Here is a 144,179-nt window from a genome sequence, read left to right as displayed (position 1 = left end):
TGAGCTCCTCTCTTTAAGCCGAGCCGAGCAGAGCAGAGAGGGAAAGTTGCGGTCGCCTTGCTTTCACAGCCACCACGTGTCCACCACATACAGGGCAGCTACCACTACTGGTAATGGTCCGCCAATTTTTTTTATTTATTTTTTTCGTAAAAACTAATTCAAACTGTTTTATTTAAATAATTGTGAAAACCAGTTCAGTAATGGAGAAATTTATCTATGAAAATATTCAAAAATACCGTCATGTCGATTCCGCATCGTCCTCTTTCGCGCCCAATTCGCGGACGACCGTCGTCGGCATGGCCCTGCGCCGCCACCTCTATCTCCTCCCAATAGCCGAGCGTAATAGTTTGACACAGCCAGTTAGGACCCACCTTTTGCCGGGTTTATGTGGTGGGGCCTACCACATACCTGTTCGCATTGTGTGCACCTCTTATTTGCCGCTTATTGCAACAAATTGTTTTTTAGCGGCTTTGCGGCAATTAGCGAGTGAAAATTTGTCGGCCCAATTACCGCTAGTTCGGTTCCGGTTCGGTTTTAGGAGTGTTCTATAACCCTTTTTTGTATTCCTTTTTTTTGGGTTTTATAGACCATTTTCTTGGGAACTGTAAAAAAAATATATTCATGAAATTCAGGAAAACGACATGTTTTGGAAAAATGTTCACATATTTCAAGAAATGTTCATAATTTTTATTTTTTACATATCTAAAAAATCAGAAATTATAAAATGCACAGGACCGTCATAGAAAATGTTCACATTTAAAAAAACATCAATAACTGTGACATAATACTTCCAAAAAGTTGGTTATTTTTCCAAAAACCAGAAAAATCAAATTAACTATCCATTAACGCAACTTTTGTTAGTTTTAGAAAGTACATATAAATTATACTTGATCTGAGTAGCTTCGACAAAGACAAGAGAATTTTCAAGCGCATGCCAAGCGAGACAAGCCCACTTTGATCGTACTGGACCCATGTCTTCACTATTGGTTGAATAAGTTAATTGAAAATGCATAAGGTCGTTTCCTAGTAATGTTATTTAAGATTTTAAAAATAGATCAGTGTCCATAAATATGTTATCTTTTTGTAGAAAAAAAACTACAATACCATTTTGTTAGTTGACACCTATAGCTAGGCCATATACCCCGCTGGCGTTGACCACACCAAGAGAATTTTCTATGCTATTTTGGGTTTTCTAGACCATTTTTTGGGGAATGTTTTAGTTTTTTTTCTTCATGAAATTCAAAAGAATGGCATGTTTTGAAAAATATTCAACTATTTCCAGAAATGTTCAGAATCCTTTCGAAAGTTTAAATACTTCAAAAGATGTTTAGATTTTTTAAAAATGCACGACCGTTCTAGAAAATGTTCATGTTTTAACAAAAAAAATCATATTTTCAAAAACATCAATAACTTTGAAATAATAGTTACAAATAAGCTATTTATTTTTCCAAAAACCACAACATTAAATTAACTATCCAGTAATGCCACTTTTTGTTAATTTTGGAAGTTATATACTTATTTTGTTTATTTTACTTTCGTTCATGGCGATTTGAGAACGATAGTTTGAGTAGCTTTGAGAAAGGCAAGAGAATTTTCAAGGGCATGCCATGCTAGACAAGCATCCACTTTGATCTTAGTTGGCCCGTATTTGCATTATGGCTATTTAAGTTGATTAAACATGCATAAGACCGTTTCCTAGTAATGCTATTTAACATTTAAAAAATGGATTATTGTCCATAAATAAGTTATTTTTTGTAGACAATTTTTTTTTACAAAACCATATTTTTGGTTGACACATCTGTCTAGGTCATATAGCCAGTTGGCGCTGACCACACCAATAGTGGGACTCTAGGAAACTAGCTTTTAGGTCGTGAGTTGCAATGGGGGCAGAAATATTCTAGTGGTTCAACATCAAACATGTCTGACGTATATGTTACACTCATCATATTCTAGATTTTTGATAAGATTTAATTTGATTTGAGTACGGATAGGGGAAGACAAGTAAAGTTCTGATTTAGTTGAAGTTTTGGTAAGATTTGATTTGGTTTGGGTATTAGTAGGGTAAGACAATTTTTTTTGATTAAGTTGAGATTTTGGTAAGAAATAATTTATTTTATCTGATTGCGTTAACACATGACATGGTTTTGGTAAGTACTGATTTTTTATTATTTCAAGTTATTCCACAGATTTTGTTTTGTGTTGCATTTGTTGAGATTACCAAAAAAAACCAAAAGGAAAAAAAGTGAAGGGGAGGTGTGAGGAGTAAAAAAACGACGGAGGAGGTGGAGACACGACCAACTTCCATTAAACCTTGAAAAAAATGTTGCCTAAGAATACTTTTAAAAATGAGGTTCGACAAGAGAATAAAAAACCAAAACTTTTCAATCCATTTCGCTTTTTAAAAGGCGTAGAACCTCGTAAAAGAATAATCCTGACATATATTTGTCCGTAACACTTCCCCGTTACCATTGACATACTGTGAATGTTTTTAACTGACATTATCGAGCTGTCAATCATCCGTGCCTGGCGTAAATTGAAGAGCATATATACCTATGCAGGACAGATAGATACGCACCTTATCTCGATCGTGTCGATCTGCGTCGCGATGAATCTGTTCCTACCCTACACGTACGAACGTGTCCATAGAGAACGTATCTGGTGCACCGAACGCATTAGCAAATTTTAAACTGTTTAAAAAAATATGAAAAAATCTAGCACATTGGCATAACATCTATGTATCTTGTCATAAAAATCTGCATCAAAATTCGAAACATTTCTCGAGATGCAAAATGACAAATTTGATATCAATATGATAAATGGGCCAAATCTAAACCCAACTTGGGTTATGTACTATCTAGTGTCGAATTTGTCATCTTTGTATCTCAAACTCTGTTTTGAATTTTGATACAAAATTTTATGACGACATACATTGATGTTATGCCAATGTGTTAGTTTTTTTAGAAACTTTGGAAAATGTAAAAATATGCTAAGAAAGTTCAGTGGACCAGTAGGACCAAATGGCCCGGTGCACCAGCTTCGTCCTCTGTGCCCATATCATCCTCTCTGGCGGCGCTGAAACATTTGCTCCTCCGGGGTAAAATCAAAAGGCCCAGCGCAGGAGGAGCGCTCTCTTCAGCGCACATTTTTTAATATCTTTTTTCTATTAGTTTTACTTATATTTGTAAAATACAAAAATATAATTATTAAATTTCAAAAAGGTTCAGCTGGCATTTTTTATACATTTGCGTAATTGAAAAATGCTGTTAGAATTAAATAATGCACGTGACATTTTAAATACGTTCACATATTTCTGGAAAATGCTCGTGAAATTTTAAAAAATTATACAATGAAATTGTTTTCGTGCAACTCAAATAAAATGTTTCGTACCATTCGAAGAAATGTACATGCCATTTTAAGAAAAATGTTCACACGTTTCAAAGATACTATTAAAAAAACAATGTAAGAAATTGTTTGCGTAATTCAAGAAAAATGTATTGTAACATTCAAAAAATGTGCATGACATTTTTAAAATTTTTAAGTGTTTCAAAAATATGTTTATGACATTTTAAATATAATGTTTAGAAAATTAAAAAATAGGTTTGCTTAGTTTAAAAAATGTTTCATGCCACTAAAACCATATTCAACGTGTATTCAAAAAATGTTTAACATGTATTGATTTTTTTTTTCAAAAACATGTACATCATGGATTTGAAAATGTTCAAAATGTATCAAAAAAATGTTACACATGTATAAGAAATATGCGCACATGCATTAATAGAAGTAGAGATGTGCTGTAAAAGGGAACAAAAGGAAAAAAAGAAGAAAACCGGTGGGAACAGTGAAACCGATAAGAAAAAAACACATAGGAAAAAGAAAAACCAAAGAAAGAAACACAAGAAATAGAAAAAAAAAAACAATTGCATGGAAGGTTCTAAAACTGGACCAGACCAGTGTTGGAACCTTCCCAAAACCATGTAGGTGGGCTTGCCCTCTAAAGCAAGAGTGTCTTCAGCGCTAGAGGCGAGACCGAGTTACATCTCGATATGGGTGATAGTTCTCACGCGTACATGGCGGGGTAATTATGCCACCGAACCTCGGCAGTTCAGGCATAAGATCGTACAAGGTTAATTGCGTTCTAATATTTCGAAAATGTTTTTATTGACATATTGGTTTTTTTGCTAAAAGGAGTTTAAGTATTAAAAAACATGTATTATGGGAAAATCTATACAATGAAATATTAGATCATCGGGGGGGGGGGGGGGGGGGTGGAAAAGCCCTTTCGGTTCCATTATATGAGACCACAAAAGGTTCAAAAAGTCATGAGCACATAATACATACAAGTCTATAACAAAAATTTCCCTCCAACTATTGAGGAACTACGTGGTAGGTCGTGGGTGGTGCCCCTCCAACTTCCCCAACTTCTTTGAGATCATTCAGGCTAGCTTAGGGAGCGACCATCACCTACAATGGGTGGGTTTCACGGTGCTTGTGTACTTTCATGGAAGCTTTGGACGGTTCGCAATAAGCTTGTTGCTGAACACATCCATTTGGTCGCCCTGACTGATGTCTGATGCCATTTATAAACTTTGCAGAGTTTTGCAGCAGTGGAAGGTCCTTAGCAACCATATAAGTGCGACGCCATTGATGATCTCACCGCAAAATTTGCGCCTTGGCACATCGGTTGACGATGCTTCCTGGACTTCTGGCTAGTGGTTTTTGTATGTTGATTGGGCTTGATGTTAAGTTGGTACCCCAGCGATGTACTTCTTTTTTGTTTGAACTTTTGTTGTATGGATATTGTTGGCATTGTGCTTCATCTATAGAGGGCACGCGCCTTTTTAGGAAAAGGAACATCCCCAACCCACAGAGAGGCAACACCGTGTTTGAACTTGGTATTTTCTTCTTGCAGACTGAATTGGTGAGCGCAAGCTCCAGCGATGTGCATGGGCTGAGGATGGGTAGCTTTAGCTCATACCCGGGCTCATGAAGGGAAGGAGACGTGAAAATGACATAGCACCTAGGGACGGTCAAAGAGGACGAACAAGGCTGAGTAGTCTCGGGGTGGGCCAAGTCCATGACCCGACGTCCTCCACCGACCAAGCACGTCACCATCTTGGTGTAAAAGCCGAGCCTACACATGAGGGCACGATACGTCCCAAATGTATCTACTTTTCCAAACACTTTTGCTGTTGTTTTGGACTCTAATTTGCATGATTTGAATGGAAATAACCCGGACTAACGCTATTTTCAGCAGAATTGCCATAGTGTTGTTTTTGTGCAGAAATAAAAGTTCTCGGATTGAGCTAAAAATTTACGAAAAATATTTCCAGAATATATAAAAAATATTGGCGAAGAGAACTACTAAAGGGGGCGCGGAGGGGTGGGGGGGGGGGGGGGGGGGGGGGGGAGCACCCAGGAGCCACAAGCTCAGGGGCGCGCCCACCCCCCAATTCGCGCACTGTGAGCTTGTGGGTCCCTCGAGCCTCCGGTTGCCCTAATTCCAACTCCATAAATACTGTTCCACGGAGAAAAAAATCAAAGAGAAATTTTCATCACATTTTACGATACGGAGCTGCCACACCTCTTGTTCTTCATTGGGAGGGCTAATCTGGAGTCCGTTCGGGGCTCCGGAGAGGGGGATTCGACGCCGTTGTCATCATTGATCATCCTCCATCAACAATTCCATGATGTTCACCACCGGGAGTGGGTAATTCCTTCGTAGGCTTGCTAGACGGTGATGGGTTGGATGAGATTTGTCATGTAATCGAGTCAATTTGTTAGGGCATGATCCCTAGTATCCACTACATTATGAGATTGATGTTGCTATGACTTTACTATGCTTAATGCTTGTCACTAGGGCCCGAGTGCCATGATTTCACATCTGAACGCTTTATGTTTTCATGAATATATTTGAAGGAAATATGCCCTAGAGGCAATAATAAAGTTGTTATTTATATTTCCTTATATCACGATAAATGTTTATTATTCATGCTAGAATTGTATTAACCGGAAACTTGATACATGTGTGAATACATAGACAAAACAAAGTGTCCCTAGTATGCCTCTACTAGACTAGCTCGTTAATCAAAGATGGTTAAGTTTCCTGACCATAGACATGTGTTGTCATTTGATGAACGGGATCACATCATTAGAGAATGATGTGATGGACAAGACCCATCCGTTAGCTTAGCATAATGATCGTATAGTTTTATTGCTAATGCTTTTTTTGACCAGTGAAAACAACAGGAGAGTCTCCTACTGTTGTTTTTTCCTTTATTTATTTTAAAATGTTAACCAATGGTTAACATTATAGAGAAGGGCCTGTTTTACATGGCTTTGAAAGAACACAGAAGGTGCTAGACTAGCCAATGTAAAACAAGAGATTACAAAGATAAAGAGTTGCTAAAGCCTTCTAAAAAGGTTAAATTTTGAGGGTTGATCCTGTAACCCAAGATCACAAAATCTTCCTTGAGTTTCCTCAGCCACTCAGCATGCGTGGCCTCCTCTCCATCAAAAATTTCTCTATTGCGTTGCTTCCAAATATTCCAGGAGGTTAATATGGTTATCTCTTTGAACAAAGGTCCTTGCCATCTTGCCCTAGCTCTCTCATACTTGAGTTGTATGTCTGGATGATTGTTCCAATCTATGCCCACAACCTCCCAACACTTTGCAGCAAAAGGACACTCATAAAATAGGTGGACATTTGTTTCTAGAACCTCCATATTGCACATTGGGAAATTGTGGTTTTCTCCAATATTGAAGTGCCGTCTCAGCAACAAATCTCTTGTGTTGACCCTGTCATGCAACATCAACCATGCAAACACTTTATGTCTCATGATACATTTTTTTTCCAAACCGATGTGATGCATTGGGGAGCCACTATATTTCTGAACATGAAATTGTAGAACTTCTTCGGTTTAAAATCAGTGTCACCTCAGCAAAGGATACATTCATCGGTCCCCATAGTTTCCAAGTTGATTCCTTCCATGATCTCTTGTAAATTATCCAGTTCTGTTCTGGCTTCCATTGACAAAGGAAGCATGAAGTTGTCCACGTGATCATTGTTGTTGTAGTACTGTGCCAATGAGATGTCTTCGTTGTTAGCAAACGAAAAAAGATGCTCATGGGAGTCCATCAGAGGTCTTTCGTCGATCCAAACATCTTTCCAAAGCAAAACCGTGTCCCCCGCGGCAGGAATACAGGAGGTGATCCCACGGTAAATATCCATCAGAGAGAATACATCACACCACCAAAAGGAACCACAAGGTGGTTTTGCATGGGGAGGTGTATCATCATAATGGGCATTCCAAACTAGCATTACCCAGGGGACATCCTTTTTGTGCATAAATTTATGCAGGTACTTGAGCATTAGAGCATTGTTTTGGATTTGTAGGTTTAAGATTCCAAGCCCCCTTTTTTCTTTGGGCGACAAACCATCTCCCAAGCAGCCAAGGAGTGGGTTTTAGCATCTCTGTCCACTTCTTTCCTCCATAAACAATGTCTTCTTGCTCTATCAAAGATATCAATCAACTTGAGTGGAAGTTTTAGAACACACATAGCAAAAGATAGCAGTGAAGATAGCGCAGAGTTAATCAGCTGAACTCGTTTTCCGTAGGATAACCAGATTGCTGTTCCTGTCAACCTTCTCTCAATTCTGTCGACCAAAGGCATTAACTCTCTAACAGTGGGTCTAGTTGTACCAAGGGGCAAACCAAGATAGGTAAACGACATCTCCCAAACTTGACACCCAAGAGCATTGGCCAGATCCAGAGTTTTTTGAGCATTTACATTGATTGGCATTAATTGAGACTTGGCGTAATTAATTTTCAAACCAGTTGCCCGGGCATAAGAATCAAGAATCTCCTTGATTGTCTGCAGCTCTTGTTGATTTGCTGGGAGTATGATTAAAGTGTCGTCGGCATATTGTATCACTGGGTATTCTTCAGAAGCAGGTTGATTAATTGGAAGTGAGATCAAACCATCCAGCCAGGCTTTATTGATTAAAGACTGCAGTAAATCTGCCGCGAGCACAAATAGCAAGGGGGAAATTGTGTCACCCTGTCTCACACCTCGCTTACACTGGAATTCTGTGCCAGGTATACCGTTTAGTAGAATTGATGAAGATCCTGACTGCAGCAACATCTTAATCCACATACACCACCTGTCATCAAAGCCCTTGCACTCAAGCATTTTCAAAATGAAAGAATGTTCCATCGTGTCGAAGGCCTTCTCGAAATCTAGTTAGAATTACAATTTCCTTGCCTGATTGTTTGCATTGATGTAAATACTCGAAGGCCCAACCGAGACAATCTTGAATTGTCCTAGTTTTAATGAATCCATACTGGTTTCGATGAACTGCCTTTAGAATCCAACGCTGAAGCCTTTCAGAGAGAATCTTTGTTATAACTTTAAGCACACAGTTTAGCAAAGAGCAAAAGGGAATATCCCAAAGATATTGGTCTATAATCATTGACCGACTCAGGTGTCAGCTTCTTCGGTATAAGTGTGATTAAAGACGTGTTCAAACATTGCAAAATGATTGCCCCCTTCCAGAAGTCCTCACATAGGGCGTAAAAATCCTCTTTAATTATGTCCCAACATACCTTAAGAAAGAACCCATTGAAACCGTCGGGCCCAGGTGCATGATCAGTCGGAATGATTTTGATCACATTGTCAATTTCTTCTTTCGTAAATGGTTCTGAAAGTTCTTCCAGACACTGACATTTTTGAACTAAGTTGGCAAGCTCAAAATCATAGACAGGCTAAGATGACACCCCCATTCTCTTCTTAAAGCAATCATAAAACGCTGCCGCCTTTTCATCATGATTTTCTATCAAGCGGCCATCAGATAATACTAGATTTGTGATGGCATTTCTCCGCATTCTTTCAGTTGCACGTGCTTGAAAATATTTAGTATTTTCCTCACCTTGGACAGCCCACCGAAACGTGCAACGTTTTTTCCAATACTCACTTTGATATTTAAGCAAACGTAATAGATGTGCTTTTAGAATTTTTCTAAAATTGGCTTCAGGAATGGATAGCTGCCTCAAATCCTCAAGGTTGTCTATTTGGAGCAGAATTCTATTACAGTTTTCAATTAACAGTTTTAACTTAGAGATTGATTTACTCCATTTTTTTAAGGCATACCCCAGCCTCTTTAATTTTGCAGAGATTCTTGTGGCACTGGAGGAAGCCTTAATGGGAGCATTCCGTGAAGATTTCACAACCTCCAAAAAACCAGGGTGAGAGGGCCAAAAAATTTCAAATCTGAAAAGCTTAGATCTTGGGATCGAAGTTTCCACAGAAAGAACACAAGGCACATGATCCGAGATTGGTCGGGCAAGAGGTTTTGCAATTGTATTGGGGAATTTCAAAATCCATTCGAGAGAAGAAAAAAACCAGTCTAATTGCTCTAGTAAAGGAGTTTCTTGCATGTTAATCCAAGTGTATCTCCTTCCTTGATTGGAATTTCTAGCAATCCAAGATGACTGATAATCTCATTAAACTTGATCACATCATCCACATTTCCACCTGGTAGGTTTCTGTTTTCCAAAGAGCACATGAAGTTGAAGTCCCCCATGAAAAGCCAAAGATCTTCAGGTTCTATGCTTAAGTTGTCCATCCAATCAGTGAACATTACTCTCTTAGGTCCATCACACGGCCCATAAATGTTGGAGAGGAACCAACTTTCATTTGTTTGAACCGAGGTCATTTTGATAGTTATAGAAAATGAAAGTTGATGAATTATTTGGCCCAAAAATTGGCTGCTACACCATATAATAACTAAACCACCTGAAGCACCATCAGATGGAATAAACTCAAACTTATCAAATCGCCCCAGGCAACATTTCCTAATAAAAGAATGATCAAACTCAAGCTTCTTAGTTTCATGTAAGCATACGATCGAGCAGTTGGACTCATCAATCTTATTACGAAGTGCATCACATTTAGAACTAGCACTTAAACCACGAATATTCCAGCACAAAATGTTCCACATAACAGATGCCATAAAGTTTTGCAACAAGCTAGATAAAGCAAATATATAAGTTCAGGAGACTCCTAAGAAATTTCACAACTTAGCAGAAATAAATAGTGAAATAATAGGCCTAGGCCTCGTCCTTCTCCTTTCCCTTGAGAGGCGCCATAAGCTTCTCATTTGTGATTTCTTCTTGTGGGATGGCACACTGAGTTATTGCTAATGCTTTCATCATGACTTATACATGTTCCTCTGACTATGAGATTATGCAACTCCCGAATACCGCAGGAACACCTTGTGTGCTATCAAACGTCACAACGTCACTGGGTGATTATAAAGATGCTCTACAGGCGTCTCTGATGGTGTTTGTTGAGTTGGCATAGATCGAGATTAGGATTTGTCACTCCGTGTATCGGAGAGGTATCTCTGGGCCCACTCGGTAATGATCATCACTATAAGCCTTGCAAGCAATGTGACTAATGAGTTAGTTACGGGATGATGCATTACGGAACGAGTAAAGAGACTTGCCGATAACTATATTGAACTAGGTATGATGATACCGACGATCGAATCTCGGGCAAGTAACATACCGATGACAAAGGGAACAACGTATGTTGTTATGCAGTTTGACCGATAAAGATCCTCGTAGAATATGTAGGAGCCAATACGAGCATCCAGGTTCCTCTATTGGTTATTGACCAGAGATGTGTCTCGGTCATGTCTACATAGTTCTCGAACCCGTAGGGTCCGCACGCTTAACGTTCGATGACGATTTGTATTATATGAGTTATGTGATTTGGTGACCGAATGTTGTTCGGAGTCCCGGATGAGATCACGGACATGACGAGGAGTCTCAAAATGGTCGAGAGGTAAAGATTCATATATAGGACGATAGTATTCGGACACCGAAAGTGTTCTGGGGGTACCGGGTACGTATCGGGTCACCGGAAGGGGTTCCGGGCACCCGCCGGCAAAGATATGGGCCTTATTGGGCCAAGGGCGGGACAGACCAGCCCCTAGTGGGCTGGTGCGCCCCATATATGCCAAATAGGAGGAGAAGGAAGAAGGGGAAGAGAGAAAGGAAAGAGGAGGATTTGACCTCCCCTTCCCTTCTCTCCCGGCCCCTCTCTTTCCTTCCCCCTCCAACACTTTTGGAAGGGGGCGAGGCCGAATTGGACAAGGCCCCCAAGTAGGATTCCTCCTACTTGGGCGCGCCCTTGCTGCTCCCCTCCCCTCCCACCTATATATACGTGGGGAGGGGGCGCCTAGAACACACAACAAACATTGTTAGCCGTGTGCGGCGCCCCCCTCCACAGTTTACGCCTCCGGTCGTATTCACGTAGTGCTTAGGCGAAGCCCTGCATGGATTACTTCACCATCACCGTCATCACGCCGTCGTGCTGACGAAACTCTCCCTCAACACTTTGCTGGATCAAGAGTTCGAGGGACGTCATCGAGCTGAACGTGTGCAGAACTCGGAGGTGCCGTACGTTCGGTGCTTGGATCGGTTGGATCGTGAAGACGTTCGACTACATCAACCGCATTACTAAACGCTTCCACTTTCGTTCTACGAGGGTACATGGACACACTCTCCCCGCTCGTTGCTATGCTTCTCCTAGATAGATCTTGCGTGATCGTAGGAAATTTTTGAAATACTACGTTCCCCAATAGTGGCATCGGAGCCAGGTCTATGCGTAGATGTTATATGCATGAGTAGAACACAAAGAGTTGTGGGCGATAATAGTCATACTGCTTACCAGCATGTCATACTTTGATTCGGCGGTATTGTTGGATGAAGCAGCCCAGACCGACATTACATGACCGCGTTCATGAGACTGGTTCTACCGCCGTGCTTCGCAGACAGGTGGCTAGTGGGTGTCTGTTTCTCCAACTTTAGTTGAATCGAGTTTGACTACGCCCGTTCCTTGTTGAAGGTTAAAATAGCACACTTGATGAAAAATCGTTGTGGTTTTGATGTGTAGGTAAGAACGGTTTTGCTAGAAGCCCGTAGCAGCCACGTAAAACTTGCAACAACAAAGTAGAGGACGTCTAACTTGTTTTTGCAGGGCATGTTATGATGTGATATGGTCAAGTCGTGACGAGATATAAATTTTTGTATGAGATGATCATGTTTTGTAACCGTTATCGGCAACTGACAAGAGCCTTATGGTTGTCGCTTTATTGTATGAAATGCAATCGCCATGTAATTGCTTTACTTTATCACTAAGCGGTAGCGATAGTCATAGAAGCAATAGTTGGCGAGAGGACAGCGATGCTTCGATGGAGATCAAGGTGTCAAGCCGGTGACGATGGTGATCATGACAGTGCTTTGGAGATGGAGATCAAAGGCACAAGATGATGATGGCCATATCATATCACTTATTTGATTGCATGTGATGTTTATCTTTTTATGCATCTTATTTTGCTTAGTACGGCGGTAGCATTATAAGATGCTCTCTCACTAAATTTCAAGGTACAAGTGTTCTCCCTGAGTATGCACCGTTGCTACAGTTCGTTGTGCCGAGACACCACGTGATGATCGGATGTGATAAGCTCTACGTTCACATACAACGGGTGCAAGCCAGTTTTGCACACGCAGAGTACTCGAGTTAAACTTGATGAGCCTAGCATATGCAGATATGACCTTGGAACACTGAGACCGAAAGGTCGAGCGTGAATCATATAGTAGATATGATCAACATAGTGATGTTCACCATTGAAAACTACTCCATCTCACGTGATGATCGGACATGGTTTAGTTGATATGGATCACATGATCACTTAGATGATTAGAGGGATGTCTATCTAAGTGGGAGTTCTTAAGTAATATGATTAAATTGAACTTTAATTTATCATGAAGTTAGTCCTGATAGTATTTGCATATCTATGTTGTAGATCAATTGCTCGCGTATAGCTTCCCCGTTTTATTTATGATATGTTCCTAGAGAAAACTAAGTTGAAATTTGATAGTAGCAATGATGCGGACTAGGTCCATGGTCTGAGGATTATCCTCATTGCTGCACAGAAGAATTATGTCCTTTATGCACCGCTAGGTGACGGACCTATTGCAGGAGCAGATGCAGATGTTATGAATGTTTGACAAGCTCGGTATGATGACTACTTGATAGTTTAGTGCACCATGATTTACGGCTTAGTACCGGGACTTTAAAAGCGTTTTGAACGCCACGGAGCATATAAGATGTTCCAAGAGCTGAAATTGGTATTTCAGACTCATGCCCGAGTCGAGAGGTATGAGACCTCTGACAAGTACTTTGCCTACAAGATGGAGGAGAATAGCTCAACCAGTGAGCATGTGCTCAAAATGTCTGAGTACTACAATCGCTTGAATCAAGTGGGAGTTAATCTTCCAGATAAGATAGTGATTGACAAAGTTCTCTAGTCACTATCACCAAGAACTTCGTGATGAACTATAATATGCAAGGGATGAACAAGAAAATTCCCGAGCTCTTCGCGATGCTGAAATCAGCGAAGGTAGAAATTAAGAAAAGCATCAAGTGTTGATGGTTGACAAGACCACTAGTTTCAAGTAAAAGGGCAAGGGAAAGAAAGGCAACTTCAAGAAGAATGGCAAGTAAGTTGCCACTCCCATGAAGAAGCCCAAAGGTAGACCCAAGCCTGAAATTGAGTGCTTCTACTGCAAAGAAAATGGTCACTGGAGGTGGAACTGCCCTAGATACTTGGCGGATAAGAAGGATGGCAAAGTGAACAAAGGTATATTTGATATACATGTTATTGATGTGTACTTTACTAGTGTTTATAGCAACCCCTCGGTATTTGATACTGGTTCAGTTGCTAAGAGTAGTAACTCGAAACGGGAGTTGAAAAATAAACAGAGACTAGTTAAGGACGAGGTGACGATGTGTATTGGAAATGTTTCCAAGGTTGATAAGATCACCATCACACACTCCTTTTTTACCTTCGGGATTAGTGTTGAACCTAAAATAAATGTTATTTGGTGTTTGCTTTGAGCATGAATTGAAGGAAATATGCCCTAGAGGCAATAATAAAGTTATTATTTATTTCCTTATTTCATGATAAATGTTTATTATTCATGCTAGAATTGTATTAACCAGAAACTTAGTACATGTGTGAATACATAGACAAAACATAAGTGTCCCTAGTATGCCTCTACTTGACTAGCTCGTTTATCAAAGATGGTTATGTTTCCTAACCATAGACATGTGTTGTCATTTGATGAACGGGGTCACATCATTAGGAGAATGATGTGATGGACAAGACCCATCCGTTAGCTTAGCATTATGATCGTTAAGTTTTATTGCTATTGCTTTCTTCATGACTTATACATGTTCCTCTGACTATGAGATTATGCAACTCCCGAATACCGGAGGAACACCTTGTGTGCTATCAAACGTCACAACGTAACTGGGTGATTATACAGATGCTCTACAGGTGTCTCCGAAGGCGTTTGTTGGGTTGGCATAGATCAAGATTAGGATTTGTCACTCCGTGTATCGGAGAGGTATCTCTGGGCCCTCTCGGTAATGCACATCACTATAAGCCTTGCAAGCAAATGTGACTAATGAGTTAGTTGCGGGATAATGCATTACGGAACGAGTAAAGAGACTTGCCGGTAACGAGATTGAACTAGGTATTGAGATACCGACGATCGAATCTCGGGCAAGTAACATACCGATGACAAAGGGAACAACGTATGTTGTTATGCGGTTTGACCGATAAAGATCTTCGTAGAATATGTGGGAGCCAATATGAGCATCCAGGTTCCGCTATTGGTTATTGACCGGTGATGAGTCTCGGTCATGTATACATAGTTCTCGAACCCGTTGGGTCCACACGCTTAACGTTCGATGATGATCGGTATTATGAGTTTATGTGTTTTGATGTACCGAAGGTTGTTCGGAGTCCCGGATGAGATCACGGACATGAAGAGGAGTCTCGGAATGGCCGAGACATAAAGATTCTTATATTGGACGATAGTATTTGGACACCGGAAGTGTTCTGGGGGTACCGGGTGATGACCCACAAGTATAGGGGATCTATCGTAGTCCTTTCGATAAGTAAGAGTGTCGAACCCAACGAGGAGCAGAAGGAAATGATAAGCGGTTTTCAGCAAGGTATTCTCTGCAAGCACTGAAATTATCGGTAACAGATAGTTTTGTGTTAAGGTAATTTGTAACGGGTAACAAGTAACAAGTGTAAATAAAGTGCAGCAAGATGGCCCAATCCTTTTTTGTAGCAAAGGACAAGCCTGGACAATTTCTTATATAGAGAAAAGCGCTCCCGAGGACACATGGGAATTATCGTCAAGCTAGTTTTCATCACGTTCATATGATTCGCGTTCGGTACTTTGATAATTTGATATGTGGGTGAACCGGTGCTTGGATGCTGTCCTTACTTGGACAAGCATCCCACTTATGATTAACTCCTATTGCAAGCATCCGCAACTACAAAAGAAGTATTAAGGTAAACCTAACCATAGCATGAAACATATGGATCCAAATCAGCCCCTTACGAAGCAACACATAAACTAGGGTTTAAGCTTCTGTCACTCTAGCAACCCATCATGTACTTATTACTTCCCAATGCCTTCCTCTAGGCCCAAACAATGGTGAAGTGTCATGTAGTCGACGTTCACATAACACCACTAGAGGAGAGACAACATACATCTCATCAAAATATCGAACGAATACCAAATTCACATGACTACTAATAGCAAGACTTCTCCCATGTCCTTAGGAACAAATGTAACTACTCACAAAGCATATTCATGTTTATAATCAGAGGGGTATTAATATGCATAATGGATCTGAACATATAATCTTCCACCAAATAAACCAACTAGCATCAACTACAAGGAGTAATCAACACTACTAGCAACCCACAGGTACCAATCTGAGGCTTTGGGACAAAGATTGGATACAAGAGATGAACTAGGGTTTGAGAGGAGATGGTGCTGGTGAAGATGTTGATGGAGATTGGCCCCCTCCCGATGAGAGGAGCGTTGGTGATGACGATGGCGATGATTTCCCCCTCATGGAGGGAAGTTTCCCCGGTAGAACAGCTCTGTCGGAGCCCTAGATTGGTTCCGCCAAGGTTCCGCCTCGTGGCGACGGAGTTTCTTCCCGAAAGCTTGCTTGTGATTTTTTCTCGGACGAAAGACTTCATATAGCAGAAGATGGGCACCGGAGGGCCACCAGGGGGCCCATGAGGCAGCGGGCGCGCCCAGGGAGGTAGGGCGCGCCTCCCACCCTCGTGGCCAGGGTGTGGCCCCCTCTGGTATTTTCTTCGTCCAGTATTTTTTATTAATTCCAAAAATGACTTCCGTGAAGTTTCAGGACTTTTGGAGCTGTGCAGAATAGGTCTCTAATATTTGCTCCTTTTCCAGCCCAGAATTCCAGCTGCCGGCATTCTCCCTCTTCATGTAAACCTTGTAAAATAAGAGAGAATAGGCATAAGTATTGTGACATAACGTGTAATAACAGCCCATAATGCAATAAATATTGATATAAAAGCATGATGCAAAATGGACGTACCACCGGGTACGTATCGGGTCACCGGAAAGGGGTTCCGGGCACCCCCGGCCAAGATATGGGCCTTATTGGGCCTAGGGCAGGACAGACCAGCCCCTAGTGGGCTGGTGCGCCCCATATATGGCCGAATAGGGTGGGTGAAAGGAAAGGGAGAGGAGAGAAAGGAAGGGGGCAATTCGGCCTCCCCTTTCCTTCTCCCCCTCCTCTTTCCTTCTCCCTTCGGAAAACATGGAAAGGGGGAGGCCGAATAGGATTAGGCCCCAAGTAGGATTCCTCCTTCTTGGGGCGCGCCTCCTGCTGCTCCCTCCCCCCTCCCACCTATATATATGTGGGGAGGGCACCGCTAGAACACACAACAGACAATCTCTTAACTGTGTGCGGTGCCCCCCTCCACAGTTACACACCTCGGTCATATCGTCGTAATGCTTAGGCGAAGCCCTGCGCCGGTAACTTCATCACCACCGTCGCCACGCCGTCATGCTAACGAAACTCTCCCTCGGCCTCAACTGGATCAAGAGTACGAGGGACGTCATCGAGCTGAACGTGTGCTGAACACGGAGGTGCCGTACGTTCGGTGCTAGGATCGGTCGGATCGTGAAGACGTACGACTACATCAACCGCGTTGATAAAACGCTTCCGCTTTCGGTCTACGAGGGTACGTGGACACACTCTCCCCGCTCATTGCCATGCTTCTCCTAGATAGATCTTGCGTGATCCTAGGATTTTTTTTTGAAATTACTGCGTTCCCCAATATGAATATGATTGGATCATGTTTATTGCAATACGGTTATTCATTCAAGTCAAAGAATAATTGTTGTTCTATTTACATGAATAAAGCCTTCTATGGTCATACACTCAATGTAAATGGTTTATTGAATCTCGATCGTAGTGATACACATATTCATTATATTGAAGCCAAAAGATGAAAAGTTAATAATGATAGTGCAACTTATTTGTGGCACTGCCGTTTAGGTCATATTGGTGTAAAGCACATGAAGAAACTCCATGCTGATGGGCTTTTGGAATCACTTGATGCTTGCAAACCATGCCTCATGGGCAAGATGACTAAGACTCCGTTCTCCGGAACAATGGAGTGAGCAACTAACTTGTTGGAAATAATACATACTGATGTATGCGGTCCGATGAGTGTTGAGGCTCGCGGCGGGTATCATTATTTTTTGACCTTCACAGATGATTTGAGCAGATGTGGGTGTATCTACTTGATGAAACATAAGTCTGAAACATTTGAAAACTTCAAAGAATTTTAGAGTGAAGTGGAAAATCATTGTAACAAGAAAATAGAGTTTCTACGATCTGATCGTGAAGGTGAAAATTTTAGTTACGAGTTTGGTCTTCATTTGAAACAATGTGGAATAGTTTCGCAACTCACGCCACCTGGAACACCACAGCGTAATGGTGTGTCCGAACATCGTAACCATACTTTATTGAATATGGTGCGATTTATGATGTCTCTTACCGATTTACCACTATCGTTTTTGGGTTATGCATTAGAGACAGCTGCATTCACGTTAAATAGGGGATCATCTAAATCCGTTGAGACGACACCATATGAACTGTGGTTTAGCAAGAAACCTAAGCTGTCGTTTCTTAAAATTTGGGGCTATGATGCTTATGTGAAAAAGTTTCAACCTGATAAGCTCGAACCCAAAACGGAGAAATGCGTCTTCATAGATACCCAAAGGAAACTGTTGGGTACACCTTCTATCACAGATCCGAAGGCAAGATATTCGTTGCTGAGAATTGATCCTTTCTAGAGAAGAAGTTTCTCTCGAAAGAAGTGAGTGGGAGGAATGTAGAACTTGATGAGGTAATTGTACCTTCTCTCGAATTGGAAAGTAGCTCATCACAGAAATCAGTTCCAGTGATTCCTACACCAATTAAGTGAGGAAACTAATGATGATGATAATGAAACTTCAGATCAAGTTACTACCGAACCTCGTAGGTCAACCAGAGTATGGTCCGCACCAGAGTGGTACGGTAATCCTTTTTGGAAGTCATGTTACTAGACCATGACGAACCTACGAACTATGAGGAAGCGATGATGAGCCTAGATTCAACGAAATGGCTTGAGGCCATGACATCTGAGATGGGATCCATGTATGAGAACATAGTGTGGACTTTGGTTGACTTGCCCGATGATCGGCAAGCCATAGAGAATAAATGGATCTTCAAGAAGAAGACTGACACTGACGGTAATGTTACTGTTTACAAAGCTCGACTTGTTGCGAAAGGTTTTCGACAAGTTCAAGGAGTTGACTACGATGAGACCTTCTCACCCGTAGCAATGCTTAAGTCCGTCCGAATCATGTTAGCAATTGCCGCATTTTATGATTATGTACTTTGGCAAATGGATGTCAAAACTGCATTCCTTAATGGATATCTTAAAGAAGAGTTGTATATGATGCAACCGGAAGGTTTTGTCAATCCAAAAGGTGCTAACAAAGTGTGCAAGCTCCAGCGATCCATTTATGGACTGGTGGAAGCATCTCGGAGTTGGAATATGCGCTTTGATAGTGTGATCAAAGCATATAGTTGTACACAGACTTGCGATGAAGCCTGTATTTACAATAAAGTGAGTGGGAGCACTAAAACATTTCTAATAAATATATGTGAACGACATATTGTTGATCGGAAATGATGTAGAATTTTCTAGAAAGCATAAAGGAGTGTTTGAAAGGAGTTTTTCAAAGAAAGACCTCGGTGAAGCTGCTTACATATTGAGCATCAAGATCTATAGAGATAGATCAAGATGCTTGATAATTTTTTTCAATGAGTACATACCTTGACAAGTTTTTGAAGTAGTTCAAAATGGAACAGTCAAAGAAAGAGTTCTTGCCTGTGTTGCAAGGTGTGAAGTTGAGTAAAGACTCAAAAGCCGACCACGACAGAAAATAGAAAGAGAATGAAAAGTCATTCCCTATGCCTCATTCATAGGTTCTATAAAGTATGATATGCCATGTACCAGACCTATTGTGTACCTCACCATGAGTTTGGCAAGAGTACAATAGTGATCCAGGAGTGGATCACTGGACAACGGTCACAATTATCCTTAGTGGAATAAGGACATGTTTCTCGGTTATGAAGGTGACAAAAAGTTCGTCGTAAAGGGTTACGTCGATGCAAGCTTTGACACTGATCCGGATGACTATAAGTCTCAATCTGGATACATATTGAAAGTGGGAGCGATTAGCTAGAGTAGCTCCATGCAGAGCATTGTAGACATAGAAAATTTGCAAAATACATACAGCTCTGAATGTGGCAGACCCGTTGACTAAACTTATCTCACAAAGCAAAACATGATCACTCTTTGGGTGTTAATCACATAGCGATGTGAACTAGATTATTGACTCTAGTAAACCCTTTGGGTATTAGTCACATGGAGATGTGAACTAATCACATAAAGATGTGAACTATTGGTGTTAAATCACATGATGATGTGAACTAGATTATTGACTCTAGTGCAAGTGGGAAACTGAAGGAAATATGCCCTAGAGGCAATAATAAAGTTGTTATTTATATTTCCTTATATCATGATAGATGTTTATTATTCATGCTAGAATTGTATTAACCAGAAACTTGATACATGTGTGAATACATAGACAAAACAAAGTGTCCCTAGTATGCCTCTACTAGACTAGCTCGTTAATCAAAGATGGTTAAGTTTCCTGACCATAGACATGTGTTGTCATTTGATGAACGGGATCACATCATTAGAGAATGATGTGATGGACAAGACCCATCCGTTATCTTAGCATAATGATCGTATAGTTTTATTGCTAATGCTTTCATCATGACTTATACATGTTCCTCTGACTATGAGATTATGCAACTCCTGAATACCAGAGGAACACCTTGTGTGCTATCAAACGTCACAACGTAACTAGGTGATTATAAAGATGCTCTACAGGTGTCTCCGATGGTGTTTGTTGAGTTGGCATAGATCGAGATTAGGATTTGTCACTCCGTGTATCGGAGAGGTATCTCTGGGCCCACTCCGTAATGATCATCACTATAAGCCTTGCAAGCAATGTGACTAGTGAGTTAGTTACGGGATGATGCATTACAGAACGAGTAAAGAGACTTGCCAGTAACGGGATTGAACTAGGTATGATGATACCGACAATCGAATCTCGGGCAAGTAACATACCGATGACAAAGGGAACAACGTATGTTGTTATGCGGTTTGACCGATAAAGATCTTCGTAGAATATGTAGGAGCCAATATGAGCATCCAGGTTCCGCTATTGGTTATTGATCGAAGATGTGTCTCGGTCATGTCTACATAGTTTTCGAACCCGTAGGGTCCGCACGCTTAACGTTCGATGATGATTTGTATTATATGAGTTATGTGATTTGGTGACCGAATGTTGTTCGGAGTCCCGGATGAGATCACGTACATGACGAGGAGTCTCAAAATGGTCGAGAGGTAAAGATTCATATATAGGACGATAGTATTCGGACACCGGAAGTGTTCTGGGGGTACCGGGTACGTATCGGGTCACCAGAAGGGGTTCCGGGCACCCCCCCGGCAAAGATACGGGCCTTATTGGGCCAAGGGCAGGACAGACCAGCCCCTAGTGGGCTGGTGCGCCCCATATATGCCAAATAGGAGGAGAAGGAAGGAGGGGAAGAGAGAAAGGAAAGAGGAGGATTCGGCCCCCCCTTCCCTTCTCTCTCCCTCTCTTTCCTTCCCCCTCCAACACTTTTGGAAGGGGGGAGGCCGAATTGGACAAGGCCCCCAAGTAGGATTCCTCCTACTTGGGCGCGCCCTTGCTGCTCCCCTCCCCCTCCCACCTATATATACATGGGGAGGGGGCGCCTAGAACACACAACAAATTGTTAGCCGTGTGCGGCACCCCCCTCCACAGTTTACGCCTCCGGTCATATTCACGTAGTGCTTAGGCGAAGCCCTGCGCGGATTACTTCATCATCACCGTCACCACGCCGTCATGCTGACGGAACTCTCCCACGACACTTTGCTGGATCAAGAGTTCGAGGGACGTCATCGAGCTAAACGTGTGCAGAACTCAGAGGTGCCGTACGTTGGGTGCTTGGATCGGTCGGATCGTGAAGATGTTCGACTACATCAACCGCGTTACTAAACGCTTCCGCTTTTGATCTACGAGGGTACGTGGACACACTCTCCCCGCTCATTGCTATGCTTCTCCTAGATAGATCTTGCGTGATCGTAGGAAATTTTTGAAATACTACGTTCCCCAACAATATTTGAGTTCTTGATCCTATCTTGCAAGTTGTATGCACCTATTACGTGTTATGATCCACATACCCCAAGGTGACAATAATTGAGATTCTTTCCGGTGATTACCATAGTATGAGGAGTTCATTTATTCACTATGTGCTAATGCTTTTTCCAGTTCTCTATTAAAGGGAGGCCTTAATATCTCTTAGATTTCCTTATGGACCCTGCTCCCATGGGAGGGTAGGACAAAAGATGTCATGCAAGTTCTTATTATAAGCACATATGACTATATACGGAATACATGCCTACATTACACTGATGAATTGGAGCTCTTGTGTCACTCTAGGTTGCTATTTTTATATAATGAATGTCATCCAACACAAATATCCATCACTGATCCAATGCCTATGCTTTTCTCATACTGATCTTTGCTAAGTTACTACTGCTGCTGTTGTTACAGTCATCACAAACTACTACTGTTACTGCTACTATCAAAACTATCAAACTACTGTGCTACTAAACACTTTGCTATAGAGGTAAAATTTTCCAGGTGTGGTTTAATTGAGAACTCAACTGCTAAGGCTCATAAATATTCTTTGGTTCCCCTTGTGTCGAATCAATAAATTTGGGTGAAATACTACCCTCGAAGACTTTCGCGATCCCCTTACTTGTGGGTTATCAAAACCTTTATCTGGCGCTGTTGCCGAGGAGCATAACTCTATTTATTGAGTTCACTTGGGATTTTACACTATTAAGAATCCGAAGGACACTAAGACTAAGATCGTACCCTCTAAGACGAGGGCAAGTAAGGAACTACCATCTAGCTCCGCACTTGATTCACCATCTATTTTGAATAGGCTCGTGACACCACCACCAGTTATCCAGTCTGATATGTCGCAAGTAATCAATGATACTACTTATGCTATAAATGAAACTTGTGATGATGCTAGTACTCTGCTTGATGATACCGTGCCACCAGGAGAATTTCTTGATGAACAACTTGCTAAAGCTAAATAAACTGAAAATGCTGAAACTGATGAAAATTATGATTCACCTATTATGGCTAGCTGTCCCACTAGAGTTGAAATACCAGATGGTTATGTTATCGATGATGAGATAGCTAGAGAATTTCTTGCTTGTAATGATAGAGATGATGTTAAGAAATTACTGAGTAAGCTTAAAGAAAAATCTATGATGGAGAGAATGAAATATGATCCTAAGTTTGCTACTTCTCCTATCTTTGTTACTGATAAGGATTATGAATTCTCCGTCGATCCTGAGTTAATTACTTTGGTTGAATCTGATCATTTTCATGGTTATGAAACTGAAGCTGTTGTGGCACACCTTACTAAATTAAATGATATAGCCACCCTATTTGCTCATGAGAAAAAAATCGCTATTACTATATTCTTAAGTTGTTTCCTTTTCTCATTAAAGTGTGATGCTAAGAAATGGTAAAATTTTTAAAGACCAACATTGCATAGGTGGGAATAGCTTGAACAACCGCTTTAAGTAAGATCTCCTTTCCTCCAGCCGACAGAAGTTTTTCCTTCCAACCACTAATTCTTTGAACAATACGATCGATTAAGTATTGGAAACAATCGGTTTTATCTAAACCCACATTGGCCGGCAGTCCTAAATATTTGTCATTCAAGGCCTCAGTCATTATATTGAGAATTGTACACATTTGTTCTCTAGTGTCCACTCCCGTATTAGGGCTAAAAAAGATGCTAGATTTGTCGACACTGACCATCTGCCCTGAAGCTGCGCAATACGAATCTAGAACTGATTTTAATGTTTCCGCACTTTGCAAATTTGCTTTCATAAGGATTAAAGAGTCATCAGCAAAAAGAAGGTTCGTGACAGATGGGGCATCTCTGCAAACCTTTACTCCTAAAATATTCCCATTTTCTTCCGCATGCGTTAGTAAAGCTGTGAGACCCTCCGTGCATAACAGGAACAGGTAAGGAGACAGCGGGTCTCCTTGCCTCAGACTCCTAGTAGGTTTAAAACTTTCACTTTCCTCCGCATTAAACCAAATACGATATTCAACAGTAGAAACAAACTCCATAATAAAATTTACCCACACCTCACGAAATCCAAGTTTGAGCATAATCTCCTTGAGAAAAGGCCATTCAACCCGGTCATAAGCTTTATGCATATCCAATTTTATCGCACATAGTCCTTCTTTGCCCGCTCTCTTTTTCTTGATGGTGTGGAAGCATTCGTATGCCACCAATACGTTGTCCGTAATAAGTCTTCCAGGCACGAATGCGCTTTGAGTTGGCTAATAATATCTGGTAGGAACACCTTTAGGCGAGAGGCAATCATTTTTGCAATAACTTTATACACCACATTGCACAGACTAATTGGTCTAAACTGGGTTACCTTCTCCGGAGAATTGACTTTTGGTATCATCACAATCGTAGTATCATTCCAACCAGATGGGATAGTGCAAGTGTTTACTGCTTTCAAAACCTCCTCGATCAGATCATCTCCTAACATTGGCCAAAACCTTTTATAGAAAATAGCATGGAGCCCATCAGGCCCTGGGGCTTTCAAATCCCCAATGTTGAACAAGGCTTTACGAACATCATCAGCCGTATACGGAGAGAGGAGGGCATTGTTCATCTCAGTAGATACTCTCCTCTTTACCAGTGATAACACATCCTGATTAGGTTGCTCGATCTCTGAGGTAAAATGCTTTTTAAAATATTCTGTGATATGATCCTTCAATTCGTATCTTGTCGCCAGACCCCAGTATCATCAAGATTTTTTTTGATATTATTTCTCTTTTTCCTAGCAGTAGATGCATTATGGAAGAAGGAAGTTAATACTCTTGCTCCTGGTTGTGTGCGTAGCCCCCAGAATATCATATATTGCTCCTCTAAAAACTATTTTCCTGCTCATAAGAAACAAACCGCCTTATAGAAATATTTAACTTTGTGCAAATTGAAGAAGAAAATCTCCCTCAAGCGTGGGGGAGGCTTCTCCAATTGCTTAATGCTTTGCCTGATCACCCTCTTAAGAAAAATGAAATACTTGATATCTTTTATAATTGACTAATCGATGCTTCTAGGGACTACCTAGATAGTTGTGCTGGTTCTGTTTTCAAGGAACAAACTATTGGACATGCTAAAGAACTATTGAATAATATATTGAAATATGTCGATGATTGGACACTTCCTGAACCACCACCTAAGCTAACTCCGAAGAAGAGAGGTATTCTATTCCTCAGTCTTGAAGGTATGCAAGAAACATAGAAATCTATGAAAGAAAAGGGTATTAAATCTGAAGATGCTAAGAATTTACCACCTATTGAAGAAATACATGGGCTCGATATCTTGACACATGTAGTAGAGGTAATTTCTCTTATTAGATTCGATGAAGGTGATGTTCCTTATAATAAATCTGCTAGTCAATGCTTGGATGAATTTGATAACTACATTGTTAAGCAAGAACATTTTAATATGTATGTTAGCAAGCAATTGAAACATAATGCTTTCATGGTTGATCGTTTGAGTGATTTGATGCTTAGAATTGCTAACCCAGTTAGAACAAATTGCTAAGTCACAAAATGATTTGCTTAATGAAATGAATAATAAAATGAATGATCATTCTGTTAGGGTAATGGCTAGAGGAGGTACAATGACCCAGGAACCTCTGTATCCTGAAGGTCATCCTAAGAGAATTGAGAAAGATTATTGGAGAATTAATATTGATGTGCCTATTTCATCTAAGAAGAAAAAAAACAAAAATGATAGAAGTTTGCATGCTTCTAGTGAACCTATGATAGAAAAACCTTCTGAGAATCACAATGATGTTTCTATTTCTGATGCTGAGGCATATCTGGTAATGAACATCCACCTAATGATAATGATGATGTTCATGTTGATGCTCAACCTGATACTGATGTAGAAATAGAACCTGCTGTTGACCTTGATAATCCGCCTCCTAAGAATAAAAGATATGATAAAAGTGATTTAATTGCAAGAAAACATGGTGAAGAAAGGGGACCATGGGTTCAGAAACCCATGTCATTTCCTACTAAACCTCCAAAAAATAAAGATGAGGAAGACTTTGAGCGCTTTGTTGAAATGCTTAGACTAGTCTTTTTGCGTATTCGTTTGACTGATATTTTGAAAATGCCTTCATATGCTAAATGCATTAAAGATATGGTCACTAATAAAAGAAAGATATCTGAAGCCGAAATTTCCACCATGCTTGCAAATTCTTCTTTTAAGGGTGGAGTACCTAAGAAGTTAGGAGATCCAGGAATACCCACTATACCATGCTCCATTAAAAAAAGTTATGTTAAAACTGCTTTATGTGGTTTAGGACCCGGTGTTAGTGTTATGCCTCTCTCTTTATATAGAAGGATTGATTTGAATAAGCTTACACCTACTGAAATATCTTTGCAAATGGCTGATAAATCAACTCCTATACCTATTGAAATTTGCGAGGATGTCCCCGTTGTAGTTGCAAACGTTACTATCTTAACAGATTTTGTTATACTTGATATGCCCGAGGTCAATGCTATGTTGATTATCCTTGGAAGACCCTTTTTGAATATTGCAGGGGCTGTTATTGATTGCAATAGAAGCAAGGTTACTTTTCATGTCAATAGTAATGAGCATACTGTTTATTTCTCGAGGAAACAAAGTTCGGTGAATAGTATCAGCATTATTAAAAAAATATGACAATCACTATTGAAGGTTTCAAATTTCCTCTCGTCAGTCAAAAAGAAATATGAAACTCTTCTTGTTGGGGAGATGTATACCCCGTTAAGGTAACTTAGTGCTATACGAGATTCTTCGGTTTGATGTTACTCGGAAATAGTTTGTTAAGAAGACTTGATCAACCTTATTAATGAATTCTTTTTGAGGGACATGTGATCAATGAATTTAGTAAGCACAACCTACTGTACCTACTATTTTCTCTCTATTATTTAAAGTTTAATAAAGTAGAAAGCCATCCAGTTTCTGAATTATCCGTGCAATAAAAAATATTCCAAAAATAAAAGTTCATGGAGTTACCTGAAAATTTAGTATGATTTTTCTGCAATATTTTAGAATTTTTGGCATTGAACACACCCCGGCCTGTGAGCCGCAAGCTCACAGGGAGCGCCTAGTGAGCTTGTGGGTCCCACAGGGCCCCGTCACTTATTCCAGCCACCCATTGCCTTCTCCTACCTCCAGAAAAAATTGTTGGGGATCGTAGCAGAATTTTAAAATTTCCTACGCATCACCAAGATCCATCTATGGAGTATACTAGCAGCGAGGGGAAAGGAGTGCATCTACATACCCTTGTAGATCGCGAGCGGAAGCGTTCCAATGAACGAGGTTGATGGAGTCGTACTCGCCGTGATCCAAATCACCGATGACCGAGTGCCGAACGGACGGCACCTCCGCGTTCAACACACGTACGGAGCCGCGACGTCTCCTCCTTCTTGATCCAGCAAGGGGGAAGGAGAGGTTGATGGAGATCCAGCAGCACGACGACGTGGTGGTGGATGTAGCGGGATCTCGGCAGAGCTTCGCCAAGCTTCTGCGAGAGGGAGAGGTGTTGCAGGGGGAGAGGGAGACGCCAGGGGCTGTGTTGCTGCTGCCCTCCCTCCCCCCACTATTTATAGGCCCCCTGGAGGGGGGGGGGGCGCCGGCCCTGGAACCCATCTACATGGGGGGGGGGGGGGGGGCGGCCAAGGGGAAAGGGGGGGGTGGCTTCCCCCCCAAGCCAAGTGGGGCGCCCCCCACCCCTAGGGTTTCCAACCCTAGGCGCAGGGGGAGGCCCAAGGGGGGGCGCCCCAGCCCACTAAGGGCTGGTTCCCTTCCCACTTCAGCCCATGGGGCCCTCCGGGATAGGTGGCCCCACCCGGTGGGCCCCCGGGACCCTTCCGGTGGTCCCGGTACAATACCGATAACCCCCGAAACTTTCCCGGTGGCTGAAACTGGACTTCCTATATATAATTCTTCACCTCCGGACCATTCCGGAACTCCTCGTGACGTCCGGGATCTCATCCGGGACTCCGAACAACTTTCGGGTTTCCGCATACTAATATCTCTACAACCCTAGCGTCACCGAACCTTAAGTGTGTAGACCCTACGGGTTCGGGAGACATGCAAACATGACCGAGACGCCTCTCCGGTCAATAACCAACAGCGGGATCTGGATACCCATGTTGGCTCCCACATGTTCCACGATGATCTCATCGGATGAACCACGATGTCGAGGATTCAATCAATCCCGTATACAATTCCCTTTGTCAAACGGTATGTTACTTGCCCGAGATTCGATCGTCGGTATCCCAATACCTTGTTCAATCTCGTTACCGGCAAGTCTCTTTACTCGTACCGTAATGCATGATCCCGTGGCTAACTCTTTAGTCACATTGAGCTCATTATGATGATGCATTACCGAGTGGGCCCAGAGATACCTCTCCGTCATACGGAGTGACAAATCCCAGTCTCGATCCGTGCCAACCCAACAGACACTTTCGGAGATACCCGTAGTGTACCTTTATAGTCACCCAGTTACGTTGTGACGTTTGGCACACCCAAAGCACTCCTACGGTATCCGGGGGTTGCACGATCTCATGGTCTAAGGAAAAGATACTTGACATTGGAAAAGCTCTAGCAAACGAACTACACGATCTTTGAGCTATGCTTAGGATTGGGTCTTGTCCATCACATCATTCTCCTAATGATGTGATCCCGTTATCAATGACATCCAATGTCCATAGTCAGGAAACCATGACTATCTGTTGATCAACGAGCTAGTCAACTAGAGGCTTACTAGGGACACGTTGTGGTCTATATATTCACACATGTATTACGATTTCCGGATAACACAATTATAGCATGAACAATAGACAATTATCATGAACAAAGAAATATAATAATAACCATTTATTATTGCCTCTAGGGCATATTTCCAACAAAAATCACCATTGCTTTCAAACCCATGTTCTTGCTCATTCCCATGCGATTTTTGATTTACTTGCTCGGAGCTTCGTTTCCAAAACTATTTTAATTTGGGGGATTACTCCTTGGTATGTGACTCCTCCAATGGTCAAATTAGTTTTTGTTCTAGTGCTTTATATTTTGTAAATTTTGCTACTGTTGGTGAACAAGTATATGAGCTTGCATGTTGCATTTGTATGGTTCAAAATAGTTCTGCTGCATGATATAGCCTCTAGACACTTGTGTTAGTTGTTATCAACTTTGTTAAGTTTTGTTCACTTTTATTTTGAGGCACTACCAGGGCCGGTCTTGAGATTTTGGGGGCCCGGGGCGAAACAAAAACTCGGGGGCCCTTATATAATATAGAAAAAATAATAACAATGATAGTAGATATGAGATTTCTAACTCACTTTCGCTCATATAGCTGCTGCTGCAACTTGATCTATGACGTTGTGCAAGGTTGATCTCTTGTGAGATCCATAAGTGTGGGCCCATGACGAGTTGCCATAATTCCAGCAATCAACATTGTGTGCTCGGTACGGTACTTCCTCTGTTTGGATTTATTAATCATCTTCGGGTTTTAAGCCTATTTTTAACCTACCATTTGACTAATAAACTATGTGTTATATATCACAAAATATAGATCATTCAAAATGCTATTCAAATACTAACCCAATGATAGTTTATACACTCTTTTACGAGTAAAATTTCTAATCAACTTTAGGCTCAATATTCAAGGGAGGATTAATAAATTCAAATATACAAAGTTCGCAGTAGCATGTAGCGCGGCCGTCGCGTTGTATTTCGATTTTAATTAATATACCCAAATATATAACGGTATGAACAGATTCTTAGATAAACCCAAAAAAAATATAGATGGAATGACGGAAGATATGCATCGTGTATAGAAAAGTGCATTAGTTAGTTAGCAATATAACTGAGGAGCGGTCATATGATGTACCTAAGATCGGTTAGATTGGATCAGCGTCGGTGATCCGACGACGGGCGCTCGACACGCAAAGTGGACTGGCGCCTGGCTCTGGCAGGAGGCGCTCAAGTGTGCATTCGTTTCCGGCGATTGGGGCCCAGAATAGGATCGCCTCGGCCTTGAGCAACCCATCGATTCAGTGTTCGCTGCCGGCGAGAGAAACACGAAGAGCGAGATCAGGGCTTGGGATATGGAATAACGATCTAAATTTGGAAGGGTGAATAGAGTACATCTTTACATGACAACGTACACCTACAGACTTATAGTTGGGGAATAGCCGTGGTATAGAAGGAAAGCTGCGTTTGTACGCGTGGCTTATGTGCGAGATTGAAGGAAATTAGGCCACTGATTCTGCGCGATCCCTGCGTCCCTGGCATTGGTGCCTCCCTGGGCAAGGGCCCTTGCCTACATGCATGCCTTGGGAGGGGCCCCTTACCATCGGGGGCCCGGGGCGGTCGCCCTCCCTGCCCCCCCTCAGGGCCGGCCCTGGGCACTAGAAATTTCAAAGAAAAAGAAAATGCTTAAGTGGAGGTTGAGAGGTTCTTTGAGCCGGAGTCATAAGGAAACACCGAAGCCCAGGTACAACCTTCCTCGTGCGGCCGAGGTGCAGCCATAATGGCCATGCAACACATTCTTGAGGGATGCGAGCATTCATGATGATTTTTATTATTTGGCGAACAATGCCAACATCATTCCCTTCCTCCAAGATAAGTGTGACCACGATCGGCCACGAGCTAACTAACTGCCCACGCACTCCTCTAATTTAGCTGCATGCTATCTTCACGTACTAACTTCCTTGACCGAATCACTCGGTTCAATCATCTTTGTCCAGCTTGCGTGCAGCACCGCGCATCGCACACGGCACAACGTCGTCGTCCGCATCAGCGCGACACTTCGGCAACTCCTCAATACTTACGTGCCAGCCTACGGATCTGGATGTATTTTTTTATATTCATTATACTGTCATTATTGAAGATGAATAAATCGGAAATTTTCTCGCGAAAAAACAATGCATACCCAAGCCTCTATATCTGAGAGAGTTTTCGCTCTACTATTGTCCCACTTGGGTGAAAAAGACGTATGGGTAAATTTGAATGAGACACGTGCTATTATTTTGGTACACGGGTGTGTACAAATGAGTTGTGCGTTGAGAGGTTTGTTTCAATTTTTTTGAACTGCTGTGATGGTTCGTTTGGTGGCTTTAGCGTTTTTGATTGGACGTGGGGTCCGCTGCATTTTTGCGAGGTGTTTCAGCTTCTCATCTTCGCTCGCCTTCTCGGTTTGGTCGCTCTATGCGTTGTTCGTCTTCTGTGCGTGGTTCTTGTGGGCGATCTCCTGTTTCGGTGGACCTCGCGGCGCAATCTGGTTTGGGTCCTTTTTTCTTTCCGTTTATTTGTGTTTTGCCTGTTTCTTTGGACTAATTGCTATGTTTGTTGTTGGATTCAGGTGGTGACGATTCTGCTCGGATACATAGGGAGGAGATCCGGCTTGGCAAGCGGCCCATGCATTGATTCTACTCTCGGTTTGTGCATTTGGTTTGGCTGAATTGGATCGGTGCTTGCTGTTTGTTCGTGTTCTTATTTGTGCGGTTTTGTTTTACGTTGGCAGAGGTCCCTTTTTGCGTGGCGGAGTTGGGTGGGTGTGATGTTCCTGCTACTGGCTGTTTGACTGATGCAGGGCCTGGTATTTCATATCTTTTTTTTTTGGGTTAATTATTGTATTTCTGCACTGTGATGAGATGAACGTATGGCATGCGGCAGCGATTGGTTGCATGGACCATGCATGTTGGTTGACTTTCCTATCAGGAAAGCAGTCAAGAAAAAAAGAAAAGAAAGCTGTTTCAAGCTCCTCTTCCAATGCTGCCCCCGTTGACATGGTATGCATCTGTTCTACGTTTTCAACTTAAATTAGTAAAACCTCATGCAAAGTAATGCAGTCACTAACTTTAATCCATTTGCAGAACGACGACTTGATGGTGTATATACCAAGGCGCATCATTCTGCGAATTGTCGGCTCGGCTATAAGGCAGGAAGTGCAAGGATACCTTCACTGCACGTACCTCCACGGAACTATACAGGCATCCGTCCATATGGGAGCCACACATTCCACAGGGAGCATAAATGAAAACCCTTTGGTTTTCAAAGGAGAACCCGTAGCGACACAAGACGAGGCGGAAGAAGGGTCTGCCCAGGCAGCACTAAACCACATTTGTGAAAACTACGCGATCACAATCAACGATTATGATTTCCCTATGTTGCAGGCAACAAAGCAGAAGCTCCTATCAGCTCAAGAGAAAGCACGCTCAAAGCATTGGGAACTTAACATGGCTAAACGTGAAGTTGCTGCTTGCCAAGCCGAGTCCCTGACACAAACACAGATGTTGGCACGTATATGCAACGATTTCTCTGATGCCGTGCCTCTCTGCATGCATCCACAGCGTCCATTCACCGAAGACCGCATCATCAACTACACTGGTAGTTGTCCACCCATCACACGACTCGAGCACTTCGCAAAAGTGCTATATCATTTCATTATTGGCACTAACCGCAGAGGAGAGTGTTCCAAAATGACTTGATTTCGAGCATTAAAGTCATTTGTAGTCGTATTTGTCTTCTATGCAAGTATCGGTCGTTTTAGTTTCCTTCAGTTGTTTTAATCCCTGTTTACCAAGTTGTGTCCAGTTGTAATAAAATAAGCTCCTCCATGTTTTAATAGTATTTAAGCGTGTATTATATGTAAGTTAATTATGAATGTAAACTTTCTATCTTTAGTTACCTTCTGCGACGATTGCAACCCAATATTGGTTTCTAACTAACATATGAAAAAAAAAGTGGTCACGTAAAATAAACCAGTACGTAGAACATAAGCTTAACATGTAAACTTTTCTATTGACCAGTTTACAGCTTATGGTTCCTCATGTGCACAACGAAAACCAACCTTCGGCATTCAAGGAATGCTTCATCTTGGAGGATTACGCTGAACGGTTAGAGAGGGTGTTAACAATCTGAAGCTTGCCGAAATTAGATGTTGTCGTTGCATCGAGGAGATCAGGTCGTATTTCATAGATTCCCATGTGTAAAAATATCTGTATTTGTACTTCTATGTCATGTATGTTGGTTGTGGTCTACTAACTAAGGTCATGTGTGTTTCCTTTTATGTGTTTGATTTTGTATTTATTTATTGCCTGTGCAGTTCGATTTCATTTTACTTTCTTGCCGTCGAAAAAAACATGTGCAACCTTTAGCTATGTACAATTTGTGAAACACCAAGTTCTAATCCGCCGTATATGCAAACGATTTACTGACTATTAAATAATTATTGGTTCACCTTGGTGTGCTATCTATTGGTCATGCTCTCCAAAAAGTATATAATCAAATGATTTACTGACTACTAAACAATTATTGGTTCACCTTGGTGTGCTATCTATCGGTCATGCTTTCGAAAAAGTATATAATCGCCAAGGAGAACAATAACAGATCTATATTGCATAATACCTTTAACATGTGACAAGGTCAACAAGCACAAAGAAGAAAAACCATGAAACCGGCAAGATGAGACCACCCAAAGAAGAGATAAAAATAAAAATAAATGAAGGAGAGCAATATGATATCTCCTTGGTAGCACAAGTAGAACACTACCAAGCATATCTGCCTCCAGTGGCGAAAGGCTAAAAAAAATGAAGGACAGCAATATGATATCTCCTACGTAGCTCAGGTAGAGCACTACCAAGCATATTTCCCTCCAGTGGCAGGGCCACCAGTGCCCCGGAGAGCCACCGCTCGGGCAGCAGCGTCATGGCGATCATCTAGGATCATTGCACACAGAAGCATAGAGAAGCCAAGCAATGCTGCTAGCAGCCCAACTATGAGAATTAGGATCAACTCTGAGCTCACGTCCTCCATTGGGGGCCTCCTCTCGATCTTTTGTCACCGGAGGAAGAAAAGAGGTGAAAATTAGGGAGAAGGAATGAGGTACGTTGTGGGATGGAGAAAAAGAAGAGAGTCTGTGGTTATCTTTATAGCTCAAACTCGGTGTACGATGGGCGAAGTTCACCAGCACCGCTCGCTGGTGTTCAGGAGGCGAATCTGCGAGCAGTGCCGAAAAGGTACTGGTCCCTGAGGTGACTGCTCGCTGTATCGGTAGCGAGCACGCCCCACACTACCACGGTACTGCCCTAGATGCTCTATGCCCTAGATGGTACAAGTGGGAGACGTGCGAGAAAGCACGCGAGGCCGGTCTTTAGGAGGCGAATCTGCGAGCAGTGCCGAAAAGGTACTGGTCCGTGAGGTGACTGCTCGCTGTATCGGTAGCAAGCACGCCTCACACTACCACGGTACTGCCCTAGATACTCTACGCGCTAGATGGCACAAGTGGGAGACGTGCGAGAAAGCGCGCGAGGGAGAAATAGATGAGACCTGGTGAAGAAGTTCATCGCCCCTTGAAATCTGAAATTTATTTACATTTAAGATTAAAAAGACTTGTGCCTAACCCGATTCTTTTTTGAACTTTATTATGTGAGATTGTTATAGCTATTTATACTAAACTTTAGTACTTATTTGTTCGTATTTGGCCAAATCACGATCATAGATATTATATTGTGGGCAATTCAAATTGTTTATGTAATAAACTTTGTTTTTTCAAACATACATCTTAAAACATATTTAAACCGAACTCAATTAAATACGAGAAAATAAAAAACGGGAAAATACATGTTTACTTGGATTACATGCATGGTGACAGTGCTTTAATGATGTATTTGTATATGTGTATCCTTAAATATCTTGGTATAGATCTGTATAGTGTATGGCATACAAAATATCTTCATAGTGGTGTCTTTATAATTACATATACATAACTAGAAAGATGTACATTGTACAAGATGTTTCAGAGGTAGATTCACTCCAATTTTTATATCATTTGAACATCTGATCAGCTCTCAGCAAAACAAGACAAATTGGATTATAACGGTGCATAGTAGTAAGTTTTTCGGTGCTCGATCGTCGGTGCTCGGAAGCGAATCTGCAAGCATTGCCGAAAAGGTATCGGTCCGTGAGGTGAGTGCTCACTGCACCCAGCACGTCTTGCATTATCGCGGTACTGCTCTAGATGCTTTACGTGCTACACGCGACGAGTGGGGGACTTGTGGGAAAGTTCACGAGAGAGAAGTAGATGAGGACTGGTGAAAACTTGTGCTTGACCCAATTCTTTTCTGGATTTTGACATGTGTAATTGTTATATGTATGTATCTTTCTGATTTATGAGTTGATCATCAGAGGGGGCGGTGCGTAGTAATAGGTCTTCCAGTGCTCGATCATCGGTGTTCAGGAGGCGAACCTATGAGAAATGTAGCGAAGACGCCTCGCACTACCGTGGTACTGCCTTAGATGCTCTATGCGTTAGACGCCACAAGTGGGGGACCTGCCGAAAGCGTGCCACAGAGAATAGAGATCAGACACGAGAAAGAAGAAGCGACTGACAATAAATCTTAGGTTCACCCTATCAGCCCAAGGGAGAGCTGCTTAGTGGAGTGTAGCAAGCAAAGATTTAGAATCTGAAAAAAAATCGCTCTTTTTGCATTTTTCAAGGATCTAGATAGCAATTATTCAGTTGCCTTTGCCCATAAGCATGGATACTAATTAATTTTGTTATTAAAAAGAGGATGGGCATGGAGTATATATGGTCATTACAAGGAGTACAGTGTGTCAAAGAGTTGTTCGTCGTTTGTACTTACATTCAAATTTAAAGAGGTTTGCTCTGTTTTAATTCTCTTCTACGTATTAAATTATATTCTTGATTTACTACGTAATTTTTCATTCATAGTAATTAGTTGAATTTAGGCTGGACCAAAAAATAATATGTGTGTATTTGCAACCTGTTTTGTTTTTTACTTCCAGACTATATGGTTGAGTTTTTCTTTTTAAAACCATTTTCTGTTTACTAAGTTTACAGATTCGACCAGCCCATCTGGCTTCAATCAGCCCATCTGGTTTCAACCAGCCCATTTTACTTCAAGCTTCCGTCCGCTCAATATTTAACATTCTGATACAGCCCATACGGTCAACTTCCGTTGGCCCATATACACCATGCATGCATTCGAGTGATAGACTATGTCGTGATTTTTTTGCCACCTAGCAATTTATACGATTACACTAGCTTACACTGTTTATCTTAGCAATTGTCTACACTTGCCAATATATAGTACAAAGCTGTAGACGAGGTTTGCTAGTTGGCCCTACATGACTCTAACTCATGCAGAAAATAAATATGCAGGTACAGAAAACATCAAGATTATATTTAACATCCTCCAGATTGCACCCGCACGAGTAGATCGGGGGACAATGGGATGCTTCGGAAAAGAAAAATGTAAAACCCCCATCGCCGGGCATGTTGCATTGGTTATGCTGCTGTTTTGTAAAACGGCTTTCAGAACTGGAGCGCATAAGGAGGAGTGGACATGCAAAATCCTTCGTGCTTGCTTACCCAAGAGCCCAAGACTGCATGCACCGGCTGCTATATATTGTCTGCTATTTTCAGATCCACATATTTCTCTGCCCACAAACAACAAAATATTTGTCAGATGTTAGACCTGGCCGCGCGACGGAGGTAGTGGATCAAAGCGCGACTTGCGGCAGCGCCCCGGCCGGAGGGAAATCAGATGCACCGACATGGCTGCGCGGCGGAGCTGGCTTCCCCTGTTCCGTCCAGATCCACGGGCCGCACATTGGAGGTGGGGAGCGGAGCGCCGGAGGAGCCCCGGCCACGGAGCAGGAAGCCGTCCCTCCGGGCCGCATACAAGCGATTGGTTCTGCTTCTAGCTAAGGTTTCAACCGCCCTCCGAATCCCGCCACCGCCGCCGAACAAGCTCAACATCAATGACCCAGACGAGGACAGAATCAGTGCGCTCACCGACGACTTCCTCCTCGGAATCCTCGAGCGCCTCGACCTGCGGGACGCGGCCCGCGCAGGCGCAGTCTCCACGCGGTGGCGGCACCTCCCCCACCGGCTCTCGCGCCTGCACCTCGACGTCCGCCACTTCGGCGGAGCGACTGATCCGGTCGTGATCATGGAGGCGTTCACGGCCGCGATGTGCAGGCTGCTGTCTCCTCCGGCTCCGGCCGAGTGCATGCGCGCCATCAAGACCCTGCTCCTCGTCTTCTTCCCTGAGTCGGACCCTCACCTGAGATCCATAGGCCGTGCCGTCGAGGACGTTGTCACCCGCGGTGAGACTGAATGTCTTGAGTTTTACATACACTCGACATGTGCGAAAGAAGATGGCGGGGTGCGTACCCAGTCCGCGAAGGAGTTCATGTCCTTCTCCTGTGCCTGCCCAGTTGCGTTCCGGTGGCTCACCGCGCTAATTCTCACACAACTTGTGTTCGGAGACACCGATGTGGCCGACATCATTAGGGCTTGCGATAACCTCAAGCACCTCACCTCACCCTTAGATTCTGCACACTGGTAGAGGAGCACTCCACGGTCAAGATCGACACGCCGTGCTCTGGGCTCCAGGGGCTCGTCTTGTTCTGCTTTGTATGCATGCGGGTCGAGCTTGTCTCTGTCCCCAAGCTCAGGCAAGTGTGGTGCGAATCATGGCGCTGGAGGAACCCTCCGGTGAGCTTCGGCTACGTCCCAGAGCTTCGCCATGTGACCTTCAGTTCTCATGCCATGACGTGGCAGGCGCCATTCTCACTGAGCGAGTGTCTGTCAAGTAGTGCCAAGAACCTGTCTATACTCAATCTTAACTTTTGCTGCCAAATGGTTAGTCAATTTCTATTCATTCTGGATGAGTTTCACATGCTTCTAAATATCGTACACTCTTCTTCTCCTTCTCTACTAAATGTTAGATGTCTCTATTGTGTTCTTGCTGCAGATTTGGATTAAGCCGGAACATCCAAAGCACCTCACTGCTATGTTAAAAAACCTGACGTGTGTGGAACTTCCAGCTATCTTTCCTGAGTGTGATCTGAACTGGACCCTATTTTTCCTCGAAGCTGCACCTGCGCTGCAGATTTTCAAAGTATGGTGGTTACTTTACCTTCTTTAAATTTAATCCACATCTTAGCCTGGATGTGACTCCCTTCTAGCATGACATGCTTCCAGAATATTCAACATTAACAACGTATGCCAGGGAATCGATCTGGTTTTCACTTCTCATGAAACTGTGTTAGAAGTAGTGCGTACAGAACGCCACATTATAATTGTATATAACTACGGAGGCAATGCAAGCGGAGGTTTCGTTGCTCCATTGAATTTTGTAGAGGGGACTATGATTGCATAGGAATCCTGGAAGCATATTCATGTGCATCACTTTCATGCAGGATTTAGTTCATGCACATTCTTTCAAAAGCTTTGGAGGGGCCTAAACTTACCTAGATGGTAGTATTGATCTTGTTGCAAAATTTTAAATGGCAAAGATGTTTAACTGCAATTGTTGCTATATATATGCTTTCCTGCATGCATGGGTTGGTTGCGAGTTTAATTGTACCATGTATTGTTTACTTTCTATGTCGATCATCCATGCATGAAGTTGTGCCGAGAACGGTATGCATGTCTCAGAACGGTCGAGGACAGTGCCGAGAAGACCAATGTGGTGTGGGACCCATCCAAGAATTTGAAGCACCTGAACTTGAAGTCGCTGCTGATGTCCGGGTTCGAGGAGGAAGACAAGGTGACAAACTACATAAGGCTAGTCATGGAGCGAGCTGTGGGATTGAAGAGAATCGAGATGTATGGTGTACACCCATGTGAGAAATGCGATGCCACTGACCCGACGAGATCCCAGGTGAATGAAGCTTGCAGGCGCCGGGTCAAGGAGCGAGTCACACATGGATCCTCCTCAACCGTGGAGATATTAATAATGTGCTGACGGGTATTGTCAAGGAATGCTACGTCGTCTCATAACGCTCGCTGCTGTTGCAGTGATGATTCTGCATGTGGTGGGCCCAGTAGTTATTTAAATTTCTAGGTACTAATAGCCTGAGAATACTTGATTGATCTGGACCTTGCAGTGTAGCTATATTGTGTCTACTGCGGTGTCTGGATGCATCCTTTTCTTTTCAGTACTTGCCTTTTGTATGCTGATTTGTTCACCTGCTTGGGGCATCGCTCAAATTCTTCACTTCTTAGGAAACCTTGTGGTAATAGACCCCCTTCCAAATTTGTGTAACACTGCTGAAGCAGCTAAGGCAATGTAAGCGAGGTTGACTGCGGCGCTGTAGATAATTGCATCTTGTACTTCATTCAAATTCTTTTGTCGATCTATTTCCAGAATGTGACTTACTTCGGGAAACCTTGTCGCCGGGATTATTCCATAACTGCCTCCCGGGTCGCTTAGGGCGACTCCGGAGGCGCCGCCGCCGGGACCTTAGAAGGCCCGTCCCCAGCTCCCCGTTCACCACGCCGCCGCCGGAGGACGCCGTACCACGGCGGACGGCGGCGGCGGGGCATGTCCGCTCGTCTTTTTTCTTTCTCTAGTCTGATGGTCTTCCAATCTGGCCGTCGTCGTTCTATATCCCAGGTCTGCCGATCTGGCTGCGACTGTCCTACTTGGGCGGCATCGCGATCTGGTCGCCAATAGCCTCCCGATCTGGCAGGACGCCGACCTTTGGATCTGCAATTGTCTCCATGGATCGGCTACGTCGAGCAAGATGTGTTCGGCAAGATCTCTCAAGTCCACGCCTCGTGCATGCCAAGCAACCAACGCATCTGCCAATATTGGGCTGGATGTATGTCGCTCCACTACCAGGGTCATGCACATGCGCATGCATGTTGTGCCTGGGCTGAGCACAAGAGCGTGGAGAAGATGAGCGACCGGCTAGCCTTCCGGCGCATCACACCTCGGTGCTGACACCGTGCACTGCAGGGTGTGCTATTGGTGATCCTCTTCCGTGGTTCGGCACCTCCCGATCGACGTACAAACTAGTCTCGGGTGTGGTGCCACCGCTTGGGAGTACTACAAGCCGAGGTGACATGATTTCTCCGATCTTCCATGTCAGATATTTATACGGATTGGCGTATGTCGCCCCTTGATACCTACATCGGAAAGATTCGGGTCGCGCGCGCTCACATTATCAGCCAACACGGTTTCAAGAGGGCGTGCCGCGAAGCTTCGTTTTCTTATCGGAGTCATGGGACATGTCTAAGTTAAGATTCCCAAGGCATCGATGAAGATGGAGGAAGTCATGGCGGATGCGATTGGAGATCTTGAAGCGTTGACGGCAAGGTGTATCAGATGCGATGAATGATTTTCTATGGATCCACGACATCGGGGGTCATCAAAGTGAATTCGGGAGTTTTTATCTCTTGATCCGGTGAATGACTTTCGGTGGTGAGGTACAAATTATGGACAATGACTTGACGCAAAGGAATGTTGTTGGAGTGGCAGCGGTTAAATTGCAGCTGCTTGGATTGTGGAAAAGCGGCGGCGACAACACATGTGTGACTTTGATGGTGGTGCTGCGAGCACCCGGTCTCGAGCTCCGGGGCGAAAGCCTAGGTCAGACCCGAGTGGTCATCCCTGGCAATGGCGATGTTTTTTTTACATCGTGACCTTGTTGGAGGCATTGCTCGGATACGTTCAGACTGTTTCTTCAGGGTGAAAACTTTGATTCTAGCCTTTTTGGTTGGATCCGGCGACGGCGGCGCTTGAGTGTCGCTTCCTTCTTGAAGGCGTTGTTGTTGAAGATCCTCGTCGTCAATGTGGTGTCAATGGTTGGTGCGGATATGGTCGCAGTTCTAGTTTGTCGTTCACTGATCTGATCGCTTTGGGGCTTTTTTATTTCTTTTTTCCTTTTCACACCTATTCATAGCTTTTGGTCTTATGACTTTGCTAGTCGTTGGTGTGTTTTAGCGTTTGTGTTGGGTTGGCTGTGTGCATCCTAGTTATGCAGAGGCCGGGTGTATGTTCATTATATTGTATCCTCTTGATGCTTCTTTTGAGCCAATAAAATTCACCCTTTGTCGAAAAAAAACTTCGGGAAACCTTGTGGTAGGCATTCAAAAGTTGTGTACAACTGACTGGACAGGGTGCAAATTATTTAGATGGCCGGCGGGAGAACGGGGTAGCACGCACTTGATGTTTGGTGCAACCTATATTAAAACAGCCCATATACATACATAGCATTGTGACAGAGATAGACAGGAAGAGTACATGCCCATCCAAGAACATTTCAGAGTCTGCACTCTGCACTTCACATACACAGCATACTGCCATATCCAGAAACTCCATAATTATTGACCGCATGGGTGGAGCTGGAGCAAATGACTCCATATTCACATGCTCAGTTAGATGCTAGTATTGACAGTAGACAAATTAAGAAGGCAATGCCTACTTACCACAAGGTTTTTTGATTTTAAAAGCAGTATTCAAATATATTACCCACTGTAATGTAAAGTTCACACTAATAAGTACTTTTTCCACATATCAAATTCGAGCATATTCTACCTGCTCGTTATTTGTACAATTATTTTTAGCTTGCCCCAGACTCCTGATTATTGACTATATTCCCACCAGACATTGAAGATGCATTTTCGATTCCAATCAGATTTAAGATATTTCCTCGATTCTATCAAGAAGCCAGCGGATGTTCAAGCAATGGTCAACCGTCAGTTTCTTGATCGACATGAGGTTCTCCATATTACTTGGTAAGCTGTCCCAGCTGCAGCCCCATAGCCAGAGTGAACGCAGATGAATGAAACCCTAGAGTTTAGGAGCAGGTCCGAGTTGGCTGCATTCCGAGAACTCGAGTTCCTGTAGGTCCTTTGGGCCGCCGCTCTGCTTACCCACCATCCAATTTGGATACCTCGAACCTTTGTAGTACGAGAGACATAGTGTTTCAACTTTCAAGCCATATGGGAGGACAAAGGCCCTCAAGTACCTCTGCTTCAACTTCTGGATAGCAACTGTCACCATCCCAGTTCAGTGTGAGTTCCGTGAGTCGTTCTTTGGCTGATAGATTGGCTTCAACAGCTTGCTCATTGCTCTCAACATTTTCAAGACCATTGATACACAGGCTGCTGCGAAGCTTGTTTAGGTCCCTTAGTTGCTTTACCTTACCCGCGATATGTGAAGAAGAAGGATATGTGAAAGAAGTTGGTGAGGCTAGCAGTGGAAGAGTCTAAACTTACACCACCACCAAAATGTAGCAGCTGGATATGGTAAAGCTTGGTTAGTGTTCTTCGTAAAATCACCAAGCTTGATGTTTCTGTCCCGAAGCTAAGATGGCGAAGATGCTTTAACTGACAACAGATTCAGGGACTGAGAGCATAACTAAAGTCAAATTTATGGCCAGTACCCGCAGTATCAGCAGAACCTTGAATATAATCTTGATGACTTCCTCGATTGCCGAACCCCAACCAGCATTATAAATCATGAGAGTCCACAATTTTTTTTAATTCAAGGATCTTTCTGGTCATGAATGCTCCACTATATTGGTAAATATAAAGATGTCGAACATCTCGAGGAACTTCTCCTGTCCAAAATTGTTTTCCCTAGCCGCTGCCATTCTCGACTCAAAAGCAATTACTTCTGGCGACCATCCCTACTAAATCATGCAGCATATCATGCATTAAAAAGTAGTCCTTTCCATTTTGGTCCTTCCCTCCTTGGTGCAGAAATGAGGTTGACACTAGTTCATAGAAGTATTCTCGATCGATATCTCCCATTTCCTCCTCTTCATTAGTACTTCTTATAAGCCCTTTGCCACCCACAGTTCAACTAATTCATCACTCTGGAGGTGATGTTTTTCAGGGGAAATACTGCAATAAGCAAATCATCGCCTAGCATGCTGATCGAGATGTTTGTAGCTCCACCATAGAGCTCCCATGGTCCCGGCGACAAACTTATCATTTCTAGCTATTCTCCAAAACTCAGCATCAGGTCTCATACCTGATAGAGGCAACCCTTTCAAATTTTTTGCAATGTCAGCCCCAACCACATTCAGTCTTCTTCGAACATGATCATCTAGAATTGCTCCTTCAAGTGCATAGTGCATCAACAACTTATAGAAGACATCATCATCCAAGTCAGATATGGGAACACATCTCAGTTTTTTAGCACCCAAAACTAGTAATGCATCTTCAATTCTACTAGTCACCAGAATCTTGCTTCCTACTTCTCTAGCCTTCAGCGGAGAAAATATCTGCCGCAGGTACCCATGCTGCCTCTCATCCCTAATATCGCACAAGACATCATCTAGAACCAAGAGAAATCGTTTTCCATGCAATTTCTCCTCCAACTTATCTTGTAGGGTGTTAAGGTTATTGAGTTGAGGGCACGAATTTCCTGTAGCTACCTCAAATATTTCCTTAAAAATGTCACCCACGCTAAAATTCTGAGAAACATGAACCATCATAACAAGGTCAAAATAGTCGCCCTTTTTTTCTTGCTGGTCCTTCTCATGGGCATAAACTAAATGTGCAAGGGTAGATTTCCCAGACCCGCCAATGCCATGAATACCAATTACAGAATAACATAAACCACTGTTGGTATTTGGCTGATCAGCAGCTTCCTTCTCATGAAGCATTTCCGTGTTCTTGTCACGCTCTTTATCTCGCCCGAATACTATTGGCGGAGGGGTCCCCGTAGTGACTGCGCCTTCTGAACTGGCAGGAGCAGCTTGGCTTCAATTGAAATTAATCATGGTTGATAAGTTGATATGTTCTACAAATTTGAATGCATTGGTTATAATATCGTTTATCTTATCTAAGCTTTCTTTCAAATCCTTCTTTCACATACCAGTAGCCTGCAAAACAAAATCAAAGGGTGCAGTGTCAACAAACAATAGGACTTTTATGGGGACTGCAGCAAAAAATAAAGCGTAAACATATAAAAAGGGTCAGAATTTCTAAGTCACCCTTAGCAAGGGTTTGTGTGTAAAACAAGCGTGGCATGGTTTGCTAGAAGAGTGAATTGTGCCACAAATATGCGGAAATCTAATTTGGCTCCCGGGCTGTGCGCGAAAAATAATTTTTGAAATATTAAAAAAAATCCCCACAATTTTTTATGTATTCATAGTCACATCCAAATGCTACCGAGAAAGTTTTAGGCAAAAGGGTGAAATATTTTGGCCTACGCAAAAAAGACAAATTAAAACACCAAATGTTACCCCAAAATGTCAACCCAAATATATTTTTACCGACGAAATGCTACAGCTCCGTTTCGCATGAATATTGTCAAGCATGGTTACGACACTAACAAGAATATCCACACAAAAATCAGAATATTTTGAAAACATTTTACCACTTTCTTGAGTTACTGTTCATCCGGGAGCAAGCAGATGCTCCCGGGAGCCAAAACGCCCCCCGCACTACCTAAACAATTACTAGAAAAAGTCAAAGTTACCGGGCACAGGCTTGGAAAATTGTGTCTATAATTGAAGGCGAAGTAGTAGTAACTGATGATGATTGCTTTTGCCCATGTTGATGAGGACTGCATCATCTTAACATAACTAGGAAAGGATCCTGTCTACAAAACTATTCGACTGCAGTTGAATCGTCTTCAAAAGTTCAAATATGTAGCGCCACAATGTTTCAGAACATGTGAGAAACCGAAACACGTAGACAAAAAGGGCCATTTCTTATCATGTGACCTATCAGATATGTAGCACCACAATATTTCAGAACATGTGAGAAACCGAAACACGTAGACAATAAGGACAAACCTTATTTTTTTAGGTTGGGAGCCCTTGGCCTTGGGCAGGAGTTTCTTCAGCCAACACCTCTTACGTAGAGGCACGCTGCTATCTGATTTGAACTTGTCATCTTGCATCTTTTTCTCGAGACAATGATACTCAATGTCATCCAAGATGTCTTCGGCTTCATAGAAAGCATTCTCAAGATCATTGAAGAGCTGCTCCACACGAGACCAATATAATGACAACATCAAGAAGGCAAAACAGAAGATCCGCATCCCGTCCCTCCCGTCCCTTCCTCCCGTCCCTCGCGTCGCCCCTAGGGCGACTCAGGGGAGTCTAGGGTTTTCCCCCGCCGCCTCCCCCACCTCCCCACCCCCCTCGCCGCCACCGGAGATGACCGCCGGGAAAGCCCGCGCGGGCGCCGGGGAAGGTGGCGGCGGGGTGTTCGGCGCTTCTTCTTCGCGGAGGCCATCGGATCCAGGGCGGCGGCCCCTGCTGGCGTGGCGTGCTGCGTGCCTGAGGGTTCGGCCGTGAGGACGGCGAACCGCAGGCGTGCCAGATCTGGAGGTATTGCCTCCTTCCCTTCCATGCATCCCTTCCCAGTCCCCGATTCGGCGGTGTGTTCTGGTGGAGCAGATCGGTGTCCGGGGGAAACCTTGGCCGCCTTGGCTGGCCAGCAGCGGCGACGCCGCTTTTTGGTGCCGCTTTCCTCCTTTGGGGCGCTGCTGAGGGCACCATCTCTCCACTCTGACCCATGTTCGGGTGAAAGCCCAAGATCCGATGCGGATCGGGCGTCGGTGGCGCCCCGTGCACCGTAACCTTCCTGGAGGCGACGCCAAGGACATTGGGATCGGATGGAAGGGTCTGCAGGTGAGGGGTGGGGGTGTGCTGCCTCCCTTTCGGTGGAGCGGTGTTTCGTTCTACATATTTTTGGCGGCGGCTCTTGGCGGCATGGAGCAGCGGAGGCTTGGCGTCAGATGTGTGGTGACGGACACGCGCAGGAGGTCGACGCTGTTTGGCGTCGTGGTGGCGTCGGCTGCAGCGAGACCGGGCAAGGCCGATGCAACAGTATAGCTCTGAAGATGGATATTTGGCGAGTGGCTGTGGCGGCCTCATACCCGGCAGGCGTCCTGGTTGAGGAGCACGCCGGACTGGTGGGTGCCCATACCCGGCAGGCGTCCTGGTTGGGACCTCACGTCTTAGATGTTAGGTTTGGCTGCAAGGCCTGTTTGGTATTAGGCCCAGACCATCAGCGCCCCTTCATCAGTTAGATAGGAGTAGCGACAGAGGTTGCGAAGATGGTGGCTTTGGTCTTACTGTTGTACGACTTTGTAAAGTCTTGTGTTAATAATTAATAAATTGGCCGTATGCATCGTCCAGATGCAGAGGCCGAGGGTATTCCTCCTTTTCTAAAAAAAACACGAGACCTGTTGGGGAACTCCTCGAATACCTCCATAGCTCGCTCGAGCAGCAAAACTTTCGGACCAAGCTGTCCTAACTTCTCTCATGCGTGAAATCTAAGGTATAGTTGACGCATTTCTTGAAAAGCTCAGAGATGATAGGCGCTGTGACCCATCCTATGGCTTTCATGCCTAGCATGGTCACTGGATCCGCCATTAGAGGCTGATTTGCTGGAAGTAGGGCTTCACATCAGGAGTTGCAACAGGCTGTGGAAGGGAAGAGCCTTCTTGGAATGGCTACTACTCAGTCCTGTGCATCCTGGCACTACCGGATCAACGGCTTATGCCGATGGCCAAGGGCCGTCGGCATAGGCTTCTTCCCGTCGGCGTAAATCTAAGCGGACGGCTGCCATCGGCATAGGCCCGTCGGCGTAGATGACGTCAGCGTAGTCTTGTCAGACCGTCGGCACAGATATGCCGACGGCATAGGGTCCTGGTCGGTGCTCTTCGGATCGATGACATGGCACCCGTATCTATGCCGACGGCCGCCCGTCTCCGCTGTCGGCATAGTTCCGACGCGGTTAGCCGCCCGTCACGAGCGGGGTCGCCGGGCCCGCAGCTATGCCGACGGCCTGTGTATGCCGACAACAACTATAGGCGTAGGCTGGGCTAAACCGACGGCTTTTCTGTGCCGACGGGGGCCGTCGGCATAGCTGGGGATAGCCCGGCGACTGTTGTACACCGACGGCCTGGACCTGGCTGTCGGCATAGCCTGGAGTAGGCCGACAGGGGCCGTCGGCATCGAGCCCTGTTCCGGTAGTGTGGTAGCACAAATGGCTTCAGATTCAAGAGTAAGGAAGCCTCCATTGACTCACCATCTCTATAAAGAATTGACCCACACTTGTCAAGTGGATCTAAAAGTATAATATCACCATCTGGATAGTACCTAATATACTAGCCAATTGAGTCCTTGCAAGACTCTCTGTAAGATTGTACAACCCTTCAGATTTGTGTATCCATAATACGGCAAGTATAAAAGCAATCATGGGAATAATATATAACCTAAATGATGAAAAGTCAGAGCTCCACCAATAAGGCTATTTCAACTAATAGTTGATGTCAATTACACGAAGAACGAGTGAATTGCAGAAAGCATCAACATTGAAGACTAGGGTTACAGAAACCACAATTCTACAGTTTTTTTTTGCCAAGAACGACTACACGAAAATTATGACTCATTGGACGCCATCATCAGTCTAGCAGAAGTGTGAGCACTTGTTTTATGAGATTATTATCATTTTTACCATACTGATCAACAAATTATTATCTTCGTGGCTGAGGAGGATTCAAGTACGAGTTGCTCCTTAATCCGGTGCATGCTAGCTTCATCCACCTGGGATCTCACCGGGTCAATGGCATTGCACTCCTTGCATGGGTCCTCACCATGAAGCTCGATTCTCTTCAACCCCACAGCATGTTCCAGGACTAGCCTTATATAGTTTGTCACCTTGACCTCTTCCTCGAACCCAAACATCATGAGCAACTTCAAGTTCAGATGCTTCAAATCCTTCGATGGCTCCCAGACCACATTTGTCTTCTTAGCAGCATCGTCAGGCTTTTTCACGCATGCATGTTTAGTTCGGGATAACTTCATGCATGGACAAAAAAATTACATAAAACATGTTTAAGTAAACTTTCCACACCCATGCAGGACAATGTAACAACAATTGCAATTAAGAATATCTTTGCCATTTAAAAAGTTGCAACACACTCAGTACTACTACAACAACAATAAAGCCTTGCACTACCAAGTTGGGGTAGGCTAAAGTTGAAAGTTGAAACACATCAGATCTCGAAACTAAGTCATGGTCCCTGTCCACGTGGATAGCTAACTTCAACACACTCAATACTAATATTTGAAATCTAAGGTTCAAAAATATATTTTAAATCTAGGCCCCCCTGTAGGGTTTTTGGATGAATTTGCATGAACTGAATCCTAGGTAAAGGAAGACACACAAATATGTTTCAGGGATTCCTACGAAACTACAGCTATATAATCCTGCTTTGTTGCTCACGTGTTTATTTGTTTCTTTCAATCAATACTTTGTAACAAGTAATTTTAATGAAAAGGTATGTGTATCTTTCCTCCTTGCCAAAAAAGCAAGGAGAGAATTTTGGACAACTCTAAGACGAGGTACAATACAGGAAGATACTGTACGCACTACTTTTATCTTTTGTGGTAGACTAGATTTGGTGAGTGATTGAAAATCAGATCAACTTCCTGCTATATTGTTAATGCTGAATATTCAAGTAACATGCCATTTCTAGAAAGAGTCATATCCATACTTTGAAATTCTGCAGGGCAGGTGCAGCTTGCAGGATAAACAGGGTCCAGCTCAGATCACACTCAGGGAAGATACCAGAAAGATAGACATTGGCCAGGTTTCTGAATATGGCAGTCAGATGCTTCGGCTGCTCCGGCTGAACCCAAATCTGTAACATGAAGGACACAAGATACACAGCTGAACTTGGTAAAGAAGAAGAGCAGATGATATGTAAATGGTCAGAATTAAATTTACCGTTTGGCAAAAAAAATTGAGTTTCAGTTTCGACAGATTCCCGGAACTCCTTGGAAGGCAGTCGCTCAACATGAGTGGCGCGTGCCATGCATTGGCATAATAACCGAGGTTCACTCGGCGAAGCTTGGGAACATCGCCGAAGTGCACCAGAGGGTTCTCGTAGCGCCAAGAACGGCACACCACTGTCGTGAGCTTGGGGACGGAGATGAGTTCGATCCGTTCGCAACGAAAACGGATGAAGTCAAGCTTCTCAAGCCCTGAGCACGGGGTATCAATCTTGAATGCCGACTGCTCATCAACCAGTCTGCAGGAACTCAGGGTGAGGTGCTTGAGCTCATTGCAAGCGCTAATGAGGTCGGTGACATCGGAATGTCCAAACACAAGGTTCTTGAGTGTAAGCCTCGTGAGACACTGGAAGGCAACCGGGTAGGCACGGGAGAAGGACATGAACTGCTTCCCGAACTCAGCAAGCAGTGGGGCGAGCAGCAGGGATGGCGGCGGGAATATGCAAAACTCAAGGCATTCGGTATCGCCGTAGCTCAGAAGGTCCTCGATGGTGCGGCCTATGGAGCTCAGGTGAGGAGATGACACGTAGAAGGTGAGGATGAGGGTCTTGAGGGCGTCACTTTCGCAGTCGCACTCGTCCAAAGGAACCACAGACAACAGCGTCTGCGCAGCGCTCGTGAACGCGTCCATGACCTCGGACGGCGTGGCGCCTTGGAAGTGGCCAACGTCGAGGTGCAGGCGGGAGAGCCGGTAGGGGAGGTGATGCCACCGCGCCGAGACTGCGCCGGTGCGGACCGCCTCAGGCAGGTCAAGGCGCTCAATGATTTCGAGGAGGAGTTCGTCAGGGAGCGCGCTGATTCTGTCCTCGTCTCTGTCGATGTTGAGCTTGCGCGGCAGCGACTCCATGGCCGGAATCCAGAGCCCTATTGATTAGTTAACTGATTGAAACCCTAGAATCCTGAGATGCGACCTTGGCGCCCTGCTCGGAGGACGCGGCTGCTAGTCGCTGAGATTGCGTGGTTAGCTCGATTTGGTGCTGGATTGTATCGTCGAACTATTGGATTGGATCGGATCTCTCCACGGTGGGAACGAGTAGTAAGGAGAAGAATAAGCCTCGTGCCGTGCTGTCACTTTCCCCCAGGAGATTTTTTCTTGCCGAGACTTAGAGATTTTTTTTTGCCGAGACTTCATTTTTATTGGAATTTTTTGCAAATACTGTACAGCCACTATAACTACCTGACAAAACCCACCGGTACAAATATTTTACGGTAATACTAACGGGCGGATGGTCACAGAGAAGAAACTCCAAGACGCAATCTCTAGGAAGCAATTACCATGCTAGTCCGAAAAAATTGCAACCCTCCTATACCTAAAACCATCATGAAAATCGTTCGCAAATGCCATCCTTCACCGAACATTCACTAGTTATTGAAGCTCAAATTTTATGGTGGGCTGGGTGCGAAATAGTGTAGCACGTGTATTGGCCGGGAAAGGTTGCGTGAAAAAACTTTGTAAGACTTGATTCCAGTTGTCATCTTGGTGCATGGACTCCGTGGTAGCTTCGGAGTTTGCAGCGATTGAATAAAAACACAACGATTCCAACTAAAGAAATGTCTCATAAAACCCACCTATACAAATGCTTTAAGAACAAAACAGAGATATGTACATTCGCTTGGGCCGTGCCTGTGTGTTTGCACGTGTAGGATCCTTTGTGCTCCATCGTTTGATTCTTTTCATGCTATACTCTCCTGCATCGTGTTCACACGAGTGTGTATCTGTCCTCCCTCCACGTGATGCTATATTGTCTCATGCAGTAGCTAGCTTAGCTATTTTGTTACTCGTTTAGAGCGTCTACAGCCAGTGTCTACAGCCACGGATAGCAAACCCGACCTCTCAAATGCCCGCGTCCGCGAGCCCTGCTCGGCCATGCCTCAAGTTTCTCTCTCCACATCCGCGTACCTCATATCCAACACCCTATATCGGTATTAGACATGCAACGTAGAGCTACTCTACGTGATCAAACAGCGCACAATGACTTTCGAAAAAAAAAGAAAAACGCACAATGAAATTGACATCAAACTGTCAACCAAATGCACATCAATGAATTGTACATCATCCAAAAGATCTTCGGAGTTCATCGCCGGACAAGTTCTTCACTTCAACAACTAAAAAACGATAATGAACATAGGAGGAGGAGCGTCTTCACCACTTCCTCGCCGGGCCTTTCCCCTTCCGGTCGCCGGCGTAGTTGTAGGCGTCCGTGGCTGGTGGAGGATCTTGGTCGTCCACTAGTAGGAAAAGGGGCTTTTACCCCGGTTTGTAAGGGCCTTTTGTCCCGGTTTTCGAACCGGGACTAAAGGGTCGTTACTAAAGTCCTAACCCTTTAGTCCCGGTTCTTACACGAACCGGGACAGAAGGTCCTCCACGTGGCCGCTGCTGCCAGCCCAGGCAGGGGGGCCTTTGGTCCCGGTTGGTGCCACCAACCGGGACCAATAGGCAGGGCCTTATGTCCCGGTTGGTGTCACCAACCGGGACCAATAGGCATCCACGCGTCAGCATTTCAGGGGCTGGGGTTTTTGTTTTTTTTGAAAGGGGGGGGGGGGGTTTGGGGGGTTAATTTAGGTGTTTCATATATTGTGTTAGCTAGCTAATTAATAGAGAGAAGTGTCCTCTCTTATCTCCGTGCTTGGTCGACGCTACGTACTATATACGTATGGAGAGGACTAGACACGCTAGCTAGTAATCAAATGAAGGAAACAGAAGATCGTCATGAACATATGCATACAGAGAGAAGTGATATCGACCACCTCTCCTTCTCCGAGAGATTGGTCGAACAACAAGTTCTCGTATATCTATCCGACACTACCGGCTACATATATACAATAATTATCTCTTACAATACAATCTCCTAATTAAATTGTAAGAACACAGGGTCCACATAGTATTCTCCGTTTTCAGCGATCACGTGGTCAAGGAAGAATGCCGCCAATTCCTCTTGAATTGCTCGCATACGATCTGGTGCTAGGAGTTCATCCCGCTTCCGAAACATCTAATTTGAAGAAGGGGGTCAATACATATATATATGAATAAATGAAACTCAACACAAATGATGGTAATAAAATAAAATTGTGAATATTATTGCTTACGCACTTCATATTGTTCGTCAGAGTAGCCCCGCTCACAGGTCGTGTAGCGGATGGACTCGCAAACGTAGTATCCACAGTAATTATTCCCGGTTCCTGCCACAACCACTTTACAAGAAATAGAGGTCAATCAAACTGATAAGCAAGCATGCTAAATGGTATTGATGAAACTAGCGCTTGAATCACTAGGAGATGCGCGGAACATGCTACTATAGTACTTACTTTCGGGTGTTTAAATTGCAGCTTCTTCGGCAGTCCCGGAGCTTTTGTGGTGAATTTTCTCCAAACCCTGCCAGACAAAGAAAACAATTACTTGATATCAGGAAATGAACAAAGTTGCTGATATGGTGGATAATGATCGATTTAACTTACTTCTCGAGCATTTGAGTCATGTTCGCATAGTCCTGGGGATCTTTTCGTCTCGAGTCTAAGACGGTTACTACTCCCTGCTCAAGCTTAATCTCTAGGAGAATATAGTGGAAGCTGCGCATGCATGCATAAGTCATCAATTACATTACCATAACCTGGACTAATAAGGGAAACCGAATATGCACAAGACAGTAACACTCACTTGAAGTTGTAAGGAAAGAGTATTATATCTTTGTTTTGATTTAATACCAACGATCGTAGCAAGTTGGCCTCGGCTTCTTTGGCATGTTTTTCAACCGTATATGCATCTATGAGATTTGTGTTAATGAACCCAATATCACCGATTTGTCTTTTCTTCAATTCGGCGATCTTCAATCTGCATAATATAGTGAGGATAATTATAAATACATGCAATGAAAGAGCTGACCTATATAGAGAGACTTAATGACAGAAGTAGTACTACTTACAGACAGTAGCAAGTGATCGTTGTTTTATCGAGGGCCTTTTGATTGTAAAACTGGAAGAAATCCTCAAATGGAACATTCAGCAGTTCAATTCCAACGAGGTCATGCTCCGGTTTAACTCTCAGCGTCAAAGTATTCATCCCATCAGACTCTCTGCAGGTTTTCATGTACCAATCATGTAATCTTCGCATCATCGTTGTTAGAGATCTTTCATCTTTGACGAGAGGCTTCCCGTAATGGTATTTGTGTTCGTCCACCTCCATGATTTCATAATGTACATCGTCGGGCAGGTAATCTCCAAGATTGCTATAACCGGCCACCATCCTCGGATCATTAGCGACGATGTCTTTTGACACCTTGAGCGGGGGGCACGATTGGTTCGCTTGTTCGCCGAGCTGGGCAATTTTTTTCCCAGCTCGTCGTTCTTTTAACCTTTGATCACTGACAGTACTTCCCGACCGCTCCGCTTCGGCATATGTCTTTGCAAGAATGCGCTCATAGTTGCCTCTCGGCGGAGACTTTGGTGGTTTTGTCAGGGCAGCCAGAGTGCGCTTTGCTTTCACCGGATCTACCTTCTCCTCCGGAGGTGGATGTTTCTTTGCTTTCACCCCTTCAAAGAAGTTTGTCACTTCGGCTCGCACGATCTTCCTGGTTTCCTCCTCGGTCCTCTCGTATGGTAACTTCTCTGGAGTCTTCAGAGAAGGACCGAATCTGTATTGCCTCCCGCCTCTGGCAGCTGTACTGCTAGACGCCGGCAGAGCAGACGGAGCGGCTGCGGCTGTCTTCTTTCCTTGCTTACGAGGCGGAGGAGAAGGACTACGACGCGCCGGAGCAGCCGGAGCGGCGGCGGGTCTCTTCCGCCCTTGCTGACGAGGCGGAGAAGGAGGAGGCTGGCTGCTCTGGCACGCCGGCGCAGGCGGAGAAGGAGGCGGAGTGCCGCCACGCGCCGGAGAAGGAGGCTGAGTGCCCTGATCACTCACCGGAGGAGGAGGCGGAGGAGGAGGCGGAGTGCCGCCACGCGCCGGAGAAGGAGGCTGAGTGCCCTGATCACTCGCCGGAGGAGGGAGGGCGGAGTGCCCTTACTCGCCGGAGCCGTCCAGTTCGGAAGGTTGATGAGCTCCTTCCGCCATAGGCATGGAGTCTTCAGAGCAGAACCCAGCCGAGTCTCCCCTTCACCGGTAGGGTGGTCAAGCTGGAGGTCCTCAAATCCCTCTGTTATTCCACCCACCATCACCCTAGCATATCCTTCTGGAATCGGCCGGCAGTGGTAGGTTGCGCCGGGTTCAGGAGGTAAAACAGAGCCAACAGCCGCCTTGACTTTGAAGTTCTGCCATTGCGCCATAAGGTGGCAATGTTGAGACTCCGTGATAGCATCCACGGGGTAGCTAGCAGGAGCCGTCAAGACATGCTCCGGCTGAAGCAGCTCGGTGGAAGCCACGCTGCTTCTCCGCTGAGATGGCGGTGTAGCTTCGGGGGTAGTTTCGGCATGTCGATTGCCGTCTCGTTCCTCTAGCGCTTGAACCCTTTCGTGCAGCTTCTGAATTTGGATCTGCTCCACTTTTTTCCTCCTCTCCTGGCTTTTGTAACCGCCCGCGTCCGGAAAACCAGCCTTCCACGGAACGGAGCCTGGCGTGCCTCGTGTCCGTCCAGGGTGCTCAGGATTCCCGAGGGCCATTGTGAGCTCGTCGTTCTCTCTGTCTGGAACGAACGTCCCTTCCTGCGCTGCATCGATATATTGCTGAATCTTCTTGACTGGTATTCTCAAAAGCTCGTTCGTCCAAACGCACCTCCCTGATACAGGGTCCAAGGTTCCGCCAGCCCCGAAGAACCAAGTCCGGCAACGGTCTGTCCAGTTCATTGTCTGTGGTTCGATCCCTTTTTCAAGCAGATCATTCTCAGCCTTGGCCCACTTAGGCCGGGCTTTGAGGTAGCCACCTGACCCCGTGCGATGGTGAAGCTTCTTCTTCGCAGCATTCTTCTTGTTTGTCGCTGACATCTTCTTACTCTTTTCCGATGTCTTGTGGGCCACAAATGCGGGCCAGTGATCTCTGATCTTCTCATACCGGCCGATGAATTCTGGTGTCTCTTCTTTGTCGACAAACGTTTTCAGCTCATTCTTCCACCTCCTGAATAGGTCTGCCATCTTCTTAAGAGCATGAGACTTGATTAATTGCTCTTTAACTGGCTTCTCCGGATCCTCCTCTGGCGGTAGGGTGAAATTTGCCTTCAGCTCAGTCCAAAGATCATCTTTCTGCATATCATTGACATAAGACACCTCAGGGTCTTCCTTCTTAGGCTTATACCATTGGTGGATGCTGATCGGGATCTTGTCCCTAACTAGAACCCCGCACTGAGCAGCAAATGCATCCTTTGTCCGGATGGGTTCAATCGGTTGGCCGTCGCGCGCGATTGCTGTGATCTCAAACCTTTCATCCGAGCGCAACTTTCTCTTCGGGCCTCGTCTCTTTACCGAAGTTGTGCTCGATCCGGAGGGCTAGAAAAAAGAAGAAAGACGAGTGTTAATTAATATGTGTACATACCAAAACAATGAATGCATCAATTAGCTAGTCAGCACAGGCTTAACTAATATATTTACCTGGCCGGACTCTGTTCGGTCACCGGAGCCGTCACCACGGGCTCCTTCTTGCACCAGCATTGGGTCACCGGAGCCATCATAATCATGTCTTTCCTCCTCCACTCTTCGATCACCGTAGCCTGCTTCTTCACCCTGTTCTTCCAGACCATCATTGTCGTTAAGATACGACAAGATATCACCTCCGGCTAAGATTATGTCCCCCAACACCTCTTCTGCTTGCTCGTCTCGTCCGTGCTCCATTGTTTCTGCAAATATTACAACATGGCAATTATTACACAAACATGGCAGCAGGTGGATATATTAGTGCAAACGTAGACCTAGCTTATTCCGGGTTTGGGGTGGCCTCGGCAACGCTTCAAGGGTAGGGGCGCGGCGGGAGGGGGTAGGAGACCGACATCGCTTTTTTCTAGGGTTTGGGTGTCCTCAAGAGTTTTGGTCGAGCGAGAGGGCCGGGGGGGGGGGGTGCTCCTGTGGTATAAGTTATCACGGTCGAGAGGGGGTACAAATATCGACCGTCCATCATGTCGAAGTTATCTGGGAGGGAGTTATATATATTGACAACGACGACATACATACATGGGAAAATAATGTTATCGGGGAGGGGGTATATCGACCCCCCCACGTGTTGAAGTTATCGGGAGGGGGTTATATCGACAACGACAATGAACGTACATGGGAAAATAATATTATCGGGGAGGGGGTATATCGACCACCCCCTCGTGTTGAAGTTATCGGGAGAGGGGTATATCGACGACGACAGACCCGATAAAACATAAGAAAACGAAGAAGAAACAAAAAGAGGAGAAGAAGAAAGGAATAGAGGAGAAGATCGAAGAAAAAAGAGGAGAAAAAAAAGAGGAGAAGAAGAAAGGAATAGATTTCTATTTTTTCTTCTTCTCTTCTATTCCTTTCTTCTTCTCCTCTTCTTTCTCTTCTTTTTTCCTCTTCTTATTTATTTCTCCTCTTCTTCCTCTCCTCTTCTTCTCCTTTCTTCCTCTTCTTATTTTCCTTTTTCCTCTCATTCATAAAAAAATGTTCAAATAGAAAATTTCGAAAAAAGTAAAGGTTTTGCCTAATGCATTGTTCATATGAATATACAAACATTTGCATATTCTACAATAATTAATATCACCAAAAAAATCTATGAACAGAAAAAAATCCTAACTTTTCTAAAAATCTATCTTTTGCATATATACATGAACATATATATACACAGAGAACATATATACATACATATATACATTTATATAAAAATGCAATAAAAAGACAGGGAGGAAGGGGGCAGTGCCGACCCTGACCAAGGCGACGGCGGCGCGTCGGGGCAGGGGCAGAGGCGACGGCGGCGTGGTCGGGGCAGGGGCAGAGGCGTCGGCTTCGTGGTCGGGGCAGGGCGAGGCAGAGGCGATGGCGGCGTGGTCGGGGCAGCTGGGGCGACGACGACATGGTCGGGGCAGGGGCGCGCGGAGTGGTCGGGGCGGGCCGCCGGCGGCGTGCTCGGGGAAGGGGCGGCTGCGCGTCGACGGGGCGAGCTCGGGCAGCCTGGCGACGTCGTCGGGGCGGCGGAAGTGATGCAGAGATAAATCTAAAAAACGCTAAGTGTTTTCTTATATACTGAGAGCATTGGTCCCGGTTCGTGGCACCAACCGGGACCAATGCCCCCCTTTAGTCCCGGTTGGTGTCACCAACCGGGACCAAAGGCCGCCGGTTAGCAGCCCAAAGGGCGGGAACCGGCGGCCTTTGGTCCCGGTTGGTGGCACCAACCGGGACTAAAGGGGGGGCATTGGTCCCGGTTGGTGCCACGAACCGGTACGCATGCCCCCCCTTAGTCCCGGTTGGTGGCACCAACCGGGACCAAAGGCTTCTTGCTGCCCGCGTCGCGGCCAAAAGTTTAGTCCCACATCGCTAGCCGAGGGGCGCCCGCACCAGTTTAAAAGCCCCGGCGCGGCTGCTGTCTCGAACTCCTCTCTATAGCAGGCTTCTGGGCCTAACTTTGGCACGCTGCCCGTTGAGCCTTCTAGCCCTGTATTTGCAAACCTGAGGGTTGGAAGGCCCAGCGGGCAGCGCCCCAACAATTTTTTTGCTGTATTTAGTTTTTTTGTTTTCTTTTTTGCTTTTTTTATTTTGTTTTATTTCTACTTACAACAAAAAACTTATTTATTTTATTTTATTTTGTTTCTAATTACTTATTTATTTTACTTTATGATAATTCTTTTTGCTATTAAAGTTTCAATCAAAAAAAGTTCTTTATGAAAATTCTTTTTGCTAAATTTAGTTTTTTTGTTTTCTTTTTTGCTTTATTTATTTTGTTTTGTTTCTACTTACAACAAAAAACTTATTTATTTTATTTTATTTTGTTTCTAATTACTTATTTATTTTACTTTATGATAATTCTTTTTTCTATTAAAGTTTCTATCAAAAAAAGTTGTTTATGAAAATTCTTTTTGCTTTTAATGATTTTGAACAGAAAATACTTCGATAATTTTAGTTGCATCAATTTTATATGATTTTAGTTTCAATAATACTAGAGGTTTCTTATAATGTTTTGAACAGAAAATACTTTGTTAATTTTAGTTTCATAAATTTTATTAAAGTTTATTTTATTTTGTCGTAACACAAGAAGTCCGGAGTTGTAATAAGTTATTAAAAATAAAAAAGAGGCGCAATGCTCGTTGATTAGCTTCAAGCCTTTCGGAATAGTGTAGACTGCACTGCACATAGCTCCATGCAGTCTACCTTATTCCTCAAGGCTTGAAGCTAAGCAACGTGAAGGTGAGCATTGCGCCTCTTCTTCATCGTCTCTGCACTCAGGGCTTATAAACCGCTCCTAGTGCCTCTCAGCTAGCGAGGTGGGACTAAAAAACTGCTTAGTAAGAAACTCTAGTACCGGTTCGTGCCACGAACCGGTACTAAAGGTGCTCGTGGGGCCACAGCCTCATTAGTACCGGTTCGTGGCACCAACCGGGACCAAAGGGTGGAATTGGTCCCGGTTCGTGCCACCAACCGGGACCAATGGCCTTGCACAGCGGCGTGGTGGTGGGAGTTTAGTCCCACCTCGCTAGCTGAGAGAGAGCCGCACCTGTTTATAAGGTGCGGTGCGCCTGAGCTGTCGAGCTCCTCTCTAAAGCAGGCTTACGGGCCTAACCTCTCTGTACATGCCTGTGGGCCTACTGGGCCTTCTGCGGGCCTGAATCCTGGCCCATGGATGGGTTTCTAATCGTATTCAGGCCGTGGTGGCCCAGTAGGTGGCATAATTTTTAATTTTTGGCCTGTTATTTTTCATGCATTTACTAATTATTTTGAGCTATAAGACCCTAAAATTGAAAAGCATTTCAAATGAACTCTGAAAAGGTTGAAAGTTGGCATGGTATCATCATTTCATCCACATAGCATGTGCAAGAAAGTTGAGAGGGTTACGGCAAAAACTAGATGCACTTCGTGTACAAAACGGACAATGGTATCATACTCGTCTGTTACAAAGTTGGCATGGTATCATCATAATAGTTGCGGGAGAAAGTCTTCACTTTTTCTTCGCTTGTGTCATTTGCTTATTGCGCCGTAACCATGGATAATCTTCATCGTTTATCAGGATGCTTGGGTCAGCCTTGACTTTGAAGGGAGGAATTTCATGAAACTTTTCATAATCTTCAGACATGTCTGTCTTGCCCTCCACTCCCACAATGTCCCTTTTTCCTGAAAGAACTATGTGGCGCTTTGGCTCATCGTATGATGTATTCGCTTCCTTATCTTTTCTTTTTCTCGGTCTGGTAGACATGTCCTTCACATAGATAACCTGTGCCACATCATTGGCTAGGACGAACGGTTCGTCAGTGTACCCAAGATTGTTCAGATCCACTGTTGTCATTCCGTACTGTGGGTCTACCTGTACCCCGCCTCCTGACAGATTGACCCATTTGCACTTAAACAAAGGGACCTTAAAATCATGTCCGTAGTCAAGTTCCCATATGTCCATTATGTAACCATAATATGTGTCCTTTCCCCTCTCGGTTGCTGCATCAAAGCGGACACCGCTGTTTTGGTTGGTGCTCTTTTGATCTTGGGCGATCGTGTAAAATGTATTCCCATTTATCTCGTATCCTTTGTAAGTCAATACAGTCGAAGATGGTCCCCTGGACAACGAGTACAACTCATCACAAACAGTGGTGTCACCTCTGAGACGTGTTTCCAACCAACTGCTGAAAGTCCTGATGTGTTCACATGTAATCCAGTCGTCACACTGCTCCGGGTGTTTGGAGCGCAGACTGTTCTTGTGTTCATCGACATACGGGGTCACCAAGGTAGAGTTCTGTAGAACTGTGTAGTGTGCTTGAGACCAAGAATATCCGTCCCTGCATATTATTGAGTCCCCTCCAAGCGTGCCTTTTCCAGTCAGTCTCCCCTCATACCGCGATTTAGGGAGACCTATCTTCTTAAGGCCAGGAATGAAGTCAACACAAAACCCAATGACATCCTCTGTTTGATGGCCCATGGAGATGCTTCCTTCTGGCCTAGCGCGGTTACGGACATATTTCTTTAGGACTCCCATGAACCTCTCAAAGGGGAACATATTGTGTAGAAATACGGGCCCCAGAATGACAATCTCGTCGACTAGATGAACTAGGACGTGCGTCATGATATTGAAGAAGGATGGTGGGAACACCAGCTCGAAACTGACAAGACATTGCGCCACATCACTCCTTAGCCTTGGTATGATTTCTGGATCGATCACCTTCTGAGAGATTGCATTGAGGAATGCACATAGCTTCACAATGGCTAATCGGACGTTTTCCGGTAGAAGCCCCCTCAATGCAACCGGAAGCAGTTGCGTCATAATCACGTGGCAGTCATGAGACTTTAGGTTCTGGAACTTTTTCTCTGGCATATTTATTATTCCCTTTATATTCGACGAGAAGCCAGTCGGGACCTTCATACTGAGCAGGCATTCAAAGAAGATTTCTTTCTCTTCTTTCGTAAGAGCGTAGCTGGCAGGACCTTCATACTGCTTCGGAGGCATGCCGTCTTTTTCGTGCAAACGTTGCAGGTCCTCCCGTGCCTCAGGTGTATCTTTTGTCTTCCCATACACGCCCAAGAAGCCTAGCAGGTTCACGCAAAGGTTCTTCGTCACGTGCATCACGTCGATTGAAGAGCGGACCTCTAGCTCTTTCCAGTAGGGTAGGTCCCAAAATATAGATTTCTTCTTCCACATGGGTGCGTGTCCCTCAGCGTCATTCGGAACAGCTAGTCCGCCGGGACCCTTTCCAAAGATTACGTGTAAATCATTGACCATAGCAAGTACGTGATCACCGGTACGCATGGCGGGCTTCTTCCGGTGATCTGCCTCGCCTTTGAAATGCTTGCCTTTCTTTCGACATTGATGGTTGGTCGGAAGAAATCGACGATGGCCCAGGTACACATTCTTCCTGCATTTGTCCAGGTATATACTTTCAGTGTCATCTAAACAGTGCGTGCATGCGTGGTATCCCTTGTTTGTCTGTCCTGAAAGGTTACTGAGAGCGGGCCAATCGTTGATGGTTACAAACAGCAACGCGTGCAGGTTAAATTCCTCCTGTTTGTGCTCATCCCACGTACGTACACCGTTTCCATTCCACAGCTGTAAAAGTTCTTCAACTAATGGCCTTAGGTACACATCAATGTCGTTGCCGGGTTGCTTAGGGCCTTGGATGAGAACTGGCATCATAATGAACTTCCGCTTCATGCACATCCAAGGAGGAAGGTTATACATACATAGAGTCACGGGCCAGGTGCTGTGATTGCTGCTCTGCTCCCCGAAAGGATTAATGCCATCCGCGCTTAAACCAAACCATACGTTCCTTGGGTCAGCTGCAAACTCAGCCCAGTACTTTCTCTCGATTTTTCTCCACTGCGACCCGTCAGCGGGTGCTCTCAACTTCCCGTCTTTCTTACGGTCCTCACTGTGCCATCGCATCAACTTGGCATGCTCTTCGTTTCTGAACAGACGTTTCAACCGTGGTATTATAGGAGCATACCACATCACCTTCGCAGGAACCCTCTTCCTGGGGGGCTGGCCGTCAACATCACCAGGGTCATCTCGTCTGATCTTATACCGCAATGCACCGCATACCGGGCATGCGTTCAGATCCTTGTACGCACCGCGGTAGAGGATGCAGTCATTAGGGCATGCATGTATCTTCTGCACCTCCAATCCTAGAGGGCATACGACCTTCTTTGCTGCGTATGTACTGTCGGGCAATTCGTTATCCTTTGGAAGCTTCTTCTTCAATATTTTCAATAGCTTCTCAAATCCTTTGTCAGGCACAGCATTCTCTGCCTTCCACTGCAGCAATTCCAGTACGGTACCGAGCTTTGTGTTGCCATCTTCGCAATTGGGGTACAACCCTTTTTTGTGATCCTCTAACATGCGATCGAACTTCAGCTTCTCCTTTTGACTTTCGCATTGCGTCCTTGCATCGACAATGACCCGGCGGAGATCATCATCATCGGGCACTGGTTCCTCTTGATCTTCAGCAGCTTCCCCCCTTGCAGCATCATTGGGCACATCGTCTGGTTCCTCTTGATCTTCAGCAGCTTCCCCCGTTGCAGCATCACCGTATTCAGGGGGCACATAGTTGTCATCGTCCTCTTCTTCTTCGCCGTCTTCCATCATAACCCCTATTTCTCCGTGCCTCGTCCAAACATTATAGTGTGGCATGAAACCCTTGTAAAGCAGGTGGGTGTGAAGGATTTTCCGGTCAGAGTAAGACTTCGTATTCCCACATATAGGGCATGGACAACACATAAAACCATTCTGCTTGTTTGCCTCAGCCACTTCGAGAAAATCATGCACGCCCTTAATGTACTCGGAGGTGTGTCTGTCACCGTACATCCATTGCCGGTTCATCTGCGTGCATTATATATAATTAAGTGTGTCAAAAACCATTACAGAACATCATGAATAGATAATTAAGTGACCAAATTAATAGAAGTTCATCATCACATTAAAACCAAAGTACATACATAGTTCTCATCTAACAACATATATATAGCTCTCCAGAGCATCTAATTAATTAAACCATACATTGAAACTATGTAAAACATTTCAATGCGAAAACAAATGCGATCATAATCGCAACCAAGGTAACAATTGATCCAACGGCATAATGATACCAAGCCTCGGTATGAATGGCATATTTTCTAATCTTTCTAATCTTCAAGCGCATTGCATCCATCTTGATCTTGTGATCATCGACGACATCCGCAACATGCAACTCCAATATCATCTTCTCCTCCTCAATTTTTTTATTTTTTCCTTCAAGTAATTGTTTTCTTCTTCAACTAAATTTAACCTCTCGACAATAGGGTCGGTTAGAATTTCCGGTTCAACCACCTCCTAGATAAATAAATCTATGTCACGTTGGTCGGTATATTTGTCATAAACAATAAATGAACCAAATAGTTATAAAAAGATAATATATACCACATCCGAATCATAGACAGGACGAGGGCCGACGGGGGCGGATACCAAAACCATCGCACTATGTAATAAGAAGGAATAATAAAAGTAACAAAATTAGACAAGTATCTATCTAAAGTAAGAATTTTTTCCTTTCAGAAAGAAGATAAGAACAAGAGGCTCACCACGGTGGTGCTGGCGACGAGATCGGCGCGGGCGATCGACGGCGGTGAAGACGGGGACGGGACGTGACGGACCGCTAAACCTAGACAAATCTCGGGGAAAATGGAGCTCGGAGGTCGAGTTTCGAGAGGAGAAAGATTAACTAGTGTGGCTCAGACATTTCATCGAACACCTCATGTGCATAGGAGGTGAGCTAGAGCACCCAAATGCCCTCCCCTCGCCGGCCAGAAAAAACAGAGCACTGTGGAGTGCTCTGCTGTGGCGATGGGGTATATATAGGGAACTCATTGGTCCCGGTTCGTGGCACCAACCGGGACTAAAGGCCTTTGGTCCCGGTTGGTGCCACGAACCGGGACCAATGACCCCTTTAGTCCCGGTTGGTGGCACCAACCGGGACCAAAGGCCTTGTGCTGCCCCGCGTCAAAAGTTTAGTCCCACCTCGCTAGTTGAGAGGGCTCGAGAGTGGTTTATAAGCGCTGCTGCGCCCACCCTCTCGAGCTCCTCTCAACTGCAGGCTTTCGGGCCTAACCGTTCTCTTTGCCTGTGGGGCCTACTGGGCCTTCTGCGGGCCTGAATCCTGGCCCATGGATGGGTTTCAAGTCGTATTCAGGCCGTGGTGGCCCAGTAGGTGGCATAATTTTTTTCTCTGTTTTTTGTTTTCTCTTTTGCTTTATTTGTTTTGTTTTGTTTCTACTTACAACAAAAAACTTATTTATTTTATTTCTAATTACTTATGTATTTTACTTTAATTATTTTATTTTTATTTATTTTACTGCTGCTATTTTATTTATTTTACTGCTGCTATTTTTATTTAATTTATTAAGGTTTATTTATTTTAGTTACTATAGTTTATTTTATTTTATTTTATTAAGGTTTATTTATTTTTATTTATTTATTAAGGTTTATTTATTTTATTTACTATAAAAAATGAACATAGATGCGCCTATAGAGAAAATTCAACCTAAATTCATAATAAATTTCTATGAAATTCAAAGAAATTTACTGTGAATTTAGGTCAAATTCCCTGTATAAGGGCATCTATTTTCACTTTGAGAGGAGCTCAACAAGGCAGAGAGGGACGGGCTTATAAACTGGTGTGAGCGCCCTTCGGTTGGCGAGGTGGGACTAAACACTGGCCGCAACTAGGACCAGCCCTTTAGTTCCGGTTTGTGGTATGAACCGGGACTAAAGGGTGGTGGGCCAGGAGCATGGCCCATTGGTCCCGGTTTGTCCCACCAACCGGGACCAAAGGGGCCGGACGAACCGGGACCAATGCCCCCACGAGGCCCGGCAGGCCCCTGGCCGCACGAACCGGGACCAATGCTCGCATTAGTCCCGGTTCGTGACTGAACCGGGACTAATGTGAATATTTCCCTGTGACCAAAGCCCAGTTTTCTACTAGTGGTCGGAGGAGCAGTTGGAGCTGTGGTCATCGTCGGAGTTGGAGTCGGAGTCGGAGTCACAGAGGACGATCAACCCCTTCATCAGGCGGACGGCCATGTCCTGCTGCCGCTTCAACTTGGCGAGCCGAGCCGCCTCCGCTGCCTCCTTCGCCTCGCGCTCCGACTACTCTATGGCAAGCCAGAGCGCCTTCACGTTCTTTTGTCGCACGCAGCGAGCGTCCGTCTTCGCTGTCATGAGCGACCGGCGGTACACCCAAGTGAGGAGCCGTTTGTCCTCGTCGGGCTCCGCCGACATCCTGTGGCAGCGGCGCACAAACTTCTCTGCCGCGTCTCTCTCCCTTGCCCGCTGCCTCTAATGGTGGGCGGTGCGGGCCGACGGTGCCGGCACCAGCACCTACCACTGCCCCCCGGGAGCAGTAGCTGATGGGGAAAGGGGACGGCACGGGGGCGGAACAGACTGTGCTACACTAGCGGAGTTGCACGCGGGCCGGGAGAGGCCAGCTCCGGCGTCCGCGCTGCGCCGGGGCGGGAGCTGTGGCGACGCTCCAAATTCCAAGCTGCCCCTGGTGTCCACCTTGGACCGCTCCAAGGCAATGTTGGAGCTGGAGTGGCCACCGGAGCTCGACATTGCGCCGGATAGGATCGGAATTGAAGTTGGAAGAGGAGAGGACGGAGTGAGAGAGGAGAGCGAGTGAGCTAGGGTTCCGAGCGAGGAGTCGGATGGTTTTAAAAACTTAAATTTAGACATGTTTTGCAAAAAGTGTAGGAAAATGTAAAACGGCTATAACTTTTGCATACGATGTCAGAAAAAAGTATAATATATCAAAGTGTTCAGCACGAAAATCCGCATCCGATTTTGACTGCCTATGGCCTGTTTGCAAATTTTTAGAATCCTCCAATTCTAAAAGGAAAAAAAGTTATGCTCAAATTTTAGTTTTTTTTGAATTTTTGTTAAATCTGGTCAAACTATGGTCAAACTACTTATTCAAGAAGTATTAGTGTTACTAAATAATTATTCAAGAATATTAGTGTTACTAAATAATTATTTTAGTTTTTTTGAATTTTGGTCAAATCTGGTCAAATTGTGGTCAAACTGTGGTCAAACTATGGTCAAACAATGGTCAAACTAATTATTCAAGAAATATTAGTGTTACTAAATAATCATTTCATTTTTTTGAATTTTGGTGAAATATGGTCAAACTTTGGTCAAACTATGGTCAAACTACTTATTCAAGAAATATTAGTGTTACTAAATAATTATTTCATTTTTGAATTTTGGTCAAATCTGGTCAAACTGTGCTCAAACTGTGGTCAAACTATGGTCAAACTACTTATTTAAGAAATATTAGTGTTACTAAATAATTATTGTTTTTTAAAACAATAGTTTCAAACTCAAACAGTGAAATGTGTGACTTCATGCTCAAGCTAAATTCCTGAGGGTTAATAGGATTGACATCTTATTATTGTCAGGAAAACAACAAGTGCAGACTTGGAAACGAGGGAGAATAGAACCCGGAAGTTAAGCGTGCTCAGACTGGAGTAGTGAGAGGATGGATGACCGTCCGGGAAGTTAGATGATTTGGAATGATAAGGGGTGATTAGTGATTAGAGGTTAAATTAAGCAGTGATGAGGGGTGGTGATTAGAGATTAGAGGTTAAAATAATTCAGAAATTTGAAAATAAAATAAAAATTAAAAAAATTCATAAAATTTTCTTTAGTCCCGGTTGGTGCCACGTGGACAGCCTTTAGTCCCGGTTCGTGTAAGAATCGGGACTAAAGGGGGAGGCTTTAGTAACGACCCTTTAGTCCCGGTTCCAGAACCGGGACAAGAGGCCTTTTTTCTACTAGTGAGTGTGTTTTCTTCTTGCTATAATAAGTTACAAACTGCCAATTAATTGTATATACAGTCTTCAAATATCACATAATGTATACATAACTAGCTTAGCAATCCAGGTAGCTAACTCTCTCTCTTTCTCTCCCTCTTTCCAACTATACTAGTCGCGCACATGCAACATGTACAAGTACTAGGTAGTGCTAGCAAGCACACATGCATCACTAGTTTGTTCCTTCACAACTAACTAACTAGCTAATTGATCCGTGTGCACCCAAGACCCCAGTATTAACATGCAAACTGACACACATACATGCCGCCATATATGTATGTACGTATGTACACACATACAGCACCGTGTATTTTACAAACACAACACAACATTTGATATATATACTAATTTGAGTAGTTAAAACCCAAAACATTACTAACATACATAACCGTTTCATGCAGTGGTAGTTGCAGACCAAGCCTGGCAGAAACCAGACACTTGAGCAGTAGGGACGCAGCCGCCGCTATGAGTAAAGCGTATGCCCATAATTTGAGCATACCGGAAGCCCCACCATCCTTGCCAGCATCTGCTACTTGTTTCTTCGGCCAGTGACTTAGCATGAACACAAGGTAGTAGGTCAGAATCCCTGAGACGCCGCATGACACCTGGAATGTCGTAGACCAGCCGGAGAGCCCAACTTCATCCATGGAGTTGGCCAGGTAAGCAAAAGGAGGAGCTACCACCATTGCACCGAGGAAGATGAGCCTATTTCTGTATGGTTTCAACTTGTTGACGCTGATGATGGAGCTGCTGCCTGGTTTACGGTCGAGGTGGAGGCTGAACCAGAGAAGCACAGGAATGACCTCCGGCAAGCATAGCAGAACAGCATCCTCGCCCAGCCACTCTGCGGCCGCCGTGTGCGCCGTCGCCAGCAGGAGGAGAAGCAGGGTCTTGTGGAGCATCTCCGTCGCCAGTGCTATGCCCGGAGAGGCGCCAGCTGGTAGCTTCATCACCATGCGCGTCAATGCCGCCACCGTGCAGCTTAGGAACAGGAGGAACTGTGAGATGGTGAACCGGGCAGCTGCATGGTCGGGAAGCTGGTCCATACCCAATAGCGCCCCCAGTGTCATCACCACTATGATCCCAACCTCCATGGTTGTCATTTTAGTCTCGACGACGACGAGAGAAGATCCTTGATTAACTTTACGACTGCTGCCCCCTGTACGCCGATTGAACTTGAGGTGCAGCGCTCGTATGAAAACAAGAGCTATGACTGGAAAGATGGCGAGCCAGACGAAGCTCAAGCTGATGTCCACTAATATCACGTAAGCTATGAGCACAAGAATGACTGTGTCTCTGAAAATCTGGACATTAGGACCGCATGTGATCCATGACTTCAATGGCGCAAGCATAGCCGGCGTCCATTTGGGCATGAACTCGTGTGATTTCACAACTATATATGGGCCGCAGATGGCAACCTCCATTGTGCCGGTTACCAACTCACTATATTCTTTGTTGGTAAAACCATCATCGCTTAATCGAGACACTTGGAAATTGACGAGACAGCTGGCCAGTGTGCACGTCACTGCTATGAGGCATATTCCATCCGATACCCCAAGCTTTTCTGAAATAAAAAATATATGTTCAGATCATAAGAATATAAATGTATATACAAATTAAGCTGTAGGATTACTATGATCTGCCTGGGTATCAAATAAATTGTTCTTGTGCCTGTTCTAAAAAAACACACATTTATGATAATCTACATATATAGAAAATTCACGGCATGCCACCCTGAATATTTACGTGAATTCTCGTTGGATTAGAAATATATTTATGTATAAATTATACAGTGGGTCTCTGCTGGAGCCCCCTTGCTTGGGAAAGAGGGGGCGAGGTGGGGTGGGTCCGTGGGTGGGGGGAGCTGCCTCTCTGTTGAGGTGCACGTGGGAGGGACACCAACATGGAGATCCAACCTCGCAATTTCTGGCCAAACCCTAGGGACTGCAGCACATAGAGTAGGTAGCATCAGTTCACTGGGTCGAAGGCCTTGGATATGTCTACTATGAGGAAAAGACTTGATTGCAACTTTTTGTGCAAATCCTCGATTAAGTCCTGAACCCGAAGGAAATAATGATGGATGCATCGCTTCCGGATGAAAACAATTTGACTCGCCGAGACAACTATCCACACCACCATATTTGCTTGGAAAATATATTGGAAATATGGATTAGGCTGATAGGTCAAACTCAATGAATGAAAGCATAACAGGAAGGAAGAACAACACACACAAAAACGTATTAGTAATTTGATCAAACTTTACATATGGTTGATTAACATATGGGTGGTCGTTGCGACCTCCCGGTCCAGCTCTTGTGGGTTGTAGGTTGAGCACGGGCTCTGTGACCCGCTCTATCTAGCTTGTTTTTTCTTTTTCTACAAAAATGAAAATACATGCCTACATATAGATATATATACATAAATGCTGCAAGCATTAACAATTTGGACGTCGAAGAGAGTCGCAATAGACTTACCGATGAACCCTGGTGGCACTGGAGGGTGCACATCGCGTGACTTGACTGGCTTCTGGCGCCCCATTGGTTGAATATTATCGACTTTGTGTGAAGAGGTTTTCGCAGCCCGCTGGCCAATGGATGGGCCAACTTGGTGCGGCTACGTAGTTGATCTAATCTGGCACTGCAATGGTAGTAAACTCATCATTGATAGCCCTGCATTAATCATACCGTCGATCAAGCAAAAGATTCCTACATGATCCATGCATGTGAGTAGTCAATGTTGTAGTTTGCTCATTGTGGATCCGATTTCTTTTTTTTTTACTAGCATATGCATAGCTTTGGTCATATATGACTTTGCTATTTGTTGCCTCGGGGTGCATGTTTAGTCCTCATGCAAGAAATGGCGAGAAATTTCAAACATTGAGAATCTTGATTTTTAAATTCCAATAAATCCAAAACTTAGTTGAAGTTCATGAAACTAACTTTTGGATTTACTTGCATGGGGACCACAAAGTCCCCACATGGCGTGTTCTTATGTGTGCGTTGGTGTTGGCGGTCTGCATCATAGCTATGCAAAGACCAGATGTGCTCATTGTGTTTCGTATCCTCTTGACGCTCCATTTTGAGCCAATAAAATCACTTTTGTCAAAAATTTCTATCAGTCCAAATTTAAGATAAAAAATCCTACATATAATAGATAGGACCTCTGGTGCATCACAGATGAAAACTCAATATTTTCTGAAAATAATAACTAATATTTTCATGCTTAGTAAACCTCTTAACAGTCTTATACTAAGCTACCTAATAGAACTTTCATCCAAAATGATAAAAGAACAAGCAATTTTATGTCCGGTGCAAAAACAACAAAGTAGATAGTTTAGTTTTTATTTTGATTTCTAGATAGTTTAGTTACAATACTTAAAACTTGTGATGCTTTTTTAACAAATTTCTTTTTTTTTTACCTGTATAAAGTTTTCAGAACTTTTTCAAGCTTGAAAAAAATATGCTCTAGATCATAGACGGTTCTACATGAATTGCTTTGTAGTAACACCTGAACCAATTAAAATCACCTATTCAACCTGCAACTCATTTGTCATGAGTACATCTATACTGGGTCCCCGGCCGTCTTTGATGAGCCACGGAAAACTCGCAATGAAAGCATGTGATATATCTTAGACGACTCTCAACAAGAGCCATCAGTGACCTGAATATACCAACAGCAATTTCATTCAGAGCCTTCTATGAACATCCGACGACCTCATATGAACGTCCTGAAATTTTGAATCTCTTGCTTGAGACCCGTCCTGATGTTTGCCAATGACCATCATCATGTCGACTACCTCTGGTGTGGGTTTTCTTTTATTGTGTCACAACTGCATATGCATGAATGAGAAGAAAAGACTAGAGGTAATATATAGCCAGCTAGCTAGAATGAAACGAATGAAGGAGTAAGAACTAAGAACACACCCCCTGTACAAGGGAAGAGGGCTCACGAACAAACAGCATAGTGAGTACATGGCCAGACCTCACGTACCTATATATCACATGGACGATGCTCTTGCGCGCTACAGAACGATGGATATGCTTGCCTATGTAGATGTAGGGGCTTGAGAAACTCAGCCCTTAGACTATACGTTGATCTCAGCCCCGATGGTCGGCTCCTACGCTTGTATAGATGGTTTTCTTCTCAAGGAGGCTGGACAGCGGAAATGATGAATTGGCGTGCATATTATGAGAGAGGTTGGAAGACGAAGCAAGTTCGCTAGCTAGGTCCATTTATAACAAGAGTAGTCTGAGGACGATTCGGGCTTTCGTATTCAATTGGAGTGTTATTGTAAATTTTATATTGTTTTCTTTGTATAAACATAGTCAATTTTATAAAATTTGATATAAGACAAAACTAATATGAAGAGTAAATAAAAACGATGGGAGTAAGACGGCTGCTACACGTTCTCTCTGAGTGGAGCAGTATAATCAGCATGCACCTATAACTGACATATATTCATAGCTAGAATAACAACCTTTTTGAAAATGCAGTACATACGCAGACGCTCACAGCATGCACGCACACCTACCTTTATGAACACATGTATACAAGCAACTCGCGGTCGAGGGGGTTCAGAAAATATGCGAGCATTCATGTCAAATCAATTTAGGACTTAAACCGGGATGAACTGGTTGTACCACAAAGAATCTAATCTAATCATATAAGCTATGCTTAATTTGGATACGAAAATAATATTCAGAGTCAGAGTGTCATTACGGTTTCTTGCTATGGTGCCAAGGGGCGCTGCCCCTGTTTTCCTAAGAAAATATATTCGGGGTCAGAAGATTGGAGGCGGCAGCAACTGATTGGCACGTTAACCAATAATGACTAATCCATATTGAAAGTTAAAATGCAGAACCAATCGCCACCGTTTCTTCCCAAAACGTCCATGTCGCCACCCCATTAACTAAGGCCCTCGTCAACGCTTCCGCCCCCGGCGGTGACTAGATCACAGCCTCGATCGGGGCACGTATATGCTGTTAGCTCATCCGTCTGCCAAATCTTCTACCCAAGACGAGGAAACCGGCGGAAATAGCGTGCAAGCCACCTCTGTCACGTGGGCTAGAATTCCTTGCCGACGGAAAGCATTACAAGCTGGGCACGAGGCCAGCTGCCATGGTGGTGGGTCGAGATGTTCAAACTCTTGTTCGTTGAGCGGGAATAAACGAAGTTGTTATAAAAACCCTTTTTAAGCAAGGACTGACATGGCCGAGGTGAGGTCCAACGGCAGGAAGCTCTGGCGCTCATATGCAACTTGCAACATACTAGCGTGTAGTGTCAAGAAATGTATTATGGAGGGAGTAGCTAGGAGCGAGGAAGGAGGAGTTCGTACGCGGTGCCAACTGCATGCAAGTGCCAACAACTAACACGTACCCATTTTCTTTTCTTGAACAGTTTGCTTTCTCAAACCATCGGCGGCCGGTACTTTCTACAATATCGATATGTACAACCGCGATTTAATAATAGATCGTGGTGGGGCTGAGTAATTTGACTTAGCCATATATATAATACAACTAGATAATGTACTATAGTGTCAATTCAAAAAAAAAATTTAGAAATGGAGGAGGACCCCCGGCCTCCGTATCCGGACGATGCATGCAACCACTTTATTAATTATCCATACAAGACCTTACAAAGTCATACAGCAGTAAGATTAAAGCCACTCTCTAAATAACATCTGTCGCTACTCCTATCCAGTTGATAAAAGGATGCTGATAGTCTGGGCCTAATACCAAACAGACCTCGCAGCCAAACCTAACATCTAAGACCTGAGGTCCCAACCAGGACGCCTGCCGGGTATGGGGCACCCACCAGTCCGACGCACTCCTCAACCAGGACACCTGCCGGGTATGAGGCCGCCGCAGCCACCTGCCACCACTCCATCTTCAGTACCGTACTGCTGATCAACCTTGCCCGGTCTAGCTGCCGTCGACGCCACCATCCTGCACGTATCCATCCACACCCGCCCATCGCCGAAACTCCACAGCGCCATGCCGCCAGGATCCGTCGTCGGCCTTGCGGTAGAGGAAACACCGCTCCTCCTCGTCCACTCCAGCCAGCTCCTGCTCCAAAACGATGCCCTCAGGAGGGAGCACGACCGAAGGCGCTGTCATCGTCCGATGTGGTAGACCCAGATCTAGGGTTTCCCCCAGAACATCCCGATCAAGTTGACGCAGTTTGCAACGACGATGCCTCAACAGGGGGCGTCGGGGACGCCATCATCGTCCGCCATGACCGAAGTCGGCGCGATTTTCACCGGAAGTAGCGCCACCACGATCTCACCGCTGACTAGATCCGAGCACACCCTCGCCATGTAGACGTATGGTGTCATCGGAAAGCCGGTTGAGGACCTCCGGCCGCCCCACCCAGGCCCCATCACGCGCCGCCGGCCGGCCATAGCCGAACCACGACGGATCTAGCCGGGATGCCAGATCCGCAGCCACCGCCGCCACCCAACACCCGGCCAGGCAAGCTAACGACTCAACCCACCGGCCAAGGGGGAAACAGCCGCCGCCGCACGCCAGGGTCGCCGCCCTGACCGCGCCGGCTGAAGACGAAGGCGCCAACGCGAGATCAGTCCGGACGACCTGAATCCCTCGCGTGCGACCCCGGTCAGCCATGCAGAACCTCCTCACCCCGCTGACGAGAGGTTCACCACTGGATCCACCGCCCCGGCTTCCGCCGCAAGCGGGCCACGCCGTCCAGGGCAACGCGCCGCCGCGAGGAGAAGAGTGCCCTGCCGCTGTCGTCCTCCGAGGTGGGCTTCGCCCGTCGGCCTCCTCCGGCATCGGCCAGGCCGCGGGCTGCAGAGGCGAGGTACGGGGCGGCGGCGGCTAGGAAGTTCGTTAGAGAGCCTCCAATGAGCCAAAAAACTCTTCTTGAGTGAGTCTCTAAAATTGGGGGAGAATTTTACTTCCCCGGCTTCTGCACCAACTAGGGATGCATACTGCCATTTTAGTATGAGTATCAAGATAAACATGGTCCTCAGAATTTTTTCAAATGAGTATCAATATATTTTTTGATGAGTAGTTCCACCACACACCAAACTTGATCCTCAATAAATGGGGAAAGCCCCTGTGCATAGGCTGCACAACCGCATGCCCAACCACTGAGCCAAGGCTCTCTTTGCAAATACAATCGCTCATATAGACGCACATACATCCTATGAACGCGCACACACACCCCACCCCTATGAGCACCTGTTAGAGACTGAGCCAACATATCATCTTAAGATTGAGGTCATACTTCCTTCGCCTAAAAGAGAATTTAATTTAGCGGCTCTTTCTAAAAGGCTATTTCTACATAGGGAAAGTTGTGTGCAATGAAAATGGGAGTCACCGTAGGCGCCTCGTAATCAAAGGAAACATCTTCTCCTACTGAAGGCGCATGCCGGAAATCCTGAAACAAATTTAATACACTTATCAACCGTTTGCACAAGTGGTCCACCGTGAATGCATGTGCAATGCATAATTGAGCTAACTATGGGCCGCTTGTCCCCCCTGCAGGTTGCTCTCCGTAGAACAAAACGCATGTTTGTTTACTCGAGCTCAAGCATGAGGCATTCTTTGCCAACAATAAACACGATGAGCAAGAACCCAACAACATGACGAAGACCGCGTGAGAATGATGTCATTAGACGTCTAGGAAGGTGGCGCGGCGCATACCATGTAGAAGTCGACGTGCGGGGAGGGCGGAGTGGATACATCTAAAATGTACCGTTTCCTTTTGATGTTTAATTCCTATGTTTTAAATAAAATTAGACTAGCATACTAATAAAATGCAAGAAGGCATATTCCCTTTTTGAGGTGGTGCGATTTCGGGAAATTATTCGGACTCATAAAAAACTTTGAAAAAGTCATAGGACGACAAAGGCCTGCAAAATGAGGGATTTTAGGCCCCACAGGGGACATTTTCCGTCCCACGCGTCTTAAGGCTGGGGCGGGTTGGATCCACCTCCACCAATGTCATTCGATCGCAAACATTGTATATACCTATGTATTCAATTTGCCTACAAGTTTGAGAGGTTTTTTTGGCCGCCGCCACATAGAGATATTTGTGATCAAGGCCGAACACTTCTAGATTGCTCCTTCGGTACTCCGCTAGAGGGAAAATTTGTCTCATATCTTCATCATCACTGCGAAATCGCTTCTCGATGAGTTGTGAGTGGTTTACCCCCAAAATACATGCTTTATGGTACTCTCTCTCTCTCTCTCTCTCTCTCTCTCTCTCTCTCTCTCTCTTTTCTAGATCATATGAGTTGTCCTACATGATTATAATCATTTTGTAATTCATGCGTTGGATATTTTGATATGTGACAAACGAAGCACATTAAAATTTATTTTGTAAATGCTAAATTATAGAAAAGTCGGTGGCCATGCTCGCGCTTGCAAAAAGGTGTAGGGTGATATTTCCATGCTTGGTTTGAGCCCAAGGGATGAGCAGGTACCCAAATCATAACATCTTGGGACTATGAAAAATCATTTTTCTACGGTTTAGAAGACAAGAGGCGGAAAACTTTTCCCCTCGGCCCAGTGCCGCTGCGGGTTCCCCTACCCTCCGCCGCTTGCTAAGACAATAAGAGGGTGAGGGAATCCTACGTATGTGTGTCGGGTTCATTCTTGTAGGGTCCACAAGCGTTTATCCACAACGGTGGCGTCCCGCAAAGGGGATAGTGTTGCGGTTTGTTTTTGTTCTCCAGTTCGATTTTTCCGTTCGATGAAGCTTAGCCAAATACAACTTTTTAGGGGAACTTGTGAGATTTGTCCATTTGTGTCCCGCTCCTTTGTATGGATGGAGTTGGGATTATCCTATGGCCCTTCTCAGTGCTAGTTTCTCCTGAATTATCCTTTGGCACATAGATTTTATTGAAAGTATGACTGTTGCATGCCTTCTTCCCAGTGGCAAGGTGTCATTCCACACCATGTAACATGCTGTGGAGCCCGAGGGTTCCCCTCTGCTATGTCTGCCTCCTTGGCCGTGTGAGTGCTGAAGAATCCTGAGGCCCTCCCACTACAGGAAACAGGAAATTTGCCGTCTGTGGATCACATACGGCAAAGACCTAAATCCAGACGGCAAAGACTTTACCGTCAGGAAGCAGACGGCAAAGTCAGACAGCAAAGATAAGTCGGCAAAGAATACTTTGCCGTCAACTTTTTACCTTACAGACGGCAAAGAATCTGCCGTCAGCCGAATTTGCTTCGCTGTCTGCCTTATAAATCATAGACGGCAAAGCAAAGTAGTTTCGCCGTCAGCTAGACTACATCTTTGCCATCAGCTATTCGCATCTTTGCCTTCAGCCTCCTATATCACAGACGGCAAAGAATGGGTTCAAATTAAAAAAAACACACAGCGGCCGTCGGCCTTCACATAATGTATTAAAATAACCTGAATCAACAGTCCTAGTGCAGAGGACAACAATGAACACCACAACATAGTGCACATCAACACTTTGTTCCAAGAATCTACCGAACAAATTTCACAGTACAAAATTACCCTATTTACACATAATACATTATCACTTGCTGATCCGAGGCAAAACTGCTCTTTTTCATAAGATGAATGAATTACACATGAAAAGATTACAGAAGAACAGGGTGATATAGCAGCCCAAGATCCAGCAAGCGAAGCCATCTTGAGTTCGATCTTGACGCCCGCACCAACCTGCAACCATATCCTGTGCCCGTGCTCACCGGAGCAGCAGTAAACAGCAGCCGCGCCCTCTCCCTTCCCCTTCCATTCTCCAAGGACAGAGCAGCGCCACCATGGACGCCTTCTTCTCCACGGACATAGCAGAACCGCCATGGACGCCCGATGAGCTGCCCCCGCTCCTCGAGGCGGGAGTTGGTACAGCGTCGAGCGATGGGGCCGGGGACGACGGAGGCATGCGCGGCCAGGGCCATGGCTGGCGGAGCTTGGCTGGGGCGACGGGGCCGGCGGAGCCTGGTTGGGGCGACGGGGCCGGCGGCGCCCATGGCGAAGGGGGAAGGGCGATGGGGACGGCAGGCGACGTCGTGGCGGATGCCTGCGGAGCTTCGAGGGCGACAGGGCTAAGGCCGGGGGCGACGGAGGAAGTGGCCGGCGCCGGCGCGAGAGGTGGTGGCCGGCGGGCGAGGTGGTGGCCGAACGCCGGCGGAGCTTCGGGCGCGCCAGGGCCGGGGCGACAGGGAGGGGGCCGGGGACGACAGGGACGGGGCCGGGGGCGGGGGCGAAGGGAGAAGTGGCCTGGGCTGGCGGGAGAGGTGGTGGCCGATGGGAGAGGTGGTGACCGGCGACGGCTTGTGGATAAGGGAGAGAAACCAGAGAGAGATCGTGGTGGGGGAGAGAGATCGTGGTGGGGGAGAGGATAAGGGAGAGAGAGTGCTGCACGTGGGGTGTTGGGCGCGTGAGGCGTGGGCGCGGGGCGTGTTGGGGCACGAGGGGATGTGTGGCTGAGATCCTGCCATGTCATCGATCCAAGTGATCGATCTGCGTGCTGTGTTTCTTTCTTTGCCGTCCTCGTTTTTTATTCCAGATGGCAAAGATCTTTACCGTCTGCGTTTTATATTACAGACGGCGAAGTATGTTCTTTGTCGTCTGTAATATAAAACGCAAACGGCAAAGATCTTTGCTCTCTACTTTTTCTATTACATACGGCAAAGTATGTTCTTTGCCGTCTGTGTTTTGTTGCGTAGACGGCAAAGTTTATTTTACCGACAGTTTTTCTTTGCCGTCTACTGATGACGGCAAATCCTTTTTTTGCCGTCTGCCCGACGAAAAGCTGACGGCAAAGACGTCCCCTAACGGCAAATTAGCTGTTTCCCGTAGTGTCCGTGTCAGCTCCTGCTAGATAGGTCAGGGTTAGTGTCCTAGTGGCGAATAAGGTTTCATTGAGTCTGGTGGCACATCGATGGTGGTGGTAGCACTAGCTGGTGAGGAATGATTCTACAAGGTTGGTTGGCGAGGCTGAGGTAGTAGCATCCCTTTGTATTCTGGTCCTCTAGCCTTGTCTCTATCACATCGGTACATCCTTCGGTGCCAGCGAGAGCCTCTGAGAAGTTTTGTAGGTTTGAGTCTTGGATATGCGACTCTTCAAGCGGCCGCGGCTTTTCCTCCAGTGCCATGGTCCAAAAGGACTATGGCCTTGACCGCGTCATGCATGCCATCAATAGTGGTATCATGGCTCCGGTTATGGGTTGGAAACTTGGAATGCATCATTGCGAGAGGAAGACAATGGTCTTCTGGCAGGACCCTGTAATAATTTATGTATTTTTCAGTGGTGTTTGTACTACTAGTTTGGTTAATAGATTAGACCCCCGATAAATCCCGAACGTTCGAATTTTAACCATGGCAACTTTAGTTGACTCGAGGTGGCAACTTTAATGGGTCAACATGGCAATTTTGTCTCAGAAAATTGTCATGTTTACCAACTAAACTTGCCACTTCGCATCAACTAAAGTTGCCATAAAAAACACTCGGGTTGTCATGCTTAAAATCCGAACGTTCAGGATTTATCATTTCCTAATAGATTTGACTGCATTTTTCAAACCAAAAGAGACGAGCATACATAAAATTTTCTTTCAGCATTCTTACCCGCGCCCTCCCTCTAGTTGTCTATCGCTGCTGTCGTCGAGCACTAAGTTCCTTGGCCTCCTCTTACCAATGTGGCATATGACTAACTGGTCCAACTTCACGATAACCCTACCAGAAGACCTAAATCAATGGATAAGTACTCAGTACAATGATGTGGCGTCCTAGTGTTCGTCGCCTGGAAAATAAATGGGAATGGTGCATTTTTGTAGCAAAGTTGATACTACCATTGAAAAATCTTGATGAACTATCACATTCAGATGAGAAAAATAATACACTATAATTTGCTCTTGCTACATCGACACTAGCTTTACAAAATGTCATGTTATGTTTTAAATAAAATGAACGTTCAGTCAAGATGTCCCAAGTTACTCTTGGCAGTACATGACTGTTCACCGGAGGCCTAAGTCTTAATAGATATTTCGCAGCAAGTCCTAAAAGATTATATGTGTGTTGTCTCCATCTCTTGTAGACGAACAAGACTGTCATATACTTTATTCACGCGCGCGCAACACACAAAGGGTTTATTGGAGTACTAGAGCCGTGGAGCTTATGGATTAGTGAAGTCGCCAACGAACGCTTCCTTGCCGGCCGATATGTTGCCTATCATTATGTAATACCGTATTATTATGTCCTGATAAGATTAGTATCCTGGCTAAGCAAAAATAAAATGACAAATCTGGTTTTGATGGCTCTTCTCTACCGACTCCTAGCTAGGGTCAGTGCGCTCTACATGCATGTCAACTTTGTTGCTAATCATTATATTGACCCCATTCGAAGCTTCGCATCTCCTTACTGGCAGTGTTGTTCCCGCGTGATTTGCTTTGGTATTTAACTGAAGAATGCACCTGTGTTCAAGCCTGCTACCGGCGGGCAGGTTCATATATAGCTCCATTCCGCCTTCAGCGAAGACAAGGGCCAGATAAGCTCTGTTTATCATCGTCAAGCAAAGGGTAAGAGCTGCGTACGTTTATCTTGGCCTCCTCTTCTCGTTCGTCCTTTTATTATTTCTTTTATGATTTTCGCTTTTTGTCGATAAAAACGATGATCAATTATAATGGAGTTTGACAAAATGAAACATTATCTGCTTCTACAGGAACTTAAGCAAGCTGTTTGCGGACCCAAACTTCACCAAGTTATCTCTGGTCGATTCTCGGTTTTCGTTCAGATGGTAAGCAGCCTAGCTCTCTCTAATTATATCCTTTGAACAGGCGGCATATACTTTTCCTTCCCCACTATTCCGGTTGAGTGAAACTTAATCAAGTCTCCAGTTTTGAAATTCCAAGCTTTTTTGCATAAGTTAAATGGTCTTTTTACAATATGATAAAGTTACATGTCAATTTCTCTGATGAACGAAACTTTATTAAGTGTCCAGTTTTGAAAATCCAAACTTTTTTGAATAAAGTTAAATCTATTTTTCAGTAGGATAAAGTTAAATGCTAATTTGTCTGCTGGGTGATTATAAATCTCTAGGCGTACATAATTGCACAACCATTGATCATTATTTATTTAAAATAATAATTTAGACGGCGACTTTCCATTCGATGTTCTGACTTCCCTTTATTTTATTTAGGCCGCTGAACTGATGAACCGTTCCCGTGGCTTGGCCGAAGGAGCTGTGGTCATGGTATGCCCAGTGCTTCTAGCACTGGCTCTTGACAAGGTCGACCTCAAAGTGTATGGACGCCCTGCTTTCTTCGCCATGCTTGCCATGGCAGGTATCACTTTAATAAGCGGAATCTGCCCCTTGCTCGTGTGCTGCTTCTCCAAGAGGTTCCCGAACATGGGTAACATCGAACCTGCCCCGGTGACCGCGAGCCTGGCAACCCTCTCATCTTCTTGCCTCCTCATCCTCGCCTGCTTCATCGCGCAGCTCGTTGTCTCCAAACAAGTTCTAATCGCCGTGGGCGTCCTATGTGGAGCCTTCATCCTAGTTCGAGCGGTCTCGTACTGCCTCGGCGGAAATGGTGACCCGTATTCACTGTATCTGCACAAGGTACTGGATGAATCGCATGAGTTCTTGACGGGCGTCACTGGAATCATCTTTCTGGGGCTTGAAGGTTTGGCACTGGAAGGTCATGAGAATCAGATGGTTCAGAAGGCCGGGCCTGTGGGCACCATCAGCTTCATAGTTTGCGCACTTGGTGTGTGCATGATGTACCTCGAGATGATCCCCCCTTTATACTTCGAGGAAAGGGGAGAGGGAGAGATTGTGTGTTTAACTCTGATGCTCGACAGCATCATGGCTGGTGGTACCTTCACGGTGTTGTTGGTTGTCATGTTTAAGCTCATGGGGCCTCCAGCCCTGATGCTCTTTGCTCCTCCAGTATTGATAATCGTCGAACTTGCGTATCAAGTTGCCGTCGATCGGAGATCCCTTCTCGCCGACCAAGCACCCGGAGTTGTCCAAGCGTCCACAACGGCTTCGTTGGAACTGACAAGAGTCACCTTCACTGGATTCTTGGCTGTGTCGATAACAACCATCCGCAACACTTCGTCCAGCATGTTGACCAGTTGTTTCCTACTATTTGCAGCATCGGCTATTGTGTTTGGTCTCACATGGAGGCTCCTGTCACAGACCCAGATAAGGAGCCGTCTGGCCCATCGTGCTTTATCAGATCTTGTTGCTTCCTCTGCCGACCTGGCTTCCTTGTGCACGCATTTCTGCATTGTAATTGCTACGATTCTATTCCTAGCAATGGCCGGGACAACCACAGAAAAATGATGCCAAGTAGTGAAGCACTATGTGTGATATTTCCTCCGACAAAATTTGTTAGTTGCACCTGCGCTCATGCGCTCTAACATGTTTGTTCTATATCTATAATATTGGGTTCAATTCTTTTTTTAAAATGCATACGATCAATTGGCTATCATTGAATGGTCTTCCAATCTGTCACATTCGTGTCTGACTTCCACATCTCCAATTTTTTACATGCTTCTTCGTACATCCACGGTTTCTATGTTATCCACGAATGTAAACTAATCCATCCCTAAATGTAAGTCTTATTTGGATTGCTTGCAAGGCAAACTTTCTTAAGTTTGATCAGGCCCCAATACAATTTACTTAAAAAAATTAGGAGAAGTATAAACATAATTTACATCCATGGCGCTAATAATGAATTTTGTGTTCTTTTAAAGGGGGGGTTGAAACTCCAGGCCTCTACACCATTGTCAGGCACACATCCATATTTTATTGTAGTTGATGTAAGGCAATGAGGCCAAAAACATCAACAACCAGAGTACATAACAATATAACATAGTCAATCACATTCGAACCATTACAAGATACGACGCCAACGATTAAGTCTGATTTCTTCCGCGACAACAACTCCAAGAAGGAATAAATGCCCTCGCCATCCACGTTCGGATATGACCTAGACAAGGATTTTCATCCTAGTTGTCGATACCAACCAGTGAACACCAGCACAACATGTAGACAACAAGATACGACGACAACGATTAAGTCTGATTTCTTCCACAACAACTCCAAGAAGGAATAAATGCCCTCACCTCACCGTATCCACATTCGGATATGACCAGACAAGGATTTTCATCCTAGTTGTCGATACCAACCAGTAAACACCAGCACAACAAGTGGACAACACATTCAACAAGGAGATGATACAAGTTCGTCATTACTATGCCCGATCAATAAATGCTAGGACAAGAGTTTTCACCCGGACATGAAATGGTGCTCCCGTCACCATCTTGATGATGGATCTTCCGATAGTCACAGGAAAAGGCACTAGTAGATTGGACGTCTTCCAACCTTACAATAATGAGTTCTGTGTTAAAAGACCCCAAAGCACTATTTGCAGAAGGTAAAGACCAAAAAGATAGAGAGAACAAAATATAGCTGATAACAAAGACCACTTAAATCCAAAAAAAATAAAGTTATGGCAAGGAACTGCTATGAGTACTCCCTTATGTAGCTCTTTAAGTATAGGGACGTTCTAAATATTATGCCGCTGGGCAAGAGGAAAGAGCAGACGGTTTACAATAGATTTCCCCTTTGATATATCGTTGTTTTGTCCATCATAATAGCATCGTGCTAATATACCGTTCCAGACATCTATTCCGCGAATAATCGTTGTCTAGGGAGTAGGCAATTCTTTGAACAACAGATAGGAGTTCGGCCTTTTATATTGACTAGTCAATGGGTACGTGCAATGCACGTTAAGTTGAAAGTATATTAAGTGCATGCGGATATTAAGTTAGATATTATTTGCGTGTTATTATGTCATTAGCATTATATTTGACATGCAATTAACTACACGCTAAACGTGTTCAGCGCTCGACATTGAAGCGGTTTAGGTCATTGGATTGACATACTTTGATGGCCGAGATTAATTGGATCTGTTCCTTTGGGTCTTTTTATATTAATATAGATAAAGGAGTAAATAGCTCTAAGCAAATGCCATATAAGATAGTTCCCCATCGTCAGCCCTCCTCTGTCGTTATATTGCCAGCTACCTCCTCTACCAGCTTCGCCCATGGGGTGTGCAGCAAGGACCTGATCTACTGGTCGGGACTTCCAAGGTCTCTGCTAGTAGTTGGCATGCATGCACGATAGTACCAGCTATGCTACTTCCATTACGAGTAGCCTTAAGGATGCATACATTTTATTCTTTCCCAATCAGTTGTGTAGGTCATAATTGAGCTGCCTCCATGAATGTATCCATGTACTCTCTTTGTTTCTTTTTAGTCTGCATATAAGGTTTGGTCAAAGTCAAGCTTTGTAAAGTTTGACTAACTTTATATTAAAAAATATAAACATTGACAATATGAAATCAACATTATCAGATGCACCACGAAATGTGTTTTCATACTATATAGTTTTAATATTATAGATGTTTATATTATTTTATATAAATTTGGTCAAACTTTGTGTAGTTTGACTTTAACCAAATTTTATATGCGGAGTAAATGAAACGGAGGGAGTACATAAAGAAGCTTCTAAGCGTAGGGAATGATGCACTGGCGTTAGCTGCCCCATTCATGATGGTTTTCCTTAATTTGCCTGTCTGCTCCAACCTCCAAAAGCACATGTCGTTGTCCCAATGTCTCCGGCGACTATATGCTTGAGAGCCAATCGACAGATGGCAAGGTATTACTAAATTCAAAATAAAAAAACTTGCGACGCGGTTGCTTCTATCAATGTATGAGTGAGTAGTTTATATGCACTTGGACTAGTGTGCACGAAATTAATATGCAGACGCGCAAAATGGACCAAATCAAGGGGAGCACGCGCATTCCTACGGATTACAAACTTGTACCGAAATTACGATGATGATTAATTCGACATAGATTAACAAAAATCACATCGAGGACTTGTCATCCAACTTGCAAACAAATAGCTGAAACTAGGAAATTTAATTTGTGTTTTCATCTTCCTATCGTGCATCTTGTGTTCTCTTGGGGCGCGTTTGGTTACCTCCATCGTTTTTCACCACTTTGCATACTTGTCCGAGTTGGGCCTGGATGAGCATATGCAGACTAAAAACCAACATCTGCATGTTGATTGGTTGCCTACATCCCCTCTAGTCTGAATGTGCTAAAACAAAAGGCATGCTGTTTGGTTGCAGACTTGTTTGAGGGGAAACACAGGTCCGGTTGTTTGGTTACATCCAGGACAGTTGTGTGGTGACCTCCTCCTCAATGTGGTGAGGTTACCAAAGGCACACATGAACTACTAAGAACTAAACTAGTAGCAATAGAACAATCTTAGACACAAACATAAGTCTTAACCACGCAGAACAAGTTTTAAACCAACATAGTACGATAAGTTCTAAACAAAACCGAAATCTTAAAGCAAGAACAACAAGGAACGGGCAACGGGAGCTTAGGCGGTCGCGGCGAAGGCATTGCCGTGCTCCTTGCATTTGGTGACCACCTCCACGCCTTCATCGTTCAAGACGATCACCTTCATGGTGTCGGGGGACAACAACTTGAACGTGAACATGTACCCGATCATGATCTGGTGGACGGCGGCGAAGGTGGCCCAACCCTGATCAAGGGTGACCCTGTCGTTGATCACCTTCACGGTCACCCTCCATATGCAGTCGGTGTTCGTCTTCAGCTTGAACTCTGTAGGGATGGCGGGGAAGTGCTTTGTGAAGTCCTGAGACAATGGCAGACTCTCCAGCTTTGGAGCAAGGATAACCTTGCAGAAGTGGTTTGGTCCTGCCTCCTGATGGAAGTGTTCATAGTTCATCCGCTTGGGGCTTGGGTGATCCTGCACCAGTACTTCGACCAATGGAGGCACAACCTCCTTGCCCTTCTCCAATGGTGGCACCACACCTCCTTGCCCTTGTCCATCTGCATTATGAACAACACGCAGTTCAATGGTCAGCATTGATTCATACCGGCCTAACGCTCCTATATTAACCCACCCCACTAACCAAGCACCGCACTCAAACCCCCTTTGTTTCACCACCTCTCCTCTTCCACCTCTCTGTTTCACCACCTCTCCCTCACCATGAACTCGAACTCCAACCCCAACCCTTTCCCTTGGGGCATTGGATGGAGGGCCTTCTTCCTTGGGTGCTCGCTCGATGCTCACTGGAGTAGCACATTCGGGTCGCCGACGGCGACGAGGTGCAGATGCTGTCCAGGGCGCTGGCGGCAGGCGACCGTGCAAGACCCATCGTTCTTGACGAAGACGATGAGGAAGAAAAGAAGATGACTACGCCCCCCCGCCCTCCCCCGGCCGCTCGAAACGACTCCAGGGTCGCCGTGGCTAGACAAGAAAGTTTGTTTCCCAATCCTCACCCCCGATGTAGTCAAAAAGTAACCTATGAACCCTTGTAGACGTAGATGCAGAATCGATTTATGGCAATCCTCCACCCCCGATGTGTTCAATCCCCTCCCTAACTCTTCAACCGCGTGCTCTAATCTAATCTAGCCCGAGTCGAAAGGACTGAATGTACAGAGAGGACGAGGTCTTACCGCCATGGCCGATGCGCTCCGGTGGAGGTGGAGTCGCTCCGGTGGTCGCCGCCGCCGTCTTGGATCGCTTCGCACTAGAGCTCAGGTTGTCGCCGCCGCCGGTGTGAGTGGGGAAGAGGGGAGAGCGGTGAAGAAGGGGGGTGAGGGTAATTTATGACGACGCGTCTGGAAACAACACGACGTCTCGGGACTGCACCCACGCGTGCAACCACCGACGCCCGCGTGCCCAGGGTTGCGCCGCATGGGCCTGGCTCCACAAAACCGGTCGATTTGAGCGTTCCTCTGGATGCAGACCCAGAGGTGCTTTAATATTCGTGCTATGTAGGCCCAACAGTGTATCCGGGTAACCAAACAGGCTTTTTTTCTTCCCGCACAGGTCTGCTGAGGTATATGCAGCCTACCAAACACGTCCTTGGCTCGTCCCTTGAATCTTCTCCACAAAAACTATAATAAAGTATAAAACAAAAGGACGGCTTCCGTTGCCCCTGGATTTGGACAAAGCCAAGATACATACCTGAATCATCACGACATATCGCACTAACTGAACCTGACTGGTTGTCCCTGGACAGACCCCATCAACATTCAATTTGACAAACCCTTGAGGAGGAGGAATCAATGTCTTCCCACGTGCTAGTTGCTGCCTTCCCACTCGAAGCTGAGGTTTGACTAGCTGTAAAACTTCAAGTCTGATAAGGAGTCTGATATTCTCCTTCATGGATTACGCCGAGATGAACATATGGGCCAGAGTGTAATAACCAGCTTGGTGAACCCCACATGTGATAAATAATCCCTCATGGAGAATATCCAATTTTTGCATTGTGTTCAGCAGCTTAGTGTGTACTCCACCAATTCTGAATCGGACAGTTCCCATACACATCGTGTCGTTGTACATTGAATTAGGGAATGCATCCATGAGTCAGCGGCTCCACAAATAGCACAATAGGAGGAGGAAGCCATGTTCTTTCATTCAGTTTATCAGCCGTGGGTAGTGGTGAGAGCACTGGGCTAATCTCCAAAGGAAGACTTTCAGTTTTGAGGGAACCTTAACCTGCCACAATTTGGTCCATGCCTTTTGTTCCCTATTGCCCTCCGAAACACCACTTTGGCCCTCAAGCCATGCCTCCTGGTTCAGCTTGGTCGTGATTAGCATTCTATAGGCCGAGCGGACTGTGAACTCTCCTTTCTTTTCATTTGTCCAGGCCCAGAAATCTGATATGTGTCTGGTGCACAACGGAATATTTAGTATCAGCTCAGCATCCATTGGCAGAAAGAGTTCACAAACCCTATCTTGTTTCCACCTAGCAGAACTTCCATAGATTAACTCGCTGACAGCTTGGGGTTGATTGGAAGATAAGCATGCAAGGGGGTGCATAGAATAAGCACGCTGATCAAGGAAACCAGATGTGGGAAAATATCTAGCTCAAAAATAAATTGCACTCAAAGTGTCCGGCTCTTGCAGGATACGCCAAGCTTGTCTTTCAAGTAGTGCTGAGTTGAACAGTTTGATGTCTCTCAACCGAAGGCCACCCGCAACAAGTTGTTCTCCCTCAACGCTTACTACCCCACCAAAACTTTCGAATAAACAAGGATGGCTTCTGCAACTGACTTAATCAACGCCTCTTTCCCTCCTGATGACAATTTATTTCCATCCAGCCCCTCACCTAGTTCCAGGCTACTTGAAAGCACCATTCTTGCAGTTTCCAACATGAGTAGGCATGCCCAAGTATTTCTCTGACAGGCATTCATTGGAGACATTAAGGATGGCCTTGACCTCATCATTTATCATTTGGGAGAAGCCCTGCATTGGGCTAACCTCCAAAGGAAGACTGTTAGTTATGTGGCAACAAACTCACAGTATGAGATAGGCCCACCCAGCCTGTGAAAATGGAATTCAGGCCCTTATCCAACATTGTCAATAGAAAGTCGTCCCAAAGACATACAACATAATCCGGATTGTTCAACATCAAGACTTTAATGCGGTATTTTCTCCAGTCCAAATGTCAGTGTTGAAACAAAGACAGAGGGAGTATGACGGAAGCTCGTTCTGATCGATACTTGGAATTACCAGCAATGGTTGGAATTGATAGAAGTGATAGTTTCGTTCACCTGTTAGAAAGGGTTATAAACATATTAAAGGGGTGGAAAGAAAATTTTCTCTCCATGGGAGGGAAATTCAGTGTATCCCTGTTTTTGCTATGTTTGTTTTAAAAATTCCAAAGAAGCTATGTAGGAAATAACTGATGCCATGTCGGGATTCTGGTGGGGAGATACAGAGGAACAGGAAAAGGATGCACTGGTTCGCTTGGTGGCGTATGTGCATACCAAAAAAAATAAAGGAGAAACGGGAGTTAGAGATATGCACGCTTCTAATCTGTCTATGCTTGCAAAACAGAGTTGTGAGGCTAATCACTAATCCGGAGACACTGTGCACGCGTATTGCACGCCAAGTATTTCCCTCATGGAAACCTTTTGAAAGCAGGACCAGAGAAGGGATCATCCTTTACACGGCAACGTATTGTGGCTGGGCTTTGGGTGTTTGCAAGGGGTCATATTTGCCGAGGTGGCAGTGGAAGCAAATTAACATATGGGCGGCTTGTTGGGTACCTTGCAGCCCTTCTAGGAAAGTTCTAACACTGGCAGGCGGTATTTTGCATACAACTGTTGATGAATTGATTGCCCCAGCTACTGGTAACTGGGATGAGGTTTTAATCAGAGACATTTTCAACCACACCGTTGTGATGAGAATTCTCAAAATTGCTCTAAGTGAACACCTGACAGAAGATTTTATAGCTTGGCACAAAAATAAAATTTTCTGTTTCTCGGTGAGGTCTGCACATTATGTGAAATGGGACCACGAGTAGGGAAATCAAATAACAAGACAAGATGGGCAAGGCTCAGTTGGCCTAAACCCGGTTTGGGTGATTCTCTGGAAGCTGCATATCCTGAGCAAAGTAAAAAATATACATATGGTGTGCACTCCTTGGGGTGATCCCAGGTCTTTGGTGTCTTGGCAAGTCGGCATATTAAGACAAGTGCCCAATGCCCGGTCTGTGAGTGGGGGGCGAAAGCCATTCATCATCTTATGTTCACGTGTAGAAGACTGTGAGAGGTATGGAGAAGCCTTGGACTAGATGAGGTAATTGACAAAGCACTCATTGTTGACCGATCTGGTTCTGTAGCTTTGGAGGAAATTCTTCATAGTCCGACGAAAAAATCGCCGGTACTTGGCCTGTTGGGCCCGCAAGAATCCATTGCAGTAGCGGTGTGGTATATTTGGTGGCAGAGGAGACAATTGGTGAAGGGAGAACGAGTGCAAAGTCTGATGGTTACTGCCTTCACTATCCAGGCTATCACATCAAACTTTGTTCATGCTGTTCCTGGTTCACAGCCGCATGAAAATATCATGGACGCTATTTTCTTTGAAAATGGGTCAGGGGCAGCAGCAGCGGTTTTGCTCGCTCCAGGGAGGCCTCGGTTTCAAGGATTTCAGGCTGCTTAATCAAGCTTTACTCGCAAGACAGGCATGGCGGATTCTTACAATGCCAGATACTTTATGTGCCAGATTACTTAAAGCCAAATATTTCCTAATGGGCGTTTTGAGAATACAGTGTTCAGTGGCAACCCATCATCAACATGGCAGGCAATCAGCTATGGACGTGAGCTCCTCAAAAAGGGTCTAGTATGGAGAATTTGTAATAGCCAGAATGTTTGGATTTAGCGAGAGAGATGCATCGCGCGGGAACCGATAGGAGGCTTAATATCAATGAAGGGGAGATGTCTACTTCGGTGGGTTTCTGAACTGTTAAATCACAATGGTACTTGGGATACTGAAATTCTGAGCCATTTCTTCCTGCCGGTTGATATTGTTGAGATCATGAAGATATATACGGCCCTGTTTGAGAATAGGAAATGACTTCATTGGATGGGAGCCCAAGAGAAGTGGGCAGTTCTCGGTACGTTCAGGTTATCAGTTAGTTTTCAATGAAAATCACAATTCAGCAACCTTGTCCACAAGCAATAGTCCAGAGGGTCGTCGAAATGGTCAGCAGGCGATATGGTCCTGCCCAGCGCCACCCAAGGTATTAGGTTTCTCCAGGAGACTAGCGACTGATACTCTAGCAACCTGGGTTAACAAGAACAAGCGCACTATGGAGCCTACAGATATTTGCCTGGTTTGTGATGTTGAGCTGGAGGACTCCTTTCATGTGTTCTGGAGATGCCCTAATGCTAAGCGACTTTGGAAGAAGATGTCCAGATTATGGGACCTGCCAGATGAGAGAACTCTAAAGCCAACGGAGCGTGAATGGTTCTTGCAGTGGATTTGTCAATTGCACGAATAACGATGCTGTTATGGCGTATATGGCATGTCAGGAATGAAGTAGTTCATTTCAAGCCTGCACGACCAGTGCATGTGTGCTAGATTCCTTGATAGCTATTTGACATCCCTCCATGCTATTGCTACACATGATCAGGATCCTATAAAGGGAAGAGGAATACCAGTACATCAGGTCAAGCACCATGTCAGTACATGTGGTAAGGATCCTCCTAATTTGCCCTGGACGTTTCCATCTTTGGGCCGTTTAAAGCTCAGTATAGATAGATCTTTCACTGATGGAATTGGTGGAGCTGGAATGGTACTTCGTGATCATTTGGGAAGTATCATCTTCTTCTTGCAGACATCTGCCCTTTTGCTATGACGCGCTTGAAGCTGAACTCCGAGCTATCATGGAAGGTTTGATGCTCTCACTGCAATGGAGTACATTAACAATTGATATTGAATCAGATTATCTGCAGGGTGTTTCTATGGTGCAGAGTAAAGACAGCAACAGATCGAGATATGCCTCAGTTGTGTTGGAGATCAAGGGATATATGAAGGAACGGAATTTTTGGATTACTCATATCCGTTGTAGCCAAAATACTGCTAGTCACTATATGGCAAATTTTGGTAGGACTAGTGGTCGTACGGCTCTCGCTTGGTTCCTGGCCAGAGGACGTCGTGAACGTTTGTGAACTTGATTGCAGTATTTGAGTAATACAAGAGAGAAAATAATATCACCACCGTGAGAGAAAATAATATACTAGTCAATTGATCCCTTGCAAGAGTCTTTGTAAGATTGTGCAATGATTCAGATTTGTGCATGCATCATAATATGACACGTATAGAAGCAATCATGGGAAATAATATATGACATGAATGGTGAAAACTCAGAGCTCCACCGATAAAGCTATTTCAACTAACAGTTGGTGTCAGTTACACGAAGAATAAGTCAATTCATGGAGACATTGCACGCACATAATAACAGGAAAATACATAAAACAAGTACCAGTTGGCATGTTTGTCTCACAGACTCACACTGCAGGCTGTCTTGATAATCATCCGTATCGGCAACTGTGCACGGCTGAGTCAAGACTGCGCAGTAAACTAACAGCTTAATCAGACACTGCTAGCTAAGATAAAAGCAAAAAAAATGGTTCTTAAATAAATCTGGACAGATCCTGGTCCAATTTCTGAAAGAGGAATCAACCAGTTTATGCAGGATTTGTTCCAGATGATAGAATAGGAAGACTAGGAAAAATATATTGCCGAGTTGGACCAGATTGTACATTTGTTTTAGTTTGCACAAGAATTTTGACTGACAGCCGGATTGTACAAGACTAGGAAAACATATTGCAGAGTTGGACCAGATTTAAGATCTAACATATCAGGGTAACCTACCATGCTATATAACATGTGGCTGACTAATATGGCATATCTCTGATTGTCGACTAGAGTAAAAGAAAAATATGTCTAGTATCAAAAGTTAATGACCAGACTTGCATAGTATGCAAATTTAGAAATAAAACTGAACTCAACCAAACTTTGGCGCTAAGATGGAACCTTACTTCTACTCTTAGCCATACAGATGTATCAGGAAAGTGTGCCTCTGTTATAAGAGGTGGATATCTGTACAACAAAGGCATTTTCATAATTTTTCTGCTGCTGCATACCTTGCTTCATTTTGGTCTCCATATTTCTAACACTATCTCTATCAGGTGATTTTCCAGTATTACTTGCGGCCACTTTCTACTATTTCAGGTTTCCCGAAGTACAATTCTGGAAGAGAATGACTCGAGAATTTGAACACAACCCTCCAAGAAGTGCCCAGACCAGCATGCAGTAGACAACTAGAAAAGCAGTGTTCAAATATATTACCCACACTGTAACGTAAAGTCCACACTAAATTCATGGATACATTGCATCCACATCTAATAACAAGAAAATACATAAAACAAGTACCAGTCGGCATGCTTGTCTCACAGACCCACACTGCAGTCTGTCTTCATGATCTTTATAATCATCCGCATCTGCAGCTGTGCATGGCTCAGTCAAGACTCTAGCAAATTAACAGCTTAATCAGACACGGCCAGCCAAGATAAAAGCAAAAGAAAAATGGTTCTTAAATAAATTTGGACAGATCCCAGTCCAATTTTGGAAAGAGGAATCAGCCAGTTTATGCACAATTTGTTCCAGATAATGGAATAGGAAGAGAGCAACTTTCCTAACCACTTTATACTTAACATATTCTTTGATTAAATTCCAAATCTACAACACAAATGTGGAAACAACGATAGTTTGTTCTACCCCGCTGGAGTAAGAGTGCACGTCGAAAGAGAAGCACAAAACTTCGGTTCAAACAGGGAATCACCTTCCGCCTCCAGACCGGAGTTTCAACGCCACTATTCATTCCTCGTTTTCCAAGCAGCATCAGCAAGCTTCGACCGTCGCTATAGGAGGACAAAAGCTTGTGGTTGCAACCATGGGCTTGGGCCACCAAATTCTTATTCGACTTTCTACATTGGTCAATTTGTCACGCACAAATTTCCTTTTCTTTTTGACCCTCCTTTGGCCACGACCAAAAAACAATAACAAGAAGGAAAATGGAACACCATTTCCCAGACACCAAATTCGCTATCATCAAACGAGCTGTTTGCTATGCAAAAGAGATGCTAAAAACATAATCTCTATCAGCGTATTTTACTGTTTTTCATCTGGTACCATTTTCTACTATCCCAAAGTCACATTTTGAAAAGAGAATGCCTCACAAATTTGAATCAAACCCTCCAGGAGGTGCACAGATCAGCAATTTGAAAAGCAGTGCACAAATAATACTACCCACGCTGTAATGTAAAGTCGACACCAATAAGTATTTTTTAAACCAATATCCATCATCGCTCTAGCAGAAGCCATGAGCACTTATTTCATGAGATTATTATCATTTCTTGGCCATACCCATCAACAAATTATTATCTTCGCAGACGAGGAAGATTCAAGTGTGAGTCGCTCCTTAATCTGACGCCTGCTAGCTTCATCCACCTGGGATCTCCTCGGGTCAATGGCATTGCACTCCTTGCATGGGTCCTCACCATGAAGCTCGATTCTCTTCAACCTCACAACATGTGCCATGACTAGCCTTATATAGTTTGTCACCTTGACCTCCTCCTCGAACCCTAACATCATCAGCAACTTCAAGTTAAGATGCTTCAGATCCTTCGATGGCTCCCACACCACATTCGTCTTTTCGGCAGTATCGTAAAGCTTTTTGCCACATGCATGTCGAGTTCGAGATAACTTCATGCATGGACATAGAAAATAGATAACACATGTTAATTAAACTTGCCACCAACCAATGCAGGACAATGTAAACAACAACTGCAATTAAATATTTTGACCACTTAAAAAGTTTCAAAGCACTCAATACTAATATTTAAATCTAGCCCCCCGTGGAGTTTTTGGATGAATTTGCATGAACTGAATCTTACGTAAAGTAAGATGCATAAATATGCTTCTGGGATTCCTATGAAACTACAGCTATATATTCCTCCTATGCTGCTCACCGGTTTATTTATTTCTTTCAACCAACATACTTTGTAATAAATAATTTTAATGAAAAGGGATATGTGCATCTTTCCTCCTTGCCAAAAAGAAAACAAGGAGAGAATTTTGGAGAACTCTAAAACAAGGTACTACAATCCAGCAGATTTTTTTTTTGTATTGCACGGACATTGTCTTACTGCAAAATTAAAATGAGGACTGTACACACTACTTCTAACATTCGTGGTAGATTAGAAAATCAGATCAATTTCCTGCTATATTGTTAATGCTGAATATTCCAGTAACATGTCATTCTAGAATGAGTCACATCCATACCTTGAAATTCCGTAGGGCAGGTGCAGCTTCTAGGATAAACAGGGTCCAGCTCAGATCACACTCAGGGAAGATACCAAAAAGATACATGTCGGTCAGGTTTCTGAATATAGCAGTGAGCCGCTTCGGCTGCTCCGGCTGAATCCAAATCTGCAACATGAAGAACACAAAATACACAGCTGAAATTGGTAGAATAGAAGAGCGGGTGATGTGTAAATGCACGGAAATTAACTTTACCGTTTGGCTGAAGAAATTGAGATTCAGTTTTGACAGATTCCTGGAACTCCTTGAAAGGCACTCACTCAACATGAATGGCGCTTGCGACACCTTGGCAAGATAACCAAGGTTCACATGGCAAAGCTGGGGAACGTCGCCGAAGCGCACTGGAGGGTTCTCGTAGTGCCGAGAACAGCACAGTACTGTCCTGAGCTCGGGGACGGAGATGAGTTCGATCCGTTCACAACGAAAACGGATGCAGTCGAGCCTCCGAAGCCCCGAGCATGGGGTATCAATCCTGAGCGCCGACCGCTGATCAACCAGTCTGCAGGAACTCAGGGTGAGGTGCTTGAGCTTATTGCAAGCGTTAATAAGTTCGGTGACGTCGGAATGTCCAAACACAAGGTTCTTGAGTGTAAGCCTCGTGAGCCACCAGAAGGCGACCGGGTAGGCCTGGGAGAAGGACATGAACTGCTGCCCGAATTCAGCAAGCAGGCTGGCGTTGCTCCCTCGCGGCGGGGATATGGAGAACTCAAGGCATTCGGTCTTGCCGTAGCTCACAGCGTCCTCGACGGTGCGGCCTATGGCGCTCAGGTGAGGGGGTGACATGTAAAAGCTGAGGATGAGGGCTTTGATGGGAATGATGGCAGCACTGCCGCCCTCGCCCTCGGCCAGAGGAACCACCAGAGAGAGCAACCTCTGTGCCGCGCCCGTGAAAGCGTCCATGACCTCGAGCGGCGTGGCGCCTTGGAAGTGACCGACCTCGAGGTGCAGGCGCGATAGCCGGTAGGGGAGGTGACGCCACCGCGACGAGAGTGCACTGGCGCGGACCGCCTCGCGCAGGTCGAGGCGCTCGAGGATTCCGACGAGGAGGTCGTCGGTGAGCGCGCTGATTCGATCCTCGTCCCGGCCGACATTGAGCTTGTGCGGCGGCGACTCCATGGCCGGGATTAGGAGGCCGATTTGTTGGTTGAAACCCTAGATAGAAGTAGGACCGACCGCTGAGATGCGGCCCAGGCCCAGGCGGCGGCGCCCTGCTCGCAGGACGCGGCTCCTCATCACCCCTCCCGCGGGTGGTGGTGGATCTGGATCCGCCGCGCGGTAGCTCGATGGATCCGGCGGTCCTGCCTCCTCCTCGATCCCCTCCGCCTCCGGCGTGTTGCTGCTAGCCGATGAGATGCATAGTTAGCTTCGATTTGGTGGCTGATTAGATGGTGGATGTGTCGGATTGGAGTGGATTTGCGAGTGGATTGGAGCGCTCGAGAGTGGGGATCGACAGAGACGGAGGAGAAGAAGAAGCCTCGTGATGTGCCGTGCTGTGCTGGAGAAAGAAGACAGTCACCTTCCAAATATAGTTTGGAGTACTCACACTCGTGTGCTAATGCCTATCACTTTTCAGTAGGTGAATTTTCACTCTCACCCAAATACTCCTATGTGAAGTTTTAGATTCATCTTAGATCAAATTAACACTAAAACTTGCCATCGCGCACGTGCAACAAGAAACCCTAACCTCGCTGCCTCAAGGAGACGGCAGGAATCCACGCCAGAGCTCCGTCGAATACGTCCCAATCGACAAACTCGAGGAGGATCGGAGAGCCCAGAAAAAAACTCGAAGACGAAGCGTTGCCAACTGCCCCAGCGCTACAGCTACGAGGACTAAAAATAACCTAACCTAAACTACTAGCCCGAGTGAAGCCACCGGGATTTCCCTCCCCGCCACCGGCCCCTGAAGCGGCAGAGAGAGGGGGGGGCGAAGTCTGAAGGAGAAAGTTTACCCTAGCCGCCATGGGGAAGGGGAGAAAACTCTTGAAGATTGATATGGGCTCACGTACTGTCTAAGAGCATCTTCAACTGGATTGACATGTCTTCCCTTTGGGGACATCCGATAAAATTGGAACAAAGTTGGATTGACGTGCCGACGAAAACCCCGTTTGTCCTCGAACGCAACTACACCCTCCATTTGACCGTCCCACTTGTCCATAAATTGCATATCATTGATAGGGATAGAGAGAGAGAAAGGAAAGAGAGAAAAACAGAAGAAGAAAAGGAAGTGATCCGGGATTTGGGGATTTGCGAACAACCCGGGCATATGGATACAATTTGAAGGGTCCAGCTGTATGCATTTTTCTTTCTCTCTTTTCTTCGGGTTGTTCGTCCAGGCATATGAGGAAGAAATGAGAGGTCTTATTGAAGATGTTCTAAGTAACTCACGTACACCGGTACCCCATCTGTGAGACATAATATGACACCACGTGTGTTGAGTGCTAAATATTATCCGGATGAGAATATTTTGAAGGCTGGACTGTTAGAAATATGCCCTAGAGGCAATAATAAATTGGTTATTATTATATTTCCTTGTTCATGATAATCGTTTATTATCCATGCTAAAATTGTATTGATAGGAAACTCAGATACATGTGTGGATACATAGACAACACCATGTCCCTAGTAAGCCTCTAGTTGACTAGCTCGTTCATCAATAGATGGTTACGGTTTCCTGACCATGGACATTGGATATCGTTGATAACGGGATCACATCATTAGGAGAATGATGTGATGGACAAGACCCAATCCTAAGCCTAGCACAAGATCGTGTAGTTCGTTTGCTAAGAGCTTTTCTAATGTCAAGTATCATTTCCTTAGACCATGAGATTATGCAACTCCCGGATACCGTAGGAATGCTTTGGGTGTACCAAACGTCACAACGTAACTGGATGGCTATAAAGGTGCACTACAGGTATCTCCGAAAGTGTCTGTTGGGTTGGCACGAATCGAGACTGGGATTTGTCACTCCGTGTAAACGGAGAGGTATCTCTGGGCCCACTCGGTAGGACATCATCATAATGTGCACAATGTGACCAAGGAGTTGATCACGGGATGATGTGCTACGGAACGAGTAAAGAGACTTGCCGGTAACAAGATTGAACAAGGTATCAGGATACCGACGATCGAATCTCGGGCAAGTAACATACCGATTGACAAAGGGAATTGTATACGGGATTGATTGAATCCCCGACATCGTGGTTCATCCGATGAGATCATCGTGGAACATGTGGGAACCAACATGGGTATCCAGATCCCGCTATTGGTTATTCACCGGAGAACGTCTCGGTCATGTCTACATGGTTCCCGAACCCGTAGGGTCTACACACTTAAGGTTCGATGACGCTAGGGTTATAGGGAATAGATATACGTGGTTACCAAATGTTGTTCGGAGTCCCCGATGAGATCCCGGACGTCACGAGGAGTTCCAGAATGGTCCGGAGGTAAAGATTTATATATGGGAAGTCCTGTTTTGGTCACCGGAAAAGTTTCGGGTGCTATCGGTAACGTACGGGGACCACCGGGAGGGTCCCGGGGGTCCACCAGGTGGGGCCACCGGCCCCAGAGGGCTGCGTGGGCCAAGTGTGGGAAGGGACCAGCCCCTAGGTGGGTTGGTGCGCCTCCCACAAGGGCCCCAAGGCGCAGGGAAGGGGGGAAAGGGGAAACCCTAGGCTCAGATGGGCCTAAGGCCCACCTAGTGGTGCGCCCCCCTCTCTCCCCCTTGGCCGCCCCTCCAAGTCCCATCTAGGGCTGGCCTCACCCCTTGGGGGGAACCCTAGATGGGGGCGCAGCCCCTCCCCCTCCCCTATATATAGTGGGGGTTTTGGGGCTGCCATGGACATGAGACTTCCTCTCTCTTTGGCGCAGCCCTACTCCTCTCCCTCCTCGTCTTTCGCAGTGCTTGGCGAAGCCCTGCTGGAGTGCCACGCTCCTCCATCACCACCATGCCGTTGTGTTGCTGCTGGACGGAGTCTTCCCCAACCTCTCCCTCTCTCCTTGCTGGATCAAGGCGTGGGAGACGTCACCGGGCTGCACGTGTGTTGAACGCGGAGGCGCCGTGGTTCGGCGCTTAGATCGGAACCAACCGCGATCTGAATCGCTACGAGTACGACTCCTTCATCCGCGTTCTTGCAACGCTTCCGCTTAGCGATCTACAATGGTATGTAGATGCACTCCCCTTCCCCTCGTTGCTAGATTACTCCATAGATTGATCTTGGTGATGCGTAGAAAATTTGGAATTTCTGCTACGTTCCCCAACATGGACCAAATAAGCTCCTCATACAAGTGTTGTCTCTGGAATTCAAACTTGTAATAGGGTCTGTATTATGACGAGTGTGTACCAGTTCTAAAGTCAATATTTGGAACGATTCTTGGATACCTTCCAGTCCAAACTGAATGGTAATCAGTCCAAGAGGGATTTTTATGATGTCTAAGGTGAGGAGTTGATTGATCCAATTCCTGGCTTATGGGATGGAGCTCTTATTCAGGATGTATTCTCACCAGTGGATCTTCAACGTATACTCCAAATGTCGTTTAATGTGCAAGTGATAGAAGATTTTTGTGGCCTCGAATTATACCCGCCCTGGTACATTTTCAATTCGGTATGCATACCACAAGGAACAAGAGCATCAATATGGGTACAGAATAAACACAATATAAGGACAAGGTAGTGTGTCATTAAACCCAATTTGAAAATATATTTGGCATCTACATGCACCAGGGAAAGTCAATATTTTCGTCTAGAAGGTGCTAAGCTTGAAGTGTTTCTGTTGGGTAACGTAGCAATAATTCAAAATTTTCCTACGTGTTACCAAGATCAATCTAGGAGATGCTAGCAACGAGAGAGAGGGAGTGCATCTTCATACCCTTGAAGATCGCTAAGCGGAAGCGTTACAAGAACGCGGTTGATGGAGTCGTACTCGCGGCGATTCAAATCGCGGAAGATCCGATCTAGCGCCGAACGGACGGCGCCTCCGCGTTCAACACACGTACAGCCCGGGGACGTCTCCTCCTTCTTGATCCAGCAAGGGGAGAGGAGAAGTTGAGGGAGAACTCCAGCAGCACGACGGCATGGTGGCAATGGAGCACGTGGTTCTCCGGCAGGGCTTCGCCAAGCACTACGGAGGAGGAGGAGATGTATGAGGAGGAAGGGGGCTGCGCCAGGCTAGGGGTGTGGCTGCCCTCTCTCTCCCTCACTATATATAGGGGAAGGGGGGTGGAGGAGGCGCCCTAGGGTTCCCTAGGGGAGGGGCGGCGGCCACAGGGGAAACCCTAGATGGGTTTGGGCGCCCTCACCCCTGGGAAACTTGCCCCCCAAGCCGGGAGGGGTGGCTGCCCTAGGGGAGGCGCCCCCACCTCTCCACGTTACGTGAGAGGGGTTGGGAGGGGCGCACAGCCCCTTAGTGGGCTGGTGTGCCCCCTCCCCTTGGCCCATAAGGCCCCCCAACGCTTGTCGGGGCCTCCGAAACCCCTTTCGGACATGCTGGCCATAGCCTGGTACCCCCGGAACAATTCCGGACTCCAATAACCTTCGTCCAATATACCGATCTTCACCTCCGGACCATTCCGGAGCTCCTCGTCATGTCCGGGATCTCATACGGGACTCCGAACAACCTTCGGCAACCACATACTATTTCCCATAACAACTCTAGCGTCACCGAACCTTAAGTGTGTAGACCCTACGGGTTCGGGAACCATGCAGACATGACCGAGACGTTCTCCGGCCAATAACCAACAGCGGGATCTGGATACCCATGTTGGCTCCCACATGTTCCACGATGATCTCATCGGATGAACCATGATGTCGGGGATTCAATCAATCCCGTATACAATTCTCTTTATCTATCGGTATGTTACTTGCCCGAGATTCGATCGTCGATATCCCAATACCTCGTTCAATCTCGTTACCGGCAAGTCTCTTTACTCGTTCCGTAACGCATGATCCCGTGGTTAACTCCTTAGTCACATTGAGCTCATTATGATGATGCATTACCGAGTGGGCCCAGAGATACCTCTCCGTCATACGGAGTGACAAATCCCAGTCTCGATTCGTGCCAACCCAACAGACACTTTCGGAGATACCTGTAGTGCACCTTTATAGCCACCCAGTTACGTTGTGACGTTTGGTACACCCAAAGCATTCCTACGGTATCCGGGAGTTGCACAATCTCATGGTCTAAGGAAACGATACTTGACATTAGAAAAGCTCTTAGCAAACGAACTACACGATCTTGTGCTATGCTTAGGATTGGGTCTTGTCCATCACATCATTCTCCTAATGATGCGATCCCATTATCAATGACATCCAATGTCCATGGTCAGGAAACCATAACCATCTATTGATCAACGAGCTAGTCAACTAGAGGCTTACTAGGGACATGTTGTGGTCTATGTATTCACACATGTATTACGGTTTCCAGTTAATACAATTATAGCATGAACAATAGACAATTATCATGAACAAGGAAATACAATAATAACCATTTTATTATTGCCTCTAGGGCATATTTCCAATAGTCTCCCACTTGCACTAGAGTCAATACTCTAGTTCACATCACTATGTGATTGTAATGAATCCAACACCCATGGGGTTTGTTCATATCTCGCTTGTGAGAGAGGTTATTAGTCAACGGGTCTGAACCTTTCAAATCCGTGTGTGCTTTACAAATCTCTATGTCATCTTGTAGATGCAGCTACCACACGCTACTTGGAGCTATTCCAAATAACTGCTCTACTATACGAATCCGGTTTACTACTCAGTCATCTGGATTAGTGTCAAAGTTTGCATCGACGTAACCCTTTACGACGAACTCTTTTTCCACCTCCATAATCGAGAAAATTCCTTAGTCCACTAGATACTAAGGATAAGTTCGACCGCTATCATGTGATCCATTCCTGGATCACTCTTGTACCCCTTGACTGACTCATGGCAAGGCACACTTCAGGTGCGGTACACAGCATAGCATACTGTAGAGCCTACGTCTAAAGCATAGGGGACGACCTTCGTCCTTTCTCTCTCTTCTGCAGTGGTCAGGTCTTGAGTCTTACTCAATACTCACACCTTGTAACACAGCCAAGAACTCCTTCTTTGCTGATCTATTTTGAACTCCTTCAAAATCTTGTCACGGTATGTATTCATTTGAAAGTACTATTAAGCGTTTTTGATCTATCCTTATAGATCTTGATGCTCAATGTTCAAGTAGCTTAGTCCAGGTTTCCATTGAAAAACACTTTTCAAATAACCCTGTATGCTTTCCAGAAATTCTACATCATTTCTGATCAACAATATGTTAACAACATATACTCATCAAAAATTCTATAGTGCTCCCACTCACTTCTTTGGAATTACAAGTTTCTCATAAACTTTGTATAAACCCAAAATCTTTGATCATCTCATCAAAGCGTACATTCCAACTCCGAGATGCTTACTCCAGTCCTTAGAAGGATTGCTGGAGCTTTGCATACTTGTTAGCATCTTTCAGGATTGACAAAACCTTCTAGTTGTATCACATACAACCTTTCCTCAAGAAAATCGTCGAGGAAACAATGTTTTTGACATCCTATCTGCAAGATTTCATAAATAATGCAGTAACTGCTAATATAATTCCAACAGACTCTTAGAATCGCTAGGAGTGAGAAAATCTGATCGTAGTCAACTCCTTGAACTTGTCCGAAAACATCTTAACGACAAGTCGAGCTTTCTTAATGGTGACACTTACCATCATTGTTCGTCTTCCTTTTAAAATCCATCTGCACCCAACAGCCTTACGACCATCAAGTAGTTCTTCCAAAGTCTATACTTTGTTTTTATACATGGATCCTCTCTCGGATTTTATGGCCTCGAGCCATTCGTCGGAATCTGGGCCCACCATCGCTTCTCCATAGCTCGTAGGTTCATTGTTGTCTAGCAACATGACTTCCAAGATAGGATTATGTACCACTCTGAAGTAGTACGCATCCTTGTCGACCTATGAGGTTTGGTAGTGACTTGATCCGAAGTTTCATGATCACTATCATAAGCTTCCACTTCAATTGGTGTAGGTGCTACAGGAACAACTTCCTGTGCCCTGCTACACACTAGTTGAAGTCATGGTTCAATAACCTCATCAAGTCTCCACCATCCTCCCACTCAATTCTTTCGAGAGAAACTTTTCCTCGAGAAAGGACCCGTTTCTAGAAACAATCACTTTTGCTTCCAGATCTGAAATAGGAGGTATACCCAACTGTTTTGGGTATTCTATGAAGATGCATTTATCCGCTTTGGGTTCGAGCTTATCAGCCTGAAACTTTTCCACATAAGCGTCGCAGCCCCAAACTTTTAAGAAACGACAGCTTAGGTTTCTCTAAACCATAGTTCATACGGTGTCGTCTCAACGGAATTGCGTGGTGCCCTATTTAAAGTGAATGCGGTTGTCTCTAATGCCTAACCCATAAACGATAGTGTAATTCGATAAGAGACATCATGGTTTGCACCATATCCAATAGGGTGCAGTTATGATGTTCGGACACACCATCACACTATGGTGTTCCAGGCGGTATTAGTTGTGAAACAATTTCCACAATGTCTTAATTGTGTGCCGAACTCGTAACTCAGATATTCATCTCTATGATCATATCACAGACATTTTATCCTCTTGTCACGACGATCTTCAACTTCACTCTGAAATTACTTGAATCTTTCAATATTTCAGACTTGTGTTTCATCAAGTAAATATACTCAGCATCTACTCAAATCATCTGTGAAGTAAGAAGATAACGATATCCACTGCATGCCTCAGCACTCATTGGACTGCATACATCAAAATGTATTACTTCCAACAAGTTGCTTTCTTGTTCCATCTTAGTGAAAACGAGGCCTTTCAGTCATCTTGCCCATGTGGTATGATTTGCATGTCTCAAGTGATTCAAAATCAAGTGAGTCCAAACGATCCATCTGTATGGACTTTCTTCATGCATATATACTAATAGACATGGTTCGCATGTCTCAATCTTTTCAAAAACGAAGTGAGTCCAAAGATCCATCAACATGGAGCTTCTTCATGCGTTTTATACCAATATGACTCAAGTGGCAGTGCCACAAGTATGTGGTACTATCTTATATCTTTTGGCATGAACATGTGTATCACTACGATCGAGATTCAACAAACCATTCATTTTAAGTGCAAGACCATTGAAGGTATTATTCAAATAGACAGAGTAACCATTATTCTCCTTAAATGAATAACCATATTGCGATAAACATAATCCAATCATGTCTATGCTCAACGCAAACACCAAATAACAATTATTTAGGTTTAACACCAATCTCGATGGTAGAGGGAGCATGCGATGGTTGATCACATCAACCTTGGAAACACTTCCAACACATATCGTCATCTCACCTTTAGCTAGTCTCCGTTTATTCCGTAGCCTTTTATTTCGAGTTACCAACACTTAGCAACCGAACCGGTATCTAATACCCTGGTGCTACTAGGAGTACTAGTAAAGTACACATTAATATAATGTATATCCAATATACCTCTGTCGACCTTGCCTGCCTTCTCATCTACCAAGTATCTAGGGTAGTTCTACTTCAGTGACCGTTCCCCTCATTACAGAAGCACTTAGTCTCGGGTTTGGGTTCAACCTTGGGTTTCTTCACTAGAGCAGCAACTGATTTGCCGTTTCATGAAGTATCCCTTCTTTCCCTTGCCCTTCTTGAAACTACTGGTTTTACTAACCATCAACAATTAATGCTCCTACTTGATTTCTACTTTCGCGGTGTCAAACATCGCGAGTTGCTCAAGGATCATCATGTCTATTCCTGATATGTTATAGTTCATCACGAAGCTCTAATAGCTTGGTGGCAGTGACTATGGAGAACCATCACTATCTCATCTGGAAGATTAACTCCCACTCGATTCAAGCGATTGTAGTACTCAGACAATCTGAGCACATGCTCAACGATTGAGCTTTTCTCCCTTAGTTTGCAGGCTTAAGAAACTTGTCAGAGGTCTCATACCTCTTGACGTGGGCACTAGTCTGAAATCCCGATTTCAGTCTTTGGAACATCTCATATGTTATGCGACGTTTCAAAAACGTCTTTGGCGCCTCAATTCTAAACCGTTAGCATGACGCACTGAACTATCACGTAGTCATCAAAACGTGTATGTCAGATGTTCGCAACATCCACAGACGACGCTCGAGGTTCAGCACACCGAGCAGTGCATTAAGGACATAAGCCTTCTGCGCAGCAATGAGGATAATCCTCAGTTTACGGACCCAGTCCGCATAATTTCTACTATCAACTTTCAACTAAAATTTCTCTAGGAACATATCTTAAACAGTAAACCAAAGCGTAAGCTATGACATAATTTGCAAAGACGTTTTGACTATGTTCATGATAATTAAGTTCATCTGATTATTTAATGAACTCCCACTTAGATAGACATCCCTCTAGTCATCTAAGTGATACATGATCCAAATTGACTAGACCGTGTCCGATCATCACGTGAGACGGACTAGTCATCAACGGTGAACATCTCCATGTTGATCGTATCTATTATACGACTCATGTTCGACCATTCGGTCTCTTGTGTTCCGAGGCCATGTCTGTACATGTTGGGCTCGTCAAGTCAACCTAAGTGTTTCGCATGTGTAAATCTGGCTTACACCCGTTGTATGCGAACGTTAGAATCTATCACACCCGATCATCACGTGGTGCTTCGAAACAGCAAACCTTCGCAATGGTGCACAGTTAGGGGGAACACATCTCTTGAAATTTTAGTGAGGGATCATCTTATTTATGCTACCGTCGTTCTAAGCAAATAAGATGTAAACATGACAAACATCACATGCAAATCATAAAGTGACATGATATGGCCAATATCATCTTGCGCCTTTTGATCTCCATCTTCGAGGCGCGGCATGATCACCTTCGTCACCGGCATGACACCATGATCTCCATCATCGTGTCTTCATGAAGTTGTCTCGCCAACTATTACTTCTACTACTATGGCTAATGGTTAGCAATAAAGTAAAGTAATTACATGGCGTTTTTCATTGACACGCAAGTCATACAATAAATTAAGACAACTCCTATGGCTCCTGCCGGTTGTCATACTCATCGACATGCAAGTCGTGATTCCTATTACAAGAACATGATCAATCTCATACATCACATATAGATATAGTTCATCACATCCTTTTGGCCATATCACATCACATAGCATACCCTGCAAAAACAAGTTAGACGTCCTCTAATTATTGTTGCATGTTTTACATGGCTGCTACGGGTTTCTAGCAAGAACGTTTCTTACCTACGCAAAAGCCACAACGGTGATATGCCAATTGCTATTTACCCTTCATAAGGACCCTCTTCCTCAAATCCGATCCGACTAACACTACTAGGAAAAGGCCTACTAATGGCTCACCTAATTTGGCCATTAATGGCGCATTAGTGGTGCGCCATTAGTAGCACGCCATTAGTATATTTTACTAATGGCGCACCACTGGTGCGCCATTAGTATCTGGTATACTAATGGCGCACCCCAGATGCGCCATTAGTATATACAATAGTGAGCCATTAGTATGCCTCCCAGGGTGCCATCTATACCCAGGTGCTTTGGCATACTAATGGCGCACAGCAAAGGGATGCGCCATTAGTAACTTCGGCATACTAATGGCGCACTGTTTAGTGATGCGCCATTAGTATGCTCTGGCATACTAATGGCGCACTATGATGTGATGCGCCATTAGTATGAATATTAGGTTTTTTTTTATTTTTTAGTTTTCTGTTTTTTGCACAGGTTACAAAATGTATAATTGGACAAAATATAGACAGCACACATCAACAACAGATTCATCGAATACAATAGAAGATTATACAATTCATCATTTTAGTCTCCGAATACAATTCATCATCTTAGTCTCCGAATTGAAAAGACCGAACAAAGATAGAACATTATATTACAAGTCTCGAGACCGCGAGTTTGTCTTCACATTACAAGTCGATATCGATCATCTAAACTACCATCACATAGAAGAGAGCTGCGGTCATCACGATGAGCATCATCATGATGAAACTCGTCTTCATCCGGTTCCTCCAACGCTCCCCCCTCTCCCGCTAGATAGCGGGCGTATCTAGATTCGGCCTCGACCCTAGTGGCGTACCCTTTGTAACTGTTACCGCTGAATCGGTGAACCTGTCTCCGACACTCCTCCTAGTCGTCGTAGACTCCGGGAACCTTACCCTTGTACACGACATACCACGGCATCGCTATGCAGTAGCCAAACGAAACGTTAGTACCAATTCACAGACAATACATAAGCAATATATAAGTATGCAACAGAACGACCGGAAGAGAAAAGCAAGACATTAATAGCATCGATTACATCTAAGTTGAAGGACTCTCGAAACCAAAGAGACATACTACAAGTTCATTAAAGTTTAATTACAACATGAGCCAATCGATGTTTCAGAACTAGACACAGCATCACTGCTTTCGACTCGACTCAAGGGACCGGAGCGTGGATGAAGCCGCCGTCTATCGTGGGAGTCATGAAACCACGGGTGTTGTCAGCCTACATTTGTAGGATTGTGTCGATGTCATTGTTGGACGGTTGATTTCTAAGGTAGAACTGCCCCGAGGTACGAAGGACATCTTGATGGATGATTTCCGCAAACTCCGACTGGATGCGAAAGAATTCTTGTCTGATGTCCGCGTCCTGGATTGCCGACACGCTCGCGGCCCAATCTTTGAGTCTACTCGGTAGCAGTAGTTGATGATGGTCCCGTACGATCGCCCGCATGTGATGGATGGCATAGTAGGCACCCTTCTGACCGCCAGGCGGCTGCTTGACGCAGCAGAACGTCGTGTTGTGGGAGAACACGTGCTTGCCGTACTTACGAATAGGCCTGGTGAAGGTGCCTCCAGATTTGACGTAGCCGGGGAGAACATCATCAAGAACCTTCTTGACATTTGTGTAGTCTACGTTCGACTGACGATCCGGGTCGAAATACGTGGCCATGGAATATTTGGGGCTTAGGAGGATGAGCGTGCAATGTGTGTCACTGTAGAAAACACGGAATGTTAAAAGAAAAACGATCGAAATCTAAGAATTCATATGTTACGGGGCGGTTGAGGGGAGGACTTACTCGGGAAAGTAAGGCACGAGGAAGTTGTCCTTATCTTGGTTTGCCAGAATGACGCCTTCGAGGTAAGAACTCGCGACTTGCCGGTCCCCAGCGCTGCCCAAGATCTTGGCACGCATGTAGAAGGGGTCGACTATCACGATGTCCGGGGTCTTGTCGCGAATGATCCGCATCTCCATACTCAGCGAAAATAGCCAAACGAAGGTGTAGTGCGGCGGATAAAGGTTCAACATAGCGTGGATGTCATCAAACCGCAGGACGATCGTACCCCCGATGGAGTTATCCACAAAGCCCTTGCCCTCTGGCACCTTGGCCGCGAAAACCGGGTATGCCACATCCTTCTCTCGGAGACGCCGCTTCTCCAAAGAAAGCACACTGTCATGCAGACTCCGCATAGCACCGGTTGCAGCATCGAGCATATTTCTCGGTAGCATCGGCCTACCCGCCACATGCACCCTCCTCGAGATATCCGCAGTTGAAGGTGGCCCGTCCTGAGCACGGATCGTACTCGGTGCCGGCTGGCCCGCACCCTTGTTAGTCTTTCTTTTGCGTGCCTTCTTCTTGATCTCCTGTAATGGGACCGAGTTCTGCTCACAGACCGCCTTCTTGAGTGTGTTGGGGCTGATGATATTTCGCACCTCGCCTATCTGAGGCTCGGTGAAGTCGGCAGCTGGAGGCGTCTCCTGAGAGCTGAACTGCAGACGACGCCTGTTGCAACTTGGCTTCTCCGCGGTACCAGCTAGATCGCACACGTCTTTTGTTGGGTTGGGTTCTTGAGAAGGAGGCCCCATGAAGTCGCCACCATCCCCATGATCGGCAAAGTACTGATCGACGTTGGCAAATGTATCGTCGTCGTCGTCGTTCTGATCCTGTGCCATATGCATGTTTGGATCCAGTGGCATAGGGATGTCCGGCACCGTTGCGGCGGTCTTGCCATGGGGCCGACTTGGCGCCGGCACGACTGCCGGTGTTGTCTTTGGGGTGGTGTCCCCCGCCCCCAAACGAATCTGGCTCTTCGGCCAAAGCAGGGGCCAGCTCAGGCAGGCGCTGAGGTTCATCACGTCATCATCGTTGGCCCCCATTGGTCGAATCGGAGGTAACACCTCGTCGCAGCCTGGCAGCACCCGAACCAGTTGAACCCTAAACAAGTTGGGTGGCATCTGGGTACCGTGGAACAAGGGGTTGCCCGGTTGAACGATTTTGCCCTTGGCGACATCGACCAACTCGTTGTTCACGAAGTGCAGGAGAGTGCACGGAACGTCGGCGGCGCCCTGCGAAAACATGTAGGGCGTTAGGGATGCCCAGTCAAAGGCAAGGAGATGAAGTCCTCGGCCGAGAGAGGCTTAATTAGTTACCGTGATGATGGCGTCGAGCTCGGCTAATGTCGAGGCACCGCCAACGGCGGGCGTGAAGTTGACGGAGGGGCCGCTTGCTGCAGAGGTGCCGGCTGGCGTACACCCGGGTGCATTAAGCTCCCGTGCCGGCGTCGGAGACACCAATGCCGGCTCCGCCGGAGACACCAATGGCCCCGCCATCGCGTTCTGCGAGTTGCTGGCCGTGAAGCTAGGAATCGGGGGCGGCCCCTATTGGCCGCCCGCAATCCACGCACTAATCCCCTGGATCAAGGTAGGCACAATGGCGGTGATCGTCGCTCCGAGTTGTTGTTGCACTTGCTCTTGGACAATCTCCGGAATCCGCGCCACCTGTGCCCTGAGTTCTTGAACCTCGCGCGCCTGGCTTTCCAAGCTGGTCTTTTTCTCCTTTCGCCCAGCAGTGTCATAGTATGACGACCATTTTGTCGACAAGCCTTTGCCGGCCACACGACCAGCTGACGTCGGCTTACTGAGCTTATCCTTGTTCTTCATTACATTCAACGCCCTATTTAGAGTGGTGTCCCAAGGGTTGCTCTTAGTCGACCCCGCGCTACTGCTTTCAGTCGCCTGCGGAAGGAATGTGAACCATTTAGAAATTTGGCTTCATTAATTAGAATGCAACCATATGGAGCTAATTACGAGGGGGTGTATTCCTTACCAGAACAAGCTCAAGCGCCCTGGTCTTCGGATCCGTGGTAAGCTCCTTTGTTTTCGGGTCCTTCTTGTACCGGGCCCTGACAAAGTTCCTGGTCTGCTTGTCACTGTATTTATCGAAGAGGGGCGGTAGGCCTTGCTCGGCACGGTCCGCCTCCTCCTTGTCCCATACAGGCTCCGCCACTCTGTAACCGCCGGGACCGAGTGTGTGTTCCCCTAAGTTCAGCTCCCGCATTTCTTTCCCCCACTTACTTGATTCGGAGTTTGCGGTGCTCGAGCAATTGATCTTGAAGTCATTGTAGTCATCTTCGGTGATCGAAGGATTTTTCTCCTTAATCTTCTCATAACTCTCACCTTTCTCGACCATTCTCTTCACATTGCTTTTCCAAGTAGACAGGGCCTTGCTCATCTTCGTGAGGGCAGCATTGTTCACTTTATTCCCTTTGAGGCTTGTGTTTTCAAATTCAGCGGGGAACTTGTATCGTTCGTGCAGCTTCGTGAAGAGGAGGTTGCGCAAATTCCCTCGGTCAGGATGCCTCAGGTTCTCGGTGTTGATCGAGACGGTGCTCCGGAGAATGCACCCGAGCTGAAGCGAGTACCCCTTGACTATTCGTTCGGGCGCCGTTGGATTCCCGTCGGAGTCCACTTCAGTAACTTCCTCCTTGAGGGTGCGGAGCACGGTCGGGCGCCGGTCCTTCCGTTGCCTCTTCGGTTGGCTGCCATCTGTGCGTGCGCCGCCATCATCAGTGGTGGCATCCTCGGTGGCACCATCAGTGGTGGCATCCTCGGCGGCACCATCAGTGGTGGCATCAGTGGGGTCATCCTCGGCGGTACCATCAGTGGTCTCAGGATCGGTGGGGAAGGCGGCTTCCTCATACAAGTGAGGTTGTTCCTCCATCTCCTGGGACAGCATCCAGAATGGCTTGACGCTCGAACCCCCGGCCTCATCGTTGTTGGCCATGTTTCTCTCTAAATAGGAACAAAGTTTGGTCAAAAAGTTGGTTATTGTCAAGGAACAAGATCATGGTCTCATCATTTAGGGTTTGTCGACACCGAGGCATCCTAAAAGCTAAGCTTTTATCATTGAGGGTTTTTCGACGCCGAGGCACCCTAAAAGCCTAAGCTTTCATCATTTCGGTTTTTATCGACACCGAGGCACCCTAAAAGCCATGCATTAGTCACAAGTACGCCGGGGCACTTGATCCTACTTAATTAACTACTAAGATACCCCGGCCCATGCATTAGTCACAAGTACCCCATATGTCCTATTTTTAGCAAAGTCATGCTAAAATTCACGGAAAATTTCAGCATGACCTTTGCTGAAAATAGGACATATGGAGTACCCGAATTTGCCGGAACGGAAGTTAATCGACATTCCGGCAAACTCAAGGGCCTCTCGGGTGGACAAGGCAAAAAAGGCCTCCATCACAACATGGAAAATACACCAAGCAGTATCATCTCCAAGCAGTATCATCTCCAAGCAGTATCATATTTGTAATGACTGAAAATATTTACTTCAGGAAATATTTACTACTGTAGTTTCTGTTACAAATAAAAAAAAGACTGAAGTTTGTCCTAGCTAATATGTTCAGAGAACAGGAGCATGAGAAAAAATAACAGAAACTATAGGATTTAACCGGTTTCAAAACATGAAGTCCTAAAAGCTCTTGTTTTTGATTTTTGATTTTCTGTTTTTTGCACAGGTCACTAGCTTCAGATTTTTTCCTCAGGTATAGGTTGATGCTTTTCTTCATATTTGCCATATGAAAAACTTAGATGACAATGTATATACTTTATCACATTATATAGGTGTTGCAACAATGTATATACTTTATCACATTATAAGTATAAGTCTGTTTACATTCACCCAAGTCCAAACATAAAATTCTGTCCAACATAGTACAACACACTTTGATAATTTCATAGGATTTAATATACCGAACGAAACCTTACATGGATGTTACAAAAACACCGGAAATCCAAGTTCAGTACATGAAACACTCACTAGGTACTAGTTTGAGCTCACGTAACAAGCCAAGGGTTGAGTTTAGCTCCTATTGACTTAGCTTCCCACTTCTCTCATGTATAAGTAAAAGGCTAGTGAATTAAAAATACAACTAGCTGCAGATTATTAACCCAATACGAATCACAGATAAATAAATTCTGGAGTTATGCTCACAACAGAAATATATGTGCAGGTATGCAATGATATCCCTTCACTCGGGGTACAGCAATATATCTTCTAGCCATGAAACCGTACCCTGATTCTCCTTTCTTCCTCTTGCCGAAGAGAAGTTGGCTGCAGAGGATGGTCCAAGTCAGATCAGCCTGCAGAAGTTCATTGTATAATTCTGTTTAGTTCCAAGCATATACGAATACTCTTCAGAGTGGGCACAAAGATGGAAGCAAACTAATAGCACAAAGTGAATAGCAAATTGGCTACTGAAACTATACTGAAACCATACTGAAACTACTCCTTGGAAGCAAACTGAAACTACTCCTTGGAAGCAAATTGTCTTGGAAGCAGTATTGTGTGCACAAATCTACTCCAGCTAATTTATAAAAAAATGAAATCACAGTCTTTTCCTAACAATACATCAAAACTAGCTACAGAAAGATAAAAAGTAGAATTAGGATATAACCACTTTCCAGAGTATATATAGAAAGGAAAGGCACACACTTTGTTCCACTCTGAATACAGCTAGTGACCACAAAGGTGTTGCTTTCAAAATATTAATACTAATGGCATTTTCCCCCTTTTGACTCTGTATTGTTGGACTGATTTGGTTGATGCCAGGCAGGTAATATATTATATATGTCAAAGAAGAAGTAGCGGTGTTGGTTATTTTTGCTAAAGAAGAATGTGATGGTTGATTACAGGACTAAGTTTGTAAATATGGTTATCTTCCACCTGACCTGGTCCACACCAAGATCCCTCTACTAGCTCGACTGGTCAGCAGCTAGTTCTCACACCAAGAGGTCCTGGGTTCGATTCCCAGGCTCCACAATTTTTTTGTGCATTTAAAATGCTGTTTCATATTTATTTGTGTTTAAATATGTTCAAACTTGTTTAAATCATAACAGTAATATTTTTTTATAAGACAGTAATAATTTTTTTTCAAATATCATCAAACAGTAATGCCGGTGGAGCGGGGGAGGGTGCGCGGGGTGCGGGGGGCCGGTGGACCGGGGGGTGCTCGGCGGCGAGGGGGACCGGATCTGGCGAGGTGGGATAGCGATCGAGATGGAGGGGGATCGAGATCGAGTGTCCATGAAATTTAAAAATATTCATGATAGTTCAAAAAGTGCCCATGAAATACAATCGAGAAATGAAGGCTACGATTTAAATACAATCGATCTCTTAGCTAGCTATCTGTTCACAATCTTCTTGCCCTTCTTTTTAGCAAATGGAGTTCTTCTATGGAACGGACGTCCTTTAGGTAGGGTGGTCCTGCTTCTTCTTGTGGTGTATGCTGGTACTTCATCATCGTCGTCATGTTCGATTCTCGGGTCGCCGTACTTGTCGAAGTCTTGCTCATTGGCTACTCCATCCATTCCGATGATCTTCCTTTTGCCTCTCCTCACGACAACACGACTGGGCTTTGACGGGTCGGTAATGAAGAAGCATTGGTCCACTTGGGAAGCCAGTACCCATGGCTCATTTTTCGCAGTGACGTTTGCGCCTGCGGTCTTGGATTTGGCTTCGGGTATAACCATGGTGGTGAAATACCGGTCTTCTTTTAGGACGCTCTTGGCCCATCTGACACGGAACATCGGGACCTTCTCTCCAGCGTAGCTCAGCTCCCAGATCTCCTCGATCCTTCCGTAGTATCTGTCCTTGTCGTTACCGGTGTAGGATTCCATCGTTACCCCGGAGTTCTGATAACCATCGCTCTTCATGTCCTTGGCCTCGGTGTAGAATGTGTAGCCGTTGATATCGTACGCCTCATAGGTCATCAGGTTGTGCTCGGCGCCCTGTGACAAGGCGAATATGAGTTGTTCTTCCGTGGAAGAATCCTCATGTAAAGGGTACGACAGAAGCTTCTGCTTGAACCAACGCGTGAAACATGAGTTGTGCTCTTTGAGTATATCTCCGTCCGTCCTCTGTTGGTGTCGGTCATTATATGTCTTCTTAATAAAGGTTTTGTGCTCTACCACCCAAGGATCGACCATGTCTATGTGTTGTAGCACGACTAGGTTTGCTCTTTCAAAGTCGGCGAGTCGACCCTCGAAGTCGACATGCATTTCGCGGCGACCCTCACGGTGACCCCATCCAGCGAGCCTGCCGAGGTGCCTGTTGACGGGCAGACCAACGGGGTTCTCGATGCCTGGATAATTCGTGCAGTAGGAGATGCACTCTTCGGTCAGAAAGCCCCTGGCTATGCTTCCCTCTGGACGTGACATGTTGCGAACGTATCCTTTGATGACACCATTCATCCTTTCGAACGGCATCATGCTGTGCAGGAACGTCGGCCCGAGTTGGATGATATCGTCCACGATATGGACCAGCAGATGCACCATAACGTCGAAGAATGCGGGCGGGAAGTACATCTCAAGCTCGCATAGTATCACCACGATCTCTTCCTGTAGCCTTCTGAGTTGCCTCACGCCAACAGACTTCCGAGAGATGACGTCGAAAAAGTTGCATAGGCCAAATAGCGTTTCACGGACGTGCGCGTCCATGATCCCACGGATTGCAACTGGAAGTATCTGCGTCATCAGCACGTGACAGTCGTGAGACTTCATCCCGCTAAACTTCAGCTTCGCTAGGTCTAGGTATCTGCTTATCTTCCCTGCGTAACCGTAAGGAAGTTTTACTCCTACGAGGCAGGTGAAAAACTGCTCGATCTCCTCCTGACTTAGAGTGAAGCACGTGGGAGGGTAGTCATTTCCGGTCTTCTTGGCCTTTTTGCCTTTGCGACGACTTTCCGTGTCCTGCTTCGCCTCATCATCATCATCATCATCATCATCACCATCATCATATATAGCGTGAAGCTCCTGCCTGATGCCCATTGATTTCAAGTCTGCCCTTGCTTTCGGCCCATCTTTGGTCCTCTCTGGCATGTTGAGCAGGGTACCAAGCAGACTCCCGCACACGTTCTTCGTGATATGCATGACATCAAGGCTATGAGGCACACGGTGGATCTTCCAGTACGGCAAGTCCCAGAAAACAGACCTCGTTTTCCATACCTTCAGCAGCGGCTCTGGCGCCTTTCGCTTCTTTCCAGGCTCTGGCGCCTTTTGCTTCTTTCCCGGCAGTGGGCAGTCTTTCCAATTTTTCAACAGCTCGTCTATTTCCTCGCCGCTCCTCGTACGCGGGCGTCCTCGGGGTTCGGTTTCACCATCGAATAGATCCTTGCGTTTTCTCCACGGGTCATCGTCGCGAAGCCACCTTCGATGTCCCATGAACACGGTTTTCGAAGACCCGGGATCTCTATCTAGCTGGCGATACGTTGTGTCATCCATGCACCTGACGCATCCAGAAAATCCGTGGACCACCTGCCCTGCGAGATATCCGTAACCGAGATAGTCGTGCACCGTCGTGAGCAGCGCGGCTCTCATAGGGAAATATTCTTTCTCTGCGGCGTCCCACGTATTGGCTGGCGTTTTCCACAGTGTGTCTAGCTCCTCTTTCAGCAGCCCCAGATATAGATTGATGTCGTTCCCTGGTTGTTTCGGTCCTTCGATTAGCATACTCATGTGAATGTACTTCCTCTTCATGCACAACCAGGGGGGAAGGTTGTACATCCACACAAACACAGGCCAGGTGCTATGTGTGCTTCTCTGGCTGCCAAACGGATTGACTCCATCGGTGCTCGCGCCCAGCACGATGTTCCTTGGATCGTTCCCAAATTCTAGGTCTTCGAAGTTCAACGCTTGCCACTGGCTCGCATCCTTAGGGTGACTCAGCATCTTGTCTTTTTTATCTATCTCCGGATCATTTGCGTCATCTTCTCGCTTCTTCTCCTCCCTATCCGCGTGCCAACGCAGGAGCTTTGCTACCTTAGGGTCCGCGAAATACCGCTGCAGACGAGGAGTGATCGGAAAGTACCACACCACTTTTCGAGGAGCTTTCTTCCTCTTCTTGTATCGAGTGACGCCGCACACCGGACATATGGTAGACTCCGCGTGCTCGTCCCGATAAATGATGCAATTGTTCATGCACACATGGTATTTCACGTGCGGTAAATCTAGAGGACAAACGATTTTCTTCGCCTCCTCCAAACTGGTCGGTCACTTGTTCCCCTTGGGAAGACGTTTGTGCCAGAATGACATGTTCTCGTCGAAGCATGCGTCGGTCATTTTGTGTTTTACCTTCATCTCCAGAGCCATGAGCGTTACTTTCAGGCGGGTATCCTTGGGCCTGCATCCTTCATACAATGGAGTAACCGCGTCTAACTCAAGTTGATCCATCTTGGCTTTCTCTCGGGCGGCAGCTCTTGCGTTATCCGTCTGCTTGAGAAGCAGCTCTTGAATATGAGGGTCCTGCACCCAGCCCATCGATGGTCCAGCGTCGTCTGCTCCGCCGGCATCATCATCTTCATGATCATGCCCGTCGTCTGCTCCGGCATCTTCCTCATCATCATGTCCTGCATCTTCTACATCATGACTGTGTACAGCATCACCGTCGTGATCATCTCCTGGGGATTCTTCGTCTTCTCGCCCGCCCGAGCCGCGGTGGTTGTCTTGCTGCCCTTCCTCATTTCTTGCCCGGCCCCCATGGACGACTTCGTAGTCATCTTCATCACCTTGCCACCGATAGCCATCCATGAAACCACGCAAGAGCAGGTGGTCCCGCACCTGCCAGGATTCCGGGTCCGCAATAAGGCTCTTCAGCTTGCATCTTCGACACGGACATCTTATCTCCGTCTCGTTCTTTTGAAGCATCTCGGCCTTCGCGGACCTCAAAAACCTATTCACGATGCCTTCGGTCATCATGCGGACCATGGTCGCCTGCGGGGTAGAGCAAAACGATATTTTAGAACCAAGAAAAAATTTGGCATGACTTTCCCTAAAAATAGGACCAAAAAGAATGCTTAATGCCAAAATTCTCGCCGAAACGGAAATGAATCAACATTCCGGCAAAATATTGGCAACTATCGCATTTCAAATACCGGTACACCTACAAACACAAACACATATGCAACACCACAAACATATGCAACACCACGAACATACATAGATCTAGCTAGGCCATAAAAAGTGCATGTGCACATTGTTGTAGGGAGAACAACATAAATATAGCTTCCCCCTTACTTACCTATCAAAACAAGGTAATTTAACCACTTAAATTGAATGAATCTATGGTGGAAATGAGGTGAAAAAGAGGAGGCACCCGAGACAAGGAGGAGGTGGAGAGAATGAAGTGGGGAGAAAGTGAGTGTGGGTAGGAGAGGCTGTCCAAAATATCTTGTTGCTGCCCACTTACTAATGGCGCACCAACTCTAGATGCGCCATTAGTAATCCAGGTTACTAATGGCGCACCTCCTCGTGGTGCGCCATTAGTATGTTTGGACAGGCGCACTAGTTAAAAAAAAACTTTTTATACTAATGGCGCACCCTGGGCCTGGTGCGCCATTACTAGTTACAACTAGTAATGGCGCACCGTGGGCAGGATGCGCCATTAGTATGTTTGGACAGGCGCACTAGTTAAAAAAAAAATTATACTAATGGCGCACCCTGGTCCAGGTGCGCCATTAGTAGTTTCCACTACTAATGGCGCACTGTCTCTGGATGCGCCATTAGTATGTTTGGACAGGCGCACTAGTTAAAAAAAAATTTGATACTAATGGCGCACCCTGGGCCAGGTGCGCCATTAGTAGTTTCAACTACTAATGACGCACTGTGTCTGGATGCGCCATTAGTATGTTTGGACAGACGCACTAGTTAAAAAAAATTTTTTTGATACTAATGGCGCACTCTGGGCTAGGTGCGCCATTAGTAGTTTCATCTCTAATGGCGTATCAAAAGGTGGTACGCCATTAGTATATACTAATGGCGCACGTCTTGTCTGGTGCGCCATTAGTGTCAATCCCATCTATAGCCCTTTTTCTAGTAGTGTAAAGTGGGAGAGACAGACACCCGCTAGCCACCTTATGCATCAAGTGCATGTCAGTCGGTGGAACCTGTCTTACGTAAGAGTACGTGTAAGGTCGGTCCGGGCCGCTTCATCCCACAATGCCGCCGAATCAAGATAAGACTAGTAACGGTAAGCAAATTGAACAATGCATCGCCCACAACTACTTTGTGTTCTACTCGTGCATAGAATCTACGCATAGACCTAGCTCATGATGCCACTGTTGGGTAACGTAGCAATAATTCAAAATTTTCCTACGTGTTACCAAGATCAATCTAGGAGATGCTAGCCACGAGAGAGAGGGAGTGCATCTTCATACCCTTGAAGATCGCTAAGCGGAAGCGTTACAAGAACGCGGTTGATGGAGTCGTACTCGCGGCGATTCAAATCGCGGAAGATCCGATCTAGCGCCGAACGGACGGCGCCTCCGCGTTCAACACACGTACAACCCAGGGGCGTCTCCTCCTTCTTGATCCAGCAAGGGGAGAGAAGTTGAGGGAGAACTCCAGCAGCACGATGACATGGTGGCAATGGAGCACGTGGTTCTCCGGCAGGGCTTCGCCAAGCACTACGAAGGAGGAGGAGATGTATGAGGAGGAAGGGGGCTGTGCCAGGCTAGGGGTGCGGCTGCCCTCTCTCTCCCTCACTATATATAGGGGGAAGGGGGGTGGAGGAGGCGCCCTAGAGTTCCCTAGGGGAGGGCCGGCGGCCACAGGGGAAACCCTAGATGGGTTTGGGCGCCCCCACCCCTCGGAAACTTGCCCCCCAAGCCGGGAGGGGTGGCTGCCCTAGGGGAGGCGCCCCCACCTCTCCACGTTACGTGAGAGGGGTTGGGAGGGGCGCACAACCCCTTAGTGGGCTGGTGTGCCCCCTCCCCTTGGCCCATAAGGCCCCCCAACACTTGTCGGGGCCTCCGAAACCCCTTTCGGACATGCTGGCCATAGCCTGGTACCCCCGGAACAATTCCGGACTCCAATACCCTTCGTCCAATATACCGATCTTCACCTTCGGACCATTCCGGAGCTCCTCGTCATGTCCGGGATCTCATCCGGGACTCCGAACAAACTTCGGCAACCACATACTATTTCCCATAACAACTCTAGCGTCACCGAACCTTAAGTGTGTAGACCCTACGGGTTCGGGAACCATGCAGACATGACCGAGATGTTCTCCGGCCAATAACCAACAGCGGGATCTGGATACCCATGTTGGCTCCCACATGTTCCACGATGATCTCATCGGATGAACCACAATGTCGGGGATTCAATCAATCCCGTATACAATTCTCTTTGTCTATCGGTATGTTACTTGCCCGAGATTCGATCGTCGGTATCCCAATACCTCGTTCAATCTCGTTACCGGCAAGTCTCTTTACTCGTTCCGTAACGCATGATCCCGTGGCTAACTCCTTAGTCACATTGAGCTCACTATGATGATGCATTACCGAGTGGGCCCAGAGACACCTCTCCGTCATACGGAGTGACAAATCCCAGTCTCAATTCGTGCCAACCCAACAGACACTTTCGGAGATACCTGTAGTGCACCTTTATAGCCACCCAGTTACGTTGTGACGTTTGGTACACCCAAAGCATTCCTACGGTATCCGGGAGTTGCACACACTAGTAGAAAAAGGGTCAAATGTCAAGCACATTAGTGTCGGTTTGCTTTTGAGCCGGCACTAATGTGTGCATTAGTGCCGGTTCCAACGGCTAGCCAGCCGCTTTCATTAGTACCGGTTCGTGGTCGACCTTTAGCACCGGTTCGTGCCACGGACCGGTACTAAAGTGAGTGGTGGCAGGATGTTGTCAGTCCGGGGCCCCTCCAGCACCTTTACTACCGGTTCATGGCACGAACCGATGCTAAAGGTCGTCCTACATAAACCCTTCGTCCACCCGAGCTCGCTCTGTTCTTCCCCTTTCCCCTCTCCTCTCTGTTCTTCCCCTCTTCCTCTCGAGCTCATCACACATTTTGCCCAAAATTTGTCAAGATTTGAAGGCCCCCATCCGTTCAAATGATCACAAAGGTTAGCAACTTTGTCCTTTCATCTCTCATTGCTAGATTAGCTCTTGCAATGCTTTGTATAGTGATTAATTTATGAGTTTAGTAATTTGGTAGAAAATATATGTGCTAGTATTTGATTTATATGCAATTTGTGGTCAAAACTAACACTTAGTTTGCATATGTAGGTGTGGTTTACTTAGTGCCTTCTAAATCTCCGTCGTAACCACAGTCGATCGCCCGCACCGTTCCGTCGCCGGCACCACCTTGTGGTGAGCCTCTTGTTCATGAATGTTTTACATTACCAAATTGATGTTTGTGTGATTTGGATATATAGTTACTCGTATAATTATCTTACCCGTACGTTGTTTGTTATACATAGTGCCATGGTTTTGATATCCGTCCCCGTCGGCCCTCGTCCTTGTTATGATTCGGATGTGGTATATTCTCTTTTAAAACTAGTTGTTGCATTTCGTGTTTATGACAAATTATGCCCATCAAGTTGACATAGATATTTTTGTCTAGGAGGTTTGTGAACCGGAAATTCCAACCGACCCTATTGTCGAGAGGTTAAATTTAGTTGAAAGAGAAAACGAGTATTTGAAAGAAAAATTGAAAAGAATTGAGGGGGAGAAGATGGAATTGGAGTTGCATGTTGCCGATGTCGTCGATGATCACAAGATCAAGATGGAGAAAATGCGCTTGAAGATTAGAAAGATTAGAAAATATGCCATTGATAGTGAGGCTTGGTATCATTATGCTGTTGGATCAATTGTTACCTTAGTTGCGATCTTGATCGCATTTGTTGTTGCATTTAAATTCTTTAGTTAGAGAGTTATTTGTTTGTTGCATTTAAGTCTTGTATGAACTTTATGTATGAACTTGTATTAATTTGGTCTATTCGGTGTTGTGTAATGAAGATGAGCCGACAATGGATGTACGATGACCGATGCTCTCCCGAGTTCATTAATGGCGTGCAAACTTTTCTGCTTGCGGCTGAGGCAAACAAGCGGGCGGATGGTTTTATGCCTTGTCCATGTTTAGTCTGTAAGAATGATCACAATTACTCTACGTCAAGAACCATTCACGTCCACCTGTTTAAGTCCGGTTTCATGCCCCACTATAATGTTTGGACCAAGCACGGAGAAAGAGGGGTTATGATGGAAGACAATGAAGAAGAAGAGGACGACGACAGCTATCCTGGCCATGGGTTCCCTGAATACGATGATACAACAATGGGGGAAGAAGCTGAGCTGGCAATGCGGGAAGAAGCTGAAGAAGAGGCATCAGATGAGCCCGCTGATGATCTAGGTCGGGCCATTGCCGATGCAAAGAGAAACTGCGCAAGTGATTTGGAGAAGAAGAAGTTGCAGCGCATGTTAGAGGATCACAAGAAATTGTTGTACCCGAATTGCGAAGCTGACAAGAAAAAGTTGGGCACCACACTGGAATTGCTGCAATGGAAGGCAGAGAATGGTGTATCTGACAAGGGATTTGGAAAGTTGCTGGTAATGATAAAGAATATGCTTCCAAAGGACAACGAATTGCCCGAGAGTACGTACGAAGCAAAGAAGGCTGTCTGCCCTCTAGGGTTAGAGGTGCAGAAGATACATGCATGCCCTAATGACTGCATCCTCTACCGCGGTGAGTACGAGGATTTGAACGCTTGCCCGGTATGCGGTGCATTGCGCTATAAGATCAGGCGCGATGACCCTGGTGATGTCGAGGGCGAGCGCCCCAGGAAGAAGATTCCTGCCAAGGTGATGTGGTATGCTCCTATAATACCACGGTTGAAACGTTTGTTCCAAAACAAAGAGCATGCCAAGGCGATGCGATGGCACAGAGAAGACCGTAAGAAAGACGGAAAGTTGAGAGTACCCGCTGACGGGTCGCAGTGGAGAAAAATTGAGAGAAAGTACGGGAAGGAGTTTGCAGATGACGCAAGGAACGTATGGTTTGGTCTAAGCGCAGATGGCATTAATCCTTTTGGGGAGCAGAGCAGCAACCATAGCACCTGGCCTGTGACTCTATGTTTGTATAACCTTCCTCCTTGGTTGTGCATGAAGCGGAAGTTCATTATGATGCCAGTGCTCATCCAAGGCCCTAAGCAACCCGGCAACGACATTGATGTGTACCTAAGGCCATTAGTTGAAGAACTCTTACAGCTGTGGAATGGAACAGGTGTACGTGCGTGGGATGAGCACATGGGGGAAGAATTTGACCTAAAGGCCTTGCTGTTCGTGACCATCAATGATTGGCCTGCTCTCAGTAACCTTTCAGGACAGACAAACAAGGGATACCGCGCATGCACGCACTGTTTGGATGATACCGACAGTATATATTTGGACAATTGTAGGAAGAATGTGTACCTGGGACATCGTCGATTTCTTCCGAGCAGGCATCCCGTAAGAAAGAAAGGCAAGCATTTCAAAGGTGAGGCGGATCACCGGACGAAGCCTCGCCACCGTACTGGTGCTGATGTACATGATATGGTCAAGGATTTGAAGGTAGTCTTTGGAAAGGGTCCTGGCGGACAACCTGTTCCGAATGACGCTGACGGACGCGCACCCATGTGGAAGAAGAAATCTATATTTTGGGACCTGCCCTATTGGAAAGATCTAGAGGTCCGCTCTGCAATCGACGTGATGCACGTGACGAAGAATCTTTGCGTGACCCTGCTTGGCTTCTTGGGCGTGTATGGGAAGACAAAAGATACACCTGAGGCACGGGAGGACCAGCAACGTATGCATGGAAAAGACGGCATACATCAGGGTCATGCCAGCTACGCTCTTACCAAAGAAGAGAAGGAAATCTTCTTTGAATGCCTGCTCAGTATTAAGGTACCGTCTGGCTTCTCGTCGAATATAAAGGGAATAATAAACATGGCAGAGAAAAAGTTCCAGAACCTAAAGTCTCATGACTGCCACGTGATTATGACGCAACTGCTTCCGGTTGCATTGAGGGGGCTTCTACCGGATAACGTTCGATTAGCCATTGTGAAGCTATGTGCATTCCTCAATGCAATCTCTCAGAAGGTAATCGATCCAGAAATCATACCAAGGTTAGAGAATGATTTGGTGCAATGTCTTGTCAGTTTCGAGTTGGTGTTCCCACCATCCTTCTTCAACATCATGACGCACGTCCTAGTTCACCTATGCGAAGAGATTAACGTTTTGGGTCCTGTATTTCTACACAATATGTTCCCCTTTGAGAGGTTCATGGGAGTCTTAAAGAAATATGTTCATAACCGTGCTAGGCCAGAAGGAAGCATCTCCAAGGGCCATGAAAATGAGGAGGTCATTGAGTTTTGTATTGACTTTATTCCTGACCTTAAGCCGATTGGTGTTCCTGAATCGCGGCATAAGGGCAGACTGGATGGAAAAGGCACGCTAGGAGGGAATCAAAAATATGTATGGACGGACATTCTCTCACTGAAGCACACTACACAGTTATACAGAATTCCGCCTTGGTGGCTCCGTATATGGACGAACACAAGAATTTTCTACGCTCCAAACACCCGGAGCGGTCTGATGACTGGATTACACGTGAACAAACCAGGAGTTTCGCCGGCTGGTTGCAGACACGTACCATGCATGACGCCTCTATTGAAGATGACCTGTACTCGCTGTCCCAGTTACCATCTTCGAATATAATGACTTTCAAAGGGTACGAGATAAATGGTAATACATTTTACACGATCGCCCAAGATAAGAAGAGCACCAACCAAAACAGTGGTGTCCGCTTTGATGCAACAACCAAGACGGGAAAGGAAACATATTATGGTTACATAGAGGAGATATGGGAACTTGACTATGGACGTGGTTTGAAGGTCCCTTTGTTTCGGTGCAAATGGGTCAATATGACACGATATGGGGTAACGGAAGACCCGCAGTATGGAATGACAACAGTGGATCTCAACAATCTTGCGTATGCAGACGAACCATTCGTCCTAGCTAATGATGTGGCACAGGTTTTCTATGTGAAGGATATGTCTACCAAGCCGAGAAAAAGAAAAGATAAGGAAGCGAATGCATCATACGATGAGCCAAAGCGCCACATAGTTCTTTCTGGGAAGAGAAACATCGTGGGAGTGGATGACAAGACAGACATGTCAGAAGATTATGAAAAGTTTGATGAAATTGCTCCATTCACAGTGAATATTGACCCGAGCATCCAGTTAAATGATGAAGATTTTCCATGGCTACGGCGCAAAGGGACATACGCGAAGAAAAAGTTTCACACCCAAAGATCTGGGATGTGATCGGCTTCACTATCATCACTTTCTTCTGTGTTTCACACCCAGGAGGGAATCTCTGTAATAGTTAGGGTAGTTATGTGTTTTGGCATTTGAAACGCGAAGAAATTTTATGTGCAAACAAATTCTTTCATGCATTTACTGATTTTTTCAGCTAAATGACCCTGAAATTGAAAAGCATTTCAAATGAACTCAGAAAAGGTTGAAAGTTGGCATGGTATCATAATTTCACCCACATAGCATGTGCAAAAAAGTAGAGAGGGTTACCGCAAAAACTGGATGCACTTCGTGTATAAAATGGACAATCTCTTTCGAAGTATCAGGGTTTCGGACGAAAACTCATCCGTTACAAAGGCATTTCATTTTTTAAATAACCTAAGCATTACCAAATTGAATATAATGATAAAACACACTAATATTAAACATAAGAAAAAAGAATCACTGAAAATCTATTTTCAAAGTTAAGTTATTCACAAACTAGTGATTCACACAAATTTCAAACAATTCAAAATGTAAACTATTCAAATTTGTAAACTACCGGCACTAATAGAAAGTTTGTAATTTTTTGTACCTAAAGCAAAAATATTCACAAAGAAACTCTAAATACAGCAAAAAACAACTCAAAAATAAATAAAACAAAAATAAATAAAGCAAAAAAAAAAGAAAAATAAAAAAGCCCGCCTACTGCGCCACAACGGCCTGCATGCGACTAGAAACTCAACCTGTTGTTGGGCCAGGATGCAGGCCCGCAAAGGCCCAGTAGGCCCACAGGGCAGCATAGAACATTTAGGCCCAGTACGCCTGCTTTGGAGAGGAGCTCGAGAGAGTTACTGCACCGGGGCTTATAAACCAGTGCGGACGCCCCTCGGCTAGCGAGGTGGGACTAAACATGACGCACCGCACCTGCGCCAGCGCACCACCTTTAGTGCCGGGTGGTGGCTCAAACCGGTATTAAAGGGAGGGTCTTTAGTACCGGTTGGAGCCACCACCCGGTACTAAAGGTGGGCGCTTCCCGCCGCTTGGCCTGGCCAAAATTGACCTTTAGTACCGGTTGGTCGCTCCAACCGGTACTAAAGGCCCATCCTATATAAGAAAACACTTCAAAAAATTCAGTTTCTCATCTGCTTCTTCTCCTCTGCCCCGTCGCCCGCCGCCCCCGTCGCCACCCCTCGTCGACGCCCCCGTCGACGCCCACGTCGCCGCCCCGTCCCTGTCGTCGCCACCCCGGCCGTCCCCGTCCCCGTCCCCGTCGTCCCCGCGCCCCGCCCCGTCGTCCCGTCGTCCCCGCCCGGCCCGTCCCCGTCCCCGTCGTCACCGCCCCGTCCCCATCCCCGTCGTCGCCGCCCGTCGCCGTCCCCGTCGCCGCCCCCCGTCGCCTCGCCTCGCCGGTGAGCTCCTGCCCTGGCCGCCATGTCCACACACACACACACATTGTTTTTTAGTTTTTTAGTTATAGAATTTTTTTCTGTTTTTTATTTATAGAAATGTTAGAAATTTTTCTGTTTTTAGTTATAGAAATATTAGAAATATTATAGAAATGTTATAAATTTTTCTGTTTTTAAGTTATAGAAATATTTATAGAAATGTTAGCAATTTTTCTGTTTTTAGTTATAGAAATATTAGAAATGTTATAGAAATTTTAGAATTAGTTTTAGTTAGATGAATTAGATTAATGTCAAATTGTTAGAATTTGCATATAGAATTTTAGTTATCACAATCCAATCATTTAAAAAATGTTACTTTTTGCGGGCATATAGTATTTGTTCTCGACGATGCCCGGCCCGCATCCTCGCCGTCGACCCGTTCGCGACGATGTCCGGCTGACCCATGTCCGGGATTGGGCTCCGCCGGGCTGGCACTGGGAGGTGCTACCTGGAGGGGCGCGCCGCTTGGTGAGGAACCCGGCCTCGGGTCCCGTCGTCGACCCTGATCTCCTTTGGTGGCGTTCGCGTGGGCCACATTCGGTGCAGAGGGAGCCGGCCCCGCCGGAGGTGGTGCGTCGTCGTGTCAGGGAGGAGGACGAGCACGTCCATCGCTACATGGCTGCTATGGACGTCAGGTTCTCCAATACCTGGCAGGTTCTTTGGGCAGATGACCGGAGATATGATCCTGTGATGGTTCCTTGTCTTTGGGTGTCCACCGCCCGCGCCCCAGGAACCGCGAGTGGCCTAGATTCTTCTATAGTATTCGATCTTTATTAGCTACCTAGCCAGTGATGTATTCGAGATTATATATTATTCGAGACGATGTATTCGAGATTATATATTATTCGAGATGATGCATATTATGTACTATATGATTCAGTTTTTCCTTATTGATTGCATCCATGCATTGTAATTTGAATACTAAATTGTTTTATATTTCTTCTGTATTAGTTAAATAAAAGCTATGGCGGACAATACCGGCAGAGAGGGAGAAGAGGCCCTGTTCGAGATCATACGCAGCCCTAGCAGGCCAGATGATCTGAATGAAGCAAATGACGGCTCCCAATATCTGAACAATACCGGGAAGGGTGATGATAAGATATTCGATCTCGACGATCGAGCTGATGAAGTCATGAACTATGATTATGATTATGATGACGCAGACAATGATTATGATGACGAATACAATGTTGATCTTGAAATAACAAAGACTACCGGCGAGGTATATTTATATAAGCAGGCATCTAGTGATCATCACATGTTTTTTTATTTGAAGATATATTAACGAATCGATCTTTCTTCTTTCAGCCCTCCAGATCGAGCAAATCTGCTTCTATAGACAGCAGGACAAAGTGTGGCCCGGGCAAAAAGTTAAAGGAGGGTGTAAAGTACAACATCGATTCCATCAAAGCTAGTGGCGAACCCCTCACGCCTAAGAACATTGCGAACAAGTTCATTCGTCAGTGCGGAGTTCTTGTGAAGGACAAACTCCCGATCTCCATTCAAGAATGGAAAGAGCCAAAAACTAAATGCCCAGATGTTACTTGGGTCGATGACAGAGCAAAACAAAAGCTTTGGGAATCTCTGATGGAACATTTCACCCTACCAGATTATTTCACTGATGCAGATGTGCAGAAAGTCAAGGACGCTGCTCTTAAGAAGATGGCAATTACATTCAACACCCACAAGAAAACTGTATGGGCCAACTACCTCGCTGCAGAAAGGAAGACTCCAGAATTCAAGGGAACACTGGAGAAGCAAAGAGAACACTGGCCCGCTTTCGTGAAATTCAAGGAATCAGAATTATCTAAGGAACGGTCGAGAAAAAAACAAGGCCAATGCCGCAAAAAAGACGCAGTTCCATAGGCTGGGTCCAGGTGGCTACACGGTGGCAATGCCTAAGTGGGATAAGTCTGAGCAAGAGATGGAGGATGCAGGGGTCACTCCGGTTACTAGGAGCTGGCCCCCCAAGGTGCAGAACTTGGTTCTATGCGCATGGGGGGGCATTGGACCCGAAGACAGGCCTGGTTTCGAAGAAGGCAAGTCTAAAAGGAGCAGAACAAAAGTTACTTGACGCGATAGAAGATGCTCGAAAGGGGGTGTTCAAGCCCAACAGAGAGAACGACGAGCTTACGCGCGCCCTGGGAAATCCTGAACGCCCGGGAAGAGCACTAGGCAAGGGCGTTATTCCCTGGTATGAGGGCTTTTCGGAATGGAACGACGACTACAGGACCCGTGCAAGAAAGAAGATGGAGGAGGAGAAGAAGAGGAAGCTGGAGGAGGAGCCGAGGAAGCAGGACGCGGAACGCCTTCAAGGCCTAGAAGCAAGGCACGCGGACTTGGCACTCAAATTCCAGCAGCAGCAACAGCAGATCGACTCACTTAGCCAGGAAAGGGGGTCTCAGCAGCGGCAGCAGCAAGCAGATGATCATCCAGCATTGGATAGCACCGTCCCATCCATGCCAAGAAGCAGCGTTGGTTCTGCCCCGGGCGACGCACTGCTGGATACATACCCTGTGGATGACATCATAGAGAACACTAAATGTGAGCTACACTTCAAAATGAAGAACATATCCATGAAGGTGGCGGACACCGTTGCTTTTACAATTACCCCCGAAGCAACCTTCCATTGCGCCCCGATTCCAGAGGGCTATGCTCGTGTCTTGGTTGATGAGGTGGTGGACCCATATTCGGGGCTAGATCTTCACATTCCTGGAGGTGACGACGAGCACACACTAGGAGAGGCCATACATCGTATCATCCTATGGAGAAAGGATTGCATCATCTTTCGAAGTCCACCGACACCGCGTCTGCCGACTCCTCCTCGAAGTCCGCCACCGTGTCAGCAGACTCCCGCTCCTCCAAGTCCACGAACGCGTGAGCAGACTCATGCTTCAAGTCCGGCACATCGTCAGGCCACTCCTCCTGTTTCAAGTCTGACACCGTGTCAGGCCACACCTCCTCCTTCAAGTCCGGCACAGCGTCAGGCCACACCTCCTGCTTCAAGTCCGACACCGTGTCAGGCCACACCTCCTTCTTCAAGTCCGGCACAGCGTCAGGCCACTCCTCCTGCTCCAACTAAGCCACGTCAGCCGTCTCCGCCGCCTAAGCAATCGCAGAAGAGACACGCCGCAGCTATGGTGCGTAGCGGTACGAGTCGAGGTAGTACAGAAAGTACAGGCGGAGACAAGCGATATAAATATGTTCCAAGTAGCCTCGCTCCTCTTCCTCAGAGGCCTTACAACATGTCCGAGGAGTAAAAAGATGCAATAGTGCGGGCCGAAGTGGACGCTCATTTTCGACCGAAACCGGCAACGCCACTGAGGGAGAAAGTGCCTGAGGAAATGATTGACCACTTCATTCGTATGGCTAGACCACCAGCTCCCAAGCCTGTTGACTCAGAACTCAGACTATGAGCGCCAAATCAGGAAGGCACATCGAGCACGACTACAGAAAGAAGCGAGCTCGAGCTCGAGCCAACAAGCAGCTGTAAAAAAATGCGGGAAAACCATTCCCCAGCTGGGAGAACAGGCGGCGCAATCGACCCCCCCCCCCCCCGCTTGTTGTGCCAACAACACATGAGAGTACGCGCGCCCAATATTATTGTGGGCAAATCGTTTACGTTCCCGAGCTGGGCGATGTGGTAATAACCGAGGAGCATATAATGCAGGCTGAAATGCTCAACATCACTGTTGGACAACTCCTCGATATCGAGCCCATGTCTCCGCTTAGAGAGGAGGAAATAAAACGGAAATATGTCCGGGGCCAACCTTTGGTCGAGCCCGAGGAGGTCAAGAACCTCCCAACGAGAATGTATGAATTGCATGATTGGTACATGAAAATTACCAAGATTTCCAATCGAGAGTCCCTCATGGTGCAAGTCGAGGAAGATCATTACTTCAATAAGAAAGCTCTGTCCATTGAGTATTCAGAACTATTTCAGTTATTCAATCAAGATGCACTCGACAAATCTATCGTCAGTTGCTATTGTCGGTAAGTGATTTCTTTCTGTAATTTAAGTCTCAAGCTAGCTCTAGTGCTCATTGATTGATCATTAATTACCTGTAATTATATATCCTCACTATATATTCTTTTCTGTGGTATTATGCAGGATGAAGATGTATGAAATGAAAAAAGCTGAACGCTATGGCATTGGGTTCATTGACCCAAATACCGTTAATGAATACACATGGAAATTGGAATGGTGTAGACAAGATGTAAAGACAAACATGGTAGAGTTCTTGAAGCGCCTCTATAGCAATAAAGATATACTACTTCCTTACAACTTCGAGTGAGTCACAATGTCTTGTACTACAAATTCTATTTTTGCTTACTAGCTAGATGTTAATAAGTGTATAGGGTTAGGGTTATAGTTGATTAGTGTTATGCACATGCCCGCTTAATTTATACATGCAAACGTATGCGCGTGCAGCTTCCACTGGATCTTGTTGGACATTAAAGTTGATGAAGGAAAAGTTGAAGTACTGGACTCACTACTTAAAAAAGATAGTGACTACAGCATCGTGAAGGGGATAGTCGACAGGTTATTTCAATCATTATTAACTATATCTCGGCCTATTTAGTTCTTCATTTTCTGATATGAACTATTTTTAATAACCCCTTTATTAATTTTCTTTGCCGGCGGGCAGGGCTTGGGCAAAGTACATCAAGGTGACTCCAGGAAAATGGCGACAAAAGCTATGTTGGTATCGACCCAAGGTAAGTAATTAAGTAGTACTAGCTAGCTAGCTACCATCTCTTTAATTCTTGTTTCAATACCATTAATTAATTAACATGCTTGATTAATAATTATCTGATTAAATTCTATTCTCGTAAAGGCACTGAAGCAGGCGCCGGGGACTGAAGTATGTGCATACTACGTTTGCGAGAACATTCGCATGATGGCGTTCGAAAGGAGCAGATCTGATAGACAGGACTGGGTACGTTTGCCAGAACACTATTCACAAATCTTACATGATTGTCGATATCTAGTCACACAACTAATACACATGCATATTGATCTCCTTCTTAACAGTTCAAAGAGGTGCGGGACCAGCTCCTACCAACAGAGCGCATACGAGCACTTCAAGAGGAAATAGCAGGATTTTTGCTCGACCAGGTCATAGATGGGAATACTATTACCCGCTACCGCCCCCATGAACCACTTGTCATCGTGCTCCGAAGGCACCAAGGCAACATGTAGGAGAAATTGTATATATATACATGTGTATGTGTGAATAATTAATGATGGTTGTGAGACATTCGATATATATATATATATATATATATATATATATATATATATATATATATATATATATATATATATATATATATATATGATCGGTTCTACGAGAAAATCTATTTATATATATGCATAACGTGTACAATATGTAGTATCGTAAAATACCAGCAAACAAAAAAGAATTAAATGGAAAACACAAAATTAATGAAAAATAAAAATTAAAACCAAACCCCCCCAAACATTTTGTACCGGTTGGTGCTACCAACCGGTACTAATGGTCTACCAGCACCCGGGCCTGGCTCATGCCACGTGGTGGCACTTTAGCGCCAGTTCGTGCCGAACCGGTAGTAAAGGGGGGGGGCCTTTAGTCTCCACTCTTTAGTGCCGGTTGCAGAACCGGCACTAAAGGCCCTTACGAACCGGCGCTAAAACCCGGTTCTGCACTAGTGACAATCTCATAGTCTAAGGAAACGATACTTGACATTAGAAAAGCTCTTAGCAAACGAACTACACGATCTTGTGCTATGCTTAGGATTGGGTCTTGTCCATCACATCATTCTCCTAATGATGTGATCCCGTTATCAATGACATCCAATGTCCATGGTCAGAAAACCATAACCATCTATTGATCAACGAGCTAGTCAACTAGAGGCTTACTAGGGACATGTTGTGGTCTATGTATTCACACATGTATTACGGTTTCCAGTTAATACAATTATAGCATGAACAATAGACAATTATCATGAACAAGGAAATACAATAATAACCATTTTATTATTGCCTCTAGGGCATATTTCCAACAGTTCCATGCAACCGGCATTCTATGTGGAAGTATCCTGGCCTCCCAATTGGTTAGGGTTTATCAATTTATGAAGTGGGTTTGAGCTCATTATTTCCTCGAATATCAAGAAAATGGTTAAGGGTTGGAGTGCCAAAATGCTTAGTGGGGCTGCCAGAGAGTCCTTAATTAAATGTGTATGGTTTGGATGCGGTCCGATTATACTATTTTAGCTTAGTTTTCCTCGTTCACACTTTTTCGTAGTTAACAAATTCTAGATTTGCTGTTGACAAGTTGCCTGAATGTGCAATTCCTATCAGTCGATTTCCGGAGTGCAGCTCCAAAATGGACACAAGAGCATTGCACCGAGGCCTCGGCCACCACCGGTGGATAGACGCCGGGGTTGCTAACGTCAGAGAAAAAGAGTGGTGGTAGCTTTAGAGGGATAACCCGGGATCGCGATGGACATAAGGAGGTGGCGTATTGAGGAGGGGCTAAGGGCGGTGCAACGAGTCATGCCTACAGTGCCTCCAACCATGGGTGGCCGAGGCAGGTGGCCAAGCATGCGTCGCAAAGTGGCAGGAGGAAGAACATGGCTGGAGGAAGGAGAGAAAACATCACCCGATGGATTAAAATCAGAACACCGCATAAAAAATCGATCGATAATTATATATAGGTTTGAATCTTCCAAGACCGTGGAATGAGTTTCAAATCAAGGTGTCCGACGAACTGATGGAGTTATTCAGAGCGGCTACTCACACCCATGTAGGCGATGAGCAGACAACCTCGTTTTGCGAAGATCGATGGTTGCACGGCTTCTGGATTTAGGAGATTGCCCCACACGTATATGAGAGGATTGGCTGGAGTATGAGGGCAACACTCATGGTGCAGCCTGTGATCGTGAATGGAGCTTGGGTTGGGCCAGTAGGGCGGGATCTAGACTTGAGATCACTCCATGAGTTCTTCCTGCAGACTCAGATTGAGAGGGTGCAACTTGACCCTATGAGAAGAGGGGGTGTATCTTGTGCACCGGGGCAATTGGTGCTACCGGTGTACCCGTCCCCCGTTGCATATACAAAAATATTCGAAAAAATTCTGGAAAGTTTAATGCATTGACACAACATCAATGTATGTTATCATAAAAATTGAAATCAAAATCTCAAACATTGCTTGAGATACAATAGTGACAAATTTAACGTTGAATAGTACATAACACAAGTTGGGCTTCAATTTTGGCCTATTAGCACATTGATGTCAAAATTGTCATTTTTGTATATCGACCAATATTTTGAATTATGGTTTGAATTTTTGTGACGACATCCATTGATGCTATGTCAAACCACTAAATTTTTCCTGTATTTTTTCGAACAGTTTTTAATGCGTAACTGGGTCCGGTGCACCGGTAACACCAATTGCCCCAATGCACCAGATACATTCTCATGAGAAGAGACACCATAGCTTGGTCTTGGGATGCCAATGGCGAATTCTCGGCTCGTTCTTATGCCGCAAAATTCTAGGGCCGTGAGGTTGCCCCAACAATGAAATTCACATGGAAAGGCACCATTGTAGTGCAAATTTGTTACCTCGCTAGCGCTCTGTCATAGGTGTTGAACTTCTGACAGGTTGGCTAGGTGAGTTTTACCGCACTAGGACTCTTGCACTTTCTTTCTGCAACATGATAAAATGATGGCTCTATATTTTACGTATTTTAGAGCTCATTTTTTGCATGTTCTGTTCATATATTATGTCCCGTTGAACCAAATAGTTGTCATTATGCATGATTATCAGTTTTTACACTTTTCCTTATGAGCATTGCACATTTAGTATTTTATTTTGTTCTTATTAATTTTCTTTGTTTTCTTGTATCCACAAGTGTTTTGGAGCAACCAAGGACCAAGCACGATGAAAGGGCCAAATACGGATGACTTGCAATACCATACTTAGGCGCTTCGGAAGGCGAAAAAACTGATATATTTTTCTTCACAAAGTGCTCCAAATCAAGACCTAAGACTAGAAATGGATCGGTGTCGCTCTCCTGAATCCAACGAGCTCAAGAACATCAAAATCGGAGTCCGTATGAAGAAATGATGGCTGCCAAAACACGGGAGAGAGACAGAATGAAAGATGAAGTACCATACGACCACGTATGGGTGGTCATATGACATGCAGATAGCTCTGAAAGTTGCCCTTCCAGATCATTGATTTCGTCCCGTTTGTTCCCATAAGATCCTTGGACAATATGGAATGGTTTGGGAAAGGATAAGGTTCATCTAGAGCCCTTGGATGCATCCCATCAACGGAGGAGACCGACGAGGCATCTTATCTATACACCTCCATACCCTAGCCGCCACCAACTCCCATAAGCCGCCGTCATCCAAAACTCCATCTCCGTCGCTGCTCCATCCACCACCATAGAGGACAGGGGACAAGACCAATGGGAAGAAGAGGAGGCTCCGCCACCATGAGCACCGGCCTTCAGGCTGGTGCCATCTCCGCCGCACTGGTGGCGCCATCTCCAGCACCATCGTCGGCGCCGCCGTCTCCATCACCACCACGCCTTCTCCCTTCACCGGCTCAATGTCGGCTTGTAACTTGACCCTCTCCTTTATGTTTGAGTAGTTGTATTTGTACTCAAGGATACAATGAACTCTTTTATGATTAGAATTATTATTCCCAAGCGAACCAATATGCTTTTGTTTATGATTAGTAGATTTTTTATTTTTGGGTTTAAATAAAAACAGTAAGATAATAGCAACAAACAAATAATGCAGTGAAGTTACTCATCCTGTTGATTATAAAGTTACTGTGAAGTTGTAGCCACTAATCTTTCAGACATCTCCACTTAGCTCGGTGCATCGGTACTCGCCCAAGAGTGAGTATGAATTTACCTATATGATGTTGATGCACCGTAAGCGAGTATGCCTCGGACCGAGCTCAGCTATGAGGTGTTCCAAACACCACTTAGAGGTAGGTCTCACACTAGAGGGTTGGAATCTCATGGGATCCGGGTGGATGACCTTGCGGAGCACCGAAGCCTAGCTATATGGCTATAAAGAAAGCACTGCCAAGGAGGTTACCCGGAAGTCTGTAGGTGTCCTTCTTAGCTTTGTGTCTTGAGTCTAGTTGCATTGGCACTTTTTTTTTTCTGTTTTACGTAGTTGCTATTAGACTTGGTTTAGTGATATTTTTGTTGGTAAAAATTTAGCATGTCGGTAGTCAGTATTTTATTGCATACCCCCTCCCCTATTTTTATTGCAAATACGTTATGTGCCTAACATGAGGAGGAAACACACAAAAATTAATGCAGTTCTGTAGCTCCAGATGAAAAGACGGCGTAGCATCCGACCGCCACAGTCATACACGCAATCGTTTGAGCAAGTGGCCGCAAGCAATAGGAGGTCCAGAGCAAAACATGGCTTACCATACGAACACTCGCGCTTGTATGCACGGTCGTATCAACTCGCGACCACAAAAGAGTATCTTCACAGAGCGAAAGATGGCGTACCGAACGAGCGCTTGCGCTCGTATGCCTTGTCCACCCCGACAAAAAGACCTCCAGAGCAAAAGACGGTGTGCGGTAAAAGCGCTCGCGTTCGTACGATTGCTCGTATGTGTTGTGTAGGAGTGAATTTGTGGGTTGATCGGAGCTCTCGACAGTGGGAATTGGATGAGAGGCAAGGAGGAAAGAGACAGGCAGTGCTGCGCTAGAGAAGGAAGGGCAATTTGGGTGTAAATTTCACTTCGAGTGCAACTACTAGTGCTGTCACTTTTTCACCGGGTGAATTTTAGTTTACTTATTTTCCAATATTATTTGACCATGAAAATTGCATAATCATTTTACCTTTCCATGATGTCTCATGAAGCACATATGCAAATGTATCAAAAAATAACCATAAAACTGCATTTTGCATGAAAATATATATATATATATATATATATATATATATATATATATATATATATATATATATATATATATATAGCTATAAATTATGACCATCCAGGATAAATTTCAAAGAATAATATCAAAATGATAACAAATTTAATCTATTCCTCTATCCTATAACAATCAAACAACAAAACTAGGTTCCTGTCATCAAATCCGATAATTGTGATTTTTTTCAGCTCTAAAAAAAGTCTTTTTGTATGCACGTCTCATTGTTGGACCTAATACAGAGTGTGATCTTTTTAAGAAAGAAGGTGCACGCCCGGCTTTAATAATGAAGCCCACAAGTCTACGAGTACAACACAATGTCTCATACAAGTCCTTTTAGGTGAACCAACCTTACTTTATATGGTTAGTTTTGTTGTTGTAATCAGACCACATTGGTTCAAATTCTAGACTTGACACAGATGCCCACATGTTTGCTGATTTTATTGCAGTCTTTTCAACATTTTTCTATCCGTGGTATGAAGTGTGTCTCGACTAAAAGGCTCCAGTGGCGACTTTTACAAGCATGTGGGTAGCTTTTGTGTGTTGTGTTTATAGGGATGAGTGTGTACATATTGTAAGCATATGCAATTGTACTGTGTTTCTAAGAAAAGTCCTGGAATGACAAAAGGCTCAAAATTGAAAATAAAACGAAGAAATGATAAGCTGTGCCGACGGAGAAGTGCATCACTCATCTCCGCTTGAACAACTCCACTAGCTGTCTCATTAGTGGAAGTGATGGGGTGATTTTACCAAGCTTCTGTCAGCGGTTTGGGAAGCTTCCACCCGGTTTTGGGAGTCTTCCGAACAGTTTTTCAATTTTTCTTTTTGCTTCTGTGTCTAATTTTCTAGTTTTCTCATATTTTTTTCTCTTTTTTATCCTTCTTTTTAATTTTTTATTTCTTATTTTAAATTCATGAAAATACCAATTTCATGAACTTACTATACAATTCAAGAACATTTTCTCAAATTCAACTTCACAAACATTTTAAAAATTTGTGAACATTTTTCCCAATTCTTGAAAATATATCAAATTCACGAAAACAAATTAATTCAACATTTCTCTAAAATCTCTGAACATTTTTCCCAATAGGGGAACGTCTTTTAATTTGCCCACAATTATATATTTCATGATCTTTTAAAATTCGTGGGCATTTTCAGAAACATTTTTGGATTCAACCTTTTTCTAATTTATGCAAAATTTTATTTTGCTAACATTTTCAATTCCATGATTTTTTTTGAAATCATGCTTTTTTAATTCATGAATGTCTTCAAATTCTTGTTTTTTTGTATTCGAGAGGCTTTTTGAACTATGTAGATTTGTTTTCCAAGTTTGTGAAACAGTACTTTAATTGGCAAATATTTTTTTCAAATAATGAACATTTTTTGATTATTTTATTCAAACAGTCGTAGTGAGAAAAAGGAAAAATAGGTGAAAACCAAAAACATAGTGTGCTTGAACCTAGCAATGCCTAGTGTGCGCTAATTTTTTTTTCGAAGGGCCCTTGGCCGATCTTTATTAGAAAGAAAGCAAGCAGTACAAGAACAAACAGTCTAGGCGGGTTAGACTGAATACAGAGTAGGACATGCACTAGCTGGGGCGAGGCCCTGTTACAACATCCCCAGAAAAATAAATGAAGATCCTGGAGTGGCTGGTCGCATTAGTCTGGTAGCCGAGACTAGTTTGGTAGGTCGACGATGCAGCCGGCCGCCCGCCACATTGTGATGTCATCTTTGCACAGGTCCAAAACCCTCTGACAGGAACTGGCTCGTTGATAAAAAAATCCTTGAGTTTCTCTCCTTCCATATCCTCCAGTGTAACAGGATGACCACCGTGTCGAAATTCCTCCTTACGTTCTTGGGGATAGCTGCCCTGGCCTGCAACCACCAATCTTCCGTTGTGTGGAATCTATCTGCCGGTTCTTGAAAGTCTGCTCCTGTCCATGATTTGAAACATAGCCATAGCTGCTGCGTGAAACGGCAATGCACTAATAGATGTGTGCAATCCTCGTGGTGAGATGTACATAATGGGCAGCAACCATTGGAGGGCCAGTTCCTCCGCTCCAGATTATCCACCGTGAGGCATCTTCTCTGCACCACTAGCCACATAAAGAATTTACAACATGGTGGGGCCTTGGATTTCCAAATTGGCTTGTAGGAGGCGAAGCTTGTATTCCCCAGAAAGAACAACCGATAGGCGCTTGCGACAGAAAACTGTTGATCCTTAGTCCTGGTCCAGATTGGGGTGTCACGTGCACCCCCTTCCAGCAAGGTGGATTGAGCCAAATCCCAGACTTTGAGGTATTGTGCAATAGCCGGCAGGGAGATCCCCCCCCCCCCCCGCGATCTCTCTTGTCCATGCGTGGTTGCTCAACGCCTCCATTACCGATCGTCCTTTATCCTTGACGAAGGAGAACAATTGTGGCGCCATTTCAGCAATAGAACGGCCATCCAGTAGCCATTTGTCTGTCCAGAACTTGGCCAACTCCCCGTTGCCTAGTTTGATTCGACAGGCTGCATGGACAATCGCACCTACTTCCTTCTCTGTGGTGTCGGGCAGCCCCTGCCATGGTCTCGCTTCCTCCTCCCAGCGCAACCATGGCCATCTGCAGCGCAAGGCGATCCCGAAATATTTGAGATTAATCACTCCAAGCCCGCCTAGCTCCTTGGGCATGCACACTCTGGCCCATGGCATGAGGCAATGTCCACCACTTATATCCTCTTCTCCTTTCCAGAGAAAGCCTCTACATCGCCGATTGATGACTTTGGTTGCCCATGCTGGCAGCGGCAGTGCAGCCATGAAATGCATGGGCAAGGCCATAAGCACCGAGCGTGTGAGTGCGAGTCGCCCAGCCACGGCCATCATCTTAGGCATCCAGCCCTTCATTTTGTTGGAGAATTTGTCTATAGATCCTGGCGCTTAAGCCTGTAGATCGAAAGGGGCAATCCCAGATACTGAATGGGGAAGGGCTGTTGTTTACACTGGAAATGCTCCGCCACCGCTGCAGCAAGGTACTCGTTGCAACGAATGCAAGTGACCGCACACTTGTGCAGGTTAATCCTTAGCCCTGATGCTTCTCCGAATAGTTGCAGAATCGCCAAGATGACTTGCAAGTCGTTGCTCTCAGGCTTGAAGAACAGGACAGCATGATCAGCAAAGTTAGATGCCCTTGGCACTGTATTGCCACATCGAAGGTCGGACAGTAGTCCCTGCTGGACGGCCCAATCAAGCATGCCATGGACCGCGTCTATGGCCAAGATGAATAATGCAGGGGATATAGGGTCCCCCTGCCTTACTCCCTGGCCCATAACAAATGGTGCACATAGCTCGCCGTTGATTAGGATGGAGGTCGAGGCAGTCGAGAGCAAACCACATATCCAGGAGCACCATTTCTTACCGAAGCCTCTTGCTGATAGAATATCCAATAGGAATTCCCATGACAAAGTGTCAAAAGCCTTCGATATATCAATTTTCATTAACACCGCAGAACGCCTCTTCCGATGCAGCATCCTGGCCATATTGCGTACGAACTTGAAATTCTCATGAATATTGCGCCTCGTGACGAATGCACTCTGAGCCTGCAAGATTAGAGCCGGCAACAGCGGGGCCAAGCGGACTGCAAGTACCTTGGCAAAGATTTTTGCAGCCCCGTGGATAAGATTGATTGGTCTGAAGTCCCCAATCTCCAGGGAGTTTGCTTTCTTGGGCAGAAGTGTAAGGATCGAGTTGTTTAGGCCCCCAAACGAGTAGAACTTGCCGTCATGTAAGTCCTTCATCACAACCATCAGGTCTGAGGATATGATATCCCAACACACTTTGAAAAACAGGCCTGTAAAGCCGTCCGGTCCGGGCGGCCGGTCTGACGGCATGTCCATAACCACCCCTTTCACTTCCTCATCCGTGAAAGGAGCTTCCAGCCCTTGAGCCAAATCCGGCGGCAGATGTCCTAGGTTAAGCGATTCCATGCGCAAGCCTTGCCTGCCATGAGTTGGTGCCCCCATCAGAGAACTGAAATACTCCCGAGCCATATTCAACTTTTCGTCCATTGCAGTGGCTGTCCTGTCCCCCAGCCTAAGGAAGGGTATAAGATGTTTCCTCCGCCTCCCGTTCGCCTTCATGTGGAAGTATTTGGAACTGGCATCCCCTTCCTGCAGGTCACGGACACGGGCCCTCTGCCGCAACCTTACCCTTTCCAGAGAGGCGAAGGCAAGGCACTTGCCTTTCAGAAAAGCGCGCAAGGTCCGCTCCTCTCCAGAGAGAATTCTTCGCTCTTGTGCGCAGTCCAAGCGGAGAATGACTTCACTGGCTATCTGGAATTGCAGATGTAGGTGGCTCATCTTCCTCTGTCCCCAGCTTCTTAAAACCTTGGCCGAGCGCTGTAGCTTCAGGTTAAAAATCTTCATCGGGTCGTTTCCTACTACTTCTTGCTCCCAGGCCTCCTTCACCACATTCATGAAACCAGGCAGCTTACACCAATAATTCTCGAAACGAAACCTATGTGCGCGTGGCCTCCCAGATGAGCATGTGAGAAGCAGAGGGCTGTGGTCTGAGATGTTTGAGCTGAGGGGAAGAGGATCACTTATGGGGTATAAGTCCTCCCATTCATTGTTGAACAGTAACCGATCAAGCCTAGCCATGATAGCGTGCTCTTGCTGATTGCACCACGTGAAGCGTCTCCCTACCATAGGCATATCATGGAGACCCAACCTATTGATGGTGTGTTTGAACTTGTTCATCAGTCTTCTGTTCCCCCTCCCGGAGCTGCGCTCTGCCCCGTTGCACACCAGGTTGAAGTCTCCGGTCAGGATCCAGGGCAGGCGGACTTGCTCACCAAACAGCACAATTTCTTCCAAAAATCTCACTTTATCTACATCATCTTGGGGTCCATATACTGAAGAGATCAGCCATTTCCTGCCATCAGCCAAAGAAACCACCTCTGTCAAAATCATGAATTCGCCTTTCTGGACACTTTACACCATGAGCCTATCTGACTGCCATGCCAATATAACTCCCCCTCGCGTGCCTTCAGCTGGCAGGAAATCAAATCCATCGAAGTTCGGACCCAGTGTCTCGCGAACCAGCATCACATTCACCTCAGCCAACTTGGATTCTTGGAAACAAACTAGCGATACATTAAGAGAATGCATAAACGGTCTGATCGAACTCCTCCTAGCCGGGTTATTTAATCCCCTTACATTCCACACCAAGACACCTAAGGACGTCGACATAGCAAATCTACGAAAAGACCACCGAGCAACCGAGTGAGTGCCTACGCCCCACATGGCTCCACCGCGGCCGGGAGGGATAGAGCACCGAAGCCCTCGTGTGCCGGCTCGTCGAAGTCGATCACATCAGGTGCGAAGAGAGCCGTGATTGCCTTGATATGTTGTGGAGGCAGCGGTTTGTCGAACAGCTTGAGGTACTCCTCCACCGTTGCCTCTGAGAGTTGCTCTTCAGCATGCATCACTCCCATCTTCTTCAGCAGGACCGTTTGTGCCCTCTGCACCGGACCCGTGTGCGCTAATTGGTCAGCAGCCCGCCACCCTAGTGACGAGGTGTGTAGGTAACCGCATTGATATGTATCGCAATCAGCGTCCTATTCAAGAGAGCCCCCTATTGTGTCAAATAGGTGGTTTGACGCATGTTTTCAAGATGTAGAATCCATGTTGAAACACCACTTAGCGCTCGAGGAAGAAGCCCCGACTAACTTCGTGGCAGTAGTCGCGGTAAGACGGGGTATGCCACAACCTATCTCATGTTGTGAGTTATAAAGTACCCACCATGGAGTGGACCAAGAAAGAGGCAGGCAATTGGGACCATGTACCTGCTGTATAGTAGTCACTTGGTTTCGTGTTGTCAATCGGGCTACTGCCGCGAGACGACAGGTTTTGTAGTATGTTTATGTTTGGTACAGTAGCGCCTTTTTTATTTTCATTCAGTTTTTCAAAAAATCAGGAAAAAATATATTTAATAAGTGAATACTATTTGAGAATATGTTTTTCAAGCAGTCATTTGTTTCAAAAATGCTTTAACAAATTTGAACATATTCTCAAAATGCAAACAATATTCGTAAATTTTAAAAAAATTGTAAACTCGATTTTTTGGAAAAACTTGAACAATTTTTTAAAATTGTGATTTTTTAAATGAACATTTTTGAAATTTTTAACATTTGTTGAATATGCAAACATTGTTCGAAAGTATGAGCATTTTCTCGAAACATGATTTTTTTTACACGAAAAGAACTTCATAGAATTTTCAATCATTTTCTGAAAAACGTGAACATTTTATTTTTTTTGAAAACGTGATTTTGTTTCTAAATTCCTGTTTTTTAGAATGCAATTGGTTTTGAAGTAATGAACATTTTCTTAATGCATGAACATTCTTTGATATCTCAAAGTATTTTTCAGACGCAATTACTTTTCAAAAGGAGGAACATTATTTTATATTAGGTTAACGACTATTAAATTTTCTAATTAAACTGGAAAAATATTTAAAAAGTTGTGAAAGAAACAACAATAAAAAGAACAAAATAGTCAGCAATCTAGAAGTTTTACAAAACCGGCAAAAACCTATTTAAACCTTCTAGATGGTTCAAATATTGGAATGAGAACCCTCTTCCTGCCTACTTGCTTTCCTGGTGCGCTCATCATTGTGCGAAACGGTGACTGATCAGCACAACGTGCGGATAACTGAATTTGCCCTCCCCCACCCCCATTTAATTCCCTCTTCTCATCCACAACGCACACTTAGAGCATCTTCAACAGCCGCGCCAAACTAGCGCCGCGCCGCAGAATTGCCCATTTTAGCGCGCGCGCAACCGGTATAGTGGCTCTAGCGGGCGCGCAAAAACAGCACGCGCGGCATATCTAGTTCAGCGCGCGGGCCGAAACGGGATCACGCGCCGCTTATTTGCTGCGCCCGCTCCCGCGCGCTGGACTCTCGCGCGTTCGCTCGCAACTCCCACCCCCCATCCAGCCGCGCCGCCGCCGGCGCCACCCGGCGACCGTTCCGGCGCTTCCCCGGCCTATCCCCTCGCCGCGGCGGCTTCTCCGCCCCCCTCATTGAGGAGTGGTGGGCATGGCATGGACGACAAAGAGCATGATTTGTGCGTTCGACATTGTATTGTTCATGAACTATTTGTTGTGTTTATTGCACTATTTGTTGTACTGAACGATACACTATTTGTTTGGGTTGTAATAACGAAATTGAACTATTTATTGTTGATTTAGTTTGATCATTTTTGCTTCTATTTGAAATGCATATGTTGTCTGTGCGAGTCGCGCGCGCTGCATTTTTTGCGCGCTGCTGGAGCTGCGCGCGCGCGTTGCATTTTAGCGCGGCTGCTGGACCAGCGCTGCCCGCCGCGCCAAACCAGGCGATGGCGCGCGGCAAAGTCCGTTTTAGCGCGCGGCGCGTTCGGCGGCTGTTGGAGATGCTCTTAGATGGCTATAGGGTTAGAAGTAGACACTAGGCTAGGCTGATATACAATTGGTACATCTCTCACAGTGATAGCCTATAGCGTGTGTCCACTGGATCGACCCATTAGTGGGAGTAGGAGAAGCCGGCATTTGGATTTTAATTTCTTACACTTTTTTGTGTGATTTATTTTCTTTTTTAATTCATGAAAAATTTAAAATTTGTGGAAGCTTCCCAATTTTTTGATTTTTAAAAATTCATGAATATTTTGTCAATATTTTTGAAAATTCACCAAGATTTATAAATTCATAAATATACTTTCAAATTCGTGAATATTTTCTAATTTCACGTATATATTTTTAACCCATGGAAAATTTTCATATTCACGAACATTTTGAATCCATGAACATTTTAAATCATGAATATTGTTTCATATTCTACAACAATATTTGTTTCGGCAAATTTTTTCACATGAAGATTATTCGAATTGATGAGCATTTTTAAATTCATGAAAAACCAACCCAAATTAAAAAAGGAAAAAATTCTGTTGTGATTTTTTTGAGGGAAAAAATTGCGTCTGGAAAATTGGGTGAAGAGTTGTGTACGTTACTGAGCTAGCCCAACTGTACGCGTTGTAGGCGACCCATCTGTACCACTCCCCATGAGCGATACATAGTAGGCCCCCCATTAAATGGGTCCTAATTTGAGCCCGTATTTGCCAAATATTTAGCAAACATGATAAGTTGATTTCTAAAGAATAAAAACATACCTGAGTTAGAATATGTTATTAATTTATCTAAAAAATGAGAATACGTCATTAATTGATTCCATACATAACCAGCACCATGGCTGCTATATAAAGGATCGCTCCGGATCTATTCATCCACAGGATAGGAAGTAATATTTCCATTCGAAACACAACTCATATAAACAATTCCTACTACGGTCCACAAGTTCTTCTATCAAGGATGATGGCTAACAAGGTGGTGCTCCTAGGCCTTGTCCTTTTGGTGCTTTGTTCAGGTATTTTGTAGGCATGGTTCTTATTTTCTAATGGACATGTGTATGAAATATTCTAATTAGCGTTGAATTTATAGGTGTTATGTCAAAGGAGAGTATAGACGATGGATATTATTTCCCCCAGGGATGCGATATACACGTTGTCTCCAAGTCATGTCCATCCAAAGATGTATGCCTGACACAATGCAAACAAAAATACCACTCGGGCAAGGTCTACGATGAATGTGCTCTTGATGGATGCCATTGCATAGTCTGTGTGTTATCCGCGGGAAATTGAGGATACTGGCATGCCTTGCACGACGCACGCTGCATGTTGTTTTCTAAGATTTAGTATATTTGTAGCAATAATATTTACATGTTCATTTAAAATAAATCTTAAAGCATGCGGTAATTTGTGTTCGGAGAAACATGATTGAAGTCTTCTGATATTTAATCGTGATATGTATTCTTGCATTCAATCTTAGGACAGTCCATAAGCTCGACCATTTTACTTGATCTCGTGAAGGCAAACTAATGCAATGGAATGGCTAACCTCCATACCCCATAACTATGAGAGTAACGGAAGATATCATTTTTATGCATCAATCTTTTTTGGGACACAATGAAGTATCACGCTTTTAGTTAATGTATTTATAGTTAGATAATATATATTTTTACTCAAACTCGAGATGTTTACTTGGTAAGTGGCAGTTAGTTGAGCGGACGGCAATAACTGTAGATAATATTAATCAAATTATGAGATTTATTGTCTTGTACTAAACTATTTATGTACTACATTTCTTTGTGGCAATGTTGTGGGAGACTATAAGAAATCATATTTACTTATGTTGAGGCAATCAGATTTACTTCAATTATTATCTATAATTTATGTCACGATTCATTTTGGAGAAGTGTCCGCTAGAGCCTTGGATTGATCCATAGAAAGAAAGACACTTTGCTGCCGAGTACGAGTACGAGCCCGGTCCACCGTTTGGTTTTAGACGCTATGTACATATGTTTCTAGTCGACGGCGACATGACCTTCCAGCCCTCTTCCACTCTAGTACTACCTCCGATCTATAATAAGTGTTGCAGTTTTAAACTGAGGGAGTAGTATTTTCCATCGTCATGACAGAGCCTGTAACGGACGTGTTGAGTTCTCCGGTTAGCTAACATGCTACACAGACGAATGAAAATAAATAAATTCATACTACAAGGATGAGTTTTTTCTTTCTTTTAACTGACTACACGAACGAGTTGAGTTGTCAGGCGCCAGATATGAATACCGTTCTCCATTGAATGTTGAGATTAATTTAAAGTTGTTGAGACTTGAGATCAGATTGATTATACGTATGTATGGTGCGCCTGCAATCCTTTATAATTGTGCACCATTTTTTGCTCTTAGTTTTCCTCCCTCCGCATTTTTGGTAGTTAACAAATTTCGGGTTTGCTATTAGCAAGTTGCCTGAATTTACAATTTGCGTCAATCGATTTCCGGAGCTCAACCCCGAGGCGAAAACAGGCCCCGCAGCGAGGCAAGGCCTCGTTTGGAAATGACCCGAAACCGGGGATGATGCCACAACGGTTGGTGCTGGAGGGAAGAGGTTGATGGTCCATGATTCCAAAAGGGGCCAGGGTAGATGTCATCGTTGGAGAGAAGAGTAGTGTTGGTGGGTGAGGGGTTAGAAGGATGGCCGGGGTTGGCAACATATACCAGCGGACATGGTGGCTTTGACAAGGGCGGTGCAGCACGGCTGCTAGACATGGGTGGCGAAGGCAAGCGGCCCAGCCCATGTCGAAGGTTGGCAGAAGGAAGAACATGACTAGAGGGAGAAAGAACATTCAATGCGGGATTTAAATCAGAAGGCCCAAATAAGTCACCTTACTGAGCATTTTTTTCCAGTTTTTCCCTTTTTTGACAATGATGAGGATGAAGATGATGCTTTTGAGGACGATGGCATTGTAATTCTCAAGTATGACTTGGACTCTAATTGCTTATCACAAATTAAACTGCCGGACTTCTCTGGTGACTCATCACTAAGTGTCGATGGTGTTATCTTCATCGCGATGCAGGGTGGCAGTTAGGCTTTGCACACGTGGACGGGTTAACGCTCTACCTGTGGTCAAGGCAGATGGGTTATGACGGAGTCAAGTCATAGGCTCAGCGTGCAGTCATCAATCTCAAGAACATTCTTCCCATTCAAAATCCAAAAAAAAAAAAGACTTAGGCTGATTGGATACGTGGAGGGTATTGATATCATTTTCGTGACCATAGATCTTGGCATCTACAAGGTTAATCTCAAGTCACTACAGAAAATGAAGCTACGCGAGGGACAGAAATACTGTGCTTTGATTCCGTACATGAGTTTCTTCAAACCCACCTGGTATATCTAT

The 144,179-nt window shown here is 45.2% G+C and overlaps 5 protein-coding genes and 2 pseudogenes across 10 annotated transcripts; 3 read left to right on the top strand and 4 right to left on the bottom strand.

Annotated features, from left to right (window-relative positions):
* The first annotated feature begins 35,909 nt into the window (after window positions 1-35,909).
* On the top strand, window positions 35,910-38,743 carry LOC123126204 (uncharacterized; annotated as a pseudogene).
* Window positions 38,744-41,219: 2,476 nt separating this feature from the next.
* LOC123121215 (disease resistance protein RGA2-like) lies at window positions 41,220-45,763 on the bottom strand. Its single transcript, XM_044541127.1, has 6 exons — window positions 45,736-45,763; window positions 44,331-44,539; window positions 43,914-43,984; window positions 42,561-43,294; window positions 41,476-41,575; window positions 41,220-41,331 (listed from the first exon to the last, which is right to left on the bottom strand). Exons 1-6 carry the CDS (start codon window positions 45,761-45,763, stop codon window positions 41,220-41,222), a joined length of 1,254 nt encoding a protein of 417 aa, XP_044397062.1.
* A 1,157-nt stretch (window positions 45,764-46,920) lies between these two features.
* On the bottom strand, window positions 46,921-49,247 carry LOC123126203 (FBD-associated F-box protein At2g26860-like). The gene is made up of 3 exons (XM_044546583.1): window positions 48,287-49,247; window positions 48,054-48,200; window positions 46,921-47,355 (listed from the first exon to the last, which is right to left on the bottom strand). Exons 1-3 carry the CDS (start codon window positions 49,196-49,198, stop codon window positions 47,020-47,022), a joined length of 1,395 nt encoding a protein of 464 aa, XP_044402518.1. The 5' UTR covers window positions 49,199-49,247; the 3' UTR covers window positions 46,921-47,019.
* Window positions 49,248-65,980: 16,733 nt separating this feature from the next.
* LOC123126202 (uncharacterized) lies at window positions 65,981-69,968 on the bottom strand. 3 transcript variants are annotated; one of them, XM_044546582.1, is made up of 4 exons: window positions 69,754-69,968; window positions 69,290-69,592; window positions 68,238-68,400; window positions 65,981-67,327 (listed from the first exon to the last, which is right to left on the bottom strand). In XM_044546582.1, the coding sequence occupies exons 3-4, from the start codon at window positions 68,299-68,301 to the stop codon at window positions 66,108-66,110; spliced, it is 1,284 nt and encodes a 427-aa protein (XP_044402517.1). In that variant the 5' UTR covers window positions 68,302-68,400; window positions 69,290-69,592; window positions 69,754-69,968; the 3' UTR covers window positions 65,981-66,107. The 3 variants fall into 3 exon arrangements, with proteins under 3 accessions (XP_044402517.1, XP_044402515.1, XP_044402516.1); XM_044546580.1 differs by lacking the exon at window positions 69,290-69,592 and having other exon boundaries at window positions 69,754-69,956; XM_044546581.1 differs by having other exon boundaries at window positions 69,290-69,949.
* An 8,166-nt stretch (window positions 69,969-78,134) lies between these two features.
* Window positions 78,135-80,204, top strand: LOC123126201 (uncharacterized). The gene is made up of 3 exons (XM_044546579.1): window positions 78,135-78,284; window positions 78,428-78,502; window positions 78,905-80,204. Exons 2-3 carry the CDS (start codon window positions 78,500-78,502, stop codon window positions 80,054-80,056), a joined length of 1,155 nt encoding a protein of 384 aa, XP_044402514.1. The 5' UTR covers window positions 78,135-78,284; window positions 78,428-78,499; the 3' UTR covers window positions 80,057-80,204.
* Window positions 80,205-89,355: 9,151 nt separating this feature from the next.
* On the bottom strand, window positions 89,356-94,020 carry LOC123123840 (uncharacterized). Of its 4 annotated transcripts, none has more exons than XR_006460869.1 (5): window positions 92,702-94,020; window positions 92,468-92,614; window positions 91,550-91,888; window positions 90,557-90,653; window positions 89,356-89,689 (listed from the first exon to the last, which is right to left on the bottom strand). XR_006460869.1 is itself a non-coding variant. In XM_044544475.1 (4 exons), the coding sequence occupies exons 1-3, from the start codon at window positions 93,620-93,622 to the stop codon at window positions 91,553-91,555; spliced, it is 1,404 nt and encodes a 467-aa protein (XP_044400410.1). In that variant the 5' UTR covers window positions 93,623-94,020; the 3' UTR covers window positions 89,466-90,653; window positions 91,550-91,552. The 4 variants fall into 4 exon arrangements, 2 of the variants coding, with proteins under 2 accessions (XP_044400410.1, XP_044400408.1); XR_006460870.1 differs by having other exon boundaries at window positions 89,466-90,444; XM_044544475.1 differs by having other exon boundaries at window positions 89,466-90,653.
* A 24,637-nt stretch (window positions 94,021-118,657) lies between these two features.
* Window positions 118,658-121,968, top strand: LOC123126200 (uncharacterized; annotated as a pseudogene).
* The last annotated feature ends 22,211 nt before the right edge of the window (window positions 121,969-144,179 follow it).

This window comes from Triticum aestivum, chromosome 5D (assembly GCF_018294505.1).
Source record: "Triticum aestivum cultivar Chinese Spring chromosome 5D, IWGSC CS RefSeq v2.1, whole genome shotgun sequence".
Classification (NCBI taxonomy): domain Eukaryota; kingdom Viridiplantae; phylum Streptophyta; class Magnoliopsida; order Poales; family Poaceae; genus Triticum; species Triticum aestivum.
The sequence above is the reverse complement of the archived record's forward strand: the minus strand, read 5'-3'. Positions and strand labels throughout refer to the sequence as shown.

Excerpts from the sequence above, each read along its gene's own strand:
- LOC123126203 (XM_044546583.1), bottom strand. The coding sequence starts at position 49,198 with ATGGAGTCGCTGCCGCGCAAGCTCAACATCGACAGAGACGAGGACAGA. Across the intron at positions 48,201-48,286 it reads TCAATTTTTTTTGCCAAACG|ATTTGGGTTCAGCCGGAGCA; the intron begins GTAAATTTAATT and ends TTCATGTTACAG. Across the intron at positions 47,356-48,053 it reads CTGCCCTGCAGAATTTCAAA|TTATCCCGAACTAAACATGC; the intron begins GTATGGATATGA and ends CCATGCATGAAG.
- LOC123121215 (XM_044541127.1), bottom strand. The coding sequence starts at position 45,763 with ATGGAGGTATTCGAGGAGTTCCCCAACA. Across the intron at positions 43,985-44,330 it reads AACCTAAAAAAATAAGGTTT|GTAGTGCGGGGGGCGTTTTG; the intron begins GTCCTTATTGTC and ends GTAATTGTTTAG. Across the intron at positions 41,332-41,475 it reads TCGTACTACAAAGGTTCGAG|CTGGGACAGCTTACCAAGTA; the intron begins GTATCCAAATTG and ends ATGGGGCTGCAG.
- LOC123126202 (XM_044546582.1), bottom strand. The coding sequence starts at position 68,301 with ATGGGGCGCCAGAAGCCAGTCAAGTCACGCGATGTGCACCCTCCAGTG. Across the intron at positions 67,328-68,237 it reads AGTGCCACCAGGGTTCATCG|AAAAGCTTGGGGTATCGGAT; the intron begins GTAAGTCTATTG and ends TTTTTATTTCAG.
- LOC123123840 (XM_044544475.1), bottom strand. The coding sequence starts at position 93,622 with ATGGAGTCGCCGCCGCACAAGCTCAATGTCGGCCGGGACGAGGATCGA. Across the intron at positions 92,615-92,701 it reads TCAATTTCTTCAGCCAAACG|ATTTGGATTCAGCCGGAGCA; the intron begins GTAAAGTTAATT and ends TTCATGTTGCAG. Across the intron at positions 91,889-92,467 it reads CTGCCCTACGGAATTTCAAG|TTATCTCGAACTCGACATGC; the intron begins GTATGGATGTGA and ends CCATGCATGAAG.